Genomic DNA, 121,896 nt, shown 5'->3' with positions numbered 1-121,896 from the left:
TGTGGGCCTGATACACAGTCTATAGCATTCTTATGATTATAATCAGAGTTTAGGAAGTAGGAGGTAGTGGTGAAATGCACACAGTTTTCTCGTGATCATTTGACAGAACTGTTTAGCATTAAAACATCTACTCTGGAAATGAAAAGCAAGCAGTTCTATATGCTATTACTAGTGAAATAACTTGAATGGAACCAAAACCACCAATCAAAAATAGTTTGCATATCTTCTGTGTCAGTAGTTAAACCCCTACCTCAAACATAATAAGCAAAATACTAAAACTTGAGCATAGCTATGCAGACTACACAAATAAAATCTATTCTCCATGCAGATAATTCTCTAATTTTCTAATAAAAAATCATAGCCTTATTAAAAAAACTAAGTAACATACTAAACTTATTACTGCCCACTCCCAATTAAACCACTTATGTGCTTTTTCCTGTTCCCTGCCCCATCCCTGTGATTATCAAAATATTCATGTGAACACGAGATTTTCCCCTCATAACCAGTCTCAGAAGATACATGATAATCAGACCGCGATTTGATCTCGATTAACTTCATCAGGACAGTGTGGTTGTAGTACCTGAACAGGTACGTGATATTCTCTGATGAGGGAACCATATATTGTCAAGATACTCTATTTTCAGGAAAAAGAATCCAATTTACACCTGCCCCCATCACCACTGGACAGTCTCCATTCTACTGATCATAGAAGGAGTTAAGAATCCATCATCTTGGCAAATAAGTGTTTCAAAAATAAATGAGAAAGGAGTGGGATTTAAAAGTTGGCAAAATAGAAAGTGTTTTTTCCAAGAACACTAATAAAATGTTTTTCATAACCTTTTAACATTTAAGTTTAATTCTGCCATGACAGCTAGTGTACAGAAACTTAACTCCTTGAGCCAACTTTTCATTTAAATAGTTAATTTAGAACTACAGTTCCTGTCAGTGGTTTCTAAAATTCTATCTCCAGTTTACTAGAAATGCTACTTCTAAGTAATCTAGAAAATTACTAATGTTATAGAAAAATGAAGGTAAAAATAATGTATAACTAATGTTTCACAAGGTACATCCCTTTATTTTTGTAATCACAAAATCATGATTTTGTACAGGAATGTGTAAGTGAACATTAATAAATGCAATTAAATTTGTTTAATAAAGATCAGATAAACATACTACAGAACATATTGTATTGTAAAGAACAAAAATATCGTAACTTTCTGGCCTTGCAGTGCACATTTTAGTGCAAGTATTAAGACACAATAGTGCTCAATTCAGCAAAATATTGCAGAATATCATGCCACAGTCCACTTCAAAGAGGGTCAGGACATGCAGCTTGTTAATAAAATGCTGTATTATATAAAAAAAGACATGGTAATTCATAAAATATATAGTGGTTTATTTGAATGATTTTAAAGTGATTTCACTGTGGAATTTAGCTTAACCGGGACAAACATCCAAAGTGTCTTCTGGTTTGGAATATTCTTCTTTCTAGGCAATGGCTTTGGCTTCAGGTAGGAATGCCTCCCAGTATTTTATCAGCTTGGGGAAAAGGAAGAAAAAAAAAAAAGTTCAGCATTTTCCAAAAGCATGTTTTCTGCCAACATGGCAATTGCAGGAAAGCACCAGGTAGTAATGTTTACATAAATCCATTCATTACTATGTGGTAATCTCTAAAAGTTGACACTTCAGTCATTTGTCTTTACACAATAAGCATGCATATATTTACAAATGTAGCTCTCCTCTAGGGAGATTTCTCACTCCACTTCTAGCAAACGTGATGGGGTGAGACACTTGGAAAGAATCTGGATTGATGGAAGACGGAGGATTAGGATACGTTACATGTAACGGAAAAGAAGGTTTTCCACCCGAAATAGCATTTATACATTACTCACATGGGAACGGAACCCATTCTTAAGGTAATTTTACTGTTGTTTGACATTCAGCATTTGTATCTGTCAGGTGAATACACTAAAATCCAAACACTCAATTTCTAAAACTAACACACACACCCCTCCCATAATAAACACTTCACTCTATGACTAAAAAAATTCCATACTTCCAAATTTACTTTTGAGATTACGAAGCATACGAGTGTCTTAAGTGAGAGTACCTATATTATCTTATATAGTTTTTGCATACAAGACCAATGTGGCTGTTTCAAGAAAAAGCAAACTTTCTATAGCCCATCCACATGTAAATAAATTACTTCAGTTAATCAGTGATAGAAAAAAAACAAGATTAAGAGCATTTTCTCCCCCCATAAACATAGTGGAGAGAGGGAAGTTTTAAAAAAAAAAGTTACCAGCAGTAACATGGATGAAAGACAGCACCAGTACTCAAAAAGTGAAGTTCTGTTTCCTCCCTAACCCTCCCAATCCAACCTAGAATGATGGCAGTTTTTAATTTTACTAAATTTTACTAACACCATCTATAATTGAAAAATTCTCAGTCACAGCTTCATATTAGGTTAGTAATGAAACCCCTGGAATGAGTTCCACAAAGTTTAGCTTACCTGCTGTTGTGTTTGCACTAATGATTCTAAGTACTTGATAATAACAGTTTTAAAGTCTTTCACTCGTTCCTTCTGTTAATAAATGAAACAGATTAATTCTGGTAGATTAATGTAAATAACTGATTTTTTAGAATGCCATATTGCTATTAGATCATTACAACAAATGAGATTGTCACTGAATTTATAGAACAGGTATACATGCCTCAAATCTTCCCACTTCTTTGCGTATGGTTTTGGAGATCTGTTCAAAGTCTCTCTCCCCTTGCTGAACTTTTGTCTCCCACTGGCAAAGGAAAAACGTACACAGATAAGACTTCATGTTACTCATTCACATACCTAGAATAAGTAGACAGTTCTATCTATAATTTACCAGCACTAACAAATTAAGGAGAGAAAGCATTTTATTTCAACAAAATGCTATTTGCTTGGAGTTGAAAAAAGTAAGAGTATTTAATTTAAATTTGACAGAGCAACATTTTAGGGAAACTCAAGTTAATGGCATGTCAATCCAACTATATTTTACACTGAGGAATGCCAAAAAAAATCTGTCATTTAACAATAGCTTCTTTAGAGCTAATTATACAGACTTGTTAGCAAGAGCCCATTATTCACAGCAAACTCTTCCTATATCAGTTAAAATGTTCTTTAGTGAAACCTTTAATGGCACTGCCTGTAAAAGGAGCATCCAATTACCTAAAAAGTTACTTTTAAAAACCTTAAGTTGTCATACTTCGTAGCATGCCATTAATATTTCGCTGCCACGTACAGCCTGGTTCAGGATCACTAGTTATCCCTAGCTTATGGAGAAAACTCCAGCTGCACAACGTACAGCATTGCCAGGTATGGTACCTTGTCCATAACTGCTGTAGCCAGTTTTCAGAATCTGCTCTCTTTCCTGCACAAACTGAGATACAATGTGCACAGCTGCTGTTGATAGTAAATTGAGAAGATAGAAAAAAAGGCTTGCAATTCTCAATGCTTGCAGCCTATTACACTTTCATGCAAAGAGGCTTCAGGTTTTAAGAAACATTCAGAGGTTGAGATTGACAAATTTAGTTTCAAGGTGCAACTGAAACATGGGGATCAGCTGCCTGGTACAATCATCATCTTATAAAGCAACCAAAACATACCAAAAATTTAGTAAGATCAATCTATATTAGGTTGCCAGCAGGAAAATACTATTCCCTCTCCCCAGATAATTCTATAAAAAAGGTGATATTCAGTACTTAGCAAAGGATGCACTGCAATATATTTTGCATCAAGGAACAATGCTTGAATAGTTTTATAGCTGGAGATATACAGCAAAATAAAAAAAAAGTTAACATTTAAGTACATTTATTCCAATTTCCCCTATCTTTACTGTTCAAATGCCCATTCTGACATGGAATAAGCAATAAGCCACAACAGGACGTACTTCAGTAGGCTTTTGATGTACACCTTAAGGGAGATTCTGTGCTGTGCCTCTAAGAGGTGCACTACAGAATTCAAAGCTTACAGTGGGGTATTTGGCTTTGAGCCACCTTTGCACGATCCCTCTCCCGGGCTGCTCTGGAGAGATCCCCGGTATTAACTTAGGCATGCTTGCCTAGATGAAAAGTTAGTGCATACAAAGTTGGAGTATAAATCTATAATGCACTAGCATGCTGAACAGTAACTGGCTGTGTTAGGTCAATGCACACTAGTGTGCGGTAGCATGGTCCACATGACCAGTTAGTGTGTGGCATGCTAGTGAGCTGTAGATTTACCCCAGCTTGCTGCACACTAGCTTTTCAGACAGACAAGCCCTTAGGCATGCCTGGGGGCCTTTCAAGTTATGACAGCTTCCCTGAGCTAACCTATGGGCTGCAGCACAGCCTAGAATCTCTGTAGTACTGTATTCCAGTTCCAATACAGATCTTTCACTGCCAGCCCTGTGCTCAGCATGCCCTCTATACTAAAGATGGGGGGATGGATGGGGAAGAGAAGGAATCAATGGAAGTCAATCTTACAGCCATCTTCTACAGTTCCAGGGGAATCCTTCCCTGGTTGGAAACAGAGCTTTTAGGGTCCCTATATGCCACTCCAGCCCTTTTACCAGGTATAAAGGAGCTGAGACACAAGAGAGGATCTTGCCACTCGTGGGCTTCATGCCTGGGAAGTTAACAAGGACTATTAATCCACACTCTGGAGTAGCTTTTAGCTATTTGACTATGGCTCAATAATCTGATTAAAATTAAATCATCAATATTTGGAATTGTGGTTTCTGCAACAAATCCTTCTCCTGTGGAGAAGTACTTCCTAGTAGGAAAAAAGGAATCCTGCTTTGGGCCCAAGTAGGCCAGCCCTGTCCTTCATTTCCTTTAGTGTAAAATCAATAGAATACTTAAACATCTTTTTTGGTGTAATGGGCATAGAGTTCTTCCTCTTTTTGGTAATTACAATTCACTGTTTTGAGTTTGTGCATGGCAGTAACACCAAACTGTCCAGCAGCCATTGAGACAATCTGTGGACAATCAATGATTCTCCTAAAAGTCAACAGCACACGAAAGCCAATGGGTGGTAAAATATTTTGTGGAGAAGGCCAAGTTCTATTTGTAAACTTCCTCAAGTCTAATATACAAAACACTGTGAAAGTGCAGAAAGGACAAAGCAGCTTGTGATTAGTGACCAATGAAGCAGCCAAACAAAACAACTGTGAAGATTTTAAGCTCTATTATGCAGTGATTTTTTCCACAATTTGATGACAAAGTTGGTACACATTCTTTAGAGTATGTGTATTAAAATTAAAATTTAAAAAAAATTGTCCTACCTCTTCAATTTCCTTGGTGAAGCATGACAGAAAAAGTGTACAAATTATGACAAACTTCAACATGTTATATTTAAGAACTTTTACTGAAATTATACCACATATATATATACACACACACACACGTGTGTGTGTGTGTGTGTGTGTATATACATATATATATATACACATATATACACACATATATAGGTGTAAACATTGCACCAATAAAGAAAACATGGAAATAGTTTTCAAATAGTCTTTTTAAATTTACTTGAGTGATACACTTTAGTTTTAAAAGCCAGAAGACAGTCATTTAACTGCATAGAAGTGAACTGACTCAATCAGTAAAGAATGTTTTTGAACTTTTCCGTGTTTTTGTTCCCCTCCCCATGCTGTAAGACAGAATAAAAGCGCCTTACAGATTTCATATTGGTGTAACAATTGTGCACATTTTATATTTAATTAATACCATTCCTTTTAACAATTTCAGTAAACATGGAAAATAGCAAATGTGTAAGTGATTTAAAAATAAAAATCCATATAAAAGTAGTGCATTATGCTGATGAATGAATCAATGGAAAATTTAGGCCTTCAGAATATAGATAGGTAGTCAGGCGCTCAACTTAATGATTACCTCCTTTATCTCATCTTTAGCTTGCTGCAGTTTATCAGGTTTGTTGGCAAGCTGGAGCTTTGCTTCAGCCTCACGTTTTTTCTGTAAAGTGACCTGAGCATCTTGCCATTTCTGCCAGCATTTCATTCGATGATCTAACACACCCTGTAAGAGTAATAATGCAACATAAAATTATTTTTTTTTTAGTATCATGTTAACTATGACAATGTGCTGTAAAATTAAAGAACAGGAAATAATGACTGAGTAAGACCTACTCTGCATCAGATATCTTGCAAATGTCTCCTAATCCAACTGTCTTAATTTTTCTAATACAGTTATTATGAAAAAGTATCTGACTACTGCAGAATGAAGTCCTCCCTATATCTACATACTAAGGAGTACATGCAAGGGGCCATCTCCTGGGAACATACAGTTTACTCTCTATACCCATTCAGTCCTTTCTCTCTCTCCCAAGACCGTTGACAAGGCTGCCAATTATGGAGGGTTAGTATGTTAATACTACTCTGTTAGAATCTGCATTTAGACCACTGATTTCATTTTTATAGGCCACTCAGCTGTCCGGTAATATGTTTTGGTGGAAACAGATCAAAGTAGTAACAATTAAGTTTTAAGTGTTCATAAGCTTAAAGTAATTTCTAAACCAAAACATAAAACTTCTGATAAAATGTTGAAAGATACATCCAGATAAATTACTGTTGAAACACTCTCTTACATCCCCAACAAGTAATCAAAAGCTACTGGTACCAGATAGCACAGTTTACACCCTCACTGAACACTCCTACAATGCTTTTAAAGTCCTAATAGAGCTACAATAGATATTTTTTCATCTCTGGCATCTCACATTAAGGCCTCCAGGCACATAAAAAAAAAACTTTAAGACAAAAGTACAGCCCTGTAACTCGTGTTCCACTACAAGTTAATATTTTCTGTACCCGAGTATAATAAGCACACCATGCTGAACAGTACAATGTCCTTACACAATAAAACATACTTCCTAGGACTATCATTCACATACATAAATTCTCCATTTAAGTTTACACAATGTTTGGGATGTTGGAGAACCCAAATTTGATTAATCCACATTACACAACAGTTTATAGAGTGGGATGCCGCAATAGTGGAAAAAGGGGAATCTCCCTAGCAATTTTCAGTGCTAGCTTGAAGTCACAGTTCTCCTTGCAACAGTTTTGCATTTACTTTCCCTTCTATTGCCCATGCATTCTTAGCCTGTGAAGAAATTGCAACCTTCAACATAAACCCTATCTTGCAGCAAGATAAACAGGTTACATTTTTAAAACAGTGCTTACTTTTACTGCAGCAATAAGACGAATGTAGTCACCGAGCAGTTCTGAGAACACATAGAAGTCAGCAAAAGCTTGTTCTTGATGTAACTGGTCTATTTTTTCCTCAACTTCTGCCAGCTGAGACAAAGCTCTAGATAAAGCAGTGTGGTCCTCAGAGTTACCTAACATAGCAGCACTTTTAGCGAAGGCAGCTGTGTTGGCAGAAAGCTCTGAAAGACAAGAGTAAAATTCAGTGTGAAAGTTTTTCAGAAGTTACTCCTGGGGGAAGTCTGAACCACTGTGCATAATTCATGTCCCCCGGCATATTTTTTTCCCCTCCAAGAATACAGATTCTGCTGAGGAGATGCTGCAGTTATATCTTTCGCCCATCAAGGTCTGCTGTGGAGCCAGAAGAGAGGACAGCCAGCCGGTGGAGAGGGAGGCAAAGAGGCTGCATTCCTCACAGCGGGGCCAGGTAAGGAGGCACGGGATGCATGGAGCAGGGCACATGGGGTTGCTGGGTAGTCTCAGACTGTGGTTCAGGAAGGCTAATGGGGGGTGGGGGGGGTGGCAGGAAGACAGACTGGGGCATGGACTCAGGCAGGGCCAGATTAACTTTTTGTGACCCCGGTGTCAAACATATTTGTGGACCCCCATGTGGTTGTTATGGGCCCCTTTCGAGATGGGCCTGGCGCGACGGTGCCATTGGTGCCATAGTAGACGCGGTACTGCCGGGATGGGGATAAAAACATTTATTCAAAAACAAAACGAGATATCTGAAGGCACACTTGATTGAGACCTCCACTCGGGCCATAGATAATCTGGGCTAGCATCCATATACCTAGAATACTCTCGAATTTGGTTTGTGAGGGAAGGGGTTATTTGTTAGTTTTGTCTTTTTTGTTTAAACACTCAGGGCCTCCTTGGGGCCCTGAACATAAGTGCTTAATTAGTACACTTATGAGCCATATTAAGCCCGAATGTAGAAGTCAGTGGAGTTGCACCTGCATCTCCACACCACCAACTCCTCCACCCAAAGTTATGTTTTGTAAATACATTTTTTGAAAGCTGCATTTTCTACTTTGATACAATGATGTTTACAAAACTTTTTTAAAAAGTTAGTTACTTTACCCTATTTCTCCCTTTGCCTCACCACCCCTCATGACTTCAAGTGAAACAGTAAAATTACTGGGGAGGAGTGTGGGGAGGAAAATTGCTCGTGGCCATTTTTTGCACGGAGAAAGAGCCACTGAGAGACGCACACACACTTTACCACAAAGGCTACCACAAGTGAGCTTCAAACCCCTACCCAAAGCTTCACATCTGGACTCTTCTCCCATCTCTCCTACTGTCCACACTCCACCCAACTAACCCCCACTTTCACACAAAGGCTTTCCTCAATCTCCCTGCTACTGCCCCCCACACTTTCACCCCAGGGCTATCATGTACCTCCCTTCTACTGCCCCCCCCCCCAGCCAACCTCCCACCTTCAACCCCGACTCTCTCCATCACCCCACACCCAACCCCCACCTTCAACCCAGACTTTCCTCGCCCTCTGCCCCATCAACCCCCACTTTCACACTCTGCTTCTTTTACCCATCCCACCGAGTCTCTGCCAACTCCCCTGTCGCACTTGGACTTGCCCCACAACTGCCCCTTTTCCCCCAAACTGTGCTGCACCCCTTCCCCTCCCCAGAGTGGGAGGGGGGATTTCTGGGCATTCCCACTGGCAGGGAGCGTGGCAGCCAGCACTGCCCAGCCCTGCTGTCACCGCCCCTCCTGTTCCTGGGGACCATAGACAACCACTCCCCACCCCCGTGCCACGAAGTTGCAGGGTAGAGACCATGCCCAGGAGCCCGCAGCCGGGCATCAGGGTTGCCAGGGGGCTGCACACTGGGAGTCACAGCACCGCAGCTGCCCCCGGCTCCCCACCACCCCAGGAGAGCAGGGGAGACTCGGGGTGGGGGAGCAAGCCAGGAGCCACCATCCTGTGCCCCATGAGAGAGGGAAGGTGCAGCGGGATCAGCGCCAGGAACCTTCTTTCTGAACCAGACCATTTCCTTGCTGGGGCAGCGTGGCGCAGGGTATTCTGGCATGAGTAGTAGTGCAGCTGGCAACGCAGGTTCCAGGGCCTAGGGGAACACAGAGGTATGCAAACTACAATTCCCAGTACACCCTGCAACACCCAGTCTCTATTGTGCCTGCACGCTTCATTTCCTGGGCTGCTGACTGTTTCAGCCATGGCTGGGAAGTTGCTGACTCTTCACATTGCTGGGCTGTGGCCAGGGCTGGATTAACCCTTTGTGGGCCCCTTCCAAGTGTGGGCCTGGTGCCACCGGAGCCATTGTAAACCTGGTACTGGGCTCTGGAACAACTGGGAAGACAGCACTAAGATGGGGCTGAATGGGAGGGGGGCTGCAGGGCCACATGGGGATGGGAGAGAGGGGTTGGATGGACACATGGGGATGGGGGAGGGAGCTGGAGGGACACACAGGGACAGGAGCAGATGTGCCTGACTAAATGGGAGAGGGTAGGGGTTAGCCCCAGGGTCTGCACAAGGGAGGCTCTCCAACTCCCAAACAATCCCCCCACAAAATAAACCCTGTTCCATACTTCTCCCACCCACACCTAACAACCCTCCAGGTTCACTCCCAGGCTCCTTCCCTCTCCCTCAGCTCCTCCATTAGCCCCGACTCCCCCAAGCTTTTGCACTGCTTCTGAGGGGTGCAGGAAATACATTTCTGTATTGTAGTTTAAGTCAATTACTCAAAGTTCCATATTAATATGCCTAGTAAAGAATCTTTGTCAAAAAAAATTTCCTCAATTTTTTTTTTGTCTGTATTGTTACAGATATGCTTGTTGACAGGTATTTTGAAATACATTACCAAAATAATTGAAATTGGCATGATTATATTGTGTTATTTTGACAAATAATATATGCAGAGTTTTAAAATATTGTGTGCAGAATTTTTAGGTGCAGAATTCCCGCAGGAGTAAGTAAGTAGTATTCTGGTTTCTTCCTAGAGTTTATAATGAGGCTATAAATTACCCATTAGAAAGGAAAGATTATAAAAGTTCTTGAGACAAGACCACCGATGTTCCCCAGAGATAGGCCTGTGTTTAAAGTAATTCAACTTTCCACCTGAATAGTATTCTGCAAATATATCTACACTTTTAACTTACCCTTTCCAAAGCTTGTGAGAAAAAAAAGCATATATAGCGAGAACAAAAACAAGGCACTGAGAAATAACCATATACAGGGGGCTAAGTACTGCCCTTTCTCTACAGCAAAACTCACGTCAATGAGCATGGTGTATCAGGATCAAGTATATAACTCAAAGTGGAAGAAACTGTTAAGTACTGGGGCTGGAGAAAGTGAGGAAACTAAAAGGTTTCCATTTCTGTGCTTTGGCCTGAACTGTATAAATTCAAATATTTCTCTTAAGCAAACAAATCAGGATGAAGATAAAACATTCAATTTTTTGAGAGACAGTTATGGATCCTAGAACTCCAAATTTAAAATTCAAAACAAAATTCAAGATAACGGTAAAAACATTAGGCTCAAATGCCCAACCACTAGCCTGTGAAGGCCAGCCCTTGTGTCTATCCCGTAATCCTGTTTTGTAAAATTCTACTCCTGAATTATGAGTAAAAAAATCTTCGATTATCATCTGTGTCCTAATGTATTCTGTCAAACAGACCTTATTCTGTCAAACTGACCTTCTGCTACAGAACTATGCTCCAGAATCCCAGCTGTCATTGAAAAAATAAGTTTCTAGCTTTCATGGTTTTGAGAAAAATCTTGAAATAGTGAACTGAGTTTAAAAACCATGGACTGTTGTCTTTGTGTGTGTAGACAGCCCAAAACAATAACTTGAGAGGTATTATCTTTCATCCTCACTCAGGGTCCCACAGACTCTCTGATTCTGTGACCACAGAAGTCACTATCTGCTCAGGCCAGGTGATCCACATTTTGCTCTCTATCTCCCTGACCCAGCTGCAGCTTCCTCTCATTCTCCAGCTTTTCCCACAAAGGGCAATTACCTGGCTTACAGCACACACTCATTGCACAGTTCTTTGGAGCCAGGCAATAGAGCATAAGGGGGTCAGAGCCAGAGTCCAGCATATAGCCAGGGAGCAGGTAGAGCCAAAAGTCTACATTGGTAAAATAAGCTGCCTGGAGAACAACGCATCACCTGAGGCCTTGGAAACTAGGGAATGTGTATTTGAGTGTGGCTATGCTCCCCACTTCCCTGGCACACACGGGGGAAAAGGAAGTTCTGAGCTAGGCTGTCTGGACAACACTGCAAGAACAAAGACCCAGTGAATGGAGCCATGCTGCCTGGAGAAGAAAGCAAAAACTTATGCTCAAAAATGCTCAACTGAAAATATGTCTTTACTAGTTTTATATCAATAAGAATGTTCAACTATGAAGCACAGATGCACATGTTTGGAAACAGAGTGGAAAGGAATGAAGTTATTTCATGAGAGAATAAATTAACACTGACATTGAGTTTAAGGGTACTTGCTGCAGAATACACACTGCCTCCTCCTATCCCTCCACCCCCAATTCTAATCTTCTCATGGTAAAGGATGGGCAAGTCAGTTTTCTGTTTTAAAAGGCTGCCATAATCACATGGGTGGCACCTTTGTAATTAGGTGCACTTACATCAGTATATGAAAGATGACCTACACGTAGTATAATATGAATCCAATAAAAGATATTTCAACATTATCTTCAAAAAATACTTACACACGTTTAATTTTCATGTTTAATTTTATGCAAATCATTTTTAATAATCTTGCTGTATTGAGTTAATTCGTACAAACAAGATTTGATAAACAATTGCCTATGTGCATGTTAGCTTATGTCACAGGTAATCCATTTGGAAACTTGACAAAACTTATAACTAAGGTAACAATGGACTGTAAAAAGCAGCACCACATAAATAGAGCAAATGATGACAACAAATGTTTGTAACTTTAAAACTAAAGTTTTCCTCCTCCTTTTCAGGTATTTAAACAAATACATGTATCTATGGCTTTTTCAAAAAATAACTCTTTGGTAGTTATTTGCAATTCTAGCAGCCACTGATCACACTCCCTATATAGTACCAAAGCAAGTTTCCATTTTCATGTGTTCATAGCATCCTGAAATATCTATCTTTAAGACTGAAGTTTTAACGCCATCTCTGCCTGAAGATCAACAATTTTTAAAACATGAGCAAAATCTCATTTGAGATTTAGGAAAGCAATTTAAGATAAAATTCCACACTTCCAAGTGTGGAAAAATTATTAAATATAGGGTTACAGCAAAATGACTGTAGTTTGAAATTTGGCACAGGGAGTAGTGTGCATTTGGTAAAAGTTTTGAAACTGAAGTCCACCAATTTTTCAGTCACTCAGCATGCTCAGTAGATACTTGTTAATGTTTGCTTAGAGTTTAATAAAGTCCTTTCCCGTTTGACACCACTGTTTATTCTTCTTAGCAGTCTAACTAGCAGGTCAGGCAGGCACAGGGCCTGCGTTATGGGATGCATGAGGAAGAATACATATCATTAAAGGATTTTCCAGTGTGTTAATAAGGGACAAAGATTCTGTATTTTGTGTTTTCAAATCTATCTGGAGTTTTGCTGAATTCTCAAATGTTATAATGTGCTGTAAGCTACGATTTTACTTTCTTAAAAAGGTTATGTTTCTATCTTTCTGTTGTGGAGACATAGCTGATAATCTAAAACTGATACTCTATAGCACTATTAAGCCCTGTACACAAAAAAAACCTGTCTGGCTAAAGAAATGCAATGGTTTAAGCTATCCCTTCTCTATCCCATTCACTTTGATCAGACAAAAAATCAGCTACTGATAATTTTTACTTTTAAAAAGACAAATTAAATGCAATGACAACTTATTCAAAATAAAGTTGGCTTAATTCAAGGGTTAGTTTCAACAGCAGCATTTATCTGACCATGTTGCATATAGATTTACATAATAATTTTTATTCTCGTTTTGTTTAAATGTCTAAATTCATAATCTTGCTTTTTACACTGTAAACTATACATAAGACATACAGGATGCACAACAAAGCATTTCTTGACCTATCCTACCTATAGTCATTTTGCATCAACTGTTAAAACTGCCACCTTGTTCTAAAACAAATATGTCCTTTGTAATTGCTTTAGCTTTACCTGTAAGGGTGACTGTTAAGAGTAGAATTGGTAATCACCTGTAGAATAAACTTGTGTATCACCCATGTTTTGTACCATCAGAGGCAGACAGTTCACTCATGCAAAGCTTGTACTAATCAAACAAGTCTTCTTGAGAAAAGAATCCAATGCTATAATCAATATAGCAACCTTTAAAAATTCCCTCTTTACTGGGTATAATAGGAATTGTATACATTTGGGATAATAAAATGCAAGTTGAGGGATACAAAAGAAGTCCCTAAATGTCTGATAAGTTTAAATAAAATAATAAAGGTAATTTTAAGTTGGAAAGTTAGTGTATGTTTTGTATTAAACCACAGTATACTTTGAGTCTCTGGCTAACTTACCTTGTATTAGTTGCAAGTCTATAGTAAAATTCAATTTAACACCAATATGAAATAGTTTGCTTTTAATAAAGAATTTTAACTCCTGAGCACTGAAATTAACACCCACATTAAAAAAAAAACCTACCTTTTCTGTGGCAGACCAAGGCTTCTACACTGGCATGAAGTTTCCTAAGTTGCTGATCCAGATTCTCAAATTGTTGCTGTTTTTCCTCAAACCACTGGCAAAAAATTGAAAAAAACAAGCAGTACAAATTACGTTACCAACAACAAACTACATTCCTTGTTTTAAAGGAACAAATTAACCACGTACAACCATAGTGGTCAACTGATGCAGCTGAGAACCCAAGCCAATAAGTAAATTAATATCCCATTTTCTACTCCTACAGCCTTAAAATTCAATTGTTGAGTCTCATTAATTTGTCTCGTTATTCAAGTAGAAAAATCAGCTCTTACTGCATCCGATTCATTCATCTTGATTGTCATTTTGTTGACAGCGTCGGCAGCCTTGTTCACCATCCTCAATATTCCTGCTCCACTCAGAGCCTGGGTGTTAACTGCTCTTGGCAGCTGGAATTGAATGACAAATAAGGGCAAACAAACCGGTTAAAAGGCTGGAGGTTTAACTGGGCACAAGAGGGACTGAAAAGGATGTAGTGTTTTCTTCACTCTCATACATTTCAATATAGTAGAACCTAATTTCTCAAATTTACTACTTTTACATTCTCAGAGGAAAACTTAAAAATACAGACTTTCCATTTGCTTTTCTTCTGTACCTTTACATTTAGATGGAACAAACGCTCTATTTGTCAAAAGTTATTACAAAATAGCCAAAGGCCCTAACTGGCCACCTATATGCTACAGAGAGCAAACTGCTACTAAAGAAACAGACAGAAAAGCTTAGATATAGTACAAAACAATAAATACATTGAGATGCTATAAGAATATTTCAATACATTATGAAAATCTTTTAGAGAATATCTTGGTCGTGTACAAAAGAGCACACTGTGTTTGTGTACATTAATTTCTAAATATAAGTTAAGTCTTGAAACCTACCTCACACAGGAATGTCATGAGAATTAATATTTAAGTTACCCAGTAATGATGCACTTGTCAGTGATGTGATTCTTTAGGTATGGTAGGGGTAACATGACTAGGATAATGACATGGGCTTATTAGACAAGTATTACAGCAGATACATTATGTGCATCCATAAAACTGATTGTTGTTTTATATAGAGATTTTTGAAGTTATTTAATGCTTGTGAAATGCGTTAGAGTGACAGCACTGGTGACCAAAGTCCTCTATCCGCAGAACAGATATAGTACAACCAGCAGCAGTGCAAACTTCTCCATATTACCCCCACCAACAAACCTCAACATTGACTTCAGGGGTTACAGGTGAGAGGATAATTATGTTTCCATGCCAGTTTAATCCCTCAACTCTCTGCTGAAAGCAGCCAACAGCAGTGCCATGTGTATTTTAGTGACTTGGACATTTGTCCATCAGGAGCTGGGCAGACCAATTTATTTCCCATAAACTACTGAGCAGTCAGGTAACTTCGAAGTCATTACTGACCTAATTTACATTTTAATAAGAGGTAAAGGCAAGAGACTCTGTAGTCCATTGTTTTTGTACCTTGAACCATTTTATCACACTGAAGGTATAATCTAATATTAATGCACAGGAAATTATGGGACTAAGTCTCCATATCTAAAGATGAGAATATATATTACCTTGTATGAAGTACCATTATTAACTAGAGAATAGGAGAACTTAAAAAAAAACAAAAAACCTTGAATACCTCAGAACTTTCCAAGAACTGCCTTAAATCAGGATCCTGTAACAAGGTTGGGTGTTTTACTGTTCGTTGTAGATACCTATAATTTTAAAAAATAAAATATTAGATAACTTAAAACAATTTAGTGCTCCTGACAGCACTGGAAATGTCCTTATTCACAGAGCAAGCAGCAGTGCAAACTTCCCTTAATCATTCTGCCAATATGCTCAAGCCCCCTGTTGTGGAGGAATCACCTCTAAGGGTTAGAAGATAGGTCAGTCTCCATGCCCCTTCAATCCTTTACCTCTCTGCTGTGATTTACAATCATGTTTGAGTATGTTGCTACTCGCCACTCCCACCCCACAAAAAACCCAAGCTGATATCAAACACTCAGCATTTGGTTATCTGCCTGTGCCAACAACTATTATGAAATACCAGTAAGAGAAGTCTTGTTTACATATAGCAAGAAGAGAATGTTACAAAACCAAAGCAACTGAAAATGGGAAGACATGGGTACACTAAAGAAAAGCCAAGAAACCTAAGGAGTACCAAGAAAAGGAGAACTTGTGGCACCTTAGAGACTAACCAATTTATTTGAGCATAAGCTTTTGTGAGCCACAGCTCACTTCATCGGATGGCAACCAAATTTAGATTCATCCCTTGATGAGTAAAGTTATCAGTAACTGATGAATGAATTCACAGCTCTGAGGTTTGCTTTCTTTTGAGAAATTTACTTTTTGCTTTTTCTTGGAACACAAAGATCTATTGCTGCTTGAACAACAGTCTCGTGCTATATGTCCTGTCTTGTCCCACGGTTGTGTTTTTTTGGGTTTTTTTGCCAGTACCCAAGTAAGCCCTTTAGGGCAAGGACCTGTTATGTTTGGCTCTGACTTACAGTACTACTATGCAGCATGCAGTGTAGCTATAAATGAACAATGCCATCTATATTATAAAACAGGTTGGACAAAACCTATCAGGGATGATCTAGGTTTGCTTGGTCCTGCCATAATCATTAAGGCATCATTCTTGTTCAAGTCTCTTTAATATGGTGTCCAACTTAGAGTCTTTTTTGTTATTTCCTTTTTTTTTTTTTTTTTTTTTTAAGATTGCAATTGAATTTAAGAAGTAAAATTAATTGGCCATACTTTAGTCAGAAAATTGTCCGGATCTGATCCAGCAGCCCAAGAACTGTACAAGCTGCTGGATCAGACTGGGCATACAGAGCCTACTTAGTAAATTAATATACTAGGCGAATGCAGTAAATATAAATACATATATTACCTTTCTAGTGCAGCTCTTCTTTTTTCTACAAATTCTGTAGATGATGAATCTTCCTTGCCTACTTTAACCTTGGTCATGCCTTTGAAGAAAATTATGTGATATTGATTTTACATTACCATGAGGCAATCATGAACATAACTGATGTGCTTAGAACTATAAAGGTATTAAAGCTCACTTGAATGTTATGCATTAAAGTCAAAGTTACATGAAAATCAGCACCAAGGCATACAGAGAAAGATAATGGATATTGTATGCAGTATGCTTTTCTCAAAATTCCCAAACGACAAATTTCTGAAATCAAGTACACAGCTGCTGATAAACATTTTGGATATTTAAAACAATTTCAATTATAAAAAGTAGAGCTGTCAATTAATCGCAGTTAACTCACATCATTAACTCAAAAAATTTAATCACGATTAAAAAAATTAATAGTGATTAATAGCAGTTTTAATCATATTGTTAAACAATAACAGAATACCAATTGAAATTTATTATATATATATTTTTGGATGTTTTCCTACATTTTCAAATATATTGATTGCAATTACAGCAGAGAATACAAAGTGTACAGTGCTCACTTTATATTATTTTTTACTACAAATATTTGCACTGTAAAAAAGATAAACAAAAGAAACAGTATTTTTCAATTCACCTCATACAAGCATGTCCCCTGGAATGGTGGCTGAAGCATGAAGGGGCACACAAACAGTTAGTATATCTGGCACATAAATATCTTGCTACTCCAGCTACAAAAGTGCCATGCGAAAGCCTGTTCTCACTTTCAGGTGACATTGTAAAGAAGAAGTGGGCAGCATTATTTCCCATAAATGTAAACAAACATGTTTGTCTTAGTGATTGGCTGAAAAAGAAGTAGGACTGAATGGATGTGTAGTTCTTTAAAGTTTTATGTTGTTCTTTTCGGAGTGCAGTTATGTAACAAAAAAAAAAAATCTACATTTGTAAGTTCCACTTTCATCATAAAGAGCTCGCACTAGAGTACGTGTATGGGGTGAATTAAAAATACTATTTCTTTTGTTTTTTACAGTGCAAATATTTGTAGTAAAAAATAATATAAAGTGAGCACTGTACACTTTGTATTCTGTGTTGCAATTGAAATCAATATATTTGAAAATGTAGAAAAACATCTACAAATACTTATAAATTTCAGTTGGTATTCTATTATTAACAGTGCGATTAAAACGGTGATTGATCACAATTAATTTTTGTAATCGTTTGACAGCCCTAATAAAATAAATGTGATCTAATAGAAGTCAGATGACTTGAAACTTATTAGGAATTCACACTCTACAGAATTAAGCTGCAACTTCTATTTTAAAAAGTTTGCCACTTTATTGAATAGACTGCAATAAATATAGTGTATTTTCTTGCCTTTTTTTTTTTTAAATACTAATTTGGAAGTAAACAGGCGCACAAATCTTTGCCATGTAAATATCAGAAACAAAACAATCACTACAGAAGTGAGTTTTTGTTTAAAAAGACACACAATAATATTAGCATCAGTTGTCTCTTTTTAGCAGGGTGTTATATTACACAGTGACAATCCTTACACTTATGGTATGTTACTTCTAGTGATTGTATTAGATTGAGTGACAGTTATTTCTGGTGATTTTATTACATTGAGCTCTGATTACATATATTTAAACAGACCAGATGTGTCTATCAAATGTTAACATTCAAAAAATTGGACAGGAGTGTTTTTTTCCTCCACTGCAGGTGTGTACACTGTCTGAATTTTGACTACATGGTAACCTTATATCTAAGGTATCTATCCTCTATTTTGCTTGGTTTGCAGTTGGTGAGTGAATTTTCCATAATCACCACCTTCCTACATAGATGGACTATTTTTCCTCTCTCAAATGAGAAGCTACCACTAACTTAGTATGACCATTTCCACTTGGAAGCCCCAGGAAAATTACCAAGTGATCCTTTGGTAACAAACATCACAAATTGCTGAATATTTAGTTACAAATGTCATCCCGATACTCTCTGATGACTGGACATGTCTATTATATATGCATATAAATTTCCTCTTTCACCACAGTTTCTCCAATATCTCACCTCCGCCCCTAAGCCCTGTGTGCTGTGATAAGGAAATGCTATTTTATCATGCTACAGACTGAAAAGAGGACAATCAATGTCAAGCTCCAACCCAAGGTAATTTGTCTATCCAGATCCTTTTCCCAGCATGTCATATATGGACTTTATTTTGGTTAGGAAAGTTGTCTGAAAAACTAATATCAATTAGTTATTTTTCTGTTCCTTAATTGATCAGACACCATTGCTTCTATTCAAATTAGTTTCTATTCTATTCTGTATAAAACAGCTTTTCTATAAAGTTGAGGGAAAAAAGCCTAACTTGAAAGTACTGGTACAATGGGGGACTGGGCCAGTTAAAGTTAGTTTTGATTTCTAAGTATGTTAGAAAAGTTTCTTTATGGAATAGCTGGCCAACCATATATAATTCTGCATGTTGGCAGGGGTTAGCCTACATGACTCTTGTGGTCCCTTCTAACTCTATGATTCTGTGATTCCATGGCTCTCCCAATCTGTAAAACTCTCTGGTTTGTGATTTGGATTAACAAGGGATTATTTTCAAATAGATTATTTGTAATGGGCATCACTGGAGAGGAAAAATAGTTTATCTCTAGTTCTATTTCAAATTCAGAGTAGTCTTCGCTAAAAGATGTATATACATTTCTGGAGGGTGTGACTTTTTATTAATGCCTGGTAACATAGCGATGTTTTCACTGTCAATTTTCTTGTTCAACAAAGACCCAGTTTGGCTGTGTCAGAGTCCCCCAGTCCACAACTGCTTTGAGCTAACCGTTTTGACAATACCACAGAATATTTCGAACAGGTAGTCCATCCTGTTTAATAGGTCTATATAAAGCACCAGTGCTCACTCTCTTTTTTCCCTTACTCCATATAAATTCTAACGTCCTCTGCATTTCTGCTAGTTTTTTTTTCCTAGAAGGATTACAAAAAGATTTTAAACACGAAAAGATATCCTTGGCAATGTGTTCATTCTGACTGTGGCTGTTCTTCCTAACTAAGAAATTGCATACTTCCCACAGCACTCCAGATCTTTTTTTCATTTGTAGTACTAGGGACTTACTATTTAAATCAGAGAGCTCTTCTAGCTTGAGAGTTGAATTCCCAGGTATTTTATAGAATTTGTTACCCATCAGTACCTAAATATTTTTGGAAGGAATGACATCCCAGAGTTTGGCAAATTTATAGCTAGCATTTAAAGTAAATTATGCCAAATCTGAAATCCAGATGCTTTCCTGCAGTAATAGATTTCTTTAGAAACTAATTTTAGGGAAATATTTGGTTCAGAGAAAAATTGTATTACATCATCTGTGTATAAAGCTATTTTTGCTTTGTCCCTGCAAGTTCTATTCCAGTGATAAATTCACTGTTCCTTATTCTCTGTGCAAAATCTCCATTGCCAGTGCAAAAAAGGGGAGACAATGGACATCCCTGCCAAGTTCTTCTGTGTAATTCAAACAGGGGAGATTTAACCTCATTAGCTCACACAGATGCTTTTGGGCTGATATAAAGAGTAGTTATCCATCTAAGGATCTGAGGGCCAGCAACCATATGGGACAGGACTTGACAGAGTTCGACTCTATTCTATCAAAAGCTCTCTCTGCATCACGTGATAACAAAAGAAACGGATCTCTTTTTGATCTGGCATTATAGATGATTCCAAGCACTATCAGAATATTGTCTCACATGTCTATCCTTAGTGAATCCAATTTAATCTGGATTTGTACAAACCAAGAGCATAGCCTGCAATCGGCTAGCTAGTATTTTTGCTAAAATCTTTGTCATGATTCAGCGGTGATATGCACTTATAAGAGCAGCACAAGGTAAGGTCTTTTCCAACTTTAGGGATAACAGTGGCTTCTTTCATGTGTTATGGAAGCCCTCCCCTAATGGAATAATATTGAAGGTACCTCTCAAGGGACATACTAATACTTCTTTAAATACTTATAAAATTCAGCTGGAAAGCTGTCAGGTCCTTGAATTTTTACCACTTTTCCTACTTGCTAACCTCTAAGATGTCTTCTTCTGTTATTTCTTTGTCTAAAATTTCTTTATGTTTTTGTTTGGCAACTCTGCTACTTCCAGATATTTTTGAATAACTTCAGGAGCTTGGAGTATCTGAGGAATAAAGGTTTTCATAATAAACAACCAAAGTAGCACATATATCAGAGTGTGTAACTGTCTTCTGTAGATTGTTTTTAATTGGTGGAATACTACATTGCTCTTGAATCCCCTTAAGCATTTGAGCCAATAGCTTATCACTTATTTCCTTTCTCACAACAAAATTTGCTTTGTATACAAGGCCTTTTTCAGTGGGCCTTCAGTTAATTGTTGATACAATCTTTGAACCTGTGTATTTATGAAAGTATTTTATCATCACTACTCTAATTTTATTTTTTCTTGAGCTCTTTTTCAATTGAAATGTTTTGCTTATCAACTGGCTCCTAAATATGCTTAACCTGCCTCTTAAGGAAGACCTCTTTATATTATAGTGCATTTTTAATAATAATGATAGACAAACACCCAACATTTTCATTCTATTACTTTTAATTTAATAAATTACCTATAAAAGTAGACAGTAGGTCAAACAAATACCAGAAGCCTTATTTACTGCAGCTGGAATCACCGCGATAACTAGTTAAAACGATACATTTCTGCTCATTCCCCCACTTTTCAGTTGTTCAGTTTTCTAGGACTTCACCTTTCAAGCTGAAGTTTTCTCAGCTAGGTCTCTGCCCAAAAGTAACTTTTTTGAATGTGTGAACAAAAATGGTTCTTTCTACTTCAAGAACAAAGAGTCAACATGCTTTTCCCTATTAGAAAAACAATTCTCGTGGCTTTTTGCTTGTTTAGGTGAAAAGTTCTATAGCTGTGGTGCAATGGCCCTTTCACAAGGTTTCACTGGTCATTTTCACCTCAGTAGCCTAGAACTCGTCTGTTTCAGCTACAAGGACAACTGACCAGAATGTCACAGGTAGTTCAGTATACACACCCTCACAACTCGAGCGTACTGACCCCAGAGGCATCTTCAAGTCATTATGTAAAGAAGATAAGGAATCCTTGCACTCAACTTAGCCAGTTTTGAACAGACTGCCACTTGGGACAATCTCTGCAACCTATATCCAACTTTCCAGTGATTGTTGGGGAAGGTGGCACCAGACTACCTAGTAAAGAATTGGGACGACAGCATCAGCAAGAGTTTGCAAGAGAGTTGTGTCGATAGATGACAATATGCTCCTCTATTGTCCTTCACCTGAAGCCCCTCTTTTATTTGAAGAAAGGCAGGAATTTCAAAGAGTCACTTTTCTTCAACAAAAAGGAGATCTGGATCGCAATCCATAAGATAAAGTCTGGGAAAACACCAGGGGTTTGTGGCATCACCCCTGAGTTGCTGAAGACCGTTTTATCATGGCAGCACAGGCTCGGTCATAACATCTGGCACACAAATATCCCTGATTGGAAGAGGTGTTCTTCTGATATTCAAAAAAGGGCAACACAGCCAGATGTAGCAACTATAGAGGTATTACACTGTTGTCAGTGCCAGGGAAGTCTTTGCTTATATGTTAATGTCTCAATGCACTTCATGGCAAAGATCAGGATACCCACTGTGGCTTTCATTCCACTGTCAAACAGATCTTTACCTCCAGACAGCTTTTTTCAGAAGGCATCTCAATTAATAAGCTATTTGCAGTACTTTTTATAGACTTCCATCAGGCCTTTGATTCAGTGCATCGAGCAAGTTAGTGGGATATGAAGATATGACTCAGCATCCTTGGGAAGACAGTGTCATTAGTAGAAGTAGTCAATGGCAGGTACACAGTATGGTTTCCTACCTCCACAGGCTATGTTCTGTCATGATTATTGTTCAGTATTGTCATTGTTTGGTTGATGGATAAGCTTGAGGAGGCAGCTGTTGGTGGTGTTGAGATGAACAATATTCTGCACTGCGATTCTGAATATGCCAAAGACATTGCTTTTTTGGCTACGTTTGGTGAATCAAAGCAGTGGACGGTGGATATAGTCGGGCAAGAAGCAGTGTTCATTGGTCTGGTTATTAATCATTATAAAACGGTAAGTCCCTCGTCATTACCAGTAAGCAGCCTCCAGCTCCAAATTACAACCAGCTCAGTATTAAGCTGTCCAGATGGGACATCGAGCAGCTGGAAACTGTCAAATATCCGGCATCATCTGATGTTGCTTGGAAGAGCCTTGAAAGATGTGGACACTCATATAGCACCAGCTGCCACCAAATTTTGGGCCCTTCAGTGGCCTCTGTATGCATTTTGTGACATCAAGTTTACTGCATAGCTGCATGGTTCTATCAACTCTACTGTATAGAAATGATACATGGGTGCAGAAAAAGGGTGAAGAACACCAAATCGATGATTTTGATTCTTGTTACCTTTGTCAACTGCTTCATATCAAGTGGCAATCACTAGTGGCATGTGTAGCACGGAATCATAGAAGATTAGGGTTGGAAGAGACCTCAGGAGGTCATCTAATCCAACCCCTTGCTCAAAACAGGGCCAACATCTGAATGTTGCTACATGACTGATAATCACCTGAATGTCAAGAACTTTGGTGGTCTGATAAGATTGCCAGTGACAGACAAACTGAATATGCTGCTGGACCACCTTAAGGATCCAGTCAGACACTGGGCCAGGTGGTGCTCAGGAGACCACATCCTTTTGTAATTTATGAAGACAATGACAGCAAAAAGTGGGATGACAGATGAAATTTAGGTTCAAAATTCAAGGAAATAGCCCTTATTTAGTACAATTTAATGTTCCCCCATGAACTCTGGTTTTGACCGGATCAAATTTGAAAGTTGTGTACTGCTTATATGCAGTACATTTTATACAGAGTTTTGTTTTCCTACTTATTTAATCCTGCAACCACTACCAAGCATAGTGCTTACTGCCTTGAGTAGTCCACTTGATATCAAGGGGACTTCTTACATAAGCAAGCATTATGCTTGATAGTATTTGCACAAAGCTTCTTCAGGGAACAACTAGGGAAAGTTGCGCTGTGTATGCATGGCTAACTAGCCACATACTTACACATTTACTGAAGTGGTGAAGGGGCAGCAGTGATTATTGCACGATTTGTAATACTAAAAACAGAGAAGGAAACCCTTCTGATAGAGCTCATGAGCTTTTAAAGTTTGCAAGAGGGATTCCCTCCTGCAGCTTTCCTAAGGTTAGAGGAGAGTATGTTCTGGTGGTGTCTAACCAAAAAGTTACAGATTATAGGTTTTACACAAACTATTGCCAATTTGTTGAAAGACAGAGCTTTGAAACCCTGGACAATGAGGTTCATCATGTTTTCCTTTTAAAAACTTAGGAAATTTCATACATTACCATAAGGAGAACAAAGAAGTTTCCCAAGTAAGCAATCCAAGCCAGGAAATGCCACACTTAAACTTTAATTGTACCCCCTTCTCTCTATATGCATGATACAAGTTCAATTCCGTAAGCACATTTCTCAGACACAAAACTACAAAATGCAATGTGTAATCTATACACAAGAGTCCATGAAAATAGTTTATATTAAGGATATACATTATATTAAAAGAATACATAAAACTATACCAATACAACACACTGCACATTAAACATACAGATTAATTCTGAACATATGCCCAAATCAATTTACAAAACTGAATTAGGTGTAAATTAATGGCCTTATCCCTTGGAATACACTTAAAATTTAACAAAATGGTATGTAATACATTGGTGGTAATAAATTAAACAAGCCTTAAACAAAATATGAAATGTTTAAAAAAAGTCAGATATACTAAAACATTTAGAATACTGAAATTAGCGTAGACATAAACAAATGTAAAAAATGAAGTATACATATACATTAAAATTATAGAAAAAATTTACTTGACAAACAGTATTGTAATAAAAGACTCAGTACACAAGGTAGAGGAGTTAGGAGTTGCATATGTAACTTTAATTGTGGTGTTTCCTAACTTGTGTGTTTTTAATTATGTGACCTTAATGTTCTCTTAAATTTTGTTGAAGGGTTATACCTAAGGGTTAAACTTGATGCAACAAGAACCAGGAAATTCAAAGTTACAGACAATGTCAAATTTTTTTTATTTTTTTTTGGTAAATTCCTATAAGCCACTAGTTCTCAAATTGTAATCCATAGAGCATTTGCTGATTGTCCACTGATTGCCAGAAACATGGTGCAGGATCTCATCTTTGTTTAAAGCTGCTCAATTGCATTAAAAAGACAGCCAAAAATACTTTAAATAATTTCCTATTCCTTTTCAACATAAGGAAATCCTTCACTTGCTATAGGGATGTTATACCATCACACAGGGAGGTAGTCTATGTGGTGATGAATGAGAAGGGAGGAGGTCAATAAGAAATTATTTTGATATAGTGTATACTATAAGAAGTTGAGAACCCACCAGTTTAAGGAAAGTTTAAATTGACTAAACTTCAGCTTTTTATTTAATAAATTTAAGACACTGCTCCAGAGGCTCCTCATTAATTATTCTAGCTAACTCATCTCCTTTATGAGCACAATAAACAATACGTGTTTAATTTCCATGTCTATCCTGATACTCCTAAGCAAGTAAATTCTTCAACCTTGAAACATCTGACTTTAAGAACCAATACTGCAAAAAGTCTATAGGGAAATAGGAATATTAGGCAGCCAAGAGTGCTCCATAAGCAGATATAAATTGAGAGTTCACGGGGTTCCCCCCCCAAACAGCGGATTCTACAGATCATGATGTCAAGTTTCTTCCCTCTGGCAATCTATGAACAAGTGGAAAAAAAGCAAGTTCCATGGTACAGAAGCCCTTTCCTATTATTACAGGAATAAGGTCCAGGAGTTAAAGAAAAACTGAAGTGAGTATTTGTTTTTGCAGCAATAATAGCAAGAAAATGAGTTTCCAGAACAGTTTCAGAAACAGCAATCTAGACTTCAGTAGTTTTGGTAAATATTCAACAGCTAAATGTTGCTGGCCTCTATTTTGTTAGATGATGAATCTAGTCCTCTTGCAATGATGTAAGTTACAATGAAGAAAATAAGAACTCACCATCTGAGTGCATGATAAATGTGTAGATAAAAGTTCCATTTTACTGGTTGATAGAAACAGATTTTAAGTCACTAATTTAAAAGTCTTTGCAACTTTTGAGACTTATCTTTATTGTATATTCAAATAATGAACTGTTATTGCATGCATCATACTCTTCAGTCTGTCAAGTTGTCCATTCCCTGGGTAATGGTTACATTTAGATTTTGGGGGGAAAAAAAAGTATTTTTTAAAAGCTTCTTATTTTATTTAAGAAATTCTGTACTGCATAAAACATCCATTAACCCTGGAAAAAGTCCCTACAATTTTCTACCTTTGCAGTGTACATATAATATGCACATGTACTGGCAATGTCTATGTGATAAACTGTAGAGCCATGTGATAAATTCTGGAACCATGTGGTGATTTTATCATGCACCTTTAACTACTCTGGTTGCTCTATGCTCACTACTTTATCCCCTCAAACATTCCAAACCTCCGAACAAGCTTAGAACAAGGCCTTTGTTTTAAGCAACTGCCTAGAAAAGTTTCTTTCCTCCAAGTTATACCTGCACAAGGCGAAGCTGGGCAATGTTTAGTCCTGCAACAATGACAAATTTGAGATCAGGTATCACAGAATCATAGAAGATCAGGGTTGGAAGAGATCTCAGGTGGTCATCTAATTCAACCCCCTGCTCAAAGCAGGACCAACCCCAATTAAATCATCCCAGCCAGGGCTTTGTCAAGCCAGGCCTTAAAAACCTCTAAGGAAGGAGATTCCACCACCTCCCTAGGTAACCCATTCCAGGGCTTCACCACCCTCCTAGTGAAATACTTTTTCCTAATATCCAACCTAGACCTCCCCCACTGCAACTTGAGACCACTGCTCCTTGTTCTGTCATCTGCCACCACTGAAAACAGCCTAGCTCACCCTCTCTGAAACCTTCCTTCAGGTAGCTGAAGACTCCTAATCAAATCCTCCCTCACTCTTCTCTTCTGCAGACTAAATAAGCCCAGTTCCCTCAGCCTCTCCTCATAAGTCATGTGCCCCAGCTGCCTAATCATTTTTGTTGCCCTCCGCTAGACCGTCTCCAATTTGTTCACATCCTTTCTGTAGTGGGGGGACCAAAACTGGACGCAATGCTCCAGATGTAGCCTCACCAGGGCCGAACAGAGGGGCATAATCACTTCCCTCAATTTGCTGTCTATGTTCCTACTAATGCAGCCCAATATGCCATTAGCCTTCTTAACAAGGGTACACTGTTGACTCATATCCAGCTTCTCGTACACGGTAATCCCCAACTCATTTTCTGTAGAACTGCCGCTTAGCCAGTCTGTCCCCAGCCTGTAGCAGTGCATGGAATTATTCTGTCCTAAGTGCAGGACTCTGCACTTGCCCTTGTTGAACCTCATCAGATTTCTTTTGGCCCAATCCTCCAATTTGTCTAGGTCACTCTGGATACTATCCCTACCCTCTAGCATATCTATCTTTCTCCCCAGCTTAGTGTCATACACAAACTTGCTGAGGATACAATCCAACCCATCATCCAGATCATTAATGAAGATTTTGAACAAAAAAACCTGTAGGGCACTCTGCTTGATACTGGATGCCAACTAGAAATCGAGCTGTTGAGCCCGACGATCTAGCCAGCTTTTTTAAGTTGCTGGCAAGAATACTGTGGGAGACCATTTCAAAAGCTTTGCTAAAGTCAAGGTATATTACATCCACCGCTTTCCTCATATCCACAGAGCCAGTTATCTCATCATAGAAGGCAATCAGGTTGGTCAGGCATGACTTGCCCTTGATGAATCCATGTTGACTGTTCCTGATCACCTTCCTCTCCTCCAAGTGCTTCAAAATGGATTCCTTGAGGACCTGCTCCATGATTTTTACAGGGACTGAGGTGAGGCTGACCCATCTGTAGTTTCCTAGATTCTCCTTCTTCCCTTTTTAAAAGGCATCTCGTAACTGCCCAGGGCTAGAAATAGGAATCTTATCCCATTCATTGCAAAGGGAAGATTCTCAGGCTTGGTTGGCCCCAACTCAATTTTAGCCCTACAAGGTCCCAAAATATGGGACCTTGAAGTCACAACTTTGGGGTTTAATTTTTTCCAAGCTTTTTCTAAGAGCTTTTATAGCTCCCTCTAAACCCTGTATAAGTGGGCTCGTGATAAGCAAGAATAAAAATATAAAAGTGATCCCAACAAAATTTTTTTACCACAGTTTCTGTAGATTATAGGAACTCTGTGGGGTAAAGGTTTTATCAGCATTCATTGTGAATGACACACACACACATTAACCTAGTCTAGTTCAGCTGGACTCATTCATACAATCAAAATTGGTTTTCCAGAGATGTGAAAACTGCCATACAGTACCAGATCAAAGGTACATCTAGTCTAGTCCAGTACCTGCTCTCACCCTGTTTATAGGAGATACTTTAGAGCAATGATACCCTGTGGCTCTAGAATTTCATGACACTTTCAAGCACCACATATTTTTCAAGTCTGGGGGTTTGATGGGAACTGTTCACTGTAGATAGAGCAAGGAGAGAAAACAGCTAATTCCACAAGTGTTCCCCATAATGTACAAATTGGCCAGAGCTGCCAGGATCTCTCTTTTTATCCATCAGATCAGTAAAAAAGAGAGAAGGACAAAAAGTAATGAGGGCTTCATGTTTTGAGCGTCTAACAAGACTATTGCATCACATACAGCAAGATGGGGGGAAAAAGATCAGAACTGGCTGACTTTTACACTGAATAAATCACTACCTCCCTGTTCTGTTAACAGTTGATAAAAGTTAGATCCATTCATTTAATTTCAGTAGAACACTCATACAACCTGAAGTGAATGAACACCTTTGGTGAAAACTTTACAAATGAACATCAATTCACACCTCTGAGCAATAAACAGATTTAAAACACCTCCAGCCATGTCAATATTTAGAACAAAATTACTAGATGAATCAGTTACCCATTGTTTAATCATTGAAATATACTGCACTGAATCTATTCTCTGGCTATCATCCCAATGCAGATTAAACGATTCTTCTGTAGTGTACATACTAAAACGGAACAATCATATAGCACACTACAGAAATGATTTAGTGGTAACTGTGGAAGAGTAATTAAAAGTCAGCCCAGTTCACAGTTGCAGTTAGAAAAGACAAATAAGAAGCTAGATTATATCAGTAGAGGAACAGAATCACAAGAGATTACATACTGTTAGTGCAGCACACTTCAGACACCCATCTGGTATAAAGTACTGATCATTATACCATTGCCTTAGAGGAGGCCAGTGAAGATTATTGAGAGCAGATATTTAAGTTATGAGGACAAGTTAAAATGCAGTCCTACACTGTAGAGTGACTTGCATAAGAAGGTACCATTTTTACATAAAGATTTGCTTCCTGTGCATACTCAGTAATATTTACTTATTTCAGTGACAAAAATAAGTTTTACTACTTTTTACTTCTGTTACCTTAAGATGCCAATTACAGCTACAGGAGAGGAAGACAGATTCTATTTCTCCTTGTGTATCAAACAAGATTGCTTATTAAACTCCAATCAGTTACACCCATCTACAGCCATTGAATGTAATGGCTTTGCATGGGTGTAACTGAATGTTTAATTTGGCCTTGAGAGCCTTAAATATGTGTGATGCAGAAAGAGAAACTCTGCTACTCTTAGTGCCCACACTAACTGGACTGGCAACCAGAAATCATCTTTATTAAGAGAGCACACTGGAGGTAGATCCTTGCTAAACCAGGGGTGCTGGGACAATTTGTATAGTGGGGAGTGCTGAGAGCCACTGAACCAAACTGTAAACCCTGTATATGACAGAAACCACTTCAAGATGGGGAGGTGCGGCAGCATCCCCAGCACCACTAGTTCCTGCATCTATGTGCTCAACAGACCATGCTGATTTATACCAGCTTAGGATCTGATCCTAAACAGCATTCATGGAAACACCGATGTCATTCAGGGTCACTATTCAAAGCAGAACCGCACTTTAAGGGAGAGCGCCTTATTCTCATTAGAAATTAGGACAAATAAGGGGACATTAACAGGTATTTTCAAAAATTACAAAAAGGACTGAAAAATCTATTGACAAATACTAGCAAGGAGTTCAAAGCTGAACAGGCAAGTTAGGACATGGACTAAATAGGGAATGCAGGGGATACTACTTCAAACAATTGGTAATGAACACAAAATAAGTTAAATGAAAAAGTCTCAAAGCAAAGGGACTAGGCTGAAAATCTAGGAAAATGGACAAGAAACAGGAGGCCAGGCATTAGGTCAGATCTCCTTTTCATACTACCTCACTTCTTATATGCTCCAGGAGGGGGTTAGGTATCTATATTCTCTCAACTGAAGTTTACTGTTGAATACTAGCTTTTGTTACTGTTCCTGTTCTCTTCTCTCCCCTAATCTCTACTTGCACTAAAAAACAGTCTTCTTTTACAAGCATTTTAATTTTAATTTACAACCCATTTTAATTTTCAAGAGCCTGAGATCCAAGCAGTTGGCAGCATTCTGTGCAAGATATTTTGTTCAAATGATATTTTGACATGAACTGTACATTTTATTTTCAGACACCATGTGTTACAATTTTAATATTTACATTTAAATAATATTTAAGGGCCAATGTAAGACAAACAAAGCCGAGTCAAAGATTGGATGTATATGTTCATCCTTATAGAAACTGTGCTTACCTACAATACTTTTTTCTGGAGCTGGAGGCACAATGTAACCAACATGCAGGTATTTTGTTGCTAATTTGCTGTGCAAACCAAGAAAGTCACTGAATCTTCTTTTAACAGAGAATTCATTTTTGTGAAACACAGAAAGGGATGTCTAAAAAATCCATAGAAAAGTTATATTTTAATTTTCAGTTATTTTTTCATCTACTCAGGTGTACTGTAGTTTATATTCCGTATATTTAAATTCAAGATGAAAAGTAGTTGCAAACAATATTTACCTTTGTTGTTACTCTGTATGCCATGTAAGCATTCATGCCATCCCCTGTAAGAAGATACACAGTTAAAAGACAGGTACTTAATCCAAGGGCAAGTCTTCTGAATCACGTATATGCTGGAATTATAAATAAATGCAAAATTATGCTAAAACCAAAGTTTTTTTCAAATAGCAAGCAGATAAGTTAATGCTGAAAGAATGCAATCTTTCTCTGGGTCTGAGATACCAACTCACCAACTTTCTCTGGGTCTGAGACATTGATTTCTATATCAAATACATCTCCATTTGCTTCCTCTTCAATCTAGAGAGAAGAGTGTATAGCATTAACAGTATACTAGTGAGTTAACTTTCAAAGGATAATTAAGGATAATCCACAACTACATCTGTGGATACAAGAAAAACAGTAAATCTGTGTGGGACCTAAAAAAGCATAACTGAGACCCCTTCCATCCCATTTTAGTGAAAAATGTGAAGACACTAGTATTTACCATAATAAAGGTTGAAAAATGCTTTCCCCATAAGTTTCATTTTGAGCCCTGCCACAACGGCTTTAAGTTGGGAAACCTTATCCACCTGAAATGTTACAGGTCTCTTTTTATTCCAAAGGAGACTTTTTTCTAGAGGAAGTTTGAAGCAGATTGGACATATGCTTAGAAGAAATGGGGTTAAAAACAAAACTCAGATGTTTTCCGTTAAAACATTTTCCTAAATTTCTGGATCATAAAGAGAAAAGAGACGAGAATTAGTCTAGAAATATCAAATTAGTTTTTTCTAGCTATTATGGACGCCTTTAATTGAGCAAGGGGGGAGACTGAATCGGGAGGAGAATTAAATTCCATTTTATTGTACATAAGGGGAACTGAAATATTTTAAGATACTGCTCAAGTCCTGACCACTCATGTGCACTTCCTAAACTCCATGTGGCATGATGCAGACTTTGTCAGGCCTTTCATTAAAGCCTTTATGAAATCCACACATTGTCATAACAGAAGGGGCAACAAGAGGGAAGCCTGTTTGGAGTGGAGGAACAAGAATCGCATCAAAGAGGAGAGATCTGTCTGGCAAGAAGCAGTTCAAAGGAGACAAGGAAACAGTCTAGGAAGGAAGAGATTAATGCTGTGCAGCTCACAAACCAATTTTGTGGAGATGCTCGACAAATGAATACAGTATACTCCCAATTATAGAATCATAGAACTGGAAGGGACCTCGAGAGGTCATCTAGTCCAGTCCCCTGCACTCATGGCAGGACTAATTATCTAAGCCACTCCTGACATGTGTATGTCTAACCTGCTCTTAAAAGTCTCCAATGATGGAGATTCCACAACCTCCCTAGCCAATTTATTCCAGTGCTTAACCACCCTGACAGTTAGGAAGTTTTCCCTAATGTTCAACTTAAACCTCCCTTGCTTCAATTTTAGCCCATTGCTTCTTGTCTAATCCTCAGAGTTTAAGAAAAACAATTTTTCTTCCTCCTCCTTGTAACAACCTTTTACGTACTTGAAAACAGTTATGTCCCCTCTCAGCCTTCTCTTTTCTAGACTAAACAAACCCAATATTTTCAATCTTCCTTCAGAGGTCATGTTTTCTAGACCTTTAATCATTTTTTGTTGCTCTTCTCTGGATGCTCTCAAATTTGTCCACATCCTTCCTGTGGCACCCAGGAAATGTGGTACCCAGAACTGGACGCAATACTCCAGTTAAGGCCTAATCAGAGTGGAGTAGAGTGAAAGAATTACTTCTCATGTCTTGCTTACAACACTTCTGATAATACATCCCAGAATGATGTTTGCTTTTTTTGCAACAGCATTACCTGTTGACTCATATTTAGCTTGTGGTCCACTATGACCCCCAGATCCCTTTCCGCAGTACTCCTTCCTAGGCAGTCATTTCCCATTTTGTATGTGTGCGCAACTGATTTTTCCTTCCTAAGTGGAGTACTTTGCATTTGTCCTTATTGAATTTCATCCTATTTACTTCAGACCATTTCTCCAGTTTGTCCAGATCATTTTGAATATGAATCCTATCCTCCAAAGCACTTGCAACCCTGCCCAGCTTGGTATGGTCCCCAAACTTTATAAGTATACTCTATATGCCATTATCTAAATCATTGAAGAAGGTACTGAACGGAACCAGACCCAGAACTGATCCCTGCGGGACCTCACTTGTTATGCCCTTGCAGCATGACTCTGAACCACTGATAACTACTCTCTGGGAATGGTTTTCCAATCAGTTTTGCACCCACCTTATAGTAGCTCCATCTAGGTTGCATTTCCCTAGTTTATGAGAAGGTCATGCGGAACAGTATCAAAAGCTTTACTAAAATCAAGATATACCATGTCTACCACTTCCCCCCTATCCACAAGGCTTGTTACTCTGGCAGTTGGTTGTTACTGTATCAGCTTGGTTTGACACTATTTGTTTTGAAAAATCCATGCTGACTGTTACGTATCACCTTATTATCTTCTAGATGTTTGTAAATTGATTACTTAATTATTATTTGCTCCACTATCTTTCCGGGTACAGAAGTTAAGCTGACTGGGTTGTCCTTAATTCCCTTTTTATAAATGGGCCCTATATTTGCCCTTTTCCAGTCTTCTGGAAACTCTCCCATCTTCCATGACTTCTCAAAGATAATCATCAATGGCTCAGATATCTCCACAGTCAGCTCCTTGAGTATTCTAGGATGCATTTCATCAGGCCCTGGTGACTTGAAGACATTTAATTTGTACAAGTAATTTTTAACTTGTTCTTTCCATATTTTAGCCTCTTCTGATCCTACCTCATTTTCACTGGCATTCACTATGTTAGACGTCCAATCACCACCAACCTCTTGGTGAAAACCGAAACAAAGAAGTCATTAAGCATCCCTGCCATTTCCACATTTTCTGTTATTATTCCGCCCTCACCCCAATTGAGTAACAGGGCCTATCCTGTCCTTTGTCTTCCTCTTGTTTCTAATATATTTGTAGAATGTTTTCTTGTTACCCTTTTTGTCTCTAGCTAGTTTGATCTCATTTTGTGCCTTGGCCTTTCTAGTTTTGTCCCTACATACTTGTGTTATTTGTTTCTATTCATCCTTTGTAATTTGACCTAGTTTCCACTTTTTTTAGGACTCTTTTTTGATTTTTAGATTATTGAAGATCTCCTGGTTAAGTCAGCATAGTCTCTTGCCATACTTCCTATCTTTCCTACACAGTGGGATAGTTTCCTCTTGTGCCTTAATAATGTCTCCTTGAAAAACTGCCAACTATCTTCTATAATTTTTCCCCTTATGCTTGCTTCCTATGGGTCTTACCTACCAACTCCTTGAGTTTGCTAAAGTCTGCCTTCTTGAAATCCATTGTCTTTATTTTGCTGTTCTCCCTCCTACCATTCCTTAGAATAATGAACTCTATCATTTCATGACCACTTTCACCCAAGCTGCCTTCCACTTTCAAATTCTCAACCAGTTCCTCGCTATTTGTCAAAATCAAATCTAGAACAGCCTCTCCCCTGGTAGCTGTCTCCACCTTCTGAAATAAACAGAACATTTTAGCTAGAAAAATCAGAAGACAGGAGCCATTCAGAAGTGGGGTGGGGTGGCTCCCCATGCAGCCATGAGCTTGGCTGTCTCCTTCCCGCAGTGTTGGCCAAGAGTCTCTGCTCTACCCCACCAGGACCACAGCCTCCCCGTGTACCATGCGCCTGCAAGGATTGTGCGTCACCAGCTCTGCAGCAGCACAGGGGGCTGTGCAGGTCTGCTGTCACAGCCCTGCTCACTTGTTCCTATGACAGTGGGGCTGCACAGGGCTCCCTTTGCTGCTGTAGGAGCCTCCTCTGCAGCTGGGAGCTCATTCTCCTCGCAGTCCTGGCGGAGGGTCTCTGCTCTGTTATCTGAAGCACCACATTATCTGAATCCTTTCCTTGTGCCCAGCACGAGATACATGCTGCAAAGGGCATGTATCTCATGCTGGGGGACAAGGAAAGGATTCAGATAATGCAGAGTTTTGAAAAATAGGGTTTTGGATAAATGTATTTTTGAAACACTGGGGAGATGGAACTATTAACCTGAAGGAAGAATCTATTACTTCAAGAAATATGAATCTTCTTGGAAAACCCAAAATATATTTGAGTCTAGGAATTTTAAATTAATGTTTTGTTTAAGAACTCAAACACTGGAAATTACCAGGTGGATTTGACTTAAATCATGATTTAAAAATCACTAGTCAGGAAGACTCGATTTAATAATGGATTTCTACATAAAAGGGCGTTCTTGTTGGTTGTTATTTAGAATACACATTCTTCACAGGTAGAGGAACTTCATTAAAATATTCCCAAACTGGGTCTCTTTTACGGCCTGCTGCCATTACAGGTTTTCCCTTCCAGTGAGAGAATGACATGGTAGATCTCAAATCAATGAAGACTATACTCAGAAAGACCAAGACTTCTGGAATATGCTGCTCCAACAGTTTCACTTTTGTTTCTACTGCCTGTCCTTCCCTTCTCACATTTATCTCCAGACTTCTTCTCCTTGTCCAGATCTATTCTGCCCCCAACAATCTTCTATTCATTGAACTTATTGAAACTTTGCACTTTTAGAGAGAGATAAGGGATTGACTCTGTGTACACAAATTTGCAGAGGGACAGTAGGGTTGAGGTCTGTTATTTCTCACCGCTCTATATATATTTATTTAAAAATATTTTTGCGGTGAACAAGCACGTTACCTTTGGAGAGACAAATCCACAGTTTGAGAACTGCGAAACTAAGCATCTCTGATGGTATCTTCTAGACTGAGCACTGAGTCCCCTTGGGTAGACAGAAAGATTAACCTAAATAATCTACACAGAAGCCCCTGGACCCCATAAGATTGGGTCCCTAATCCATGAACTACTGGAACGCATTTACAAAATTTTATTAAACATTACATGAATATATTGTCTCATACTATAGAATTAGAATTTATAATCCCTATTTCATGATGAGATATCTTTGACCTATAATGTATCTTAATTAAAACTATCTTTAGATAAAATGCTTTTTGAGAAAAAACCTATCAAAAAAGTCCTATTTAAATAAAAAAATCCAATTTTTTTTTTTTAAAAAATCATTGATTTTTATCCACCCTGGAAATTACTGACATGTAGAGTTAAAATCATGTAAACCACCTCTGTTCCAAGATAAAAAGTGTTTCCCTTTTTAGTCAACCTTTAATAACTTAAACATAACTGTCAACAACCACAAGAAGCAGAATACATTTTTCTCTATCACACAGTTACAAACTCCCTAGCATTCTTTATAACCATATATACAGCACAAAAAGAAAGTATATTTACCAATTCCATTTGGACAAGCAACATACTGAAGTCCATTATTTCTCATTATTCACATGTGCAAGCAGTTAAACAGATGTCAGAGAAAGCTAGGTAAGCTACATATACAAACCTGTAATGCAGAGAATTAAATTTGGTACTTATATTGCAAGTGCAAAGGTTAGCATGGTGATGAAGTAGCTCACTTAGTACTGGGACATTTACATATGAAGCCAATTATAAAACCAATGCTTTGCATTCACATTTGATATTCCATCTGCCAAATGCTCCCATTGCTATGAATGGGAGCTGAATTGCTCAGAACCAGATTTTTGCTCTTGAACAAAGTGATATTGATGGTCTCCTACGATTAGATCCTTAAGGTAGTCCAGCAGTTTATTCAGTTTGTCCCTCACTGGTTATCTTATTGCATCACCAAAGTTCTTAACATCCAGGTGATCATCAGCCATGTAGCAACATTTCTTGATGCATATGCCACTTGAGATTTTTAAAGCAGTGACTAAAGTTAGATCTACAGCATACCAGTAGGAGTTCGGGTACTCAGCATCTCTTCAGTATTTCCCCATGACTATTTCAAGTAATGTTTTTATTTTTCCACTTTATATTATCAGCGTATTAGCTGTTCATATTGGAGTAAGGAAAATAATTGCTATTGACTATAGCAGGGATCGGCAACCTTTGGCACGCGGCCCTCCAGGGTAAGCCCCCTGGCGGGCTGGGCTGGTTTGTTTACCTGCCGTGTCCACAGGTTTGGCCGATTGTAGCTCCCACTGGCTGCGGTTTGCCGCTCCAGGCCAATGGGGGCTGTGGGAAGCAGCGCGGGCTGAGGGATGTGCTGGCCACCACTTCCCACATCCCCATTGGCCTGGAGCGGTGAACCATGGTCAGTGGGAGCTGCGATTGGCCTAACCTGCGGATGAGGCAGGTAAACAAACCGGTCCGGCCCGCCAGGGGGCTTACCCTTGCGGGCCGCGTGTCAAAGGTTGCCAATCCCTGGACTATAGATTGAGTCTTGATCTCAACATACAGGGAGTTGTGAACAGAATCCCCCAAATGAATATTCATAAGATCTTTTCTAAGAAGGACATCTTTCAGAAAGTAAACACACAATAGCTATTTGCGTAAATTTCACATCCCCCTCCCCCCCATGGCAATGAAAGTTCTTGTGAGTCAGAGACTACATAGTTAATACCTTCAGTTGCAATTTTTATGCTGTTTTAAAAAAATGAAATACCATACCTTAAATTTGTACATATCATAGCAATAGTATTTGCAACAAAGTGTTAAAATATTAAATTATTCAGTTACCTCTTCCCTGGATCTATCAAAAATCACAGGGGCTGTTATACTTTTTGATTCCATTCTGGCAGTTACTAGTGTAGTGGGCATTACAGGAGTGACTGCAGGAGTAGGATCTGGAGACAGTATTGGTTCCCTTTCTGGACTGTCCAGAGAAACCTCTTCTGTGGCTTCTAGGTAAAGATTTTATGAATTAGTACAAAATATTACACAAGAGACACATAACATACATGCATAATATAAAATATTTCACTGGCACACTACCTACAAGATTACTGTCATTCATAGAAATTAGTTTTACATCTTATTGTATATTTCTTTATTCTTCAAATTGAGAATTATTGCAAACATTGCACTAATAGTTTAACACGGATGCATGCTTATATGGATTTCCACTGTATTGTTAGTTACAGTTTACATTACAGCCTTCCTCCAATTTCAGGGGTTTTAGCTGTAAAATTTACCTGTAAAAATTTGCTTTGAAGTGAATTTTGTCAGCAAGGTCTCTGTTCAGAACAGAGCAATTAAATCAAGAGATATTTGGGGGCGCAAGGAAGAACTGGCTTTGGCAAGAATAAAAACAGTGTGTTAAGTGGTTAGTTTTAGAATTCACTACTCAAATGCCAATAAGTATTTAGATATTGTAGCAGGTGATGAGCCTTCAGTGGAAGTCTTTAGGGGGGTTGGGGGGGGGGGAGGGGAGAAGGGGGTATGTTTCTAAGATTGTGGAAGTGACAACAGTCATTCTCTTGAAGTAGGAGAGCCTGCATGCAGGGTAGTGATTTTTAAGCATACAGATCTGCTGCACACCTGCAGTATTTATATCAATTCATGAAGTTCAGTATGGTCAACAGCTGCAGTCTCAGCTTGCTGATTAACTTAAAAAGGCAGTGTACTTAATAGTGGGGTCAGCTTTCTTAAAGGGACAATGCACATCTCTCTCTCACACACAGGGTGTGTGTCTCCGTCTGCCATGCTGTCTCGTCTCCCCTCCCTCCATTCCTGCTGCCTTGTAGAGCCTGAGGCTACCTTAACAATGAGTTAACCCTGAGGGCTCAGCCAATTGCTAGTTCATCATTTAGCAGTAAGGCATCCCCTGGGAAATATCCCACCCTCTGACTTCACCACCTCAACCAAGCTTCGCAATTATCACCACTGTGTACCAATATTAAAAATTGTTTGTTTAAAACTTATACTCTGTGTACACACACACTATAGTTATACTCTGTGTACACACACACTATAGTCTTTTGTATAGTCTTTTGTCTGGTGAAAAAAATTTCCCTGGAACCTAACCCCCCACTATTTACAAGAACTCTTATAGGGAAACTGGATTCGCTTAACATGGTATCGCTTAAAGTCACATTTTTCAGGAACATAACTACAACGTTAAGCGAGGAGTTACTGTACCAATGTAACTTGGACATCACTGACTTTGGAGTTACTCTGAATTATACCAGCCTAATCGAGAAGAATTCAGTTCACTAAGTCTATTGATTTTTACAAACAGCACATCAGCTCAAGGCTGCAGCAGCAGTTTATATTTTCAGCTGGAAACTGAACTGCCTTGCTTTTGTGAGGTTAACACATCGTTAAAGTTGTGCAGTTATGTATGCAACACGTATAACTTTTAAAATGTAATTAAGGACCCATATTCTAAGTATATTTAGTATTTATATTTAGTATATAAACTCATATGCCTTCATTGTACTATTCAACTGTTTAAATTTTTCCATAGCAAAATGGGAACGTTATATTCGCTGTTGCTATAGCTCCAGTTACTTAATGCATAACTCTTGATTCATGTAGCAAAATGATCAATTCTTCCATATGCAATTTCTTGCTATTCTCTCATCCCCATTCTACCTCCATGGACCACGAAGATATTTGGGCACATTTTGACTTAGAAGCATTCAAGTCAGGACGCCCTCTAACAGGAAGAAAGATTCTCACTGGCTAACATCACTTACATACTGAACCACAGTATCTGAGGAACTGCTTAAGTTATGGGAGCCACATAAGCACAATGACAAACAAACAGTTTGCGCCAAACATCAGCCAGTGCTCTGTTAGTGTGGGCATTTCCAGACTCTAGAGTCCTACAGTGATTTTCAAAAAGTGAATTGAAAAGTAAAAGTTTATGCTCTTTACTGCTATTTTGTAATGTACAGTGACCGTCTAGAAATTTGCTTTCAAAAAAAGTTTTTTGTTTTTTTTTTTTAGAAAAAAAGTCAGAAATATAGGATTCTCATCTATTTTGCTAGCCGTCTTAGAAGTACCCAAATGGTGATGTCAAAGCTGCAGCCCTGCATGCCCTCAAATATACAGAGGATACTGATTCTCACAGTAACAAACTAAAGAAATGTAGTCTGAGAATAAGCACTGTCCCACCTCATTTGGGGAGAACTGTAGCTTAGGTTTTAGATAAGTGTGGGGAATCACCATTAAAGTCCTAAGAGCTTACTAAGGATTTCCAGCAGAAAGAAAGTGGCGACCCGTTATTACTCTATGTATTTAGACAGTTTTATTTCTCAAAGGAGCAGTAAAAGGCACAGCTTTTTGCTTTGCAGTTCACCTCTAATACTTACGGGTATGTCTACACTGCAATTAGACACCCATGGCTGGCTCATGCCAGCTGACTGAGGCTTATGGGGCTCAAACTGTGGGGCTGTTTAACTGTGTGGCGTACACATCTGGGTTCGGGCTGGAACCCAGGCTCTAGGATCCTGCAAGGTAGGACTATTCCAGAGCTCAGGTTGTAGCCTAGTCTAAACGTCTACACCGGTCTGTTTCACCAGAAAATGAGTTTGGCAAACTTCAGACTCGAACATAAAGCATATGTTAACCCAGTCTTTGGGCCATGTTATTTTAGTCACACAAGCAGGAAATTTACAATTTAATCCAAATTTAAATTTTTAAAATATTTTACAAAAATCTAAGACCACTAGAAATATTTACATTTTTAAAACCTCAGAGAAATGATTTTTATACAAAAGTAACTTTCCTCTGTTGTGTATGCTGGTGAATGTGAAAGTAAAATGGACTGGTATTGTTCTAGCTAAGAAAAATGCTTAACAGCATAAGCAGAAAAATGTATATTATTTTAATTTTGCTTTAATAGTCTAAGGTGCTTTATTCACAAGTTTTCTAATGTATGCTTCAGCCTACAGTAAGTACATTAAAATAGAAAATCTTTTTCACAATAAAAATGTATAATGTTAAGAGTATTGAGCCAAATAAAACTACTATACATGATTTTTTTGAAGTACAGTGAAACTCATCTTAAGTAGCCACTCAAGACCTACAAAAATGATCTTCTAACAAACAATGAACAGATTTGTACTCCATAGTTAGGGAAAAATGTTAGAACAGGAGGGGATCATTGCCAAAAGGACCCAAGTCACCAGTCCCATTATCAGAAAAGACTTATGCACTAGGCGTATGGAAAGCCAGTGAGACTTGGACTCCTAGTGCGTAAGTCTCTTTTCAAAATGGGACTTGGTAGCTTTTGAAAAATGTTACCTGAGGGTACACAAGTGTTAGTAAGGGTAACCAGCTGAATAAAGCATTGGCATCAACATGAGACTGTTGCTAAAGGAGGGTCGAAAAAATTACACTTGCCAAAAAGACTGCATCTAAAATATTGTTGGGCTTAAAGTATTTGAAATCTAAGTAGGATGATGACATAGATTTGCTAGTATTCTTTGAGATAGCCACTTCTACCCCAGGACCAAGAACAGAAAAATACACAAAGGTAAACATTCAGAAATGTTTACAATTATAATTCCTTGTTAAAACTGAAATAAGACCACTATTATCTTTATTACAAAAAGGATGACCTAGAAACAGCCCCAGAAAGTTTGTTTCAAATGGGACACAAATATCTTCATGAGAATTATGTAAGCCACTGATAAATGAGACTTCCTTCTGGCTTCATAAGATAACTATTTGTTCGTTCTAGAAGAAATACAGACTATTCAACTTCTAAAAATCATACTGAGACGCTACTGATGTAATTTAATTGCCATGCCACCTTGTGATCAGGCGCTTTACGTTAACAAAAGCAAGAATGAGACGCTATCAACCTGAGCTATATGCTGCTCATCAGAGCTTCCCCTGTGGCTCATGAGGTCCACATACAACTGACAATCCACTTATTCTGCCTGGATCTCTGAAACAACAAAGTGCCAATAACAAAACTCCACCAGGTGGATAATAATCAATGGGTTTTTTTTTAAATAAGGAAAACAGATTTTTATCTAAATTAAATATAGGTATTCTTTTAAAGAAAAGCTATTTAAAATTAATTTTGAAATTGGCAACCTGTTAAAATAATTAAAATTAATACTAAGCAGTGGGTGTTTGCTGCCAAGTTCCACCAGTTCAGTGGTGTGAGTCACTGGCGAAGCACCTGGAGCCACAGTTTGCTGAAGTGCTAAGGGTATGTCTACACTACGGAATAAGGTCGAATTTATAGAAGTCGGTTTTTTAGAAATCGGTTTTATAAATTCGAGTGTGTGTGTCCCCACAGTAAATGCTCTAAGTGCATTAAGTGCATTAACTCGGCGGAGCGCTTCCACAGTACCGAGGCAAGCGTCGACTTCCGGAGCGTTGCACTGTGGGTAGCTATCCCACAGTTCCCGCAGTCTCCGCTGCCCATTGGAATTCTGGGTTGAGATCCCAATGCCTGATGGGGCTAAAACATTGTCGCGGGTGGTTCTGGGTACATATCGTCAGCCTCCCGTTCCCTCCCTCCCCCCGTGAAAGCAAGGGCAGACAATCATTTCGCGCCTTTTTTCCTGAGTTACCTGTGCAGACGCCATACCATGGCAAGCATGGAGCCCGCTCAGGTAACCGTCACCCTATGTCTCCTGGGTGCTGGCAGACGCGGTACGGCATTGCTACACAGTAGCAGCAACCCCTTGCCTTGTGGCAGCAGACGGTACAGTACGACTGGTAGCCGTCATCGTCATGTCTGAGGTGCTCCTGGTCGCCTCTGTGAGGTCGATCAGGAGCGCCTGGGCAGACATGGGCACAGGGACTAAATTTGGAGTGACTTGACCAGGTCATTCTCTTTAGTCCTGCAGTCAGTCCTATTGAACCGTCTTATGGTGAGCGGGCAGGCGATACGGACTGCTAGCAGTCGTGCTGTACCATCTTCTGCCGAGCAGTCATGAGATGTGGATGGCATGCAGTCCGTCTGCTGCCAGCCAAAGATGTAAAAGATAGATGGAGTGGGTCAAAACAAGAAATAGACCAGATTTGTTTTGTACTCATTTGCTTCCCCCCCCTCCCCTGTCTAGGGGACTCATTCTTCTAGATCACACTGCAGTCAAGATGCAGCGAGGTAAATCTAGCCATGTATCAATCAGAGGCCAGGCTAACCTTCTTGCTCCAATAAGGACAATAACTTAGGTGCACCATTTCTTATTGGAACCCTCTGTGAAGTCCTGCCTGAAATACTCCTTGATGTAAAGCCACCCCCTTTGTTGATTTTAGCTCCCTGAAGCCAACCCTGTAAGCGCCCCTCCCAGCGTCAGAGCAATGGCAAACAATCGGGCATCTGAGAGTGCTGTCCAGAGCAGTCACAATGGAGCGCTCTGATGGGGCTAAAACATTGTCGCGGGTGGTTCTGGGTACGTGTCGTCAGGCCCCCGTTCCCTCCCTCCCTCCGTGAAAGCAAGGGCAGACAATCATTTCGCGCCTTTTTTCCTGAGTTACCTGTGCAGACGCCATACCACAGCAAGCATGGAGCCCGCTCAGGTAACCGTCACCCTATGTCTCCTGGGTGCTGGCAGACGCGGTACGGCTTTGCTGCACAGTAGCAGCAACCCCTTGCCTTCTGGCAGCAGACGGTGCAATACGATTGGTAGTCGTCCTCATCGTGTCCGAGGTGCTCCTGGCCGCGTCGGCTGGGAGCGCCTGGGCAGACATGGGCGCAGGGACTAAATTTGGAGTGACTTGACCAGGTCATTCTCTTTAGTCCTGCAGTCAGTCCTATTGAACCGTCTTATGGTGAGCAGGCAGGCGATACGGACTGCTAGCAGTCGTACTGTACCATCTTCTGCCAGGCAGGCAAGAGATGAGGATTGCTAGCAGTCGTATTGCACCATCTTCTGCCAGGCAGGCAAGAGATGGGGATGGCTAGCAGGCGTACTGTACCATCTTCTGCCAAGCAGCCATGAGATGTGGATGGCATGCAGTCCTTCTGCACCGTCTACTGCCAGCCAAAGATGTAAAAGATAGATGGAGTGGGTCAAAACAAGAAATAGACCAGATTTGTTTTGTACTCATTTGCCTCCTCCCCTGTCTAGGGGACTCATTCCTCTAGGTCACACTGCAGTCACTCACAGAGAAGGTGCAGCGAGGTAAATCTAGCCATGTATCAATCAGAGGCCAGGCTAACCTCCTTGTTCCAATAACAACGATAACTTAGGTGCACCATTTCTTATTGGAACCCTCCGTGCAGTCCTGCCTGAAATACTCCTTGATGTACAGGCACCCCCTTTGTTGATTTTAGCTCCCTGAAGCCAACCCTGTAAGCCGTGTCGTCAGTCGCCCCTCCCTCCGTCAGAGCAACGGCAGACAATCGTTCCGCGCCTTTTTTCTGTGCGGACGCCATACCACGGCAAGCATGGAGCCCGCTCAGCTCACTTTGGCAATTAGGAGCACATTAACCACCACACGCATTATTCAGCAGTATATGCAGCACCAGAACATGGCAACGCGATACCGGGCGAGGAGGCGACGTCAGCGCGGTCCCGTGAGTGATCAGGACATGGACACAGATTTCTCTGAAAGCATGGGCCCTGACAATGCATGCATCATGGTGCTAATGGGGCAGGTTCATGCTGTGGAACGCCGATTCTGGGCTCGGGAAACAAGCACAGACTGGTGGGACCGCATAGTGTTGCAGGTCTGGGACGATTCCCAGTGGCTACGAAACTTTCGCATGCGTAAGGGCACTTTCATGGAACTTTGTGACTTGCTTTCCCCTGTCCTGAAGCGCATGAATACCAAGATGAGAGCAGCCCTCACAGTTGAGAAGCGAGTGGCGATAGCCCTGTGGAAGCTTGCAACGCCAGACAGCTACCGGTCAGTTGGGAATCAATTTGGAGTGGGCAAATCTACTGTGGGGGCTGCTGTGATGCAAGTAGCCCACGCAATCAAAGATCTGCTGATATCAAGGGTAGTGACCCTGGGAAATGTGCAGGTCATAGTGGATGGCTTTGCTGCAATGGGATTCCCTAACTGTGGTGGGGCTATAGATGGAACCCATATCCCTATCTTGGCACCGGAGCACCAAGCCGCCGAGTACATAAACCGCAAGGGGTACTTTTCGATAGTGCTGCAAGCTCTGGTGGATCACAAGGGACGTTTCACCAACATCAACGTGGGATGGCCGGGAAAGGTGCATGATGCTCGCATCTTCAGGAACTCTGGTCTGTTTCAAAAGCTGCAGGAAGGGACTTTATTCCCAGACCAGAAAATAACTGTTGGGGATGTTGAAATGCCTATATGTATCCTTGGGGACCCAGCCTACCCCTTAATGCCATGGCTCATGAAGCCATACACAGGCAGCCTGGACAGTGGTCAGGAGCTGTTCAACTACAGGCTGAGCAAGTGCAGAATGGTGGTAGAATGTGCATTTGGACGTTTAAAGGCGCGCTGGCGCAGTTTATTGACTCGCTTAGACCTCAGCGAAACCAATATTCCCACTGTTATTACTGCTTGCTGTGTGCTCCACAATATCTGTGAGAGTAAGGGGGAGACGTTTATGGCGGGGTGGGAGGTTGAGGCAAATCGCCTGGCTGCTGGTTACGCGCAGCCAGACACCAGGGCGGTTAGAAGAGCACAGGAGGGCGCGGTACGCATCAGAGAAGCTTTGAAAAACAGTTTCATGACTGGCCAGGCTACGGTGTAAAAGTTCTGTTTGTTTCTCCTTGATGAACCCCCCCGCCCCTTGGTTCACTCTACTTCCCTGTAAGCTAACCACCCTCCCCTCCTCCCTTTAATCATTGCTTGCAGAGCCAATAAAGTCATTGCTGCTTCACAGTCATGCATTCGTTATTCATTCATCACACAAATAGGGGGATGACTACCAAGGTATCCCAGGAGGGGTGGTGGAGGAGGGAAGGAAAATGCCACACAGCACTTTAAGCACAGCACTTTAAAAGTTTACAACTTTAAAATTTATTGAATGACAGCCTTCTTTTTTTTGGGCAATCCTCTGTGGGGGAGTGGCTGGTTGGCCGGAGGCCTCCCCACCGTGTTCTTGGGCGTCTGGGTGTGGAGGCTATGGAACTTGGGGAGGAGGGCGGTTGGTTACAGAGGGGCTGCAGTGGCAGTCTGTGCTCCAGCTGCCTTTGCTGCAGCTCAACCATACACTGGAGCATACTGGTTTGGTCCTGCAGCAGCCTCAGCATTGAATCCTGCCTCCTCTCATCACGCTGCCGCCACCTTTGAGCTTCAGCCCTGTCTTCAGCCCGCCACTTACTCTCTTCAGCCCGCCACTTACTCTCTTCAGCCCTCCACCTCTCCTCCCGGTCATTTTGTGCTTTCCTGCACTCTGACATTATTTGCCTCCACGCATTCGTCTGTGCTCTGTCAGTGTGGGAGGACAGCATGAGCTCGGAGAACATTTCATCGCGAGTGCGTTTTTTTTTCTTTCTAAGCTTCACTAGCCTCTGGGAAGGAGAAGATCCTGTGATCATTGAAACACATGCAGCTGGTGGAGAAAAAAAAAGGGACAGCGGTATTTAAAAAGACACATTTTATAAAACAGTGGCTACACTCTTTCAGGGTAAACCTTGAAAGTTAACATTACATACATAGCACATGTGCTTTCGTTACAAGGTCGCATTTTGCCTCCTCCCACCGCGTGAACGGATTTTGGTTGAATGCCAGCAAACATACACTGCAATGCTTTGTTCTACAGTGATTCCCCAGTACGTGTTGCTGGCCTGGAGTGGTAAAGTGTCCTACCATGAAGGACGAAATAAGGCTGCCCTCCCCAGAAACCTTTTGCAAAGGCAGAACCGCAAATGCCAGGGCAAAGTAATCCTTTCACATGCTTGCTTTTAAACCATGTATAGCATTTTAAAAGGTACACTCACCAGAGGTCCCTTCTCCGCCTGCTGAGTCCAGGAGGCAGCCTTGGGTGGGTTCGGGGGGTACTGGCTCCAGGTCTAGGGTGAGAAACAGTTCCTGGCTGTCGGGAAAACCGGTTTCTCCGCTTGCTTGCTGTGAGCTATCTACAACCTCCTCCTCATCATCTTCTTCGTCCCCAAAACCTACTTCTGTATTGCCTCCATCTCCATTGAAGGAGTCAAACAACACGGCTGGGGTAGTGGTGGCTGAACCCCCTAAAATGGCATGCAGCTCATCATAGAAGCGGCATGTTTGGGGCTCTGACCCAGAGCGGCCGTTCGCCTCTCTGGTTTTCTGGTAGGCTTGCCTCAGCTCCTTCAGTTTCACGCGGCACTGCTTCGGGTCCCTGTTATGGCCTCTGTCCTTCATGCCCTGGGAGATTTTCAGAAAGGTTTTGGCATTTCGAAAACTGGAACGGAGTTCTGATAGCACGGATTCCTCTCCCCAAACAGCGATCAGATCCCGTACCTCCCGTTCAGTCCATGCTGGAGCTCTTTTGCGATTCTGGGACTCCATCATGGTCACCTCTGCTGATGAGCTCTGCATGGTCACCTGCAGCTTGCCACGCTGGCCAAACAGGAAATGAGATTCAAAAGTTCGCGGTTCTTTTCCTGTCTACCTGGCCAGTGCATCTGAGTTGAGAGCGCTGTCCAGAGCGGTCAGAATGGAGCACTCTGGGATAGCTCCCGGAGGCCAATACCATCGAATTGTGTCCACAGTACCCCAAATTCGAGCCGGCAACGTCGATTTAAGCGCTAATCCACTTGTCAGGGGTGGAGTAAGGAAATCGATTTTAAGAGCCCTTTAAGTCGAAATAAAGGGCTTCATTGTGTGGACGGGTGCAGGTTTAAATCGATTTAACGCTGCTAAATTCGATCTAAAGTCCTAGTGTAGACCAGGGCTAAGTCAGCTTTTGACAGTAGTAGCCTCTTCTGCAGGTGCAGAGAGAATATATTTTCTATTTCATTTTCTTCAACTTCAAAGGTTCAGTTCAATGAGTGGTTCATTTAAAGTCAAGAAACCAGTTGGGTGTTGAGAAAGCAAGAAAGCTTTTTTTTCCTCCCCCACCCAATGAATAAAAACTTGGTGTAAGAGGATGAGATTTAATCGTTGTAAAATCCTGAAGGATGTGATAACAAGAAACAATTCACTTCACTAACTACAGATACTTCCTTTGTTTAATAAATAAGTTTTATATGCAAAACATGTGTTGATTAACTTTTTTCCTTATTTATCTGGCACATTTAAAGTAGTTTTATTTAATGAAAAAATGGTAAATACTGGTTTTGTGCATTTTAAACTGAATTTTCATTCCAACAGAGCTTGACACAAATATCAAGGAAAAAGTTTATCTAGGAAGTAAGAACTCCATCATTCACATTTTTCTACCACAACAAAAATGTAAAAACTACGAGTCTGAACAAATGTAAATTAAGCTATTTAACTGCTACATGTGTGTGTGTAGCTGTTTAGTATGAAAGTTGTATTTATTTGTAAATCAACATGTTTAAACAGTCACCAACCACTGAGAATAATTTTTTTAGGAAAACAACTGAAAAGTATAAATGCAAAACATAATTAAAATTGCTGATTTCAATCAAGGTTTTCTGCTTACTGATTAGAGTCAGTGATTTAAATTGCTTTGATTTAAATCAATCCACCCTGGAACTTCAAGATCTTGGAAGTGAGTCAGCACTCAGTTAATGGGCCTAATGCGGAAGCTAACAGGATCCAATTACCAACCCCCCCTAACGATATACAGTAAAGCAGAACTAGTATCCAAGAGAGGGAAGAGAGAATACCACCCCACTTTCAGCATCAGGAAGCGAGAAATCGAGTGGTTATAAGCCAACGATCTGAATATACATTGACCCTCTAACAGCGCAGATGAAAGCGCATTGTGAGACGCTTCATCACATCATGCATCAACTGTGGATGGTTAGGACAGGATTCCTAGTGATATCTATTACAGGCAGCCCAATACTACATTTCTGCAGCTGTCGTTAAGTAGCTACGTGTTTGCTACTCCAGCTAACAGTAAGAGATGCAATCAAATTTGCTTTTAGTCCACCATTTTTGAGTCTGGCTACTTAAGATTTAACTCCTAAATCCAAGTTTAGGCACTTAAGTAAGAGTGGCCTGATTTAAAAAAAGAAAATGCTCAATGTTCTAATGGATGGCACTCTGTTCTACCTTATATTCATGTAAGCATGAAAACCAGAGTCATTCAAAAGGCTCTGGATGCAATAAGATTTGAAGCCACGATCACTCCTGTTTAGTCTCTATATTAAAGGTCTTGGCAAACAGTCTCAGAAGACTGAATGTGATCCATTCAAACACATCCCCCACTCTGCCCCCCACATAAAAAACTAACCTTCTATACACCCCGCCTGCCCCCCCCCCCCATATCCTTAGAAAATGAAAAGACCTCTGACTGGGTTGAATGGGCCAATTTTCCAGTCGATAAAAAAGTTTCAAGGAGGGACAAGGGCTCTTTTCGCAAAGCTGAGACTCACAATACAAAAAGGCAAAGAAACAAGCAATAAGGCAATAATTATTTTATGTAATCTACATCCAATTTACTTCCTGCACACTGCTATACTCCATCTAGCATACACATCATGACACCTTGAGCAACACATTCCACACCAAAACATATAGTTTAAGCTAGGACTATGAGAAAATGGCACTGAATTGGAGGAGCAGGTTAGTGTATTTATTTGAAAATATACAGCCTGCTGTATGTATAGATGGCCAAACAAACATGCAATTTTCTTGATTGGTGAATTGTCTCTAAGGTGCCACAAGTACTCCTTTTCTTTTTGCGGATACAGACTAACACGGCTGCTACTCTGAAAACTGTACAATGTATATTTTATTTGATTTTTGGAGGATAGACAATGGATATTTGACAAGATAAATGAAGAAGTTTATCATAGTTTGTAGATGTATTATAGTTACAGTCGTAGTTAGGTATGCACTTCTGGTGCATAGTATGATGCTGTGGAGCACGTGACATATTATGAACGATGGATGGAGAACATCAATGTGCAGGAAGACTAGACATATCTTGTTCTGATCCCATGTGACAATTCCTATTTCACTTGAAACTGGGAAATCTGCTTTATTATATGAAATATATCTCCATATTATAAACCTTGTGAAAATATTCTCATTTCAGAATAGGTACTAAGGAAAGATATCCATGGTAGCTATCACAAATTTCACTACAGTATCAAGTTGCCATTTCCATTTGATAGTTACTTGAGACAATTTTACTCGTTTAGCAGTAGATGATTAATCAGGTGGTAAATGTGGGAAGAAAGTGTTTCCAACCCATTGTTAATTTTATGTGTAGACAACATTATGTGTTCTATACAAGCTAAATCTATGATTCAATCATTAAAAACAATTAATTAGGATGGCTTAGTTTGAGCCGGAGTACAATATTTAGTAACGTAACATTTTACATTAAAATGTCATCAGGTAATCACAATGCACTAAACAGGACACAGGCCAAACAATTTAACTAAATTGAAATTTTTACTGCAGTTATCAATAATCTTAAAAAAGCAGTATTCCCAGAAGTTCACACAGCATTGTAATGATAATGTAGATGAGTAACCAAAACAATGACTGACAACAGTGGCCAAGGAAGAGAATCCAAATATCAAAAGGATAGACCAACTGTTAAAAGTTTTTCTTCAAAAAGCATTTGCTGAAGGGGAGTGGGAGAGAATCATTGTTTTAGAGAGCCAGATAATATTTTATCATATTAAGACATACGCATTTTAAATTCAAGGTCAGCATTACAAGTTTAACTACTTCACGTTTCCTCACAACTAGACAGCTAACAAAACTTTTGAAAGAAAAAGGAATAAAGTTTACAGAATACCCTAAATGCAAAAGTGTAAGTGTCCATGTGAACTCTATACTTTAAGAAAAAAAGAAGAGAAAATTACCAGCAAAAAGGTCTTCCCTGTCATCATCTAGTACGATTTCTGCAGGCTTTGGACCATTTGAGTTTGTGCTGATGTCTTCTGCAGGAAGACTGGCTGGTTCCGGAGACGATGGGCTTGACTGTTAAAAGGAACAAACAGTTAGGAGGCAAAGAACTGGTACAGTTATCTGTTATAATCATTTTTATACATTGCCACGATAGTCTTTCAACACAAGCAGAGAAAGCAGCAACAACAACATGGAAAGGAAACCATGTTAGCTATTTCCATTTCCTACTCCTACTGGGATAACAATGATCAAAGGAAATGAATTAGTCACCAATTCTTTTCACTTATTCTTTATGGACTTTAAAAAATTTCACCTTTTCCTCTTCATGATATGCATTTCCATAAGTTAATAAATATGTTTTATATAGTTAATAGGATAGAGCCAAGAGCTGCTGTAGACAAATCTAGAATAAGTTTATCTACCATCTTCAACATTGAAATGTTTGAGTCTAGTTCCTCAGACTGCTGCAATCAGTTCCTTTTTGTAAATTTATGTCCAAAACAAACTGCAATTTAAACCATCTGAACAGTTGTCCAAGATGTACAAAAATGTCTACAAAATAAAGTCTGCCTTTTAAGGTTCCAAATCAGTTTTTACAAAGAGTAAAGGAATGAGTTAACTCCATTAGTATTTTTATTCTGCAAACTGTAAAGTGTCAAACCGTGTTGCCATGGAAGTTAAGCCTGCCTCACAGAGACAAGCAGCATTTTAAATCTGCTGTTACCTATCTAACTTATTTTCCATTCTGAGGCATATACTAAAGTATCAAACAAGTCACAGGATTAGTGTTCACATGTTAGCTGGGACAAACAAGAAAGCAATCCAGCTTCAGTGCTGCAACCAGGCCCCAGTTCTTCCACAGCTACAAAATTCACCTTTTGCTGAAGAACCGCACTCTAGTATCCAAGTTTTCATTTTAAAAAGCCTGAGTAACAGACTGCAAGCATGGTACAAATTGTCCCCACTCATCTCAAAAGGTGTTTAGGCAATCATTTAGCTTCAAAGCTGACATCACCCTGAATTATCACAATTCTGATTTGCTAGACATTTCCGCTAAAACAACACACAATCAATATAGCATTTTTTGTTTGAAACTAATATGCATGTTCATTTAACTCAATAAAATGTGTCCATCATTTCAAGTTAAACTAAAGCTGCCTTCGATTTTTTAGTTTACTGCATAGGAATCCTACAGTACTTATGAGGGGATTTTTTAAGTCGAAGTTAAGACAAGCATCCTATAGAACATACAGTGTCTTTACAACAAGAACAGTCATATACTGAATCTATATCACAAAGATCTTGGATAAAGAAAAAAGAATTTGATGACAGAATGACGCAAAATAGCAAGACTTTATGCCAGTAGCCAAGACTTTGAACAATAAAGCCTTGCAGCAAAGTAGAGTCTTACCCATTTTAAGTGATATTATTTGCAGATAGGGCATAAGAGAAAGTTAATTGATTCGTGTTACAGCCTTCTCTGGAGATAGTATCTTGCAGGATTCTCAACTGGGTCTCATGCCTCCAATACAAGTCATGCGGGAAATTCCCTACCTCTTATCTTTGGCTTGGAGGGCCAAATCTTAAACTGGTTCAAGAACACTGCTTTGTTGGGTATATTTCAACTTTGACAGGTTTCAGAGTAACAGCCGTGTTAGTCTGTATTCACATAAAGAAAAGGAGTACTTGTGGCACCTTTTTCAACTTTGAGTTCTTCAAAGGACACCCTTCTCTGCCCCAGCTACCAAAAAACATTCTAGCCAGTTCCTTACAAGCATGAAGCAAGAGCTCCCCTAACCTCCAAGAATATAGGAAAAACCCACATAGGTTGGGGTTCTGTGCCGAGTCTCCAGGCAGCACAGCACAGAAGATGGAGCTTAGGGTGGGAGTAGAAATCCTCCCAATTATAGGCTTCTCAAGGGGCCAGGGCAAGCTCTGGAATAATGTAGACCAGTGGCCCTCAACCTCTCCAGACTAATGTACCCCTTTCAGGAGACTGATTTGTTTTGCGTACTCCCAAGTTTCACCTCACTTAAAAACTTCTTGCTTACAAAATCAGACATAAAAATACAAAAGTGTCACAGGACACTATTACTGAAAAATTGCTTACTTTCTCATTTTTACCATATAATTATAAAATAAATGGATTGGAATATAAATACTGTGCTTAAATTTCAGTGTATAGTATAAAGAAAACGAGTACTTGTGGTACCTTAGAGACTAACAAATTTATTTGAGCATCAGCTTTCGTGAGCTACAGCTCACTTCATCGGATGCATTCTTGAAAGCTTATGCTCAAATAAATTTGTTAGTCTCTAAGGTGCCACAAGTACTCCTTTTCTTTTTGCAAATACAGACTAACACGGCTGCTACTCTGAAACCAGTGTATAATATGTAGAGCAGTATAAAACAAGTCAGTGTCTGTATGAAATTTTAGTTTGTACTGATTTCGCTACTGCTTTTTATGTAGCCTGTTGTAAAACCAGGTAAATATCTAGATGAGTTGATGTGGCCCCTGGAAGACCTCTGCGTACCCCCAGGGGTACATGTACTCCTGGCTGAGAATCAGAGATGTTAGAGAAGCACTACTTTCATAGCAGTGAAGAAACAGAGTACCCACAGCATAACCGATTTTAACCTCCCAAATCAGAGATAGGTAGGTTGGTTACAATCCTGCAAGATATATTCAAAGAAACAGAAGAAGCAAATAGTTGTCTCTTCTTAAAAGACACTAAACAGAATTTTTACTCTTGGAGAGTAAGCAACTCAGAGGACTGTAACAAAGGGGAAAAAACATTAACTTAAAAACAGGTATAAAATGAAGGCAAATGCCAAAGAACCAGAAACAGTTAATTGATTTGACAACTTAAGGGACAGACCGAAGTAAGTGGGGAGAAAGTTTGAACTCCCATGACTCAAAAGCAAATTCAGATCTGTAAAAATCAGAGCAAGATTGCTGTAGAGACTGAATACAAACAGTGGAGTTTAGTAACTATATAGCATGTAACCATGTAGTCACCATGTTTATGCATGTATTTTGGTAAAGGACACGCATGACATACATTTAAAAACAAAAGCATGGAAAAATGAAGTAAAAGCTGGCTAAAGCAGCAGCATTTGGTACTTTAACCCTACCAAACATAATTTGATCACAACTTTTAAATCCTCCATTACACTTTCCTACGAGACAAATCCCACCTTCAACAGCCTCTTCTGTTCACCAATGCCCCTGAAACAAGAAGGGTTACAAATCAGAGCTATTTAAAACCTTGGGAAGCTGAGGACTTCCACAGGAAGGGGCCCTTACAGAGGAAGTTCTGCCATCAGCACCCCTACTTTTTATGAGGGAGAAATCAAGCTCAGGGTCTCTTATGATTGCAAGAGTGGCAGCAGTGCCAGGGGAGACATGGTCTCCCACTTAGGCAAGTCCCAAGCAGTTTAAGAATAGGTCAAAACCACTACTACCTAAAACTCCACCCAGAAACCATAAGGTAGCCAGTATTGCTCAATCAAGCACTCTGGATGAATAGCACTGCCATTTAAAGGCACTGTTTAACACACTGGTATTTCATCTAATAACCTGCTTAAATTTAGATAGATTTAAGATGTAGCCCACAGAGCAAATTGCTATAATCCAGTCTCAAGGTGACGGACACAGATCACAGCAGCAAGCTCCACAACCAAGCGGAAAGCTGATTGCTGCAGAGGCGCACGTGGATCGGACAGAGACTTCTCTTAGAGGACAGTCTATTGATAGAGATTCTCTAGGTTTTAGTCAGGAAGAGAGGATGGAAGAGGATAAACTATGGGTCAGATCAGACGAGAAACATTCATAGAATCATAGAATATCAGGGTTGGAAGGGACCCCAGAAGGTCATCTAGTCCAACCCCCTGCTCGAAGCAGGACCAATTCCCAGTTAAATCATCCCAGCCAGGGCTTTGTCAAGCCTGACCTTAAAAACCTCTAAGGAAGGAGATTCTACCACCTCCCTAGGTAACGCATTCCAGTGTTTCACCACCCTCATAGTGAAAAAGTTTTTCCTAATATCCAATCTAAACCTCCCCCACTGCAACTTGAGACCATTACTCCTCGTTCTGTCATCTGCTACCATTGAGAACAGTCTAGAGCCATCCTCTTTGGAACCCCCTTTCAGGTAGTTGAAAGCAGCTATCAAATCCCCCCTCATTCTTCTCTTCTGCAGGCTAAACAATCCCAGCTCCCTCAGCCTCTCCTCATAAGTCATGTGTTCTAGACACCTAATCATTTTTGTTGCCCTTCACTGGACTCTCTCCAATTTATCCACATCCTTCTTGTAGTGTGGGGCCCAAAACTGGACACAGTACTCCAGATGAGGCCTCACCAATGTCGAATAGAGGGGAACGATCACGTCCCTCGATCTGCTCGCTATGCCCCTACTTATACATCCCAAAATGCCATTGGCCTTCTTGGCAACAAGGGCACACTGCTGACTCATATCCAGCTTCTCATTCACTGTCACCCCTAGGTCCTTTTCCGCAGAACTGCTGCCTAGCCATAAAGAATCTGACACATCAGAAAAGGGCAGACAAATAAACAGTGACAAGTTTTTAAAGTGCTTGTACACAATTGCTAGAAGTCTAAATAATAAGATGGGTGAACTAGAGTGCCTCATGTTAAAGGAGGATATTGACATAATAGGCATCACAGAAATCTGGTGGACTGAGGACAATCAATGGGACACAATCATTCCAGGGAACAAAATATATTGGAGGGACAGAACAGGTCGGGCGGGCGGGGGTGGAGGGGGAGAAGGGTGGCACAAAATGTGAGAGAAAATGTAGAATCAAATGAAATAAAAATCTTAAATGAATCCACATGTTTCATAGAATCTCTATGGATAGTAATTCCATGCTCTAATAGGAATATAACAGTAGGGATCTATTATCGACCACCTGACCAGGACAGTGATAGTGACGATGAAATGCTAAGGGAGATTAGAGAGGCTACCAAATAAAGAACTCCAGTGGGATCCAGTGGACATCGTATACTTAGATTTCCAGAAAGCCTTTCACAAGGTCCCTCACCAAAGGCTCTTACGTAAATTAAGTTGTCATGGTATAAGAGGGAAGATCCTTTCATTGATTGAGAACTGCTTAAAAGACAGGGAACAAAGGTTAGGAATAAATGGTAAATGTTCAGAATGGAGAGGGGTAACTAGTGGTGTGCCCCAAGGGTCGGTCCTAGGACTAATCCTATTCAACTTATTCATAAATGATCTGGAGAAAGGGGTAAACAGTGAGGTGGCAAAGTTTGCAGATGATACTAAACTGCTCAAGATAGTTAAGACCAACGCAGACTGTGAAGAACGTCAATAAGATCTCACAAAACGGCAAATTAAATTTAATGTAGATAAACGTAAAGTAATGCACACTGGAAAAAATAACCCCAATTATACATACAATATGATAGGGCTAATTTAGCTACAACTAATCAGGAGAAAGATCTTGGAGTCATCATGGATAGTTCTCTGAAGACATCCATGCAGTGTGCAGAAGCAGTCAAAATGGCAAATGGGATGTTGGGAAACATTAAAAAAGGGATAGAGAATAAAATGGAAAATATTTTATTGCCCTTATATAAATCCATGGTATGCTCACATCTTCAATACTGCATACAGATGTGTTCTCCTCATCTCAAAAAAGATATACTGGCATAAGAAAAGGTTCAGAAAAGGGCAACTAAAATGATTAGGGGTTTGGACCAGGTCCCATATGAGGAGAGATGAAAGAGGCTAGGACTTTTCAGCTTGGAAAAGAGGAGACTAAGTGGGGGGGATATGATAGAGGTATATAAAATCATGAGTGGCGTGGAGAAAGTGAATAAGGAAAAGTTATGTTATTGTTCCCATAATATAAGAACTAGGGGGCCATCAAATGAAATTAATGGGCAGCAGGTTTAAAACAAATAAAAGGAAGTTCTTCTTCACGCAGTGCACAGTCAACCTATGGAACGCCTTGCCTGAGGAGGTTGTAAAGGCTAGGACTATAACAGGATTTAAAAGAGAACTGGATAAGTTCATGGAGGATAAGTTCATTAATGGCTATTAGCCAGGATGGGTAAGGAATGGTGTCCCTAGCCTCTGTTTGTCAGAGGGTGGAGACGGATCGCAGGAGAGAGATCACTTGATCATTACCTGTTAGGTTCACTCCCTCTGAGGCACCTGGCATTGGCCACTGTCGGTAGACAGGATACTCAACTGGATGGACCTTTGGTCTGACCCAGTATGGCCAGTCTTATGTTCTTATGAAACAGTTACAATATTCTGCTCAGGAGGATAAAAAGCATGCCTGGACATTGCTGCAATGTGATCATCCTAGAACACTATCCCTAGACTGTGCATATGATTAACGAAAGGTGAGCAGACACAACTCCAAGTAGCTATTGCCATCTTCCAGCTGTTTTCTCCCAATCTACTACATCACCGTCTTATATGGCTTGAGTTAGAGTCATGTTGCTCTCATCTATGCCACAATTTCCTCCAAACACCAGCAAGTAAGCCATCATGAAGGGAGACAGTATTGTCTGCCTCACAGTGACTGTACCCTATGTATGATCCTTCAGTAGCAATCTAGCCAGTGAAAGATGTGAACAGCTACAATGATATCACCCACTAGCAACAGTGTTACATAGGACACAGATGAGAAATGAAACCAGAAAGTGAAGTGCATTGCCCAAGGACCTAATACAGGTTGAGATCCCTTATCAGGACTGTTCCACATTAAAACAAGAAAACAGAGGCTTTGTAAGATTAGGCATGTAGATATGGAAAGAGGCTGGCATGGGGACAGGACTATTAATATGATTAATGGTCACTTCCCTGTTACAGATGCCCATTAAAATTGCACCCGCCACATTATCCAAGTAAAATGGGAACGTTATACATTAGGTACTAAAGCCCAACGTTTGGATGCCTAAAATTAGGAATCTAAATATAAGTTGCCTGAAGTGCTAATCATACATAAATCCCAGTGAATCCAAACGGGAACATGTTCTGTGAGGCAGAGTTCTCAAGCAAGCCTACAGCCATCTCAGAAGGACAAAAACCAGTAGAACTAAATGAATTACCCACATAGCTTGTGCTGGAGGCATAAAACGCAGGAGTGATAATCCTGCACAGATGGTATCTAGAAAGAAAATGGATATACTGGCCACTGCTGGTTAAATATCCCATGGTTCTGTTCACAAAGCGAGTAGGAATTAACAATTTGATTACATTCAAAATTTGATTACATTTACAAAAAATTCTTCATTTCAGTTGTGTAATGAATTCCTTTTCTGGTCTATAAACTGATGGACAGTATATTAGACACTGTTAGACAGATGAAATGTTCATCATAGATGCTGTTGCATTTTAAGATGGGTTAAGGATCTACATATTTCCTGTTGTATCTAACTGTAAAGCTGTTTGAGTTCTTTTGGTCTGAAAGACATTACATAAATTCCAAGACAAAAGACTGCTAAATTAGAGTTCAAGTTGAGAGTATATCTAAGTAATTTAACAGAAAAAAAAAAAAAGCTTTAAAACAAACACCTATTAACCAGAGGACTAAAACTTCTAAATAAAGGTTTGTAGGCTAAAACAGTTATTTTGAAGCTTTCAAATACATAAGATTGCAGTTTTGTAAACAAATGAGCCCAAATTAGAATTACACTGCCTTCAGAAAGACAGGTGTTATTCCTGATAATTATGAAGGTAGTAAAAAGGCCAAGTCACCGAACTTTTCAGAAGCTACAGTAGTGACTAAAACTCAATCATCACCAAATATTGAAAGGATGTAGTGGAGCTGGGACACAACACTGTTCAACCTCACTAATAAGCCAAGCTGCACACACACCCTTATTCGGCATATTCAGTTATTCCTGCTCTATTCCACTCCTTATTCTGTCTAGATTGAACAGAAAGTGTTCAATCTCTTGCTTATTTTGCTCCTGTAAGTATCAAGCAAAGCAGACAGAATACCCAAAAGAAGCGGAGCTGATGTCTCGGAGCAGCATAAACTACTAGTAGGGTCATGGAGTGGGGAGATTTGAAGATTATCAGAAAACTGAGCAAGATTACATGGGGGAAAAACTAAGGCCCAAAAATTGCTTCCGTGGGGGTTGTGTATGCACACATGCATATTACTCTAGGGGAAATTCTGTGCCACTGTGGAATGCAGAATTTTACAGAATTCTTTTGTTTTCCCCGCAGAATTTCTTGCCACCATTAGATGCCACTGGACTCTGCAGAGCCCAGCTCGCAGTAAGCGGACTACCCACCCTGACTGGCCTGGAGGCTGCATGCTCTTTGATCCTCATTCTCCTAGGGATGGGAGAGGGCCTGGGAGACCCAGCTCTGGCAAAGGGTGAGGAAGGGCAAGGCCATACCACACCCTGTTCACCAGCGGGACAGTAAAGAAGTTGGCGGGAGTAAAGGCTCTGGGCTGCTGGTGTCTGGGCCTGGATCTGCCCTGTGATTGGGCTCCACGGGGACAGGAGGTGCTGGTGTCTGGGCTGGGGGCTCCGTGGCTCGGCTCTGGGGAGAAGGGGTGTGGATATCTGAGCTCTGGAGGCCCCAAACAGAGGGAACAGAAAAGATGGGAGGGGAGATAGACAGAGCAGAGGCAGATAGCAATTCACTTTTTAAAAAACAACAACAAAACATTTGTAACAATAAAGAAATTAACAAAACAAAAATCCTAATATTACTTTTCCATGCAAGCAATTGCTGCAGTTGCCAAAAGAATGGTTTGTGACCAGGAGTGAGAGGGGAAATAAGCAATCCATCTTTTATTAAGATGCAGCCAGTACTATGAAACTGTTTGAGAATCCCTGCTCTACTCTATTTGGCTTCTTAACCTTTATACTTATAGCAAATAGACTTATAGCTAAGAGAGTTAAACAGTGATGTGGTGCTTGAAGTTTCAAGCATATAAAATATGAGTGCTTCAGCTCCCACTCCCCAATAACTTCAGCTCCCACTCCCCAATAATAGGGTGCTTCGTACCCTTTCACCAAGCCTCAAAAACCTCCAAATGTTCTGGATACAGAGTATGAATACAGAGCCTATAATTTAACCATATACAAAGTTTTATGCACACAGATCATAAGGTTAATATGTAAAATCTTTAACCCCTTATATTCCTTCAACATGTCACAATAATGATCTGGAAAAAGGGGTAAACAGTGAGGTGGCAAAATTTGCAAATGATATAAAACTACTCAAGATAGTTAAGTCCCAGGCAGTCTACAAAAGGATCTCTCAAAACTGGGTGACTAGGCAACAAAATGGCAGATGAAATTTAATGCTGATAAATGCAAAGTAATGCACATTGGAAAACATAATCCCAACTATACATATAAAATGATGGGATCTAAATTAGCTGTTACCATTCAAGAAAGAGATCTTGGAGTCATTGTGGACAGTTCTCTGAAAACATCCACTCAATGTGCAGCGGCAGTCAAAAAAAGCAAACAGAATGTTGGGAATAATTAAGAAAGGGATAGATAGTAAGACAGAAAATATCATATTGCCTCTATATAAATTCATGATACGCCCACATCTTGAATACTGCGTACAGATGTGGTAACCCCATCTCAAAAGAGATATATTGCAATTGGAAACGGTTCAGAAAAGAGCAACAAAAATTCTTAGAAATATGGAGCGCCTGCCATATGAGGAGAGATTAATAAGACTGGGACTTTTCAGCTTAGAAAAAAAGACAACTAAGGGGGGATATGAGAGAGGTCTATAAAATCATGGCTGGTGTGGAGAAAGTAATGTTATTTACTCCTTCTCATAACACAAGAAGTAGGGATCACCAAATGAAATTAATAGGCAGCAGGTTTAAAACAAACGAAAGGAAGTATTTTTTCCACACAGTGCACAGTAGAACTCCTTGCCAGAGGATGTTCTGAAGCCCAAGATCACAAATGGTTTCAAAAAAGAACAAGATAAATTCATGGAGGATAGGTCAATCAATGGCTACCACCAGGATGGGCAGGGATGGTGTCCCTAGCCTCTGTTTGCTAGAAGGTGGGAAGGGGTGACAAGGGATGGATCACTTGATGGTTACCTGTTCTGTTCATTCCCTCTGGGGCACCTGGCATTGGCCACTGTCAGAAGACAGGATACTGGGCTAGATGGACCTTTGGTCTGACACGGTATGACCGTTTTTATGTTCTTAACATGCTTTACATACTACAGTATACAGTGATATACACAAAAAAACTGAAAGGTTGATTGAAGTCAGTACAGTGAATTTTTACATGTCAATATTGCTGTTTACCAAGATGTACAAGGTGTAATATGGGTAAGGCAAAGTTTCCTGAACTAGTAGTTTTCACACTACTTACATTTAGTTTTCTTTAAGTGTGATGTTCTTGTGTTACACTTTGTAAAAAGTTAATATTATTCACTGGAGAAAACATATTTCAGTTAACAATGTTTGTTTTGCAGGGTAAAACTAAATAAATACACAGACGTTTTAAAACATTTTAAATCTAAATTTGAAGCATGGTATCTGAAAGAGTTTTCATTCATTCTCTTGACTTTACTTCCACCAAACAGAAAACAGAAAATGAAGGGCATGATCTTGTGGTATGCGAATGGCAACAAAAAGCAAAAGGTGAGGGGAAACAAAAGACTATGCTAAGAGAGGGAAAGGCAAATTTTAATAACAAAAAAAACCAAGAAAAACTAAAAAGAAACAGCAGAAAGAAATTGTTGTTTACTCTTCTTCCAGCCAGAAGCAAAGGGAAGGGATGAAAAAATAAAGAGTGGGAAAACTCTCCTGTGATCAGCCTGAAGAGGAGTGAAGAGATGAGAGTCAAGTTCAACAGACATCTAGGAGCCAAAACAAGAGAGGGAGTCCCCACCTCTGAAGGATCCATAGTCAGCACTCGGGTAGTTGGGATATCTCCCTTCCCCATCAATTAGCGATGAAGAAAGAGGATGTTTTCACCTTCATTGGAGTTATCCTGGGACTTCAGTGTGCCCTCCCACCCACCATCTTCCATCCCTTTTCTCCCCAATATCAGTCTCTGGCTGGTAAGTGTGCAATAAATGTTAACCACCAACTATGAAGGACACTCAAAGTTGGTTTTGTTTTATTTTTTATTAAAAATAACACTCCTAAAGAGTCTAAGAAATATTACCAAAGCAGGTACAATATGAAAGTTGTTAGAGCCACAGAATTTAAAAGCACAAGTTTCATAATCTCTTAATACAGCAGGCTAATGTAAAGCAATATTATCAGGTTGTTAGGCCAAGAGTGTGACCTATTAATTATTTTACAGCAATCAAGTGTATTAGGTACCTTAGAATAAAGAAAAAGAGACAGAGCTGCTGCCCTAAAGAGTTTAAATCTAGTTTCAGACTAAGCAGGACTTTGTAGACTATATATAAAATTGAACTTTGTCAAAATTATAACTGAAGCCATTATCCCACACACGTCGTTTCCCCCCGCCCCCTCCCCCCGCAAAAAAAACCCTGCTGCCTGTAAATGAACTGGCTTTTTCTGACATATCATAAAACATTTTACATATGAACATTGGGTATGTGTGGTTGGAAGGTTATAAGAGAGACAGTATTTACTCGTACATAAGAGGAAAAAAATCAAAAGTCCCAGAAAATTTAATTAGAAGTAACTTCATACTCTCTGCCGAAACCTCAAAAGAACACTTTTTTTAAATTAGTCAATTCAAATGAGTTAGTAATTCTTTTAATAAATAGTTCTAAAAAAATCTCGATAAAAAAAATCAAGGCTTTTTCTTCTACTCTACTCATGTTTATAAGGCTCTTTTCATCTAATCACTTTCTTCCAATGGACTACTTGGAGAAACAGTGAAACAAACACACTGTATGCAGAACTTTTGTCAGTTTTTCAGTTACAATAATCTTTAGTGTTATTTGTACCATATGAGGTACCAAGCTTTCCACACAGAAATGTGATTTTGAAGTTAACTGTGTCCGTTTAAGACTGGACGTTTAAATACAAAAAGATTTTTTGTTGTTGTATGGAGATGGATTAGCCATAAATTCCATCACTCCTCTCTCTGAGTTTGTAGTTTTATTCTAGACAAGTAAGCATTACTTTTTGTGTTTTAATGCAGTTTATCTAAAAGTACTAAAATATATACAGACCTATTAGTTTGGTCAAACAAAAATCTGGTCAAACAAACTGAATATTTTATATACGTACATAAGTGGGCCTATGACTATGTTTTGCACATTTATTTTTCTGAAAAAAATTGCCCACAAACTGCATATTTACAAATAAAAGGCTAAATACTAAAACTCTAAAGAGAGAATTCTCCTCAAAATACATTTATGAGCCTTATTATGTGTTTGAGAACATAATTTACTATATTTTTGTTACAGGAAGATAACATTGATAAAGGTAGACCACATATGAATTGAACACATTGACCCATTACTGTAAAGTTCAGGGGCAGGAAGCTTCCTTCAACAAAAACAGCAACATTTCACATTTTAGATAGATGTCTGCATGAACAGGACATTTAATGTTGTCCATTACAGTTCTGCACACTGAAAACAAAACCAGAACCAATTACAGAGGAGAGGAAAGCTATCATTTTATAAAAAAAAATTTAAAGTATGTAGACACTGCTTATTTAAAAAAAAAATCAATTATATTTAATGGGGGAGAGGGGAGAGATGGGTTGTTTACAAACAAAGCAAGACAGGTTTAGACTTTTCAATAGCTGCACAAAGTTTTAAGAAACCTAGTTACTGAAAAAATAACATGGTAATTGTACGTTTCAAAAGCCCTGATATGGATGCATCTCTCTAACTAGCGATAAGTACCATCTGCCCCTAAAAAGAGACAGATGACACTAAACTGCATCAAAATGAGAATCTCCAGACAGTGACGAGCTCCCAGGAGCTGCTCAATGCCAGCGTTAAAGAGAAGGAACAAAAGAATTTTAAGGAGTAAACATATAGGTTCCTTGAGAAAGGCAAGAGAGAGGGATTTTTATCTTGGAAGGAAGTGGGTTATGTTTTCAGGCCATGGACTGGGGAGATGCAGAAAGTGAGATCTAGGGTAGGCAACGTTATAAAGGGGAATGAGAGGTTATTCCAGGAGAGAGACAGATGTGGGGGAAGAAAGAACATCTGGCAGAAGAAGAGGAGACAGGTAGCTATTTCTGAAACGACAGCATGATTATCCCGGCAGCGGAGCGGAGGGCTCCCCAGGGAAGGGAGCCAGGGACACCGGAGGGAGAGCGCTCTAGCAGGGGATGACAGCTGCAGAGAAATGACTCCCCCGCTCAGGGGATGCACACCGCAGCAGGGAAGGGGGGAGACCGCTACCCGGCTCGGGGGGTGGGGTGGGGTGGGGGAGGTCGCTCTGAAGGGGTCAGAAGACGCCAACGCACCGGGGCAGGTTGGGGGCGGGGCTGCCTGTCACTAGTCACCGGAGCAGGGCGGAGGCCGGTGTGGGGACGCTGGGGCGCCGGACATGCGGGCGGGTCAGCGCTCTCTGGGTACCGGGCGCCCTGGGCCCGGCGGCTGCAGCTCTGCCCCGCAGCGCACGAAAAAGGCGGCGGGGGCCCGGCCCCGCGGATGACAGGGACGCCGCGCGGGAGCAGGGCCTCGCCTCTCACCTCCAGGGTGGACACAGTGCTGGTGAACAAATCCTCGCCGTCCTCCAGCTCCTCGAGCTCGGGCTGCCTGGCGTCCCCGAGCGGCGGGGGCTCCCTCTCCGCCGCCATCTTCCCTTCCGAACTGGGGCGCGAGCTCCGGGTCCCCTCGGTCACGTGACGAAGGGGCCCCGCCCCGTTTAACACGTGACTAGGGCGCGCACCGCCTCCCCTATCTCCGGGTGGGAGCGCGCGAGTTGAGCCGCGGCCGTTCTGGAGCTCTGGCCACTGCGTGCTCAGAGAGGCGGGGTAGCGGTAGGCCCCGCCCCTCCCTGCGGCCGGTCCAAGTGTCGGTGGCTGTGGGGAGAATGGGGAGAATGGCCTCCTCTCACCTCCGCCTCTCGTCTCAGCCCCGGCCACCCCGCGCCGGCCGGCCGGGCCCCAGGTCCCCGGAGGCGGGACGGGCTCGAGGCGAGGGCGGGCTTAGCTGCGTCCACTCCTGGGCCGGCTCGTGGCGCAGGGCAGGGACTCGGAGTGGCGCTGTGCGGCGGCGGGGCTGCTGCTTTCCTCGGCCCTGCCGTGCGCGGGGCCCCCGGCTCACGCCCCCGCCCTCCCTGTGCTGGCCATGGAAGTCCGCCACTGGCCGGCAGCTCTTCCGCTGTCCGAAGTCACGTGCTGTCCTTGCTCTGAGGGTTGGTTTATCATTGTGCGCCGCGGATGTGGCCCACAAAGTGTTAGCTGGGCCGTAGGCTGAGAACCACAGTATGTCCCACCCGCCCACATACACACACACGCACCCACCCCGATGCCCAGCGCCCTCCACAGAGCGGAACCAGAAGCCAGGGATGGGGGTGGCGGTCAGGGCCCTCGACTCCGGATCCCCTGTGCAGTGCCTAGGGACAATTCTGATTTGGGGGGCTTTTTCTTATATAGGTACCTATTACCCCCACCCACCTACTGTCCTGATTTTTCACACTTGCTATTTGGTCATCGGAGCAGTGCTGGGCAGGAAGCGAGGACCCAGACCCCACTGCAACCCCAGACCCTGCTCTGCGGGGCCTGGCAACAGCTGGGACCCGGAGCCTGAGGCAGCTGGGCAGCAGCCTGTGTAGTGGCACAAACTGCTCCCTGGCAGAATTTCCTATGTAGGTTGTACTGAGCATGCCACTACGCTGGCAGCCTGGACCCCGAGCCTGCTCAGCAGACTGGACCCATGAGTTCACCCTGCGGGGCTAGGCAGCAGCCAGCTGCCTGGAGCCTGCTGTGGGGAACCAGGTGGTAGTCTGCCACCCAGACCCTGAGCCTGCCAGCTGCCTAGACCCCAGAGCTTGCTGTGCGGAGCCAGCAGCAACCCAGGCCCTGGGGCCTGAGCTCGGCCATAGCCGTGTGCTAATTGGGCCTCATGCGGGCTGAGGGTTGAGAACCGCTGCTCTGAGATTAGGCCCATGTTAGCTCTGTGGGAGGACCCTTTTAGTAATGATCTAGTAGGTTTCAAAAGGCACAAGGAGCCCCCAATCATGCATAGTTTCATATTTTTAAATCTCATGATTTAAGCAAATCTTAATTGTTTTGGTTCTTCTTCCCTGCACTGGCAGAGTCTGTGTAGTGTTTAGCGGGCTCTCATTAGGACCATTAAAACCCTCTAAATAGTATCTGCATTTCAGAATTTTTCAGGGGAGGAGAAGGAGCCCAAGACCACTCTTCTCCCCTCATTTTATATCAACGTTTGGATTAAGTTTCTTTCTGACAGTTAATTAACTTTATGTACTGCTAACTCTGTTTGTGATATGGAGGGGAGAATCATTAATTAAGGTGTTTTTGGCCTGAAGAAAAATGTAAGTGATAAATGATTTTTGAGTTTTGCTCTTGGAAGATATGAAACTACTACGTGAATTGTTGCCACAGCGAATGAAAAAATTTTAAGGACAGGCGATCATTATGTATAAACATAGCTAGCCATTTTCACACAGATTCAAAGAAATTTCAAACGATAAGTTAAGATGCTGTTAGTTCAGCAATTGCAGGGACACAAACCCTCAGCAATAGTACAAACCGACACACACAATGCTGAGTATTAAAGCCTATTTTATAAGCGGAGAGCTACAAGTATTAGGTCCTGATCTTGGGAAGATGCAGTTATATAACTAGCATTTAGGTACATTAGTAGTCCCATTGACTTCAGTGGCATATTCATGTGAGTAAGTGTTTGAAAGACCTAGCCTTATGTTATTACTTCTAAATGGCTCTTATTCTTGTATTCACTGTGACTTGGTTCATAAATTCTGATCTTGTTCCAAAATCTTAAGGTATATTATAATGCTCATTTTAAAATACTTCATGTCAAGTGTCAATGGTGTTAGCAGCAGGGTCTAGCTATGGGGCATTAGCGAATACAGTCAAATCAAGTTTAGTGTATAAATCATTTATGATTTATCAGCACAGAAGTATTTTTCAATTTATTTTTTCCTTTATAGAAAGCAGCTTTTGAAAAAAGTTGTTTTTTAAGCATGCTATTCTTTTACTAGAAAAGGTGGGCAAACTACGGCACACGGGACCGTCCTGCCCGGCCCTTGAGCTCCCGGCCAGGGAAGCTAGTCCTTTCCACCCCCCGCTATCCCCTCTTCCCCACAGCCTCAGCTTGCTGCGCCGGCTGCGCTCTGGCCCGCCGCTCCTGCCAGGCAGTGGAGTGGCGTGGCTGGCTTCGGCCGTGCGGCGGGGCTGTGAGCTCCTGCTGCTCTAAGCGGCATGGTAAGGGAGCAGGCGGTGGGAGGGTGGTTGGATAGGGGGAGGGAAGTCCTGGGAGGAGGCAGTTAGGGGACAAGGAGCAGAGGGGATGGACGGGTCAGAGGTTCTGAGGGGGGCAGTCAGGGGGCGGGAAGGGGTGGATAGGGGGTGGGACCAGGCTGTTTGGGGAGGCGCAGTCTTCCCGACCCGGCTCTTCATACAGTTTCGCAACCCCGATGTGGCCCTCGGGCCAAAAAGTTTGCCCCTGTAGCAAAAAACAGAAAGATTCATCAGTTATTTGAGTTGTTTATTAATTTGATCATGGTAAAACATTTGTTAGCTCAGCATGCCTCTGTTCTGTGAGGACTGTTAATCTTTGAAGTGTTTGAGTTTATTTCTACACTGTGTCCACTGCAGACTAAACGAATACTGTAACATATTCTAAGCTCTTTGGGGCTCGTTAGAACTTCTGACTCAAACTGACTTCAATAATCATTGGAGCAGGGATGATGAATACCCTAACTACTGGGCTACTGGCTGGGTGGACAGACACCCCCATCACCACCACCCAGACCCAAAACCAAACAAACTGGCTGTCTTTTATGCAGGTTAAGTGTGCTCAGAACACACCTAGTGGATCTGGTCCTGCAGGTGAGGGAATGCTGAATTTGAGAATGTGTGAGCTAAGGTGCTGAGCAGCTCAGTGGAATCAGGACTTAGATGGTCTTGTGCATGCTCACCAGTGGAAACGTAGGCATCTACAGGGCTAGGGGACAGTTGAGCAGGGGGGTTTGAAGATTTCAGTGAAGATTTCAAATGTTGGGTTAGGCACCCAAGTCCCTTTTTGGATCTAGCTTAATGTGCCTTCTCTTTGTTGCTCTCAAATGTGGAAATGAAAACAAAGGAAAGAATGAAATCATACATATTTTTCTTTCAGGCTTTGCTCCCCTCACCCCCCCACCCCCCCAGCATTGCCACATCACCAGAAAAGACAAAGAAGTGGTCTACAAACCATGGAATTGTCATGTATGACTAACATATATGACTGTCTGGACAAGGCTATGTTCAGAAACAGTTGCAGGAAGTGCTTAACAAAGAGCTCCCTCAGGAAAGGTGTTGACACTTCTCAGGTTCTGAATGAGTGTCCTCCACTCCTGCTCACTTCAGAGCAAGTTATAGGTTTTCAGTTCTTAGCAGAAAGTGCTCATCCCCTCTCTGGATTGAAATCTTACAGATCTGTCTCCCAAAACAAAAAAACAAACAAAAAAAATCTTTAAATTCTGGAACAATTTTTAAAATTGTGTAACTTCAATTAACAACTTTAGATATTTGCTATTGATATGAAGGAGTCTTGTAATGCTGTAGGTTCTAAAAACTTTTTTGTTTTAAAGAAAAATATTTTACTTCAGTGTAAGGGTTTAAACAAACTCATGCTTATTAAAATAAACTTAAAATGGACTTCAGAAGATACTGAACTAAAGAAACAAAATAAAGATGGTCCGTTTCACTGGCACTGGAAAGTACATTTTTTCAAAACACAGCTATTTTTCACCTGCCTGCACCAGATAAGACTAGTAGTGAATCCAGCCTACACTGCTAGTAATAGACGTGAAATGAAAACCACTTATAAGGCTTCAATAAGTCTTAACTTACTGGTGTCATAGATGCTAAGTAAGTCTTGGTAACTTGCAATGTGTATACTGGGTTTTATTGTGGGAAGAGAAACCAGGTAAATTGTTTCCCTAAACTCAATGCTCAAAATATTCAAATACAGTCAGAAAGGATATTTCTCCCACCTCTAAATATTTTTATGTGGTTTGTATATCATTGTGGGACCCAGCGGATTTTAGCTAGGTTAGTTATTTCTAGATCTTTGTAGGCTTCCTGTTCCACTATTCCACTTCTGCAAATTTCTCAAATACATAACTGGGAATGTACAGTGTTAGTTTATTTGGAAATTATTTTTCTACTAAAAAGGGCATATTTTGTACTCTGGCCTTACATCATAAAAATGTCAGCTTTATCTTTGTTCTTTTTTATTAGGAAGATTATATATTTATTATTCTCTCTAAAAGGTTGGGAAGTATATCAACATACTATAGTGCTTAGGTACAATTATCTTATGGCTTTCCACTGGTTTTAAGGAATTAATGAGACAGTTTAACTATTTCTAGGACTTCATTTAGATTCAAACCAACATGGTTAGTGTTAATGTGGCTAGACTATTAATCTATGTCTCAGATACTTTGGAGTACCTATTACACCATTTAATAAAGTATTCCACAGAAACAAATCAGAACAAAGTCAAAGAACAGACATAAGGTGTTATGGTCACTCCTAACAACAGTATTCACAGTTTTAAACTTGTTCTTTGACTACAGAATAAAATGTTAATTATAACATGTTTTTACTTAATCTGGCAAATCCTTCAGAAATGTGTGGCCATATCTGGTGTCACAGAATATAACAGCAAGACCCTCACTTACTTTTGGTTGGACAAAGGAATATATGCCATATCTGAACCTATATATAAAGTCTAACTGATTGCTCTATCTTAGTCAACCTGTACATTCCATGATTTCACTGTATGTTTGTTTCAACATGTAACAGAGTGGATAAACGTCAGTGATACCCATTTTTTTATTTAAAAAATGGATTTTTTTACATTTACATTTGATTTCTTTGATGTAGATTAATGCATTTTTCTTTTAAAAAAACAAACCTTTTAAAAATTAAGTTTAAAATTATGAGAACCTATATTAAATCTTAAACTCACTAGAAACTACTAAAATAAATTAAAAATAACATTCAAACAGTATATGTTGGCTGCCAAAGTTTTAAAGAAAGTCAGACCTCTTAACTGGTGGAAGTTGCTTAGCTAAGCACCTAGAATTGGTGATTTAAAATCACTCACCGCTGAGATATACTGAGCCCAGTTCTCTCCTAAGAGATATCTGTGGAACTCTCATGCATGCATGTCTGAAGGCTTAGAACATCTACAGTCATTTTAGTTTATGTACATTGGTATAACGGAATTCCCAGCATTTTTTCTCCTTTCTCATCTGTTATCTCAATTCTTGTCAATAGCCAACTATTTTTCAAATCAGTATTTAAAAAGAACAATGTCAGCTTTTAAAAAAAAATCCAGTAAGGATAGCATAATAGAAAGGGACCTACAGACGCTGGATATAACAAAATGAGACTCATCTTGGGAAAATGCAGATTAGTAGATCTTGTTGGGGAAATAACCCAAAACACAGATAGGCAAATGAGAGAGAAAGAAACTGGGAAACCAATAATGCTGAAAAAGAACTCAAGGTGATAGTGAAAACCCAACTGTATACAAGCTTGCAATGTGTAATTGAAAACAAACAAACAAAAAATACCAAATACCAAAACAATGAGGCAATGTGATTTTTTTCATATCACAGAGCAAGAAGGTATTAGTTCCTCTATGTACTGTATTCGGTATTACCCACAAAAAAGAACTTTAATGTTGCAAAGTCAAGTACCGCTGCAACCTTAATTTGGCCAGTTTGTACATATGCATTATGATACATTCTATAATTACATAATCACACCGTTTTTTCCACTGGACCTTGAGTCATTCAGTGCATACAATGCATGTTGCTCACTTAATGATCAGCTATTATATATTTTGTTTTCTCCTTGGTCTGTGTGTAGCTCCATGCCTTATTTATTGCATGTTGTTCAACCTCTGCTCCGAATACAGAATTACCAATTTCCTTAGGGACTTGCCTGTGATGCTTATCACTATAGCATCTGAGTGCTTCACAAACATTAATGAATGTTTCCACAATGCCCTTGTGAGATGGGGTGGTACTGTACCATTTTAGAGATGGGGAGCTAAAGCACACAGAGATAAACGTCCAAAGTATTCACTAATTTTAGGTGCCTGGTCTGAAATGCCTAGGACCTGATTTTTCAGAATATGTAATGTTTAAAGTAGTCTTCTTGCCCACTCCACCTCTGTATCTATCCCACCAGCTCCCTGTGTCTCCCCCAACACCCAGGATCCTTGTCCCAATCTACTCCTTCCACATTTCCCTTCTCCCCTCCAGGGTAGGCACCCCTGTGTATTTCAGTCAGTCAGCTTCATCCTCCACAATGCCTGTTACGGTCTCCCTGCTTTGTGTTTTCATGTCTGGCACCACATTGGCCTGTGGAAGCTGGGAGGAACCATTGTAGGAAAAATCCTGCTTAGTCCCTGCATGCCTGGGCCTGGAGCATGCTCAGTTCTTTGTGAATGGTGCACACCCAATCCAGTCACACAGATAATTTGTCATCTCCTCAGAGCTCCTATGCAGATGGAATCTGGAGAATTTGGTTGCCAAACTCTAAGACGCCTCTACAGATCACGTACAAACTGAGATTTTTCAAAGGCTTATAACTTGGGCAAAATTAGGTAGTTTTCCATAGCAACAGCAAAAGGCTCAGCCTTGACACCAGGGTGATGCCCCTGCCGAATTTCAGGTTCCTGCTCCAAAGCATGGAGGCACTGGAGTTTCTCAATACAATGGTTGTAAGCAGGCCTGCCGACAAAGGGTGTTGTCCTCGAAGTGTTCTAACAACAGTTAAAACTAATAAATCAGAGATTGGTGTTTGGACTCAGACGCAGTATCTATCACCTGTTAAAAATCCTCACTGCCCACCCGCCTCCCCAGATTGAAGGTAAAAAAAGATTTTATTTAGGGAAACAAACACAACTGGGAACCCAAGGGATAAACAGAGAACAGTAAAATGACTCAGTGGCTTTGAACCAGTTGGGTTTGAAGCCTGGCTCCTGTACAACCCTGAATAAGCTATGGATATCTGTACTAAAGTCCATTTTATACTTGCAGAGTGATGTCATGATTGGACAGCAGACAGCTGGTCTCAACCCAGGTTATTGCAGTGGCCATTAGGTTCTGGACCTTCCACTGCTGAAGATGGTGTCTAGCAGGAGGAACATGGAACTTGAAGGAGCAGGTGGAACAGCCCAGGACACTCCTCGATGATCTGCAGGTGAGTATCGATGACAGATGGTGACTCTCGGAGTGCCTGCATATAACCGGCTTACAGGCTGCCTCTGTGGCGTACAGCATTCAGTGCTGGACGCGGCGGCCTTATTTAAACTCTAGTGCGTGAAAGCCCGAGTATGCAAGAGCCTTCTGGCATTTTCCCTGCCATTATGGAAAAAGGGCACCAAAGTTCGATAAAGAAGGGCTTACAATATGGAGTCCAAACAGCCGTTTAGCTATATTCAAAATGGCAAAGCCAACAAAATGGCATCCATTGCCCTAAGTCTACATAAGCATCATATAAACTATATAAACAGTACAACATTAACATCACATAATACAGAAACTTAGAGAACATCACAGAAACCTAATATAAAGTTCTACAAGGGGGCAATTGCCCAAGGGCCCAGACAATTTAAAAGGGTCTGGGGGCTCACGGCAGTGCAATGGGGCTAGGGCAGGCTTCCTGCCCGCCCTCGCTCCACGCCACACCCAGAAGCAGCCAACATGTCCCTGCGGCCCCTGGGGAGGGGGTCTCCATGGGCTGTCCCCACCCTGAGCGCCAACTCTGCAGCTTCCATTGGCCAGGAAATGTGGACAATGGAAGCTATGGGGGCGGTGGTTTCGGGCAGCAGCGCACAGAGACCCCCGAGGCCCCCTGCCTAGGATCCGCTGAAAGAGGGGTGTGCCGGTTGCTTTGGGAGCCGCCCAAGGTAAACGCCGAGCTCCTGACTCCCTCTTGAACCCCAACCCACTGCCCCAGCCCAGAGCCTGCCCCCAAACTGCCTCCCAGATCCTGCACCCCACACCCCCTCTTGCACCCAAACTCCCTCCCAAAGCTCGCACCCCACACTCCCTCCCTCTCCCAAACTCTGTGTCCCAGCCTGGTGAAAGTGAGGGAGGGTGAGGGGATGGATTGGGCAGGGGCAGTGCTTCGGAGAAGGGGTGGGACAGGGCGTGGCCTCAGGGAGTGGGCAGGGCAAGGGAAGGGTCTTTGGGATTACAAGATTAGACAGTTGGCAACCCTACCGGGCGGGCATGTGGAAGCCCTGGCCATGCCAGAAGAGCGCACCCAGCAGCGCAGCCGGCAGTTCACTGGGCACCAGCCAGTGCAGGCACAGCACCACCCAAATGTCAGGCAGACCACGTCTGCGCAGGTGCAGCTTGTGCGTGCGTGAGGGCCCATTGACTATTTTTGGGCCCGGAATTGCTGTCGGCAGGCCTAGTTTTAATAGGGTTTTTTGGACAAGGGCAAAACACTGTTTTTTCCCTAATCTTTCTCAGAAACCCGTGAATCATTTTTGCAGAACCTTTCCAAAATAATTCAGCCTGAGACACGCTAAAGTTTGCCAAAAAGATGTAAACAACAAGATCTTATAATAGAAAGTGTTGGACAACCTTAATTCCTTATAGGTGGCACCACCAGCAACACCTATAATATTACACATCCCTGCTAGCTGCTTGCCATGCCTCTCTGCCAGCCACCATAGTGGTCGCTTGCCATGCCTCTCCACCAGCTGCCTGCTCAACAAGATGTCTTCAGGGCCCTGCCCCACTTAACACAGCTCTCACTGATTTCAGCTGTTAGTGGGGGAGCCTCATTGCTGGTGCACACTGGGCAGCCTCTTGCAATAGAGACACTGCCCTAAAGTAGGTCTAGTACTTAGACCCAGGTCTCAGTGATTTCAGCTCTACAGCATGTAACAAGACTCACAATTGAGTCCAAATTGGCTCTTATCATACCATAGATAGAGGAAGGGTCAAACGATGTCTACAACCCTTAAACAGGACCTACACCAGCAAGTGCAGGTACCTATCCTCACCCTTTCTCCTCACTGGGCTTTGGAACCCATGTCCCCTGCCCAGCGAGTGCTGTCCAGTTGAGGGTGAGTCCCTCTATTGGGGTGTGCTAGGTACAGTTCTGCTGCCCTTGGTTCATACAACAAGGATAACAACCCTTTATTACTCCTGCCCCAAGAGCAAGGAAACTGGGTCATAGAATCATAGAATATAAGGGTTGGAAGGGACCCCAGAAGGTCATCTAGTCCAACCCCCTGCTCGAAGCAGGACCAATTCCCAGTTAAATCATCCCAGCCAGGGCTTTGTCAAGCCTGACCTTAAAAACCTCTAAGGAAGGAGATTCTACCACCTCCCTAGGTAACGCATTCCAGTGTTTCACCACCCTCTTAGTGAAAAAGTTTTTCCTAATATCCAATCTAAACCTCCCCCACTGCAGCTTGAGACCATTACTCCTCGTTCTGTCATCTGATACCATTGAGAACAGTCTAGAGCCATCCTCTTTGGAACCCCCTTTCAGGTAGTTGAAAGCAGCTATCAAATCCCCCCTCATTCTTCTCTTCTGCAGGCTAACCAATCCCAGCTCCCTCAGCCTCTCCTCATAACTCATGTGTTCCAGACCCCTAATCATTTTTGTTGCCCTTCGCTGGACTCTCTCCAATTTATCCACATCCTTCTTGAAGTGTGGGGCCCAAAACTGGACACAGTACTCCAGATGAGGCCTCACCAATGTCGAATAGAGGGGAACGATCACGTCCCTCGATCTGCTCGCTATGCCCCTACTTATACATCCCAAAATGCCATTGGCCTTCTTGGCAACAAGGGCACACTGCTGACTCATATCCAGCTTCTCGTCCACTGTCACCCCTAGGTCCTTTTCCGCAGAACTGCTGCCTAGCCATTCGGTCCCTAGTCTGTAGCTGTGCATTGGGTTCTTCCGTCCTAAGTGCAGGACCCTGCACTTATCCTTATTGAACCTCATCAGATTTCTTTTGGCCCAATCCTCCAATTTGTCTAGGTCCTTCTGTATCCTATCCCTCCCCTCCAGCGTATCTACCACTCCTCCCAGTTTAGTATCATCCGCAAATTTGCTGAGAGTGCAATCCACACCATCCTCCAGATCATTTATGAAGATATTGAACAAAACCGGCCCCAGGACCGACTCTTGGGGCACTCCACTTGATACCGGCTGCCAACTAGACATGGAGCCATTGATAACTACCCGTTGAGCCCGACAATCTAGCCAGCTTTCTACCCACCTTGTAGTGCATTCATCCAGCCCATACTTCCTTAACTTGCTGACAAGAATACTGTGGGAGACCGTGTCAAAAGCTTTGCTAAAGTCAAGAAACAATACATCCACTGCTTTCCCTTCATCCACAGAACCAGTAATCTCATCATAGAAGGCGATTAGATTAGTCAGGCATGACCTTTGGCTGGTATCCAACACCAGCCAAAAGTGATCATTTGGGCAAGCAGTCCCATCATGCTGAGCACCTAGGCAGTGTGGGCGTATCCATGCAAACAAGATCAGCTCCTGAAGTCTTTTTCCACAGCTCACCACTAGATGTCGGGGAGAGCTCATCCAGACAGGATTGAAAACTTAAATAGATTAGAATCAGTCTGCAGTAGAGTTTGAGCTTGTCAGCACAGCTGAGGAGAGGGCAGTAAAGGTGGCTTCAAGCCACTTTTACAACTCCTAAATTCTGTGGTCAGCAAGGAGCTGAGCTGGGTTCCTGAACCAGTTAAATTGGTTCAGGAAGTTTCTCAATTGAGGCAGGGGCCATTACAGCAGACCTGAAACACCAGAATGCAGCAGTACTCCCAGCAACATCCCGCCACTCCCTGGCCATTTACCCAGTTCCCCACAATACATTCTCCCAGTGACAAGGAATTCCCAGGCTGGGAATCCATAGCTGGCTGATAGAGCTAACTATACAGTCCCTTTGGGCCACTAGAGGAGCACAAAAGGTAAGTAGATGAGGTCTGAATCTGGCCTTATTTGTAGAAGGTGGCTAAGTGACATGTAACAGGGAGGCATAACCAACCAAACCCCTTTGAAAGATGTAAACACCATTGAGAAATTGAAATATTGCCTTGCGCTAATTCTAAGAGAAATGGGAAGAAATTAAGAAAAGGAAAATTTAGGCTGACTATCAGAAGGAAATTTCCTACCAGTGAAAGAAATGCAAGAAGCCCCAGCCATTCCTCAAACACTTAAAAACAAAAGACTAGAAAAGTTTTAGAGCCTTGATTTTTCTCTCTTAGAATAATCTAAAAAGGAAGAACTGGAGGCAACATGCTAGCTCCTGAGTGGTCAAAATCGACACCCTCTTACACAGTTAAAGACTCCACTATGAGTCAGCCTTCATAGGAAAAATTATAAAATACAAATATTTACACGTCTTTCCAACCCACCTTCCAATCAGCCAACAAGCATTACATCTAATGTTAAGATATAAGTTCCATATAAAAACAGCTGTTACTTTTCCAGAAAACCATTTGAACCTTGAACATTTCACAGCATATTTTACACATCAATATTAATTTTTTCCAGCACGCTTTTTAAAAATTCTTTGATGACAGTGAGTGCACAGTGATTCTAATTTATCTGTGAGATGTTAATATACCCTTTATATGAGAATGTGAGCCATCCCTATTCCATTAGCATATTCACTCATGGAGTTTGGAGTACTTTTAAACAAAGTTGTGTAATATTTTTGCCTCATTCAAATAAAGCAATGGGAATTACCATTCTCCATTTGCATCTAGTGCTGCATACAATACTTTAGGATGTACAAATCAGTGTATGCCTTTGCTTCAGTTCCCACAAATTCATTGGTATCATCAGGAGAGGATGCCAGGCTTCACCCTGGTAACAGCATCAGGATGGGGCAGAAAAATGGATGGTATATGCCAATCATAGCTGAGAATAACTGAGCAAGGAGTACGATTAGCACCTCAATTGATAACATGATGGTCCTAAATGTATAATACAACTTTTTTTTCTGGATTAGGTGTATCAATCATACCTTTGTACAGAGGAGGATTGCAAAATTCCCCATACTTTTGTCAGGACACTTGGTGAATCTTACAACAATATACTTTTTCCTGTGTATTTTAAATACTGGGAATGGCTGAATCCTAGTGGACAGCTATTTTTGGACCATTGTAGCTTTTTCTGAGTACACATAAATTGTTAATGATTATATGCATCAGTGCTGATTGTTAAATTGCATGTACATTGTACCACATGAATATTTATGCTCATAATATATTATGAAACAAAATAGTATATCTGGCTACAGTATAACAAATAGGATAAATTAATCAGATAACCTCTGTAAACCTTTTTCTTCTTATGAAATAGCCATGTACAGAATTCAAATTCACCACGTTTTATTGTTTTTGTCTCTATAGCCCAACTGAAAACAATGTTGCAAATATTTGATCTGGGATATTCAAAATTAGAGCTGTACTGCTTCGTAATGTTCATATAAGTCATGTGGTAGGTTCCCTGACTGGAGGAGTGTATGGGGACTTCTAGCAAGACTAGCAAGATGTGCAAGTTAAAAATGCCATTACCCTGAATATTCTGTAATGAGACACTGAAATCACCTTCCACAAGCATTTGTGATATTATGTAGGTATAGTGCCATTCTTGCTTAGACTGATAAGGCTTTTCTTTTGTTTTCAATAACCTATGTACATGATAGCCCTGTAATATTTACAATAGAAAAAAGTTTTAAAAGAAAACATCAGTCATTCAAATGTTCATGTAAGCATGGCTAAAACAAAATCATTTTCAAATTTGAATGGGTGTTTGTAGATTTATTTATTGCAGTGTTTGCTCAGCTATGCATTTGGTCCTCATCTTAGTTTGGGTAAAATTCACACTTGTGCATAGAGCTAGCCCAAAGTCTATACAATACTAAAGGCCAGTTTAAGCCCTATGTGACGTTGCACCCCGTAATGCTTTATAGAAATATGCTTATTGGTATAAATATGATATAACTTGAATATGTTTTATGTAACATCTTTGCAAAGGTTATGAGCCACTGAATATATTCATCCTATTTGTATGCATGTATCATTTTGATATGTGAAGTTATGAGCGTTGGCTCTATGCTTGTATTTAAAGCGTTTGCTGTAGGAAGCACATAAAACAGATTTTGTCAACATAGTGTGAAGGGGTTATTCAAGTAATTGGGAGTACTTAACAGTGGACTTTGAGAGAGGCCAATCCACATCTGAGCTTTCCTGGGAATGCTCAAACTAACATGTAAACAATGGCGTCAGCCTGCAAAAAGCTGAATCATTCATAGACATGTGACTTGCCCAGGTGGCTAGAGACCCCCATCTTGTGGCTGTGACGTTGCACAAGAGAAAGACTATATAAGGCCCTGGAAGCCCCTGCATTTTGTCTTCAGCTGGCTCAAAAGATAACCTTTCCACCCCGAGAGATGCCTGAAAAAAAACCTGGAACAAAGGACAGTAACTACGGGGGTTAGGAGGAAGTCTAGTCTGTAAAAGAAGCTTATCGGTACATCTCTGAGGGTGAGATTTATCTGCATTTAGTTTCCTACTGTATTAGGCTTAGACTTGCGAGTTTTGTTTTATTTTGCTTGGTAACTTACTTTGTTCTGTCTGTTATTACGTGGAACCACTAAATCCCACTTTTTATATTTAATAAAATCACTTTTTACTTCTTAATTAACCCAGAGCAAGTAATTAATTCCTGGGGGAGCAAACAGCTGTGCATCTCTCGCTCTGTGTTATAGAGGGCGAGAAATTTGAGTTTTCCCTGTATAAGCTTTTTGCAGAGTAAAATGGATTTATTTGGGGTTTGGATCCCATTGGAAACTGGATATCTGGGTGTTAGACAGGAGCAATTCTTAAGCTATTTTCAGTTAAGCCTGCAGCTTTTGGGGGATGTGGTTCAGACCTGGGCCTGTGTTTGTAGCAGGCTAGTGTGTCTGGCTCAACAAGGCAGGGTACTGAAGTCCCAAGCTGGCAGGGAAAACGGGCTCAGAGGTAGTCCCAGCACATCAGTTGGCAGTCACAATGGCGTTTCTGTGACCCAACCTGTCACACCCTATATAGAATTTAAGTGATGAATAGGTCTTGTGCTGGCCCTCTGCACAGGGGTGAATTTCACCCTCTACATGCGTAAGTCTTCATCCTTTTGTATCCTTTTATTAAAGCACCTGACTGCCCTCAGCAACTTGTGGTGCAACTGCATTAAAGTCATTGGGGTTGGACCAGATATGATGGCAAGGTTTCGCAATACATAGTAAAAGACCTAAAATAGAATGGATTTTCAAAATTAAGTGGGGTCTAATCTCATTCTTTTACAGTGTAATAGAATTCTGTTACTCCAATTCCTTTAGGGTTTCAACCTGCTAGACTTCCTGCTTTCAAAGAATGCAAAGATAGTATGTCAGATCTGTAGTTGGTCGCACTGGAGTTATGAAGGTTTATAGTAATTTACTAATCAATTTTAGCACATGCTTTATGAGAGAGGGGTGAATTGTTGTATTTTTGACAGTATATCAATGAAACAAACATTTGTTTTTATTGTTTTCTAGGATGTTGAATTAAGATAGTACTGCTAGTAAAAAGTGGTCAGTCTGGTTATAGATTCATATGTAGACTTGTCTGGTCTTTAAAGAAGGTGGTAGCAGTAGCAACTCATTTTGTTGGACTTTCTTTTTGACCTTTTAATAGAGTTATCTGTTTGTATTGGTTTACTGACTTATCTTTATTCTTCCATCCAAAACTATTTCAGAGTTGCCTAGAAGGAACAGAGTGGGGGTAAGGAGGAAGGAGTTTCACTAGCAGAATGAGAGAGGGTAAAGATGACCTACTGTTTGCTAGTGCCATTTGGTCAGATCAAAAGCCCTATGTGACAGGTTGTCTCCCCTGGGGTGCAGTCTGGGAGCTGTGGGAACTGCTGTGCCTCTCTAAGACACACAACTGTGTTGGGGACACAGCCAGCCTCACCCAGGCCCTGTTATCACCCAACACGACAGCAGATGGTGCTACCCGAGTGCCAACAGCAGACACCAGACAATTTCTCAGATCCCCAGGCACATACCCCTCTTTAGGGTATGAACCCAAAATTATACCATCTTGCACTGGATACAGTGTAAACTCATTAATATGTCCACCCCTCTCTCAATGTGGAGAGGGATATGCACAGTATACTTCTGTTAAGCCAAGCTGAGATTTTCCCCAGACACTTCAGTCAAAGTCACATTGAGTTAGATTAAAACATATACAAGTTTATTAACTACAAAAGATAGATTTTAAGTGATTATAAAGTGATAGCAAACAGATCAAAGCAGATTAGTAAATAAACAAAACTGCAAACTAAGCCTTAGATACTTGAAAGATAGGATATGAATTAGCAGCTGATGTGGCTGTCCCCAGGGCTACCTGAGCAGCCCTTGGGTGGCCCTGGAGTCTGCCACACTGGCTGCTGTAGAAGTCACGGCAGTCGCAGAAAGACATGGAATCCTACTAATGGCCCATTACACTGAATGGGCCCGTCACAACCTGCTATTTAGATTGACACCCACTAGGCAAGATGCTTCCGATCAGGTGTGACTGCATGTGAAATGCAGATACATAGTCAATATTCATAACTTCAGATACAAAAATGTTACATGCATACAAATAGGATAATCATATTCAGAAACTTAATTGATCTTTAAATATTCATGGTAAATAGGCCTAATGGCCTGTGATGGGATGATAGATGGGGTGGGATCTGAGTTACCCAGGAAAGAATTTTCGGTAGTATCTGGCTGGTGAATCTTGCCCATATGCTCAGGGTTTAGCTGATTGCCGTATTTGTGGTCGGGAAGGAATTTTCCTCCAGGGCAGATTGGAAGAGGCCCTGGAGGTTTTTCGTCTTCCTCTGTAGCATGGGACACGGGTCACTTGCTGGAGGATTCTCTGCTCCTTGAAGTCTTTAAACCACAATTTGAGAACTTCAATAGCTCAGACATGGGTGAGAGGTTTTTCGCAGGAGTGGGTGGGTGAGATTCTGTGGTCTGCGTTGTTCAGGAGGTCGGACTAGATGATCATAATGGTCCCTTCTGACCTTAGTATCTATGAACTTTTCCATAGACACTTGACATGACATATCTTGTACAAAATGCATCATGATTATGCCATAATCGTATCAGAATAATATCACGATCAAGAATATGGGGTGCAGTGTCACATCCTAATTTGACAATCCCCAATAGAGGATGGGTTTCACCTTTCCAGTGGTCAGCTGCCCTCTGTCTAGGCTGCTATGACTGCATATCTTGCCATCTTAGCTCCTCCAGATACGTAGAGGTATAGGGAATTTTCTTTGCTGCTATATCAGGAACTAGCTGTAGAGTAGTCTTCAATGCAGTACAGACTAGAGCAGGTCAAAAAGTGTTTCATTTTTAGTGGAAATTTGAATATGAAAAATGACCAAACACCCCAAGATTCTGTTTTCATCTGAACTATTTCAATTTTGAGGTGTCCATAAAAAAAGGGAAGTTTTCTGCAAATAGATACTTTTCCCCACAAAATTTGTTTAATCAAAAACCAGTGTCAACAGAAAAATTTCAGCCAACTGTAATAGGCCCCAATGAGACACCAGTAAATCAGATGAAGGTTCAAAATGTTGGTGGGTGGGTTTTGTAGTCAAATTATTCTAAGACATTTGTTTCTGACATAGATAATCACTGACAAGCTTTGATGAAGAAGCACATTTTAAGGAGGGAGTGGAATGAGAGCAATGGTTATTTGGAATATTCCAGAGGTGTAAGGAGCACCATAAAAGAAAGATGGGCCTATGAGAAGGATACAAAGGGAACAATTAGGCAGGAGACATGGGTGGAGCAAGTGGCAGGGTAAAAATGGCAGCAAAAACATCCACAATCGCCACCCCGCCTTCTCCACCATGATCTAATCCTTGGCAACACTCATTATTGCTGCTGCTCCTCTGTGCCAGAATACACTAAACGCTTAGGGTGCCAGTAGCGTTCCAGTTACACCACAACTCAGAGGTGAGTGCTCTAGATGCTTCAGTAACTAGGTCTTTAGATTCTAGTCCTGGTGGATCCCAATAACCATTCAGATACAAGGATAAGCGAAAAGGTTATTTTGCTAGGGTTGGTAGGAAAGGGAAAGGTTAGGAACAGCCTAGATACAGAGGCTTAAACACTTACAGTTCACAGTGAGTGATAGCGGTAAATTGATAGCGGGCCCCTGGGGACACTCCAATCAAGAGTCAGGCTCTTTAGGGCTAGTGTCTGGAGTGCCCTCTCCAGTCCAGTCGCTATTCAAACTGGAGCTTGTGGGTTTCCAAGCCAGGCTCAGTTAATCTCTCTTTAGGGTCTCTGCACTGGCTCCCAGAACTCAATAGGTCTTGCAGCTTCCCCATAAGTCTGAACTGACTTGCAAGCCACTGTAACATCTGTCACTCAGAGCCTGTTCCACACATAGGTCTGCATCCCTTCCTGTTTGCAGCTTCTTTCCAGCCCCTGGCTTGCCATGCAGCTGCTGCTTCACCTTCCCTCCATCTCTTCACTTGCCATACAGCCACTGTCTGCAAACGGACCCTGGCCACTTCTTGGTTCAGGACCTTTCCCTTTATCAGGCCGGGGTAAGGGAAGTGCAGTGGGGAAGAGGCTGATGGGAGTTGTAGTCCCCCCTTTGCAAATCTATCACAATTCTGTCATCATGCCAATGCTTGAGTATTTTTGGAGTCAGCTTATTCCCCTGGATCAGTGTAGGGCCTTGCCATACTCTAGAAACAAAAATGCATTTTACTTATCTGTGGACTTTTACTAAAGAACAACTACATCTTTATACCAGTTGACACTTGTTGAGCCCAGATGCAAAAGGTGCATAAAGATCAAAGGCATGATTGCATCTGGTCCTGCATGAGTAGATAAAAGAGAGACTCCTTTGCACACCCATTTAGGGGCCAGGCACAGCGAGTTTCATGTGCCTTTCTGAGTGCAAAGACTTTAGAAACACTATTGGCAGCAGCAGCAATAGCCTCTGAGAGCGTGGAGAAGGGTCTGGTCATGGTCTTGCCCTCCAACACTCTGACAGAGGTGACCAGGTGCAGAGAGGAGTACATGCTGCAGCTTCAAGATAGCTCCAGCTTACACTATCGAAGATTTGTGCCTGAATTGTGGGGAGCTAAGGGGGGAGCAGCAGAGTGTGGTAACTTAAAAAGCAAAAAAATAAGCCATGGCCTTTAGTATTGCCTAGACTTTGCAAGAGGCCATGGGGAAGTTTCCATCACTCTCACCTGCATGAACACACTCTAGATTGGCATGCTGCTCACCCAACACACTTGTCCAAAGAACTGCAACAATTGTTTACAACCTTTGTTTTTAGTCTTTCCTATGGACCTCATCCCCGTACTACCTGGGCCCCTCATGAATATTAAAGAATTAATCCTTTAACCCCTTGGAAGCAGGGAAAATTATCCCCATTTTACAGACTGGCAATTGAGGCACTGCAGGATAAAGTGACTTGCCCAAAGTTACAAAGGAAGTTTGTGGCAGAGCTGGAAAGAGAACCCAGATGATTCTGCGTCAGTCTGATGCCGTAATCATGAAACCATCCTTCCTCAAGGGGTACATCTATGTGGGGATAAAAACCCATGGCTGGCCTCGGTCAGCGGACTCAGGTTCATGGGGGCTCAGGCTCTGGGACTGTAAAATTGCTCAGTAGACATTCAGACTTCAGCCTTGGCTCTGGCCCCCTCAAGGGAGTATAGGGTCTTAGAGCTTGAGCTGCAGCCCAAACCTAAACATCTACCCTGCAGTTAAACAGCCCCTTATCTTGAGTTCCATGAGTCTGAGTCACCTGGGTTTAATTGCATTGTAGACATACCCTTTGAGGCTCTCATTCAAGTAAACACATGCTTAACTTTAAACACCTGTTGAAGCCAATGGGACTTAAGCACATGTTTAAGTGATTGGCTGAATTCTTCAGCCGAGTTTGGGCTATTAGAGATAGAGAATCAAGATCAAATTTCGACCACAGTCTAAAGAGACTGGATATTTAACTAGTAGAGCTGTGGAGACAAGTTTAACATAATTCTGAGTTGACTTGGAAAAAAAAAAAGTGAAGGCCCTCGCCCACAACCCCAACATGCAGCCTCCTCTTGACCAACAAAAACCCAAACAAACAGGAATCAGTCAAAATATTCTTGTATCCAGGCATCTGAGGAGCCAACGGCGAATGTCTTGCTTCAAGGGTTTCCAACCATGTTCTCAAAGCATAATTTGATATCCATTTAGATTTTTTCTGTTTGTGAATATGAGCTACAGGGTATGTAAAAGCACATTTTCCCTGAACATACACAGTAGGAAGCAATAATTGCTTTAATGCTAAGCTTTGGAACTCAAATGCTGTTGTGATTTGTATCCTTTACAATTTTGCCATAAGCTGACTTGAGGCATCTGTCTGCATTATAGGCAGACAGAGCAAAAAATAAGCAGGAAAAATGAAAAATTGTCATCATCATCAATTGCCACCAAATAACATTAGCTTATCAAATTACAGTTGGTTACAATTTTCCCCAAAATCAGTGTGCAAACTTGCAGGTCTCTAAGGAATAGTACTGCAAAAGGAAAAACTGGCAATAAAGCCACTCGAGCACCCTTACTCAATTTTCTACAAGTCATTTTCTGATGTGTTTGCAGTGTTGCCTTTTTTTTTTTTTAAACAAAGCTTGAACTAACATGTTTACAACTAAACCTAAACATGATTATTCATTTTGTATATCACTGCAACTGATAGCAAATGCTAAACACACTGAAGGTGAAAAACAAGGATCTCTGGGGAGTTTTGAGAAAGCAATTAATATACTGTCTAAATTAATTAATAAGCACATTCTTAAGATACCCAGGAAGAAAACAGACAGCCTCAAGAGAAAGTTCTTAGAGCAATATGTAGGCTTATCAGAATAGGAGTCCACTGATAAAGAGATGAAAACTTTAGAAAAGTCTTGTCATGATTCATTTGACATCAGAAAAGGATTTAAGAACTTTTTGTCAACTCAAACTCACAATCATAGAAATTAGATAAGGAAAAAAGCATATTGGCTCATGCAGTCCTCCGCCCTTCTACTACATGTTTCCCACAGTAAGTTTGCTGTTGCTTTGATCAGTCTAGTATTAAGTGTGCTCATAGATGTGGTTTCTGGCACCTCTTGGGAGAATATAATTAAAGGCCTGATTCTGTAATGAACTAGCAGGAACAAAGTCTCACTGATGTCAGTGGGATTCCATGGGGGTACAGGTATCTATGGTGGCACATCTACCTGGAGAATGAGGGCTCAATACATCAGAGTCAGGCAGTTTTTCCCTTAATATTCAACCTAAATTGTCATTCTTAATTTCATGCAGTTATTTCTAATTATACAGTTTTGCACTACCCTAAGTAATTACTATCCACCCTTGGTATTCAGCCCCTTGATATAGTTCTAGACCGGGGTGGCCAAACTGCGGCTCTTGAGCCATATGCAGCTCTTTTGCAGTTCAAGTGCGGCTCCACACCCACCATTCTCCACCTACCAAACTGGGGGTGGAGCTCAGGGCTTCTGCCCTGCAGTGGGATGGTGGGGTTGGGACTTCTTCCAGAGACAACTGCTGCCTGTAAGTGTTGGGGAGAGGATAATGTAAAGGTTCGGCCCTCCCAACAGCTTGAGTCACATGCCCCCAGGCACACTCCCCCTCTTTCCCTCAGCAGCCTCTCCCTTCAGCTCCCAGGTGTTAGCTCTGTGTGGAGAGGCAGTGACAAACAGCCAGGAGGGGTCTCTGCTTTAGCTCCTTGCGGAGAGACAGCAGCAAAAGCAGCTGAAGCTCCAAGCCCTGGCAGGTATGCCCCAGCTCTCGTCTGAAGATTGTCATATGCGTAGGGCCCTATCAAATTCACAGTCCATTTTGTTCAATTTCATGGTCATAGGATTTTAGAAATCAAATTTCATGATTTCATCTATTTAAGTCTGAAATTTCACAGTGTTGTAATTGTGGGGGTCCTGACCCAAAAGGGAGGGGGGGGGGTGTCGCAAGGTTATTGCGGGGAGGATTGCGGTACTGCTACCCTTACTTCTGTGCTGCTGGTGGCAGCGCTGCCTTCACAGCTGGGCAGCTGGAGGAAGAGCTGCCACCACAGAAGTAAGGACGGCGTGGTTTGGTATTGCCACCTTTACTTCTGTAGAGCTGGGTTCCCGGCCAACAGCTACCAGTCTCTGGCTGCTCAGCTCTGAAGGCACCACAGAAGGGTGGCAATACTGCAACCTCCCTATAATAACCTTATGACCTCCCTCCCTCCCCTGCAACTCCCTTTTTTGTCAGGCCCCCAATTTAAGAAACCTCGTCTCCCGCATGAAAACTATTGTATAGAGTAAAAATCACACAAGACACCAGATTTCGCGGTCTGTGATGCATTCTTCATGGCCGTGAATTTGGCAGGTCTCTACATACGTGGCTCAGAGGTTTGGCCACCCCAGTTATAGACTGTTATGTTCCAACTTATCCAGGCTCTCTCTTTAGTTCTTTTAATCCTTCCTCAAGTAATATAATATAGGTTCTTAGCCCCAGTTAGATTACTGAAAATCTATAGTTCTGTACCAAAATAGCTGTTGGTAAAACTGTGGAGAGAAGGTGAGGGAGAAAATTTAAAAATTCAAAGGCTCAGGAAACAAGTTTCGTAGTATATTACAAAAATTACTGTGATGACTTTGTCTTGTGACCAATACAGGAAGAAAAAGTGGCTCCCAATAAAATGACGCATCAGCTTGAAGTTAGCAAACCAGCATCTCAATTCCTTGTAGTGGTTTACAGTTGTACAGATGAAAAATGAAAGAAGGAAGAGAAACCTCCTGCTTCCTGTTGGATAAGATTATAAAACACTAAGTTGAAAAATTAATCTACAACAACAAAACATTTACCCTCTCTCATAAAAAGAAAAGGAGTACTTGTGGCACCTTAGAGACTAACCAATTTATTTGAGCATGAGCTTTCGTGAGCTACGATGAAGTGAGCTGTAGCTCACGAAAGCTCATGCTCAAATAAATTGGTTAGTCTCTAAGGTGCCACAAGTACTCCTTTTCTTTTTGCGAATACAGACTAACACGGCTGTTACTCTGAAACCTCTCTCATAAGTACAAGATGTCACCCACTGAAATTAGAAAGGTAATATTTAAAATTGATTAATGGATTTTAAAGAGTCAAGGCATAACTAAGGTATGGCATAAATTATGCCAAGATTTTATCTCAGCTGTTCTGAATTACCCAGAAAACATAGCCCTTCTATTTGTGAATCATTTGCAAAACAAGCTTGGTTTCTGCAAAAATATTTATGATTTGGAGTTATTCACCAATTAGTTAACACAAACAATTTTCAGTCACAAGCTGTTCCCTTCAACTATTTATTTGGTTATTCATGGGATGTGACTGGTTGCTTCAGTCACATAGTTTTGTCTCCCTAATTAGATGGGACTTTTTTAAAGGGGAGGATAGGAAATAATGACAAACAGGAAATAAATAGTAAATAACAAAGACCATGCGTGAGTATGGGTATTCTTGTGAAGAAGAGTCATTCCTCAAATATTTATATGTATGAACAACCTGCTTGTGGGAGCATTTCATAGAATCTTAGGACTGGAAGGAACCTCAAGAGGTTATCTAGTCCAGGCCCCCACACTCATGGCAGGACTAAGTATTATCTAGACCATCCATGACAGGTGTTTGTCTAACTGTCTCTTAAAAATCTCCAATGATGGTGATTACACAGCCTCCCTAGGCAGTTTATTACAGTGCTTAACAACCCTGACAGGAAGGTTTTCCTAATGTCTAACCCAACCACCCTGGCTGTAATTGAAGCCCATTGCTTCTTCTCCTATCTTCAGAGGCTAAGGCAAGCAAGTTTTCTCCCTTCTCCTTGTAACAACCTTTTATGTGCTTGAAAATTAACATCCCCACTCAGTCTTTTCTTCAGAGAAAAGAAATCCAAGATTTGTCAGTCTTCCCTCATAGGTCATGTTTTCTAGACCTTTAATAATTTTTGTTGCTCTTCTTTAGACTGTCTCCCATTTGTCCACATCTTTCCTGAAATGTGGTGCCCAGAACTGGACACAATACTCCAGTTGAGACCTAATCAGCACAGAGTAGAGTAAGAATTGCTTACTGTGTCTTGCTTACAACACTCCTGATAATGTATATTTGTGAATGTCTGGTCCTGCTCAGAATTAAAACACAAGTGTTCACAAACTTTGTTTTGTAGTATTCAGCCTACTTAAGCTCTTCTGCTCAATAACCTTTAGGCACTTAAATATTACAGTTCTAGGTGCCACTATAATAACTGGATGGATTAATGAAGATTTGAAAAGGATTAGACATCGGTACAAGTATCATCCAGTTACAGTTTGATGATAAAAATGTATAAGGGCCCTTAAACCCTAGATTCCAGAATATATGTCAGCTACCAACTGCCTTGGATTAAAAATAAATTTACCCTATAGTCAGGTTATTTCATAACTGTCCATTATGGGGGATTACTCCTTCTGACTGGCCAGTGTGGATGGGCCATTGTTCTGTTTTGATATGGCAATTTGTGTGTTCCTATATTTATTCCAAACTATTCTTGGCATATGCACAATGTGCCTCAGGTGGCATGTGACCAGGATTCATCACCAAATTTGGTCTGCTAGTTGTTCATTAGCTTGCCTGACTCGGGCCAGGTACTGACGGGGAGTGTGATGTGAATTCTGATCCATGCCCTCCTCCAAGCTGCTTAGATAGTGGATATGATAATCTTTCACACAAATCCCTGATTTGCACTTGAACGTGGCTAGGTAGGCATCCATTGAAATTGCATCTGTAAACAAATGAAGTATTCATATAAACATGTTGTAGTTCACATGCATGATGCCTACAAACTCCCTAAAAATCAAGCCCTTAGATTGTAAGCCTCTTAGATCGGTGATTATTTCTCCCTCAATATTTTTTGAGGGAACTGTTCCTAATGACATAATTAATAATGACAAGAATTATCAAACTATTTAGATGCCTATTTTTCAGTTTAAGTACTTAATTCAGTGTTTAACTTTCATCTAGGTACCTAAGTGATTGTCCAGCAAGCCAGCAGGTGAGCACAGAACTTCTTGGTATAGCCAAAGGTGTAGACAAGCAATCAGCTTCCTACTTGCTTCTGATTCTGCAGTTCAGCTATCAGTAGGCTAGAGACCTAAAGGTGAAAATGAGCCTGAGTGACCAGGAGTGGGACAGACAGGTTAAAGGGCAAGTTTGGTGATCGTGAGAATTGGACAGGTAGTTAAATATGAACGAAGGCAGCTAGAGGGAAGGTTTGAGAGGCTGTGTGGTGGCTTGCTTTGGAACAGAGGGGACTGCTTTTTAATCTGAGGTATTACATTAAAAAAAAACTACATCAATGCACCCTTAAGATAAATTTGCATGCACAAAATTTGGGGAATAAAACAGTTCTCATAGTAATATGATCTCACTTTAGCAGCTGTAAAATGGGAATATCATCTTTTGTAAAGCACTTTGAGAGACTGATTAAAAGTGCTATATAAAAAAAGTTAGGTATCATGAACATATTAAGTAGCAAGACTTTGCCTTAAATCCTAATAGCAACCCAGGGGCTTCTGTTAAGACACATTTGTCACCTACCCCACCATCCTAGTAAATGGATAGTTTAAAGACACTTCCCCATAGAGCATGGGCACAGCTATCCATGCAGGCCCAACTATGACAGAAAATGCTGAATAGTAATAGACTGAGTTTAACACTATGGAAAGTCAGTTCAGTTTGGATGCTTAACCAGACTATCTGAATTATGCATACCTCTTGGACTGCAAGCTAGAGCTGGAAATCTGCTGAGATTAGACTCTGATTACTTCCTCCTCCCAACTGCAATGAAAATACCCAGAGAACAGGGTGTTTTTTTTGGGGTGGGAGGTAGGGGGGCATGTTCTGGCACTTCTAGTCTGGCTGGGAAATAAATACAGTGGCACACGGATGTTAAAGTAGTGTGTGGGCTTGGGGGTGGGGAGGTGAGGAATCCAAACTTTTTTCCCCACATTCTTCATCCTAATATATTAGCTCAAGTTCAATATAGGATTAATAGGTATTGCATAGCTACAGCTTTCAGTACAAAATAATCAGTTTTAATACCTTGGGTCAAATTCATTCCTAATGTAACTCCTGTGAAAACATTTTTTTTCTGGTGTTTAATATCTTGAGTTAATGAACAGTTTCTTCTTTAATACAAGTATTCACAGGGGCTTTTGTCGGATGAAGAAACAGTCAGTCAATCTGGTTATCCGATTTCATGATTCTGAAGTGTCGGCTGTTCATTAGCTCCAGACATTAGAATACCCAGAAAAAAAAACAAAAGGAAAATATGAGTATTATTAGGCACGGAGTACGATGAGCATGCAATGTGCTTTTCTGGTTGGAAGCCCAAAGAATATTGACAAGCCACATATTTTAAAGGAACCATCAGCATTATGGAAATTCTCATACTGTTAATCGGAGCTCCAAAAAGCGAAGAACACACTATTTTGGACATGCAATCCATGTTTTGTCATTAAAATCCTAAAGTACCATCCAGAATATTTTATATGGATTTTTCCTCTTGTGCCTCTGCTGACTTAATACAACTTAAAAAACCCCAAAACCACAAAACAATTTTAATACATGTGCTACTTCTTGACAAATTCAGTCAAAGGACATTGCTTCAAGAAGGAAAAAACAAAAACAAACGAACATCTACATTAGACTGTTATCCTAAACATGCATGTCAAAACAGGTACAGACAATGGATTGCACTATGAAGTCAATAGATAAGGCCACATTTTCAAAAATAGTGTTTAACTTGCACCTGGAATCACACACACAAATTGTGCTCACAACCTGTGTAACTGTTTGCACTCTTGTCCTCTGATTTGGTAGGTATAACATAAGCCTCCTTTTGAAAAGTTTGGTCTAAAAATGTTCCTTATTTCATCTTGTAATTTCAGTGTGTTTCTTTAATATTTTGGGACTGGGTAAACTCCCTCTGGTGGCTAATTTGATACTTAGAAATCTCTTATGTTGCTGATGACTAAATCAAGTAGACAAAGGACTATGTTCTGTTAACATTAACAGTGTTCTAAATCAGAAGTTACTTCACTTAAAGGGAGTTGCTCTCGATTTAGTCTGAATAACTGAGGCAAATCTGAGCCACTGTATGTGATCTTGGTACAAAATACTATGAGCATGAATAGTGCTGAGCGAGTAGCTTTCTAAAAATTCTGTTGCTGATGTGGATGAATGTATTCTCACCACTTATCTATTTAAAAAGAATCAAAGGAGAGGGTAGGGAACAGGGTCCATGTCAGTGCTGATGTCCCAACCCCCATGTGTAGGGAAAGAAGAACTTGTGCTGCATTTTCTTAAAGGGTAGTACAACAGTGGTTCTTCCTGCACTGCCACATATTACAGGCTCTGCTGCAATGTAAAACTGACAAATTATTATCCAAGGCCAAATTCTGCCAGGAGTGTCATATATACTCAAAAAACAAACAAACAAACAAAAAAACTACCACACCCCCAACGCTGCTGTCCATCAAGTAATTAGAATCAGAATCTACCAAAATAAAAATGTCCCATGTGGTCCACCCAAGAGCATGAGGAATAGGAGAAAGGAGTGAACCTTGAGAATACTGTGCCAAAAGGTAGCAATGTTGAATGAAATCCAGTGTACTTGACTCTTTAGTGACAGGCCCTGCAAAGTCCTATTCACACAGTCCCTAGGCAAACCGTTCCACTTCATAATGTGGATCTAGATATACACATCTGTTACTCTGGGTTGGTCCTTGGGTTTGAGTAAAAATGGCTGCAGGTCTCTGCACACAGCAAATCATTTGGCCTCTTATTAGTCAGAATTTGTCCAATTAACAATGCTACTCACAGTATTTATTTTTTCCACCAGCTCTTTGGGCATCCAGGATTCTTTTCCCCGCTAAAGGGAGCCAAAAGAAATTTCAGACATTAACATAACCTCCTGCCAGTCTAAAAAAACCCCAAACAACCAGTAGTTGTAAAAATGTGTGCTAACCTTCACCTTTTTATTTCTGGCACAGGGGTTCTGACACTTTCACAGGGTGGAACTCATTTTAGTACACAGGTTGTTTCACAGACCTTGTATTTGTGATTGCATAATTGCATAACATCCCTATGACAAGTACAGCAACTGCTTACATATTAAAGTGACATTAGGAAAGTAATTAATGCATCTGCTGGTTTAAATACAACTTAGAAGCAGGAAATACAGAGGAGGACTCAGCACCCTCTGGCTAGCCTGCTTTCCCCAGACCACCAGCAAATGCTTCATAGACCAGGGGTCAGCTGGAGAAGTGCTGTTCTCAAATCAGAAAGTTCAACAGCTGAGTTCAGAATACAGGATGAAATCCTGGCTCCGTTGAAGTCACTAGGAGTTTTGCCACTGGTTTCAAGAAGGCCAGAATTTCACCTGTACTCTTTAACCTAAACCATAGACTTTCTTGCTTTTATGAGTTTCTGGATTGTAATCTTGATTTGAACCATTAAGAAGTTCACATAACTAGTTAGGTAATTGCATGATCCTACTACTGTTACCCTCCTGTGAGAGAGTGTCAGCACAATGGTGCCCCTCCTGGCCAAGCAGGACATGGCCCCAGCTCAGCAGCGCTGTCTGTCTGTCCCTGGTGCTCAGGAATCTGAAGCCTTCTCTGTTCTCAAGTCCATCAGGTATTAGGGGATCCCACACTCACCTACTCCACTAGGTTCCTGCTCAGGACAGGTCCCCAAGCTAGACAAGCAGGATCAGCATTCACCAACTCTGACAGTGCCTTGAGCTCCTTCCTACCTTCCTCTGGTCTCTCCAGGCTCATCCATTTATCCCTTTCTGGGGTGTTTTCCCTGGGTGGCTCCTTAGCAGTTTGCTGACAGGAGCTCCTTGCTCCAACCTACTCACTCCTCTGGTAGCTGCCCCACACAGCTGCTTCCCAGTCCTTTCATCCTCCCAGCTGCTGGGAGACTACCAATTGGCAGTGGCCAGCTGTGCCTGTATTAACCCTTTGGTTGCTGAACCAGTGTGGGATATATATACCCAATGACGCCTCCTTCTCTCTCCCCTTCAACTGCTTTGTTATCCACACATGTTATGTCTTTTCTAATATAAAACTCTATGGGGCAGGAGCTTTGTCTTCCTCTTTATTTGTACCGCACTCAGGACAATGGAGGGTCTCATCATATCCAGCAATTGAAGTTGAAGACCAATGCAATGTGACTGAGCCCCTCCTAGCAGGTTGCTGGATGCCATTCTGTTCTCCCTAGCCCCTGTGCAGTTCCCACAGGCAAAACCCTTTTTCTCAGGCTGTGGGACCAAGGTTTGGCCCTAAACCAAGGTGTACACAGCAGACATACTCTGGACGCTCAAAAACATTTTTAGTTGATATCTATATTTCATGGACTTATGAAAAGCACTTATCAAAAAGGCGTACAAGTCAGCTTGCTAGTTTTTTTCCTTACCTCATATAGCTTTCATGAGAAAGGTGGTTGGTGCTTCAGGCTTGTTGTAAAACATATTTGTTGTGTTTGGCATCTATGGCCACTGAGTGGTACCAGGGTGTCTGGATCTGTTATTTTTCCTCCTTCATCCACATGTCACATTTTTTCCCAAGCTTTATTTATATCTAAAGAAATCAGTCATGAGGGGATTTTAAAAAAAGGGAAGCATCCAATAAAAACAATTGTTCCAATTCTTGTTGAACAGAATATCAGTCCCAAAACACAAACTAAAATCCCTCAGATCACTTTGTCACAATGCAAATCCTATGCTTTCTAATGATACTATATTTTTTTAAGATTTCTTTTGAACTTCCCCTGTGTCTCTCTCACTTGTTCAACATGATCAGCCATTGTTACCAGGCATGTATGTCTGCTTGTTATGAGAGTTTTCCGCCTTATTACTTGTTTTCCACTTAACAAAAACCTAAACCAGGATCAGATACTATTTTCAGAAGATGTGATCTTTGGCTTTTCAAATATTCTGCTTTTAGGAACAGACTAGGATGACCATTTCAATGGAGGGATAAAAACCATACTTAGATTGTAAACTCTTTGGGGCAGGGCCTGTCTTTTTGTTCCGTGAATGTACAGTGCCTAGCACAGTGGTGTCCTAGTCCATGACTGGGTCTCCAATGTGCTACAATACTTCTATTACTAAGAATAATATCACCCACACACATTCAGCTTGAGTTCATATAGTCTGGGAGAAAATGGTGCGCTCCGCACCGCTGCTTTCCAGATTCTTTCTGTCTCCTCACTATAGTTTCCTAATCTCTTTCTCTTCATCTTGCTGTTTTCCAGCTTCTTCCTCTCCAATTTATGTTACCAATCTGCCTGAGGCGTCAGGTGATCAGGATGAGGCTGCAGGATCATTAGGGGAAGAGATGAAGGAGCCACACCAAGTGACTAAATTTTAAAGTTTTGTTAATAAAATAACAGCACTGAGTGCTGGGAATGCTCCCACATCACTCGGAGGAAGAAAGAAAGCATTAGTGCCCCAGCCCTAACCCACTTTCATACTCACACACGCATGACCCGAGGCTGGCCAACCCTGGGTGTAACGTCAGAAGAAGAGGGGGAAGGGTGGACGAGAGTTCTGTCCTGTGCACAGGTTGTCCAGGGTCTGCTGTTGATCTCCTATTTGCTTTAGCTCTCTGGAGGGTTTTAAGTCCTGGGGTCTTTTGGGGGTGTTTTGTTCAGGGACCTCTGTCCCCTGTGCTCTTTGTACCAGTCCAAGCCAGCTTTCCAGAGCTTCCTCAGCTTTCCCAAAACACACTGGCTTCAGGGATGCAAGACTGTTGTTTTCCCACTCTCTGGCCTTCACTGTTCCACTGGTTTTCGCAGCCCCTGCAGTTCTCTTCAGCTGAATCCTCCTTTCTCATGGCTGGTCGGGGTTGGAATCCGGCCCCCGTCTTTCTTGGCAGGCAGCCGAGAGTTGGTTGTGTGCTGTGGCCTTGGGCTGGAGTCAGCATCTTATGTTCGGACCTAGCTGGAGCATCGAGTTAACCCGTTCCCTTCTCCCTTCCTCCCGCTACAGCCTCTCATACCCTGCAAAGAAACCTTTCACTCCATACTTACACCTTCAACCCCTCCCAAAATCCTTTCCCACGCATATGCATATATAGGCATTAGCAATATACAATGCTGGTGCTTACCCAGGGGACCCCATGGGGGGCAATTTTACTGTGACTGTGACACCCCGTCTCTTATTTTTTATCCTTTCTATCTCTCATCTTATTTCCATCATTATCTTCTCAGGTGATGGTCCAAAGGGAGTCAGATGAAATGGTTGGCTATAGAAAAAACAACATCAACAACAGGATCATGTCATCCAAGCTGCTCTTGCCTTCTGCTGGTCCTCTTACAGCTGCCTGCTTCTGCCTTTGTACAATCAACATTGCACTCTTTCTCCATTCCCAGCACAGACCTGATCACAGCAGCACTTTAGGGCCCTTCTTACAGGTAGGCCAAAAGCAACACTGGTGGTCCCACCTTGTAGTTACTCTGCATATACAGCTGATGCTCTAGAAAGAGCCTGCCAGGAAAGAACTTGCATAATTCCCTGGGAAGGTGTTCAGATACCAAGGTAATGAGAGCAATGTAAATACATAGACAGATATATTTCATAAATGCAGGAAATAACTTTTTTACTGTACATTTTTGACATTAATTACAGTTACTCCAAGGAATAGAATACATTTTCTGTCACCTCCAAGACCAGCTACTACAGGCCATTCATGCATTACCTACAAAAGGTAGCTCTGCAGAAGCTTGAATTTGATTGAAGGAACATAGGTGGGAGCCTATGAAACTTTTCACCATCAGTTTCCAGCCCTCCTTCTTTATGGGAGTTCTTTCATCCCCACCCTCTTTTGGCTACAGTAGTTTTACCTGGTTGTTTCTGCATCTAATACCATTGTCGTATTAGGGACCAGCTGGAAGAACTAATGATAACCTCTGCCCCTACTGACCTGCAATTCTTTCTAATATGGCTCTGGAATGGGTCCCCGAGGCTACCAGCTGGATAGCAAAACTCAGGTTTATAAATCATGATTTTAAAAAAATAGGGAAAAGGATGGGCACAAAGGCGGAATGTTGAACACATGCTTGTTTATAATATAACTCATAATAAAAGCTCAGGCATTGTCTCTCCATTTGTAAGAATAAAATTTAAAATGAAGGAGAGGAATTGTATTTTTGAATGAATGTATCTGATGGAAAGGGTCTGATTCCTGGTCTTGGAAAGGGAGAATAAGAGAGAGCTCAATGAACATATAATAAAATGAGGCAAAGCCTAAGGGATAGAAAAGCCTTACACTTGTACAAAGGGGCGAAGATCTATGTTAACCTGACCTACCCTGAGAACAATCTGGCTGGCCCGGTAAGGTGCACGGATTGGCTCAGCCACTCCACAGTCAGAGCCCATGGAAACCAAAAGGGGACTTGGAGCTCATGTAAGTGGTCCTGCATTTCCCCGTGCAGCAAAAGAGACGCCTACAGAAGTCTGAGGCCTGCAGTAGTTCCTGCAGAACCCCACCTGACAACAGACCAAAGCGTCAGGGTGGGGACTCACTAAGAGCCCCTACAAAACAGGTGCTTGGGGAAGAGATTGGATGGGACCACGGGCCTTCAACATTCCCCCAGACCAAAAATTCCTGTGTGGTGTGTGTCTTCAGGCAGATGGGCTCCCATTATTCCTAAGTGACAGCTCTGTTTTGAAGTTGTCAGCCAATTGATGCTGGAGAGCAGTTCACTCTATTCCTCTGTCTATCAACAACATCCTTCTCTACCAGCTCCACTCCACTAGCATGTATGGTGGGGATGGGGGAAGGAGAGAAGTGGGATGGGAAGGAGAGCAGCTCTGTGTCCATAGATGATGGAGTCTTCTCCCTTAGGACCACTGTATGGGCATGGTTATGACTTAGGGCATGGAGTTGTAGCCACAATACACAACAGTGGTGTATGGGCGTTAGGATTTAGTCCATTAATATTAGAGGTAGAACAAATATTAAATCTCCATTCCATTGGACTTGATGTGAGAATGTATAAACTGGATATCCTTCACATTACACAAATAGTTATTGTTTCTGAGAACATGTTAATTGATGGCCTAAAGCTATGAAAAATAACATTTCATTATAGTTCCCACAGAAATGGCTGTGGTTATTATTGTACAAAAGAGAAAGTCTGTGTAATCCAAAGCTAATGTAATATTTGGCTTCTGCAAGCTGATTTCCCTCGGCTATGTTCTATATTTTCCCAGTAATTTGGATTTAATTTTCCAGCGCTTTTAAGTATGACATCCATTTGCATGGCTTCAGTAGTTGTTGTGATAAACAGTCATTAACAGCTGTTCTGTTTTATCCCTCACCTGAAAGCTGGAAGGACTCTTTCTGAATAGCCTGGATCCTAGACCACTGGGGAACCAAGGAGAACCTTGTTGGTGATAAAAATAATGAAGCCTGTGTTCATTCTCTCTTACAAGACAGGTGACAGAGACTGCTGCTTACTGTTACTGTTTAACAGCACACCAAATGCCTGGGAGCAAAGATGAAAAAACTATGCAGTTATGATTTGCAGACATACACAACTCTCTTTTTACCTCATCTGCATTTACATTATGTGGTTTTAATCTGGCCAGTATAATACTGCCTATAAACTTCTCCTATCTGTGAGAAATATGTTCATCGAATGAACCCATAAGATTTTTACAGCCACTGAAGATTGGAATATTATACTACCATTTCACTTGTGAAGCAGCTAGTCCTGGAACCCACAGGAGGAGAGGCAATTCTTGATTTAGTCCTGAGAGGACTGGTCTAAGAAGTGAATATAGCAGGACAGCCTGGTAATAGTGACAATAATATAATTTAAATTTAAGATCCCTGTGGCGGGGAAAGCACCACAACAGTCCAACACCGTAGCATTTAATTTCAGAAAGGGGAACAACACAAAAATGAGGAGGTCAGTTAAACAGAAATTAAAAGGTACAGCGCCAAAAGTGAAATCCCTGCAAGCTGCATGTAAACTTTTAAAAGACACCATAGCAGAGGCTCAACTTAAATGTATACCCTAAATTAAAAAAACATAGTAAGAGAATCAAAGAAATGCCACCGTGGCTAAACATCAAAGTAAAAGAAGCAGTGAGAAGCAAAAAGGCATCCTTTTAAAAAGTGGAAGTTAAATCCTAATGAGGAAAATAGAAAGGAGCATAAACTCTGGCAAATGAAAGATAAAAATATAATAGGAAGGCCAAAAAAAGAATTTGAAGAATAGCTAGCCGAAGACTCAAAAAGTAATAGCAAAAAAATTTTTTTAAGTACATCAGAAGCAGGAAGCCCCGAGAAGCTAAAGGAGCACTCAAGAATGATAAGGCCATTGCAGCGAAACTAAATGAATTCTTTGCATCAGTCTTCATGGCTGAGTATGTGAGAGAGATTCCCAGACCTGTGCCATTCTTTTTAGGTGACAAATCTGAGGAACTGTCCCAGATTGAGAAGAAGAGAAGGTTTTGGAACAAATTGATAAACTAAACAGTAATAAGTCACCAAGACCAGATGGTATTCACCCAAGAGTTCTGAAGGAACTCAAATGTGACATTGCAGAACTACTAACTGTAGTCTGTAACCTATCATTTAAATCAGCTTCTGTACCAAATACCTGGAGGATAGCTAATGTGGTGCCAATTTTTAAAAAGGGCTCCAGAGGTGACCCCAGCAATTACAGGCTGGTAAGCCTGACTTCAGTACTGCGCAAACTGGTTGAAACTATAATAAAGAACAAAATTGTCAGACACATAGATGAATATCATTTGTTGGGGAAGAGTCAACATGATTTTTGTAAAGGGAAATCATGCCTCACCAATCTACTAGAATTCTTTGAGGGGGCCAACAAGCATGTGGACAAGGGGGATCCAGTGGATATAGTTTACTTAGATTTTAAGAAAGCCTTTGACAAGGTCCCTCACCAAAGGCTCTTAAGCAAAGTAAGCTGTCATGGGATAAGAGGGAACGTCCTCTCAAGGACTGGTAACTGGTTAAAAGATAGGAAACAAAGGGTAGGAATAAATTATCAGTTTTCAGAATGGAGAGAGGTTAATAGTGGTGTCCCCCACGGTCGTGGGCCCAGTCCTATTCAATGTATTCATCAATGATCTGGAAAAAAGGGGAAACAGTGAGGTGGCAAAATTTGCAGATGATACAAAATTGCTCAAGATAGTTCAGTCCCAGGCAGACTGCGAAGAACTACAAAAGGATCGCTCAAAACTGGGTGACTGGTCAACAAAATGGCAGATGAAATTCAATGTTGATAAATGCAAAGAAATGCATATTGGAAAATGTAATCCCAACTGTACATAAAAAGTAATGGGGGTCTAAATTGGCTGTTACCACTCAAGAAAGAGATCCTGGAGTCATTGTGGATAGTTCTCTGAAAACATCCACTCAGTGTGCGGCTGCAGTCTAAAAAAGCAAACAGAGTGTTGGGAATCATTAAGAATGGGATAGATAAAAAGACAGAAAATATCATATTGCCTCTATATAAATCCATGGTATGCCCACATCTTGAATACTGTGTGCAAATGTGGTTGCCCCATCTCAAAAAAGATATATTGGAATTGGAAAAGGTTCAGAAAAGGGCAACAGAAATGAAATGACTACCATATGAGGAGAGATTATTAAGATTGGGACTTTTCAGCTTGGAAAAGAGACAACTAAGGGGGGGATATGATAGAGGTATATGAAATCATGACTGGTGTGGAGAAAGGAAATAAGGAAGTGTTATTTACTCCTTCTCATAGCACAAGAACTAGGGGTCACCAAATGAAATTAATAGGTAGCAGATTTAAAACCAAAAAAAGGAAGTATTTTTTCACACAGTGCACAGTCAACTTGTGGAACTCCTTGCCAGAGGATGTAGTGAAGGCCAAGACTATAACAGGGTTCAAAAAAAAACTAGATAAGTTCATGGAGGATAGGTTCATCAATGGCTATCACCAGGTTGGGCAGGGATGGTGTTCCTAGCCTCTGTTTGCCAGAAGCTGCGAAGGGGTGACAGAGGATTGATCACTTGATGATTACCTGTTCTGTTCATTCCCTCTGGGGCACCTGGCATTGGCCACTGTCAGAAGACCAGATACTGGGCTAGATGGACCTTTTGTCTGACCCAGTATGGCCATTCTAATGTTCTTATGTGAGGACAGAGAGTTGGATTGCATTTTGCCTATCAGATTGTGTGAATTCAGCTCCTAGAAGCTGGTAAACCAAATGCAAACAGTACCAATAATCCAGCAAGATACACAGAGAATATCATGAATCAAAAATCATGAGGGCCTGAGCAGACATAATGAAGTAATATAGCTTTTTCCTGAGAAAGTGATGATCAGCACTGTAAGTCAGGGTTCAAGATATTTACTGGCAGAGAGAGAGAGAGAGGACTTTTTGAAAATTTTCATACCTAATATTTAAGAAACTTGATTAACAGAAATTCGACAGAGAAGGGGCACTTTCTTTAAACATTGGACCAGATCTCACATTCCCCCATCCTAGTTGCTTTGTGAAAAGCAGCCTAACCAGCTAACTGAGAATTTCTCTTGCTTTGTGGGAATTCCCTGGTGGTACAGGATGACCATAGTACTCCTATGCCACTCCCTCTACTGGCTTCCAATGCAAGGTACATGGCCACACTACCGCAACCAACTGATCTCTGACTCCTATAATGGCCTATAGGGGGCCAGAGCTGGCACAACTTAGATTAGACTCAAGGATGCTTTAAGTTAGACTTTGTGCCTGGTAGCACTAGGATTCTTGCTCTCTGTTTCTCTGTGTGTATAAGTTGAACCTTGTGCCTGGTAGCACTAGGAGAGAGAGAGAGGGAGAGAATCACAGAATCATAGAATACCAGGGTTGGAAGGGACCTCAGGAGGTCATCTAGTCCAACCCCCTGCTCAAAGCAGGACCAATCCCCAACTAAATCATCCCAGCCAGGGCTTTGTCAAGCCTGACCTTAAAAACTTCTAAGGAAGGAGATTCCACCGCCTCCCTAGGTAACGCATTCCAGTGCTTCACCACCCTCCTAGTGAAAAAGTTTTTCCTAATATCCAACCTAAACCTCCCCCACTGCAACTTGAGACCATTACTCCTTGTCCTGTCATCTGCTACCCCTGAGAACAGTCTAGATCCATCTTCTTTGGAAACCCTTTCAGGTAGTTGAAAGCAGCTATCAAATCCCCCCTCATTCTTCTCTTCCGCAGACTAAAGAATCCCAGTTCCCTCAGCCTCTCCTCATACATCATGTGTTCCAGTCCCCTAATCATTTTTGTTGCCCTCCGCTGGACTCTTTCCAATTTTTCCACATCCTTCTTGTAGTGTGGGGCCCAAAACTGGACACAGGACTCCAGATGAGGTCTCACCAATGTCTAATAGAGGGAAACGATCACATCCCTCGATCTGCTGGCAATGCCCCTACTTATACATCCCAAAATGCCATTGGCCTTCTTGGCAACAAGGGCACACTGTTGACTCATATCCAGCTTCTCGTCCATTGTAACCCCTAGGTCTTTTTCTGCAGAACTGTTGCCTAACCATTCGGTCCCTAGTCTGTAGCGGTGCATGGGATTCTTCCGTCCTAAGTGCAGGACTCTGCACTGTCCTTGTTGAACCTCATCAGATTTCTTTTGGCCCAATCCTCTAATTTGTGTAGGTCCCTCTGTATCCTATCCCTACCCTCCAGCGTATCTACCTCTCCTCCCAGTTTAGTATCATCTGCAAACTTGCTGCGGGGGTGCTGTCCACGCCATCCTCCAGATCATTTATGAAGATATTGAACAAAACCGGCCCAAGGACCAACCCTTGGGGCACTCCACTTGATACTGGCTGCCAACTAGACATGGAGCCATTGATCACTACCCGTTGAGCCCGACAATCTAGCCAACTTTCTATCCACCTTATAGTCCGTTCATCCAGCCCATACTTCTTTAACTTGCTGGCAAGAATACTGTGGGAGACCGTGTCAAAAGTTTGCTGAAGTCAAGGAACAACAGTCCACTGCTTTCCCCTTATCCACAGAGCCAGTTATCTCGTCATAGAAGGCAATTAGATAAGTCAGGCATGACTTGCCCTTGGTGAATCCATGCTGACTGTTCCTGATCACTTTCCTCTCCTCTAAGTGCTTCAGAATTGATTCCTTGAGGACCTGCTCCATGATTTTTCCAGGGACTGAGGTGAGGTTGACTAGCCTGTAGTTCCCAGGATCCTCCTTCTTCCCTTTTTTAAAGATGGGCACTACATTAGCCTTTTTCCAGTTGTCCGGGACTTCCCCTGATTGCCATGAGTTTTCAAAGGTAATGGCCAATGACTCTGCAATCACATCCGCCAACTCCTTTAGCACTCTCGGATGCAGCGCATCCGGCCCCATGGACTTGTGCTCGTCCAGCTTTTCTAAATAGTCCCGCACCACTTCTTTCTCCACAGAGGGTTGGTCATCTCCTCCCCATGCTGTGCTGCCCAGTGCAGTAGTCTGGGAGCTGACCTTGTTCGTGAAGACAGAGGCAAAAAAAGCATTGAGTACATTAGCTTTTTCTATATCCTCTGTCACTAGGTTGCCTCCCTCATTCAGTAAGGGGCCCACACTTTCCTTGACTTTCTTCTTGTTATTAACATACCTGAAGAAATCCTTCTTGTTACTCTTAACATCCCTTGCAACTCCAGGTGTGATTTGGCCTTCCTGAGTTCACTCCTGCATGCCCGAGCAATATTTTTATACTCCTCCCTCGTCATTTGTCCATTCTTCCACTTCTTGTAAGCTTCTTTTTTGTATTTAAGATCAGCAAGGATTTCACTATTAAGCCAAGCTGGCCACCTGCCATATTTACTATTCTTTCTACACATCGGGATGGTTTGTCCCTGTAACCTCAATAAGGATTCTTTAAAATACAGCCAGCTCTCCTTTCCCCCTCATGTTATTCTCCCAGGGGATCCTGCCCATCAGTTCCCTGAGGTTGTCCAAGTCTGCTTTTCTGAAGTTCAAGGTCCATATTCTGCTGCTCTCCTTTCTTCCCTGTGTCAGGATCCTGAACTCAACCATCTCATGGTCACTGCCTCCCAGGTTCCCATCCACTTTTGCTTCCCCTACTAATTCTTCCCAGTTTGTGAGCAGCAGGTCAAGAAGAGCTCTGCCCCTAGTTGGTTCCTCCAGCACTTGCACCAGGAAATTGTCCCCTACACTTCCCGAAAACTTCCTGGATTGTCTGTGCACCGCTGTATTGCTCTCCCAGCAGGTATCAGGGTGATAGAAGTCTCCCATCAGAACCAGGGCCTGCGATCTAGTAACTTCCGTGAGTTGCCGGAAAAAAGCCTCATTCACCTCATCCCCCTGGTCCGGTGGTCTATAGCAGACTCCCACCACAACATCACCTTTGTTGCTCACATTTCTAAACTTAATCCAGAGACTCTCAGGTTTTTCTGCAGTTTCATACTTGAGCTCTGAGCAGTCATACTGCTCCCTTACGTACAATGCAACTCCCCCACCTTTTCTGCCCTGCCTGTTCTTTTTGAACAGTTTATATCCATCCATGACAGTACTCCAGTTGTGAGTTATCCCACCAAGTCTTTGTTATTCCAATCACATCATAATTCCTTGACTGTGCCAGGACTTCCAGTTCTCCTAGCTTGTTTCCCAAGCTTCTTGCATTTATGTATAGGCACTTGAGATAACTCGCTGATTGTCCCTCTTTCTCAGTATGAGGCAGGAGCCCTCCCCTCTTGTGCGCTCCTGCTCGTGCTTCCTCCCAGTATTCCACTTCCCCACTTACCTCAGGGCTTTGGTCTCCTTCCCCCGGTGAACCTAGTTTAAAACCCTCCTCACTTGGTTAGCCAGCCTGCTTGCGAAGATGCTCTTCCCTCTCTTCGTTAGGTGGAGCCCGTCTCTGCCTAGCACTCCTCCTTGGAATACCATCCCATGGTCAAAGAATCCAAAGCCTTCTCTCCGACACCACCTGCGTAGCTATTCGTTGACTTCCAAATTCAACGGTCTCTACCCAGGCCTTTTCCTTCCACGGGGAGGATGGACGAGAAGACGACTTGCGCCTTAAACTCCTTTATCCTTCTTCCCAGAGCCATGTAGTTTGCAGTGATCTGCTCAAGGTCATTCTTGGCAGTATCATTGGTGCCCACGTGGAGAAGCAGGAAGGGGTAGTGATCCGAGGGCTTGATGAGTCTCGGCAGTCTCTCCGTCACATCGTGAATCCTAGCTCCTAGAGAGAGAGAGAGAGAGAGTGTGTGTGTGTGTGTGTGTGTGTGTGTGTGTGTGAAAGAGAGAAAGAGAGAAGGTGGCTTAAAGGCCCCCTCTCCGCAAAACTGCACTAGATTCAGAAAGGCTAATTCCAAGGCTCCAGCCCATTTTTATAGGTAGAAGAATTTTAGGTTTGTCATAAATATAAAGGGAAGGGTAAACCCCTTTGAAATCCCTCCTGGCCAGGGGAAAGCTCCTCTCACCTGTAAAGGGTTAAGAAGCTAAAGGTAACCTCGCTGGCACCTGACCAAAATGACCAATGAGGAGACAAGATACTTTCAAAAGCTGGGAGGAGGGAGAGAAACAAAGGGTCTGTGTGTCTGTCTATATGCTGGTCTTTGTCGGGGATAGACCAGGAATGGAGTCTTAGAACTTTTAGTAAGTAATCTAGCTAGGTATGTGTTAGATTATGATTTCTTTAAATGGCTGAGAAAAGAATTGTGCTGAATAGAATAACTATTTCTGTCTGTGTATCTTTTTTGTAACTTAAGGTTTTGCCTAGAGGGGTTCTCTATGTTTTTGAATCTAATTACCCTGTAAGATATCTACCATCCTGATTTTACAGGGGGGATTTCTTCATTTCTATTTACTTCTATTTTTATTAAAAGTCTTCTTGTGAGAAACTGAATGCTTTTTCATTGTTCTCAGATCCAAGGGTTTGGGTCTGTGGTCACCTATGCAAATTGGTGAGGCTTTTTATCCAACATTTCCCAGGAAAGGGGGGGTGCAAGTGTTGGGAGGATTGTTCATTGTTCTTAAGATCCAAGGGTCTGGGTCTGTAGTCACCTAGGCAAATTGGTGAGGCTTTTTACCAAACCTTGTCCAGGAAGTGGGGTGCAAGGTTTTGGGAAGTATTTTGGGGGGAAGGACGCGTCCAAACAGCTCTTCCCCAGTAACCAGTATTAGTTTGGTGGTGGTAGCGGCCAGTCCAAGGACAACGGGTGGAATATTTTGTACCTTGGGGAAGTTTTGACCTAAACTGGTAAAGATAAGCTTAGGAGGTTTTTCATGCAGGTCCCCACATCTGTACCCTAGAGTTCAGAGTGGGGGAGGAACCTTGACAAGGTTAAAGGGAACTGGTTAAAGCAAGTGACTTTGAATCAGGATTGTAAGGGCTGCCACTGATACACTGCACTCTCTGTGTCTCAGTTTATCCATCTGGGAAAATGGGGATACCTATCTGACAGGAGTGCTATGAGGCAACCCTAATTAATTTATGTTTGTTTACAAGGGCTTTGAGAGCCTAAGGTGAAAGCTCCTATGGGTATTAAGAATTATGCAATTTTTTCAGGTAAACACAAATTAAAATATATATATTGCCTAGGTCCAGCACGTACATTCTAGAAGAATGGAACTTTTCATTCTCCTGCATCTATAACCCGAACTGTGATTTAGAAAAAGGAAGCAAATATATGGTTATTTATATGGCACTTGGCATGAAAATAGTACATTTATCTTTTCATGAAATGGTCAATTCTTAACAATTGACCACATCTTGTTATCTGTGTATGTTCCAGTAACAGACTTACTCCAGTTGCCTAAAGGAAAATGAAGGCCTTGGGGCTATAGCACTTCTCATATGCTGCAAGGAGAGGGAAGAGGAATATGGGTGGGGTGAAAGAGTGGATGTATCTCTTCTGAGCTGGCTAGGTTCCTTTTTAAGAGGCTATTCAAGGTCCCATGTCCTCAAAAACAAAAACAAACAATACAACCAACCCCCACCTCCAACCCCCAAACAAAACCAAAATTCAGTTGCTTAATTCTAGAAAAGGGAGAGCAGAATTGCTCTCTGTACATTTGGGATGATCTAGAACAGTGTTTCTCAACCTTTTTGGTAACAGGGACTGACTTGCTGCCTTCCTAATCTGCGTCAGGGAGATCTCAGGAACTGGTGCCAGTGCACGGACCAGTCGTTGAGAAACACTGCTCTATAAGACATGAAGTGGCTTAACAAGGTTTGTGTCTTGTACAGGTTTGTATACTATAGGAAACAATGTTGCACTCGCAATGTTGACTGCCAGGAAAACCAGGCTATTGGCTGTAATAAAGAGAACTAGAAGAAAACTATGTAATGCCTGACATCTGATAATGAAAAATTGAAGACAGCTTGTAAAAACAGCCCATATAGAATCATATAGAAATTTGAAGATCCATCCTAGCTGCCCTTGTGAGACACTCAGGTTTAATCTTCTTGCTCTCCAGGCCATCAGGCCATCCAGTGCTAGGATTATTGCCTCATGCTCTGCAAGGGACTTCTCCAGTTAATGTGTGAGGAGCCTGGAGGGTCTTCAAATGGTCTCCCATCTTGTGCTGCACAATCAAAAGAAAGCTCACCAAGACAGGGCACTGAGATGCATCTAGAGAAGAAAAAAATATACACATAGAGATATCATCTGGTCAGCTTTCACAATGCTGGCAGCTAACAGGGTCAGTGTAAACACCTGCACTGTATCTGAGCGTTTCACTTCTCTAGAGGAATTTCCCCTAATTAGTCTTTATAAAAAACATGAGTACAAAAAGAAAAAAAAGCAGTTATTGGCCAGAGATTGGATAAGAATTTGAGCCCCTTGACCCAGCTGTGTCTTGTAAAGAAATGTCTGTGACATAGACAAGTGAAATAAATTGCAAGGTCGTTGCACCTTGCTTGTAACAGACTGCCTTTCATAGTCCATAAATGATGTTTGATCACAGTAAGAAGTTAGCATTTAGGGAGTATATTTTGGCAGGGTTCCCCCCTGCCCCATCTTAACACTGGTACTGTGGCTTTGTGCCATGGTATCCTCCTACCTGTCAAAAGCTTATTTTGGATGCACTGCCTGCTACTGAGAGTGGAATAAAGCTGGCCTTGTGCATCCATGTCTGGAATGTATCTTATAATGGTCAAGTCATCAAGTAACTGGGAGAAGAGGCCATGCCATCATTTTCTCCCTGGTTTGATATCTCCTTCATATGATATCAATAGGAGTTCCCTCCATGCGTGAGAAAAGGACAGAAATTAACTTTGGGAATTAACACCTATTTTTTTTTCTTCTGTTTACATAGGCTCCCGCAGCACCATCACCTCCTGCATCTCTGTTTTCCCCCCTTAAAATGACACTCACTGTCAAGGTTTTTTTTTTTTTTTTTTACTATTTAAAGTTTTTTTCTGCTTCTTTTTTTTACTTGTCTCTTGGAAGCTCAACATTTGAATGTGTTTTTTTTATGAGTAGCCTAAACAGAGGAAGACAAATGGTGTGTTTGCCTGCCTGTTACTCTGCCCCCTTGTTAAAAATGACTGATGTTTGTTTATTTCCTATTCTGCATCCTGAACAAACATCAAATCCCACATTTTGAAAGAAGAATGCAGAAGAGGAAGGTGGATTCATCGTCATGCATGGTGCATTTAGGTGTGCATGTGTGTGCCTTCACTGCAGATTATGACCATAGTTTTATTTTTATGCTCACACTAAACACTGGTGCAATATCTTAATGCTAAAAGAAAAGGAGTACTTGTGGCACCTTAGAGACTAACCAATTTAGTTAGTAATTTAGTAACACGGCTGTTACTCTGAAACCTATCTTAATGCTGGTACTTATTGTTGCATTAGAATAGCAGTGCCCCTCTGCCATTTACATTGGTCAAACTGGACAGTCTCTACGTAAAAGAATAAATGGACACAAATCAGATGTCAAGAATTATAACATTCATAAACCAGTCGGAGAACACTTCAATCTCTCTGGTCACGCAATCACAGACATGAAGGTCGCTATCTTACAACAAAAAAACTTCAAATCCAGACTCCAGCGAGAAACTGCTGAATTGGAATTCATTTGCAAATTGGATACTATTAATTTAGGCTTAAATAGAGACTTGGAGTGGCTAAGTCATTATGCAAGGTAGCCTATTTCCCCTTGTTTTTTCCTACCCCCCCCCCCCAGACATTCTGGTTAAACTTGGATTTAAACTTGGAGAGTGGTCAGTTTGGATGAGCTATTGCCAGCAGGAGAGTGAGTTTGTGTGTGTGTGTGTGTCCCCGGGAAAAAAAAAGGGGGGGGGTGAGAGCCTGGATTTGTGCTGGACATGGCCCACCTTGATTATCATGCACATTGTAGGGAGAGTGATTACTTTGGATGAGCTATTACCAGCAGGATAGTGAGTTTGTGTGTGTGGTTTTTAGAGGGGGGTGAGGGGGTGAGAGAACCTGGATTTGTGCAGGAAATAGCCCACCTTGATTATCATGCACATTGTGAAGAGAGTTGTCACTTTGGATGGGCTATTACCAGCAGGAGAGTGAGTTTGTGTGTGGGGGGGTGGAGGGTGAGAAAACCTGGATTTGTGCTGGAAATGGCCCAACTTGATGATCACTTTAGATAAGCTATTACCAGCAGGACAGTGGGGTGGGAGGAGGTATTGTTTCATGATCTGTGTGTGTATATAATGTCTGCTGCAGTTTCCACGGTATGCATCCGATGAAGTGAGCTGTAGCTCACAAAAGCTCATGCTCAAATAAATTGGTTGGTCTCTAAGGTGCCACAAGTACTCCTTTTCTTTTTGTGAATACAGACTAACACGGCTGTTACTCTGAAACCTAGAATATAATTAACATTCTTTGATTGTAACTAGTAAAATTGTCTGTTGCAATGTAATCTCCTCAGAGCTAGAGTGACACTTAACGTGCTTTTCAAAAGCACCGTGTGTGCACTTGATGGTACTCAGTAAATAATAATAATTTTCATTAAATGCCTAACAGGGAGGGGCCCATACATAATCTGATCATGTGGCCATTTCACTTAGCACATGAGTCTCCTGCTTTTTGTATGTGCTACACAACTGTGCCCCAGAATCTAAGCTGTCATTTGAAAAAAAGAAAAATGGCCCAGATTCTTCTCTCTAGTATGGCCATTTTGCACCATATTCCAGAGCAAAGGCATCCCTAAAGACAGCCTAACCAGCCACGGGAAGATTATCCCAATGTAAGGGACCACCGTGTGGTGAACTTAGATATTCCTGTGCTACTCCTCATGCCAGCTGCAGGTATAGGGATGTGACCGGTGGGGAAGGGAGTGTGATGGTGGCAGTGGAAGCCCTAAGCAAGAATATTCCCCTGCCAACACATAATAAAAAGTGAACAGGGAACCTCCCTGAGCTGCTCGTGGCCCTAAGCAATTGCCTATTCTGCTTATATCTAGCACCGGCTCTGGAGTCTGGCCAGAACTTCCTTATGCCCCACTGATCCTCAGCTGCTGACTGGTCCTTTAGGTCTATTAGCAGCTGACATTGTTTAGAGCAGCAGCAGGGGACTGCACTGTCATCTACTTGGCTCAGGATGGGAAAGTGCGAAGACCACCTTTGCAGCCTCTTTCCTGAGCTGTGCAGCGTGCTCTTCAGCCATAGCCAAGGATCTGGGCCTAAATTTGTAGCCCTTAAAATTTCAGAGATAATCTTCAAAATGTAAACAGAATGTAACAGATGCAGAGATGTCTTCCTAAGTATGTAGACAACTTAAAACAATTGCTCTTCCAAGATGTGTAAACAATGCTCACTCATCTCAGTGACTTGCATAGCAACATCTATAGTCAATGTTGCCTAGAGGAGAAGAGGCTAGATAGCACAGGGGAGCTGAGGAGAAATGTGATATAGCTACTGTGCCTTAACTGAGTATACTAATGTGTTTAGATAAAACAATCCCTGGCCTCTATTTAATGGGAATCCACCTGACAAACCTCTTAGTTAGCAGTTGGGCACTCCACTGGGCAGCCCTCTGATTATTCAGTTTTTTGACATCCTCAGGAACCTTCAAATAAGTGGGTTTCTAATGCTGGAGCCTAAAACCACAACAACGGTTAGGTAGCTACTGTAGGGTTGTTAACTTTTTAATTGCACAAAATCAAACACCCTAGCCCCCCCACTTCCCTGAGGCCCCACTCCCTACTCACTTCATTCCCCCTCCCTCGGTGGCTCACTCTCCCGCACCCTTACTCAGTTTCACTGGGCTGGGGTAGGTGGGTGAAGTATGGCAGTGGGTGAGGGCTCTTACTGGGGGTTAGAGGCCAGAAATGAGGGGTTCAAGGTGCGGGAGGGGGCTCTGGGCTGGGGCAAGGAGTTGGGGTGCAGGAGGGGGGTGAGGGCTCTGGCTGGTGGTGTGGGCTCTGGGATGGGGCTGGGGATGAGGGATTTAGGGTGCAGGAGGGTGCTTCAGGTTGGGGGGGGTTGGGCTGAGGGATTTGGAGTGTGGGCGGGGGCTGTGGATTGAGGCAGGGAGTTGGGGTGCAGGAGCGGGTATGGGCTCTGGGGTGGGGAGGAGGGGCTTGGAGTGCAGGAGGGGGCTCTGGGTTTGGAGGGAGGAGCTCAGGGCTGGGGCTGGTGGTTGGGGCTTGGGTTTACCTCGGGCGACTCCCAGTCAGCAGTGCAGCAGGGCTCAGGTGGGCTCTCTGCCTGTCTTGGCACCATGCTGCACCCTTGCCTTCAGGCACCGCCCCCCCCCATTTCCCATTTGCTGCCATTCCCGGCCAATGGGAGTGCAGAGCCATTGTTCAGGATGGGGGCAGTGTGCAGAGCCCTGTGACCCCTGTCTAGGAGCCGGACCTGCTGACCGCTTCTGGGGCCCAGGGCAGTGCCAGGACAGGTAGGGACTAGCCTGCCTTAGACCTGCAGCACAGTCGACCAGACTTTTAATGGCCCGGTTGGCAATGCTGACCGGAGCCCCCAGGGTCCCTCTTCGACTGGGTGTTCCGGTCGAAAACTGGACACCTGGTCACCCTTAGCTACTGTGCTCTAACCCCTGCATTTCATGGGGACCAGATTTATCTCATTGTTTCCTTGTGCTCTCCATGTTAGTTTGCTGTGTCCGCCCATTGTCTCTTGTCCCATTCTTAGATCATAAACTTCCTGGGGCAGAAGCTGTCTTTTTGATATATGTATTTGTTCAGATCCCAGCACAATAAGGCTCTGGGCTATGGTTTCTGAAAGATGTGCTATAACTCAAGATGTGCTTAATGCTAATTTACTGGGTGAGGTTCTATGGCTTATGTCATACAAGATCTCGGACTAAATGATCATAATTGCCCCTTCTGGTCTTAAAGTCTATTCATGAAAATAATAAACAAAAAAATTGCTACCAAATTTAGGATTTGTAAAAAACAAAATTACAAACCCTAAACCCAAAAGATATTTGTATGCATTGTTTTTAATTCCACTTTTGCTTCTATTCTCCTTCCCACCTCTCAGGAGTGATGCTAGGAGTCATATGTCAGGAGGGGAGGACACCAGGCCCCCTTACACACGGACCTGGTCACTAAGACTAGATGCCTTGTAAAAGATCCTGGGAGATGAATGGAAGATGGTGTGTTTTGGGATTTGTTCATCAGTCCAGTAATAGTCCCTGCAAGTCACTGAGTGGGTTTAGCTATATCGGAAAAGGGAGATCTGGGAAGTAGTAAAGAAAGGAGGAAAAGCTGGAAATAGGTAATTGGGAGGTGGATTAGGAAGTCTGGATGAGGTGCAAAGAGGCACACAAGGGTAAGTAACCTGAGTTACCCATTAGGAGCTGCAGAGAGAAATCCTGACCCCATTGAAGTCAAAGGCAAAAGATGCCAGAGGGAGCAGGGCTGTTTCTGACAGCAAGTCAGCAGCTGAGAGCCGCTGCAGCAGCATCAGATAGGTTATGAACAGAGCCTGTAGGGAAGCAGTTTAGACTGGAAGAGGGGAAAAAGCCAGAGAGCTGTAAAAAGAGGGGAATGAAGAGTACCCATAGGAGAACAGCAACAAAAGCCCTACAGACTTTTAAGGGGCAGTGACCTGAATAGGCTAATTCAGTTATCAAGCCTCAAACACAAGGGATTAGCCTTGGAAAGGGTCAGTGTGACTGACCATAAGTTTCTTAGGCTCAAAGGGGAAGGGTTGCAGTGCTTTTTAAAGGAGCAGCAGCAGCTCAAAAGCCTTCTAGCCTGGGCCACTTCAACTGGGACAATGTTCCTGGCAGAGAACCTTACGAGGCGGCTTCAGTAGGTTACCACATAAGGCTTAGTTACAGCCCCAATAAATTCATCTTTTACACTTAAAAAACCATATTTCTGATTTACTTTCTCTGTATTTTGCATTGCATATCTCTGGGGGTTTCCCCAAAATCCTTTTCTCCTGATGACACACAGTAAAGCTTCAGCCCAGGTTTTACAAGTCACTAGAGGAGGTGAGTGTTTGCTTTAGAATTTGCTAAACCCAGGACTTGCTCTAGTTATTAATTCACTTGGAATCAGAATGATAAATAATCAACACTGCATTTCTGTTTCTACTTGACATGGACATTGGGAACTGGCTTATAACTCTGTATGTCCTTTGCTAGAACTACAAGTAGCAAAATCTAAAATATATTCAGAGTTTAACAGCTACCAGTTAAACCTTTTCAAATGATTCTGATGGGATTTAATCTCATCTTTTAAATTTTTGTTGTTACCAGTTCTTTATTGTGCAGGAGTGACTTGGATTTCATGTAACAAGCTAGATAATCCCCCCCCCCACACCCCTTTTTAGACCAATCAGGCTTCCTCACATTTGTTTCCCTTTTGTCTGCTAATGAACTGAGATTTGGAAAAAACTAGATGTCATGGGTTCCAAGGCAGATGAATAAATCCAATTCAGAAATTTCAGTGAGCATGCCTTGCTTACACAATGCAAACACTTCTTATTCTGCTTCTGCAATACCAATGAAATCTTTCTTGCTTCTGTTCAGAGATGAATACTAAATAACCTTTCCCAAATACAAGAGCTAATCAGTATACTACAGAGTCCATTAAAAGATTTTCTGTTTGTTTGTTTGTTTTTGTGAACTTGCTCTGTGCATCAGATTCTCCTCATCTCATCAACCCTGGAAAGGGCAGATATGCCAGGATGGCTCCCTCTGAGGGCAGTGACTTAAGGTATTAGGTGTATAGAATTTACAGGGAATATCATCCACTGCATCTTTTCCCACAGATAATTTCTTTTTCTCCTGCCCTCGCCTTATCGGTAGCCAAGATTCCAGCAGCCGTCCTGCAAATGGGATGGGACAGACAGTTATCCTTTGAGGCTGAATATCCACTCCATAAATAGCCAATATGAGATGTGAAAATGTGATACATACTACAGAAATAGATGCCTCACTCTCAAGACTTTGCTCTTTGAGTACAGCAGGTGTACATGTAGGGGACATGAGTTTTTGCATATCTCCCAGACTGGCCTGTCAAAAAATTATAAAGCTCTGAGATATGATATGAGGTAGATGACCATAGGTAGTCCATATATATGACACTTTGCTTGTCATACACACACAGGGCTCTGAAAGAGTCAAGGACATCATGCTTTGAGCTTCCAAACACTAGCTGACTTGAAGGATAAGGACCAATCAAAGGTGCCAAAGTCATAGGCTTAAATGCATAGATAATTGTGAGCATAATCTGGGAATTTAATTACTGAAATTGCATGGGGAAATCAAATATTTGCATGGGCAAATGGCCAGTTAAGCATGGACCAATGGAGCCAGTTCTTCAACTGGTATAAATTGGTATAGCTCTATTAAAGTCATTTATACCAGCTAAGGAACTGATCCATGGTTTCTAACTTGAAAATGCTAGCCTTAAGAGTTCTGAGGCCATTCATGTTCCCCCGCTCCCACAACCTAGTGTAGGTTATCTCTAAACATTTCTTTAGTCTAATTTAGATTCTAATGTCCTTTAGGAAAAGACTTGTCTTAGAAGGAAATTTTCAAAATTGCCTATAGGCATTAGGAGCACAAGTGCTATTGGCTTTCAATTAAACATGTGCTCCTAACTGACTTAGGCACTTTTGAGAGTCTACCTGTAACATAGCTGTACAATATGAAGTACATCTGGGGACTATATGAGCCTATTGTAAACTAATGATACACTGACAAAAGTTCTCCCAAATGACCTTGAGTATACAGAGCTGGTAAAAAATGTAATATTTCCTTTCCTGTCATTAGTTTAAAATCCAGATGAAATAGGCTGCATAACACTGCATCCTAAAATAAAAACTATAATTAACCACCCTAATTAACTAGGGAAACAGATATCAGGGATGCTAACATTTGCTTTGTAACTAGTACTATATTTTTATGTTCAGTCTTACTGCATTTCATTATGCTTTTTGAGAGTCAGGAAATGCCTACTGAGTAACAAATGGCTTATTGACAATGGTCTATCTGTTAATGTGACTTCTTGGTTGTTACCTGAGATATTCAAGGACCATTTGGCTTTGTTTCCACTTACGGGGATGTTGTGGGTGTGCGGTTTTGACTTTGTTGTATTAGCTTTAGAATAATTTGTCTAACCAGCTTCAGTTTATCTTCTTTTAGGTGCAAATGGCAGTGGCCCTAGATTAGGGTGACCAGATGTCCCGATTTTATAGGGACAGTCCAGATTTTTGGGTCTTTTTCTTATATTGGCTCCTATTACCCCCCATCCTCTGTCTCGATTTTTCACATTTGCTGTCTGGTCACCCTACCCTAGATTCCATTCTGGGTCATATTTTATTATATTTGAATATGTTATTGTTTGACATTATTCATGATGACAAATTGTAATAAATCACTGCCATGCTAGTGATAATCAAAATAATAATTTATGATTATGTGACAACCATCTGTTTCCACTGTCTGTCTGACTCACTAAGAAGCTTCTTAATCTCCAAGAGCAGTAACAAATGTCACGGGACTCATTCTACCTTTATTTCCACATGTGATCTGAATGCTTCATTATTTTTAAGACACAGCAAATAGTCTGCTAGGATATTTCTTTTACCAATAATGGCAATGCAAACTTTTAATGCTATAACTATATAATAATAATTACACAAACCTTGCTAGGTAATAATAAAGGTTACCAAGTGCTTATCCACAGAACATAGAATATTACATATATAATTAAAAAATAATATGCAGTACCTAACGCAGTACCTAACCACTAAATTTAACTATTTGGTTCTGATACCACAGTTAACATTCAGCCATGTATTGGAATGTACTGTCTGTGCAATACCAAATAACCTTAACTCTGCCCCATATTGATGTCCTAACAGACAAGCAAAAACACAGAAACAACTTTAGTGATTCATCAGAAACAGTTTAGTCTCTGCAGTTATCACAAACACTGGAATGTAGTAACGACCATCAGACATTGGTTGAGCCAACATATGTGGCCACAGTCCACATAAAAACAAATTTTATAAACTACTAATTGGACCAATAACATAAGAAGATCTTCATTCCCTGTTCTTTATTAAGACTCACAATAACCCTCATAAGGTAGGTATGATAATACACATTTGAGAGACAGCAAACTAAGGCATCCAGAGGTTAGAACCATAGAATCATAGAAGATTAGAGTTGGAAGAGACCTCAGGAGGTCATCTAGTCCAACCCCCTGCTCAAAGCAGGACCAAGACCAACTAAAACATCCCAGCGAGGGCTTTGTCAAGCCAGGCCTGAAAAACCTCTAAGGATGGAGATTCTACCACCTCCCTTGGTAACCCATTCCAGTGCTTCACCACCCTCCTAGTGTAGTAGTGTTTCCTAATATCCAACCTAGACCTCCTGCACTGCAATTTGAGACCATTGCTCCTTGTTCAGTCATCTGCCACCACTGAGAACAGCTGAGCTCCATCCTTTTTGGAACTCCCTTTCAGGGAGTTGAAGGCTGCTATCAAATCCCCCCTCAGTCTTCTTTTCTGCAGACTAAACAAGCCCAGTTCCCTCAGCCATAGGCACCAACTTTTCCTGGCACCAGTGGGTGCTCATGCCCCCGCCCTCCCCGCCCCAACTCCGCCCTTGCCCTGCCCCTATTGGACTCCTTCCCCAAATCCCCATCCCAGCCCCGCCTCTTCCCCGAGCACACCGCGTTCCCCCTCCTCACCCCTCCCTCCCAGTGCTTGCTGCCGTGAAACAGCTGTTTCGCAGCAGGAAGCACTGAGAACTGGGGGAGAAACAAGACGCGGCGTGCTCAGGAAAGGAGGCAGAGGTGAGATGGGGTGGGGTGGTGTGGTGGGGTGGGGAGCTGCCGGTGGGTGCAGAGTGGGTGCCGGTGGGTGCAGCACCCACCAATTTTTCCCCATGGGTGCTCCAGCCCCAGAGCACCCATGGAGTCGGCACCAATGCCCTCAGCCTTTCCTCATAAGTCAGGTGCCCCAGCCCCCTAATCATCTTTGTTGCCCGCCGCTGGACTCTCTCCAATTTGTCCACATCCTTTCTGTAGTGGGGAGCCCAAAACTGGACACAATTCTCCAGATGTGGCCTCACCAGTGCCGAGTAGAAGGGAATAATCACTTTCCTTGATCTGCTGGCAATGCTCCTACTAATGCAGCCCAATACGCCATTAGCCTTCTTGGCAACAAGGGCATACTGCTGACTCATATCCAGCTTCTCATCCACTGTAATCCCAAGGTCCTTTTCTGCAGAACTGCTGCTTAGCCAGTCGGTCCCCAGCCTGAAGCAGTGCATGGGATTCTTCCATCCTAAGTGCAGGACTCTGCACTTGTCCTTATTGAACCTTATCAGGTTTCTTTTGGCCCAATCCTCCAATTTATCTAGGTTATTCTCTACCCTATCCCTACCCTCCAGTGTATCTACCTCTCACCCCAGTTTAGTGTCATCTGCAAACTTGCTGAGGGTGCAATCCACACCATCCTCCAGGTCATTAATGAAGATGTTGAACAAAACCAGCCCCAGGACCGACCCCTGCTTAGGTGACTTGCTGATAAGTCCCCCATACACCAATATAACAGTCAGGTGGAAACTTTGCAAGTGGAAACTGTAATATTTTGGCATCATGTAATCTCTCTCTCTTTCTCTCTCTCTCTCCCTCCCTCTTGCTCTCTTTGTGTGTATAACACATAGAAAGCAGGTGCACCTAAGAATAATTCATAGAGAAGCTAATGATAAAATTTTGAAATACAAGTTAGTGATGAAGGAGCTTAAGTCCCATTTTCAAAAGTGATTTAAGAGCCTAAGTCTACTGAAAGTCAATGAGATTATGCTCAGCATCTTAGAAAATACTGCACTACAGCTGACAATAAGCGTTTCTTCAAGTATGGACTCCTGTATATTCAGATAAAACAGAACTAGCAAAACTATCTTCAGTTGCACCATCTAAGTGTCCAGTAAGATACTATAGACACTTGCTGAGTTTCTCGTCTCCTGTTCAGGAAAATCTATCTAAAGGGATTATTTCCTCCTTGTGTGCAAAAAAATCCAGTGCTGAGATCATTAAAACAGTCTACTGTCAGCATTTCATGACATCTCTGTTAGCCAAATTGTTGATAGTTTAACAGTGCTAGCAAAATATATCAACTTGCTTGATTGCAGTGGGTAGCTGCTGTTTGGAATGTAGTAAAGTCTATCTATGACAATTGAGAACTGTTGCACCAACTGTGGGTTTTGATTATACAATGACAAGTTCCTGTTCTCTCTGGCAACAGAGAATCCACACTGCAGCATCTTAATGACCTGATCTGCTGCATGCCTGATGGCCACCTGCTGCCAAATATACTAGAACTGCATATAATTTGCTAGTTTTTGAGGAGTTGAGAGTAGACTAGAATGAAAGGGCACTTATTGGAGCTCACATTGAAAAAGCAGTGGGAGATGTAATGGATGAAGATGAGGACAGTACAGTCTACAACAAGACCATCTTTACTCTTGAAATGCGGATTAAAATATACACAGCAGAAATCAATGTGCTTGGTGAGCTGAAGAATTTCTGCACAGAACAAAAGCTTGATCTCTGTTCAAAAATAACACAATGCAAAGGCAACTGCACCACGAAGATACCAAAAAAGTTACGAACAACAACATTATAGAATTTTCATAATTGAAGAGCTTTAAAGGCTGACCGATTCTGGACAACAAAACCTTGAATAGGGAGAATTTTTACTTTAATACTCTATTGTATTACCATGTAATTTGATCATTTTAAAATCTTCCCATCAATCCGCAAAAGACACCATGTTTCTCTACTCACTGAAGACATCAGATTTATAACCAAAGAGGATCAAACATTTAAAATGTGTTAACTTTTATCTCAGTGTTACATAAATAAAGTGAATCAACAATTCAAAAATTTTCAGAGTAACAGCCGTGTTAGTCTGTATTCGCAAAAAGAAAAGGAGTACTTGTGGCACCTTAGAGACTAACCAATTTATTTGAGCATGAGCTTTCGTGAGCTACAGCTCACTTCATCGGATGCATACCATGGAAACTGCAGAAGACATTATATACACACAGAGACCATGAAACAATACCTCCTCCCACCCCACTGTCCTGCTGGTAATAGTTTATCTAAAGTGATCATCAAGTTGGGCCATTTCCAGCACAAATCCAGGTTTTCTCACCCTCCGCCCCCCCCCCCCCCCACAAACTCACTCTCTTGCTGGTAATAGCCCATCCAAAGTGACAACTCTCTTCACAATGTGTATGATAATCAAGGTGGGCCATTTCCTGCACAAATCCTGCTGGTAATAGCCCATCCAAAGTGAGAAAACCTGGATTTGTGCTGGAAATGCGGAAGTGAAGAAACAGATTGATAGAGCCAGAAGAGTTCCCAGAAGTCACCTACTACAGGACAGGCCTAACAAAGAAAATAACAGAACGCCACTAGCCGTCACCTTCAGCCCCCAATTAAAACCCCTCCAACGCATTATTAAGGATCTACAACCTATCCTGAAGGATGACCCAACACTCTCACAAATCTTGGGAGACAGGCCAGTCCTTGCCTACAGACAGCCCCCCAACCTGAAGCAAATACTCACCAGCAACCACATACCACACAACAGAACCACTAACCCAGGAACCTATCCTTGCAACAAAACCCGTTGCCAACTGTGCCCACATATCTATTCAGGGGACACCATCACAGGGCCTAATAACATCAGCCACACTATCAGAGGCTCGTTCACCTGCACATCCACCAATGTGATATATGCCATCATGTGCCAGCAATGCCCCTCTGCCATGTACATTGGTCAAACTGGACAGTCTCCACGTAAAAGAATAAATGGACACAAATCAGATGTCAAGAATTATAACATTCATAAACCAGTCGGAGAACACTTCAATCTCTCTGGTCATGCGATTACAGACATGAAAGTTGCTATAGTACAACAAAAAAACTTCAAATCCAGACTCCAGCGAGAAACTGTTGAATTGGAATTCATTTGCAAATTGGATACAATTAACTAAGGCTTGAATAGAGACTGGGAATGGCTTAGTCATTATGCAAGGTAACCTATTTTCCCTTGTTTTTTCCTACCTCCCCACCCCCGACGTTCTTGATAAACCCTGGATTTGTGCTGGAAATGGCCCACCTTGATTATCATACACATTGTAAGGAGAGTGGTCACTTTAGATAAGCTATTACCAGCAGGAGAGTGGGGTGGGAGGAGGTATTTTTTCATGCTTTGTGTGTATATAAAAAGATCTTCTACACTTTCCACAGTATGCATCCGATGAAGTGAGCTGTAGCTCACGAAAGCTTATGCTCAAATAAATTGGTTAGTCTCTAAGGTGCCACAAGTACTCCTTTTCTTTTTGCGAATACAGACTAACATGGCTGTTACTCTGAAACCTTTGTTCAGGGTGACATTTCTGGTAGCATTTTTGGAGCTTTTAGGATCAGAGAACTAGTACCTGGGTCCTGTAAGGACTCTTCTGGCAGGGCTTTGGAATTGAGGGATATACATTGGGTGGGTGACTGGGGGAGGTCAAAGACGGATCAAGGAGGCCAGGGTGAGTGTATTATTCTACAGGAAGTTGGCAAGCCCATAACTGCCTTGTGGAGGCTGTGAGACCATACATGGAAATAGGGCCAGCGAGGGATGCACTCCTCTTGATTCTTGGTGATGGGAGTTTCCTCCCAAACTACCATTTTGTTACAATTTTAAGACAGGGATGGATGAGGTTGGGGCTTCCAGCACATGAACTTTGGTCCCACTCATTCAGGATTGGGCTCAACAGCAGCGGCCCACCTGGGTTTTGGAGCTAGTGCAATTCAGGCATTTGGGCATTGACATTTTGAAGCACACAAAGGATAAATGAGACCCCAGGTGAGGAATCAGTCTTAATTTTCCTTTATCTTTGTGTTCCAGATGCTGACAGATGGGCCAGGCCGAGGGCTGGTGTGGGTCTTCGGGCACTGGATTGTTTACTAAGAGCATAAGCAGGCTTCCAGGTTGTCTGGAGGCATGCAGCTGGGCTTCAGTGGTGAAGCAGTCCTGAGCAGGCATGGGAGGAGGGGCATGTGGAGAAAGAAGTGGTTCGGGACTATTTAGAAAAGCTGGACGTGCACAAGTCCATGGGGCTGGATGTGTTGCATCCGAGAGTGCTAAAGGAGTTGGCGGATGTGACTGCAGAGCCATTGGCCATTATCTTTGAAAACTCCTGGCCATCGGGGGAAGTCCCGGACGACTGGAAAAAGGCTAATGTAGTGCCCGTCTTTAAAAAAGGGAAGAAGGAGGATCCTGGGAACTACAGGCCAGTCAGCCTCACCTCAGTCCCTGGAAAAATCATGGAGCAGGTCCTCAAGAAATCAATTCAGAAGCATTTAGAGGAGAGGAAAGTGATCAGGAACAGTCAGCATGGATTCACCAAGGGCAAGTCATGCCTGACTCATCTAATTGCCTTCTATGACGAGATAACTGGTTCTGTGGATGAAGGGAAAGCAGTGGACGTGTTGTTCCTTGACTTTAGCAAAGCTTTTGACACGGTCTCCCACAGTATCCTTGTCAGCAAGTTAAAGAAGTATGGGCTGGATGAATGGACTATAAGGTGGATAGAAAGCTGGCTAGATTGTCAGGCTCAACGGGTAGTGATCAATGGCTCCATGTCTAGTTGGCAGCCAGTATCAAGTGGAGTGCCTCAAAGGTCGGTCCTCGGGCCGGTTTTGTTCAATATCTTCATAAATGATCTGGAGGATGGCGTGGACAGCACCCCCACAGCAAGTTTGCAGATGACACTAAACTGGGAGGAGAGGTAGATACGCTGGAGGGTAGGGATAGGATACAGAGGGACCTAGAAAAATTGGAGGATTGGACCAAAAGAAATCTGATGAGGTTCAACAAGGACAAGTGTAGAGTCCTGCACTTAGGACGGAAGAATCCAATGCACCGCTACAGACTAGGGACCGAACGGCTAGGCAGCAGTTCTGCAGAAAAGGACCTTGGGGTTACAGTGGACGAGAAGCTGGATATGAGTCAACAGTGTGCCCTTGTTGCCAAGAAGGCCAATGGCATTTTGGGATGTATAAGTAGGGGCATTGCCAGCAGATCTAGGGATGTGATCGTTCCCCTCTATTTGACACTGGTGAGGCCTCATCTGGAGTCCTATGTACAGTTTTGGGCCCCACACTACAAGAAGGATGTGGAAAAATTGGAAAGAGTCCAGTGGAGGGCAACAAAAATGATTAGGGGACTGGAACACATGACTTATGAGGAGAGGCTGAGGGAACTGGGGATGTTTAGTCTATGGAAGAGAAGAATGAGGGGGGATTTGATAGCTGCTTTCAACTACCTGAAAGGGGGTTCCAAAGAGGATGGCTCTAGACTGTTCTCAGTGGTAGCAGATGACAGAACAAGGAGTAATGGTCTCAAGTTGCAGTGGGGGAGGTTTAGGTTGGATATTAGGAAAAACTTTTTC

General features: G+C 41.6%; 1 protein-coding gene and 2 long non-coding RNA genes across 7 annotated transcripts; 1 reads left to right on the top strand and 2 right to left on the bottom strand.

The window, feature by feature from the left end:
* Positions 1-1,375: 1,375 nt before the first annotated feature.
* SNX2 (sorting nexin 2) lies at positions 1,376-64,603 on the bottom strand. The gene is made up of 15 exons (XM_048849388.2): positions 64,303-64,603; positions 50,609-50,726; positions 37,506-37,669; positions 31,122-31,188; positions 30,892-30,935; positions 30,626-30,767; positions 16,805-16,883; positions 15,548-15,623; positions 14,200-14,313; positions 13,871-13,964; positions 7,221-7,426; positions 5,914-6,057; positions 2,715-2,795; positions 2,513-2,584; positions 1,376-1,539 (listed from the first exon to the last, which is right to left on the bottom strand). Exons 1-15 carry the CDS (start codon positions 64,408-64,410, stop codon positions 1,489-1,491), a joined length of 1,560 nt encoding a protein of 519 aa, XP_048705345.1. The 5' UTR covers positions 64,411-64,603; the 3' UTR covers positions 1,376-1,488.
* A 52-nt stretch (positions 64,604-64,655) lies between these two features.
* LOC125636411 (uncharacterized) lies at positions 64,656-77,636 on the top strand. Its single transcript, XR_007356581.2, has 3 exons — positions 64,656-64,970; positions 71,865-72,027; positions 77,241-77,636. It is a non-coding gene; the product is annotated as an uncharacterized LOC125636411 (long non-coding RNA).
* LOC125636413 (uncharacterized) lies at positions 66,685-94,833 on the bottom strand. Of its 5 annotated transcripts, none has more exons than XR_012668533.1 (4): positions 94,479-94,833; positions 93,416-93,579; positions 67,743-68,238; positions 66,685-67,267 (listed from the first exon to the last, which is right to left on the bottom strand). It is a non-coding gene; the product is annotated as an uncharacterized LOC125636413 (long non-coding RNA). The 5 variants fall into 5 exon arrangements; XR_012668532.1 differs by having other exon boundaries at positions 68,015-68,238; XR_012668535.1 differs by lacking the exon at positions 66,685-67,267 and adding an exon at positions 91,815-91,865 and having other exon boundaries at positions 67,293-68,238.
* Positions 94,834-121,896: the final 27,063 nt, after the last annotated feature.

Source organism: Caretta caretta, chromosome 5 (genome assembly GCF_965140235.1).
Source record: "Caretta caretta isolate rCarCar2 chromosome 5, rCarCar1.hap1, whole genome shotgun sequence".
In the NCBI taxonomy this organism is placed as follows: domain Eukaryota; kingdom Metazoa; phylum Chordata; order Testudines; family Cheloniidae; genus Caretta; species Caretta caretta.
Note: the sequence above shows the minus strand (reverse complement) of the source record. Positions and strands in the feature narration are given on the sequence as shown.

Excerpts from the sequence above, each read along its gene's own strand:
- SNX2 (XM_048849388.2), bottom strand. The coding sequence starts at position 64,410 with ATGGCGGCGGAGAGGGAGCCCCCGCCGCTCGGGGACGCCAGGCAGCCC. Across the intron at positions 30,936-31,121 it reads CTCAGACCCAGAGAAAGTTG|GGGATGGCATGAATGCTTAC; the intron begins GTGAGTTGGTAT and ends ATCTTCTTACAG. Across the intron at positions 1,540-2,512 it reads TAGTGCAAACACAACAGCAG|CTGATAAAATACTGGGAGGC; the intron begins GTAAGCTAAACT and ends CTTTTCCCCAAG.